General features: G+C 29.1%; 6 protein-coding genes across 17 annotated transcripts; 3 read left to right on the top strand and 3 right to left on the bottom strand.

Annotated features, from left to right (window-relative positions):
* Window positions 1–1,709: 1,709 nt before the first annotated feature.
* On the bottom strand, window positions 1,710–2,036 carry LOC114397399 (S-protein homolog 5-like). The gene has a single exon (XM_028359443.1). It carries the CDS (start codon window positions 2,034–2,036, stop codon window positions 1,710–1,712), a length of 327 nt encoding a protein of 108 aa, XP_028215244.1.
* A 28,044-nt stretch (window positions 2,037–30,080) lies between these two features.
* LOC114395997 (rop guanine nucleotide exchange factor 3-like) lies at window positions 30,081–36,510 on the top strand. 5 transcript variants are annotated; one of them, XM_028357881.1, is made up of 9 exons: window positions 30,081–30,193; window positions 33,162–33,472; window positions 33,587–33,706; window positions 33,970–34,124; window positions 34,217–34,291; window positions 34,385–34,675; window positions 35,250–35,405; window positions 35,592–35,936; window positions 36,138–36,510. In XM_028357881.1, the coding sequence occupies exons 2-9, from the start codon at window positions 33,199–33,201 to the stop codon at window positions 36,258–36,260; spliced, it is 1,539 nt and encodes a 512-aa protein (XP_028213682.1). In that variant the 5' UTR covers window positions 30,081–30,193; window positions 33,162–33,198; the 3' UTR covers window positions 36,261–36,510. The 5 variants fall into 5 exon arrangements, with proteins under 5 accessions (XP_028213682.1, XP_028213683.1, XP_028213681.1 ...); XM_028357880.1 differs by lacking the exon at window positions 30,081–30,193 and adding an exon at window positions 32,736–33,072; XM_028357882.1 differs by lacking the exon at window positions 30,081–30,193 and having other exon boundaries at window positions 32,732–33,472; window positions 33,976–34,124.
* Window positions 36,511–38,576: 2,066 nt separating this feature from the next.
* LOC114395996 (mediator of RNA polymerase II transcription subunit 12-like) lies at window positions 38,577–54,973 on the bottom strand. Of its 2 annotated transcripts, XM_028357877.1 has the most exons (15): window positions 54,766–54,973; window positions 54,375–54,435; window positions 53,290–53,426; window positions 52,969–53,163; window positions 49,814–49,873; window positions 49,422–49,527; window positions 48,520–48,588; window positions 47,830–47,883; window positions 47,553–47,660; window positions 46,554–46,700; window positions 46,106–46,453; window positions 43,575–45,985; window positions 40,501–43,113; window positions 39,719–40,037; window positions 38,577–39,553 (listed from the first exon to the last, which is right to left on the bottom strand). In XM_028357877.1, the coding sequence occupies exons 4-15, from the start codon at window positions 53,094–53,096 to the stop codon at window positions 39,116–39,118; spliced, it is 6,801 nt and encodes a 2,266-aa protein (XP_028213678.1). In that variant the 5' UTR covers window positions 53,097–53,163; window positions 53,290–53,426; window positions 54,375–54,435; window positions 54,766–54,973; the 3' UTR covers window positions 38,577–39,115. The 2 variants fall into 2 exon arrangements, with proteins under 2 accessions (XP_028213678.1, XP_028213679.1); XM_028357878.1 differs by lacking the exon at window positions 54,375–54,435.
* Window positions 54,974–61,463: 6,490 nt separating this feature from the next.
* LOC114396409 lies at window positions 61,464–65,328 on the top strand. Of its 4 annotated transcripts, none has more exons than XM_028358372.1 (5): window positions 61,464–61,657; window positions 62,117–62,215; window positions 63,902–63,990; window positions 64,485–64,564; window positions 64,849–65,328. In XM_028358372.1, exons 3-5 carry the CDS (start codon window positions 63,919–63,921, stop codon window positions 65,108–65,110), a joined length of 414 nt encoding a protein of 137 aa, XP_028214173.1. In that variant the 5' UTR covers window positions 61,464–61,657; window positions 62,117–62,215; window positions 63,902–63,918; the 3' UTR covers window positions 65,111–65,328. The 4 variants fall into 4 exon arrangements, with proteins under 4 accessions (XP_028214173.1, XP_028214172.1, XP_028214174.1 ...); XM_028358371.1 differs by having other exon boundaries at window positions 62,095–62,215; XM_028358373.1 differs by lacking the exon at window positions 62,117–62,215.
* Window positions 65,329–65,961: 633 nt separating this feature from the next.
* On the bottom strand, window positions 65,962–72,605 carry LOC114396408. 2 transcript variants are annotated; one of them, XM_028358367.1, is made up of 7 exons: window positions 71,277–72,605; window positions 70,412–70,690; window positions 69,947–70,014; window positions 68,146–69,784; window positions 67,883–68,019; window positions 67,538–67,730; window positions 65,962–67,208 (listed from the first exon to the last, which is right to left on the bottom strand). In XM_028358367.1, the coding sequence occupies exons 2-7, from the start codon at window positions 70,560–70,562 to the stop codon at window positions 66,595–66,597; spliced, it is 2,802 nt and encodes a 933-aa protein (XP_028214168.1). In that variant the 5' UTR covers window positions 70,563–70,690; window positions 71,277–72,605; the 3' UTR covers window positions 65,962–66,594. The 2 variants fall into 2 exon arrangements, with proteins under 2 accessions (XP_028214168.1, XP_028214170.1); XM_028358369.1 differs by having other exon boundaries at window positions 67,538–67,718; window positions 71,277–72,604.
* A 28,722-nt stretch (window positions 72,606–101,327) lies between these two features.
* LOC114397725 (U-box domain-containing protein 33-like) lies at window positions 101,328–108,788 on the top strand. Of its 3 annotated transcripts, none has more exons than XM_028359908.1 (10): window positions 101,328–101,595; window positions 102,044–102,287; window positions 102,791–102,912; window positions 102,984–103,105; window positions 103,607–103,711; window positions 104,733–105,177; window positions 105,365–105,502; window positions 106,126–106,653; window positions 107,108–107,872; window positions 108,346–108,788. In XM_028359908.1, exons 2-10 carry the CDS (start codon window positions 102,044–102,046, stop codon window positions 108,526–108,528), a joined length of 2,652 nt encoding a protein of 883 aa, XP_028215709.1. In that variant the 5' UTR covers window positions 101,328–101,595; the 3' UTR covers window positions 108,529–108,788. The 3 variants fall into 3 exon arrangements, with proteins under 3 accessions (XP_028215709.1, XP_028215710.1, XP_028215711.1); XM_028359909.1 differs by having other exon boundaries at window positions 101,328–101,600; window positions 108,346–108,778; XM_028359910.1 differs by lacking the exons at window positions 101,328–101,595; window positions 102,044–102,287 and adding an exon at window positions 102,446–102,553 and having other exon boundaries at window positions 108,346–108,778.
* The last annotated feature ends 12,863 nt before the right edge of the window (window positions 108,789–121,651 follow it).

The raw sequence follows: 121,651 nt of genomic DNA, 5'->3' as shown, positions 1-121,651 counted from the left end.
TAATGAAATATTGATTTTGTAAAATGACATTTATTTTAAAATATTTTTTAATTAAAATGTTATATAATATGAAACAAATAAAATATTATAAAAAATATAAATGAAAAAAATAACTAATGTTACATTGATAAACTAAGATAGCAATTATTAATTTTAGAGTTTGTCTTTTTTTACACAATAATTATTGTGAAAGTAATATATTTTATGAAATTAAAAATAATAAATTTTTTTCTTATTTGTACCAAAAATTTAAATTAAATGTCATACAAAATGAAAGAGAGAATAATTCCATAATGTCATTTAATTTGGGCAATAAGTGACATCAATATCATTTATATCCATTAAATGCATAACTTTAATGTTTCCATTATAACACTTCTTTAATTTCTTGGAAATAAGTAGCATCAGCATCATTTATACCCATTAAATGAATATATTAATGTTTCCATTGTAACGCTTCTTTAATTTCTTCCATAATATCAAGACAATAGTAAAGACAAATGGAGATCTATAGTCGTTGTTAAAGGCAGGAATTTTATAAATAAAAAGTAAAAAATATTTTCTGTTTAATCAATTGAAAAATCTACATACATGATTAATATAAAATATTTTAAACCGGTCTTTTGGGTTATAAGGATTTTTATTATGGTTATTACATATTAATAATAAATAAGAAGACAAGGAAAAATTATTAAATCATATGAAGAATGTATAAAAATATTTTATATGTATATAAGTTAAATTAAATTATTTTAAAAATATCATTAACTCATTTTATCTATAATTTTAGTTTTTAATTAATTATTTCGAGACTCAAATTCACAAAACCTTACAAAATAATTCAAATATAATTAATATTTGATTACCATCCTTTACATGTTGACTTTATGGTTGCATGACATTACTTTGATGACTAGTGACATTAACAACATTTAAATGCATAATTGTAATTTTTAACATTTTTATATCAATGTTAAAAGATATGATAATATATTCTGATTTTATATAATTGTTATATTATGATAATCGCTATTATTACAAAAAAAAAAAATGTTTTGCACGAATAGTATGAATGAACGTGTAATTTTTTAAAGATAGCAATTAGTAATTAATTGTATTTATCACAAGTCAAGCGGTTAATACTACCGAAAACTATTCATGTGTCCCCTTCACAAAAATAAATTATTCATGTTTTTTATGTACCATATTTTTTGTACAATTAAGCATTCTTTTCTATTTCTTCTATATTTACTAAAAGCAAGGATTTATAGGAAAATATAAAATTTTGCAAGTGATTTAATTAATTAAATTTTTTAATGGCCCTAGTTCTTTAATTTTAAATAGAAATAAAAAATTAGTAAGTTGTTAGGGCAAATGATCCTTAGTTCCATTCTCTTGTGGATGAAAAAAGTAATTGGAAGAAAAATCTCATTAAAAATGATTAAATTTTTCAACGAAAATGAATAAAGTGTATTTCGCACCAATGCTTTACGGTGAAAAAAAAAATAGATATCAAGAGCAATTCATTCATAAGAGAGAGAAAAAAAAAAGCTAGAAATTATAGCATTCAAAGGCATGTATGGATAATATTGATGGAGCATATCTCTAAAAAAAAAAAATCAAAACAATAATCAGTCTTTATTTAAATGGTATAAGAGAGGATAAAATATCCAGCTACAACTTGATTTTTGGTTCTGAAGCATCGTACATTAAGTTTTCCATTGATAGCAAGCAAACCTTGAATTACCCGTATACCTACATGGAGAATCTGGTTTAATAAGCCATAAGCACTTGCTGCAATCACCATCACGAACTTCTACGTACAGATCAAATGTGTGATAATGGCCACGTTCCCATTGAAAGGAACAATTACTGAATAATGGTTCCGTTCCAAATTCGTTATCAGGAGAAAAGTTCCACTCATAGTAAGTACCGGGGCTGAGAACGTGTGGATGATTATCATCAACCTTGCAGGAAACAGTTATGTCTAGAACTCCCAGATCATTTGTAACCCTAATAAGTGCTTTCACTGCCATAGTATTGTTCAACGTTGATAATAACAATATAAGCACCCGTAGTGTGGAAACACTTCTAGCAAATAAAGACATTGTTATCTTCGATCTGCTATTGCTTTTCCTTTTTCTTTTACTGTGAATCTTTTCATTACTTTATATATATATATACACTACGAGTAAAAATATTGAAGGAGAAATGTATAATATTCAAAGAGGTTTTTAATTAAAAATATATAAATATATTAATTTTCTGTTGAATTACTTTTTTATCCCTTAATTAATTTATCAGGGTTTTTTTTTTAAAAAAAATATCAATTATTGTAAAAAATATCAATTAAGGATCATTTACTGTTATTATATATATATATATATATATATATATATATATATATATATATATATATATATATATATATATATATATATATATACTTCGCAGTAATTTTCCAAATAACTCCTACAAGTTTACATATCATTCACCATTTCCAAAATATCCTTAATTAGGAATACCTATCCCAAATATCACTATAATTTCGGTGATCATGTTGATTATAATCTCAAAATCGGTTAGAGCAGTACAAATCTTACAATATTTTTTTAAAAGGCTACAAATCTTACAATATTTTTAAAAGGTTTTAAAAGTATTAATGGGAAATGAATCACTAGCTAGTAAGTTTTATTAAAAATATGTTCGAATTATATTTAAAAAAATGATAGATATTCTTTTATAAAAATATTATTTTTATTTTTTAATCAGTTTTTTCAAAGATATTTACTAACATTCTTCCTTATTAATTTAGTTATAAATACCTTTGAATGACATTTTCCCTCCAAAAAATATCTTTGAATGACATTAATTTTTTCATTATTTTTAAAATTGTTGTAAAGGTTGAATATGAGCTGTTTTTCAAAATATCGTTTAATGTAATTAATATTTTTCTTTCTTTCAACAAATGAAGGTTGAATGAGTTTTATTTTTCATTTCACATCATATTTATATATTTTAACGATAAAGATCAAAATCCATTTTTGCATTCTGATGCTTTGTTCTTCTCGTTAAAAGCAACTTTAGTATTTTTTTAGGTCATAAACCATGAATGTCTTTTAATTCTCCAAATAAAAAATTAATCATGTCTAGCACTTTTAAATAAATCATTCTTAACATAATTTTACATCACTATACTAATCTTACTTGTTAAAATAATTTTTGTCTTTATTATCAAGTACTAGTATTAACTAACAACATGATATTTATGTTTAAAATAATTGTAGAGTTTTAAGTCAAAAGATAAGGTACATATATATAAGAAATTAATTTTTATCATTAAGATTTAGGTGGCTTAAATGCAAAGTGAAAGATTAAATTTTATTAGATGAACTCAATTAAATGAATGTATTGGAAATTATTTTTATTTCAACTTCTAAAAAAACTTATTTAATATAATTGGTGACAATCTTTACTATAAATAGAGAAGAAATTTAGTGAAGAAACAACACATTTAAAGAGAATGTGAGAAGAAAGATTGTGAAATAAAGTATTCTGTTGAAAGAAAAATGATCTTATGTGAGAGTATTATCATTTCTTGTAACTATAAAGTGAGATACTCGAATTCTATTTTGGGATGGGTTAAATTTTTGTAATTATTTTTGTGATAGTGAAACTTTTTGAGACGATTATGTAGACATATTCAAGAGATGTTGAATCATATTAAATTATTGTATTTATTATTATTTTTTTACGGTGTATTCTTTGTTGTGTTCTCAGGATTTTGTATGGATGTACGTAATTTTGTCTGTTAGAAGGTTGAACCACATTAAAAAATAATAATTCTATATCCATAGGGAAAAAAAGAAAAAGAAAGTCATTCAACTAGCTAGCTACGCAAACCTTTATTTATCATGAAACTTTCATTCTTCCCTGATATCACGAAACATACTCAATTTTATAATGAAATCAAGAGCAATTCTCTAGCATACAGAAAGCTTGTACTCAATTTTCAAAGCAATGATGAATAATGTTAAGCCAAACAGTAATCACTCTTTTATTTAGAAGACATAAGAGGGGAATATTTGGCTACAACTAAGTTCTCAACCCTACATGGATGTAGAATTTAAGAATATATGTTAAGATAAAAACATATTTTAAAACCAATTATAGCAAGCAAATTCTCTGTTGGGAAAACGAAATCTACATGGTCCCTTTTCTCCTATATACCAATTGCACTCTTCGCAATCAGAATCTCGAGTTGGATCGTACATATTAAAGGTGTGAGCAGCACCTTCCCATGCAAAGAAGCAAAGCAATGGTCTGTGTGTAGGTGTAATATCACCAGAATAAATCCATTCATATTGATAACCAGGGCGAAGATGAATATAAGGTGGCTTTGTAGGATCAAAATAGGGACAAGAAATGGTTAAATTCAAACTTCCATTATCCAAAGTATTTGTAGCTACAACAATTATCTGGTACACCACCACAGCATTGCTTGTTGGTGACAAAAAAAGGATAAGCACCCATAGTATGGAAACGCTTCTGGTAAAGAAAGACATAATCCTTTTTCTTGAAGATATTAAGATAAATGTGTTTGTGAGAGGTTTTTATAGTTAAAACACATGATGAGATTCGAAAGAAAACAAAAAAAAACTATTCAACGTTTACATTTGTTACAATATAGAAAAAAGTTAATGTATTCTTTTAAAAACAACTCATTACCTTTACAGCAGATTTAAAAATAAAGAAAAATTAATGCCGTTCAAAGATATTTCATGATATATTTTGAAAAATTAATTGTTATTTTGACTTTTTTAATAAGATCTTATAAAATAATTCAAAATTTTTTCTTCAATATATGTAATTAAATCAATAAATATTTATGTTCTTAATACTCCATAATATTCTCATGACATATTTTAATATAATAGACAAATTTGCTAAGATATTTAAATCAATTTTCTCACAACAAAACACCAGTGACTCTGGTAGGTAAGGCTTCTACCAATTCATCTCATGCTTTTTATTCTCAATTTTGTCGCTATATGTTTATGAATGTTATTGAATCCTTTCACTCTGTCACTTTACTGTCTGCGAATGATGCCACCGATGCTGACCCACCTCCATTGACGAGGACACTCCTTCATCAGTTTGCTCAGTTGTTCACCAAAACATCTTTTCAGGCAACCATGAATGATATTTTGAGGCCATTCTTGTGCAAAATTTTCCTTGTATTCAGTGATAATATTTTGATATATAGCCTTCATTGGCACACCCATTTTTATCTCAAATCTGCCAAATGTGACTTTGGTATTTACACATGCAGTAGCATACTTGGGGCATATCATATATATCTCAGTCTGGCGTTGCAGCTGACCCTGAGAAGCTTTTGGGGTATGAATATGAAATCCTTTACACTTTGGGGCCCACCAATGCATTATCACGTGATGGATGATGGCACAGGATGTCAAGACATTTGTGCAAGTCAAAATATTAAATAAAATTAAAAATAAAAACAAACTAAATTTATTAATAATTAATAATAAAAGATGTGTTTATGATTTTGAACTCGTAAATAATTTATAACTTCTAAAACAATTTTTTTTTCAAATGCTTATAACTTCAAAATCCTATTAAAAAAATCATAATCTTTTTTACGATTTTAATAGAAAAAAAATGACACCCTTATTGATGGATTTGCCCACTCTTTGCAGTTAGAATCCCGAGTTGGAACGTACATATTAAAAGAATGAAAGGCACTTCGTCCTTGCCATTTAAACCTTGTAGATGGAATATCACCAGAATAATTCCATGGATGGTGAGTACCGGGCTGGATCAATATTGGGACAAGAAACGTTTTAAGTCCAAATTTCCTGCAAAATAATTTGTGACCTCAATAGCATTGTTTGATGACGACGAAAAAAGCACAAACACCCACAGTATGGAAACACTTTTAGCAAACAAAGACATTGTTGCACCTCTTGTATCAAACCCCCCCCTTTTTTTTATGAAGAATCTTCTATATACATATATTTGTGAGGGGTCTTCAAAGTTATTAAAATATATAAATACAATGTGATATGAGAAAACAAAACTTGTTCAATGTTTACCTTAAAATAAAATAAAAAACAAATTTAATGGAGTAATTGATTTTGTTGATTGGAGTGCAAAATCCTTAAACGACTATTATAAAATAACAGAGAGCTATTTCTTTAATTAATTTTTTTCTAAAGTTTACATATTGATTTTGTAGTTGCATAAACAAGTGATATCAATATAATTTATATCCATTAAATGCATGAATTTAATATTCTCAGTTCTTGTAATTCCTAAACTTTTTTCCTGAAAAGAACAAACCCATATTATTTCATTCATAATAATAGTATCAACATAGTTAGGAAAACTTATGAATATGATGAATAACATAAAATCTCGACTTTATTAGCTTGTCTCCGGACTAAATTCATCGTAGAGTTTTCAATGATCTGGAATGTAACAACATTTTCAGACAAAGTGATACCAAATTCTGAAAGATTTGGATTTTTGCAAAAGAAAGCATCAGAAACATGCTTACAAACTACTTCCATAGAGGATAATTCAAAATTAATACAAAGAAAAGAATATCATAAATATATTACCGAAATTTAAAATGTGCATTTATCTTTCATCTCTTGAAACTTATGTCTGACACCATGACACATTAATGGGATTTAAGAACCAAAATTAATTATTTTAAAAATATAAAAAAAACTAACTGGAGACACATCATCATTAAAGTAGTTTCTATTACTTTATTATAATTCTTTTAAAAATGAAAATATAAAATACATGCTGTATTTTTTTATACTACAAATAAAATGGTTTCATAAATTATTTTTTTTCTAAATTTATCTGAACTTTTAGTATCTATTAAATTTATTACTGAATTCATCTCTTGAATTTATTTTATTAGTAAAATTAATGTAAAAAACTAAAAGATTCAAATATGTATTTTTATAAAACTTAAAAGGTTTAAGTATCTATAGTTTTTGTATCTAAATAAATGTCGGTAAATGAAAACAATTGCCCTTGAAATACAAAGGTTGTGATTTTTGAGCTTAATTAGTAGACAGGGTCATGGGGGTGAGCGGTTCCAGGGGGAAAATGAAAAAGAAAGAAAGAAAGAGATATGTTGACAGGTAGATGCTGGTATAATTGACACTTGTTACATTTTAAAAGCCAGAAATATTATATTAATAAAAAAATAGATAAATTCTTATATTTTTATCACAAGTTTAGGAATTAAATTGATGCTTCAATCTGAAATGACTGAAAATGTGACGATAACAAATAGCTTTATGGAAATATGAACTCTATTTCCTAAAATTTGAAATAACAAATGCCATGTAAACCATTTTTTTATTTTTTTTTACTACAATCTTCCCAACCTTTGTTGGGCACTGCAATTGAAGTAATTTGTTATCTTTCTCATAGTATAGAACCAGAAAATAGTTCGATGGTATATTCCACACCAGTGCAAGATTCCTACTTTCCCTTTATATATATAATTTGAGATTATCCTAAATGGGTTCGGTCGGAATGCATTTGATTATGCATGAATGAAAATGGGGTTATTGCAAGATTTGACAAGTGCCTAACGTGACTTATCAAAACAGGCACTTTAGTGCTAAGAACAAATTTGTAAGCAACCTTTTCTGGACGTAATTGATGAAATATTGCAACCATAATGTATCCCACTGCAGTTCAGTGTCAAGATTCTGCCTTGCATTGTTTGAAATATGCCATAAATGTTCATAGTCAACCTTTCTTCATCATATAGGTCAATCTTTGAAATATGCCATATTGAAGTATATCATTTGCCACAGAGAAAAGTTAAGCAGCTCAGGTGAATTCGATAGAAACGATTGCATTAAAAAATATAATTAATGTTGTTACACTCTAATGGAGTTTATACACTCTTGAAAGAAGAGGGGGGAAAAGGTCCTAGCCATGTGATAAATAACATGTTAAAGAAAGAATAAAAAAGGACAATTTTTTCTACTCAAAAGACGCTCAATCTTCATTCTTTGAAGAAGTTGATCTGTTGATGCATACTTATTTTAAAAGCTCTCGAGTTAATGATTTTACTGTACATATATAAGAGACCCTGAAAATTGATGGTCAAAATCCTTGTGTCTTGAACAGCCAAAAAGACCTTAATATGGTAGTTGCTAAAAAATGTTATATTATATAATCACCACTTGCTGCTCATTTTGGTCTCCCTTACGCAGTACATACCAAAATCTATTATATGGAGAAAAACATTTACTGATCTGCACACATTGCCCCAATATCATATCACAGGCACAAATATCCTTCAGCCACACTGAATGGTTTAGTGACCATGAAGAAAAAGAATAATTAAAAGATTTGATTTTTGTTTTTCATCCATGTCATCCATGCCAGAAATTCCACTTGTTGTACCACCTCTGAAACATGCATCCATTACCTTATTTTTAAAATACACTCATTTCTTCCCTTCCAAAACACCATATATAAAACACCACACCACATACCATCTATCTCTCTTTCATTCCCACCTATATATGGTTTTGAAATCAGCTCTCTACTTTATTAAAATTATAATTTAAAAGTCTTTTTTGTCTCTATCATACTTTTAATTTGCAGAAAAGAAAATTATGCAATTGGGACAGTATAATGAATCTGGGTCATTATGGAAAATATTATTTTTGTCAAGTAAAAAGTGTTTCAAAACCGTAGTATCTCTTTTTTCGGTTATTAGGATTATCATTTTGATGTTTACTTAATTGAAAAAGGGCAATCAAAACTAGGAACGTTGTTTTAATTTTCATATCATTGTTTCTCCATAAGTCAAGAGGGTAAGAGATGCCAATGGTTCCATAATACTTTTTTTTTCTCTAACTCATTGTTGATAAATTAGATAAGGATTCTACCTAAACCGCTTGAAAAAAAAAATACTGCAAAAACCGCTTGAATATAAAATCCCTTCTAGGCCTTATAGCTGTCTATATGTAATATTTAAAGATAAAAACGCCTAATCAAACTTATGACTAAGGTTTAGAAGTTGCCATTTGGCTTTTCTTGATGGAAACTCAGTCCAACTCATTCTTGGCTAGTTAGCTGGCTAGCCTGTTTGGATCCGGTCAGTTAGAAAGCCACACACGTGAATAATATTAAAATTGATGAAGAAAACATTAATTTTGTCGAATGCATCATTATTGGAGGTTTTTATTTATTGGAGTGAGCTGAATTAATTATTACTAGTTATTTATAATTCTCATTATAAATGGCAGCAAAGACCGTATCCTATTTTGTTTTTAGGCAAATGTTTGGGGGCATTAGTTAAGGAATTAAAAAAATTAAAGATTGTTCTGAACTTTTTTTTATAGAGAAAATGAAAAATAACTATGTTGAAGGTACTAAGACGTGCACCCCATTTCTCACAGTATAGTCTGTCAGACTATCATTTCATGCAGGGCTTCCTGATGATGATGAACATCGCCAAAAATATATGGTTGCTTTTGTCTTGCTTAAGATATACTATTAGAGTTCAGAACAATCTTAAATACACAATATGCATTTCAAGGTTGCATTTATCTGTTACTTTCAATATCCATTAATATTTAGTGGGAAGTGTTACTTACATGATACAAGAAAAGATCTTTAGGAAATCTCTAACCTAATGGTTTAAATATGTTTTGTTCTGTTATAAATTTCTGGATTTTGTTTTTGGTGTCTAATAAAAAAAAATTAAATTTGTTTGGATAGTGCTTTGAAAAACAAAATAAATTTATTTAAATAATACTTTAAGGGGAAAAAATAAACAATTAATTAGGAACCAAAAGTTAAAAAAAAATATTATGGAACAATAATAAAATTCAAAAATTTATAATTAATTGACCAAAAACATTGCTAAGTCTAACATTAATTTGTCAGTGGATGAGTTTCAAATTTTAAAAGTATTATGATTCTTTTTTAGTACACTTCATTTTTTAACATTCAAAACTCAAACCTGAATTCTCTCATTAACAAAATTTTAGAATTTGAAAAGCTTTGACTTACCTGTAAGCTACATTTTTTAAAATTCAACATTCAAATTGATTTCTCTCTCTTCATTTTGTAAATAAAAGTATTAATTACAAAATTTGAAAAGTAGTATGACTTCTTTTGTATATGCTTCCTTTCTTAAAATTCAAATTTTAAAATTCAAATCGTAATCAGTCTCCACCTAGGCCTTTAGGCTCTTGTCTAGGAATGAAAACATTAATTACAAAATTTTAAAATTGGAAAAAGTAGTATAATTTCTTTTGTATGTTCCATTCTTTGAAATTCAAAATTCAAATTGTATTCTCTCTTCACTTTCATGTCCTTGCATGTAAATGAAAGTATTAATTGTAAAATTCTAAAATTTGAAAAATATTATGACTTCTTTTGTATGCTTCATTATTTAAAATTCAAAATTCAAACTGTAATTTTTTTTCACTTTCATCCTCTTGTCTGTAAATGAAAGTATTAATTAATTACAAAATTCTAAAATTTGAAAAGTACTATGACTTCTTCTGTATGCTCCATACTTCAAAATTCAAACCTACATCTCTCTTCACTTTAACACTTTTGTCTATAAATTAAAGTATTAATTACAAATTTTTAAAAGTATTATGACTTCTTTTGTATGGTATTATGGTTTCTCTATGCACTCCATTTTAAAAAACTCAAATTTCAAAATTCAAACCCTATTTTCTCTCCACTTTCATGCCCTTGGTTGTGAATGAAAGTATTAATTGCAAAATTTTAAAATTTCAAAAATATTATGACTTCTTTTGTACGCTTCATTCTTTAAAATTTAAAATTCAAAATGTAATCTCCCTCCACCTTCACACTCATGTTTGTAGATGAAAGTATTAATTTGAAAAGTGTTATGACTTCTTGAGTATGCTTCATTATCTCCACTTTCACACTCTTGTCTATAAATGAAAGCATTAATTGCAAAATTTTAAAATTTAAAAAATATTATGACTTCTTTTGTACCTCCATTCTTTAAAATTTAAAATTCAAAATGTAATCTCCCTCCACTTTCACACTCATGTTTGTAGATGAAAGTATTAATTTGAAAAGTATTATGACTTCTTCTTTATGCTTCATTCTCTCCACTTTCACACTCTTGTTTATAGATGAAAACATTAATTACAAAATTTTAAAAAGTATTATGACTTCTTTTACATGCTCCCTTTATTAAAATTCAAAATTCAAATTGTATTCTCTCTCCACTTTCATGCCCTTATTGTACATGAAAGTATTAATTGTATAATTTTAAAATTTAGAAAATATCATGACTTCTTTTTTATGCTCCATCATTTGAAATTCAAAATCCAAACAATAATCTTTCTCCACTTGCATCCTCTTGTTTGTAGATGAAAGTATTAATCAATTACAAAATCCTAAAATTTGAAAAGTGTTATGACTTCTTTCATGTGTTCCATTCTTTAACATTCAAGCCGACCTCTCTCCCCACTTTAACACTTATGTCTATAAATTAAAGTATTAATTACAACATTTGAAAATATTATGACTTCTTTGGTATGGTAGGATGGTTTCTATGCGCACTCCACTTTTTAAATTTTCAAAATTCAAACGGTAATTTTTCTTCACTTTCATCATCTATTCTATAAATGAAAGTATTAATTGCAAAATTTTAAATTTTGAAAAATATTATGACTTCTTTTGTATGTTTCATTCATGTTTTTTATGTACCATATCTTTTGTATAATTGAGCATTCTATTTTATTTCTTCTATATATACTAAAACCAAGGATTTAAAGAAAAATATAAAATTTTGCAAGTGATTTAATTAATTAAATTTTTTAATGGCACTAGTTCTTTAATTTTAGATAGAAATCAAGAATAATAAGTTTATAGGTCGAGTGGTCCTGAGCTCCAACCTCTTGTGGATGAAAAAAGTGATTTGAAATATAAAAAAAAACTTATTAAAAATTATTAAATTTTTCGATGAAAAGTAATAATCAATGTATTCCGCACTCAATGTTATGTGATGCGAAAAACAATTAAATACGAAGAGCAATTCATTCATAGGAGAAAAAAAAAACTAGAAACTATAGCATTGAAAGGCATGGATAACATTGATGGAGCATCTCTAAAACAATAATCACTATTTAAATGAGATAAGAGAGTATCAAATATCCAGCTACAACTTGATTTTTGGTTCTCTCAACCATCGTACATTATTTTTTCCATTGATAGCAAGAATACCTACATGGATCGTCTTGTTTAATAAACCATGAGCACTTGTTGCAATCACCATCCCTAACTTGTACGTACAGATCAAATGAGTGATGGGCACCTTCCCATTGAAAGGAACAATTACTGAATAATGGTTCCGTTCCAAATTCGTTATTATAATAATCAGGAGAAAAGTTCCACTCGTAGTGTAAGCACCGGGGGTGAGAACGTGTGGTTGAGTATCCATCTTGCAGGAAACAGTTAAGTCTAGAATTCCCAAATCATTTGTAACCCTAATATGTGCCTTCTCTGCCATAGTATTGTTCAACGTTGATAATAACAACACACCAGTAGTGTGGAAACACTTCTAGCAAATAGCCAAATAAAGACATTGTTATCTTCGATCTGCTACTGCTTTTCCTTTTTCTTTTACTGTGAATCTTTTCATTACTTTATATATATATATATATATATATATATATATATATATATATATATATATATATATATATATATACGCTACGAGTAAAAGTATTGAAGGAGAAATGTATAATATTCAAAGAGGCCTGTTTATAATTAAAATACATAAATATTAAGCAAACTAAAAAATATTTAAATGTTCAGTCAAACTAATATTAGTATATATTAATTTTTGGTTGTTGCAAAAATAATATTAATTTTCGGTTGAATTACTTTTTTATCCCTTAATTAATTTATCAGGATTTTTTTTTAAAATCAATTATTGTAAAAAAATATCAATTAAGGATCATTTCCTTTTATTTTCAATGAGAAAGGCTTGGAGAGTATGTTATTATAGAATCTGAACCTATTCTGATTCTCATTAATATAATTTGCACGCATATATATATATATATATATATATATATATATATATATATATATATATATATGCTTTGACAGTAATTTTCAAATAACTCCTACAATTTCTCATACAAAATTCCTAAATAGCCAAATCAAAGATATGGATCATTCCCTATTTCCAAAATATCCTTAATTAGGAACACCTATCCCAAATATCACAATTAAATACAATTTCGGTCATCGTGTTGATTATAATCTCAAAAATCGGTTAGAGCAGTACAAATCTTGCAATTTTTTTAAAAAAGGATACAAATCTTTAAAATATTAGAGACAAATTTTACAAATATCACATTAGTTATCACTGGTTAACATGCAGACGCATTTAGCAAAAAATAATTGAATGAAGAAACATTTTTGTATTAGGTCTAATTAAAAACAATCATGAAAATATAATGATTAAAAATAACAACACAAAAAGTCAACATCTTAATGTTGGTAAAACAATATTAACTATTTTTTAGAATTATTATTTAAAGTCTTGTTATTAAAGGTTTTTAAAGTATTAATGGGAAATGAATCACTAGCTAGTAAGTTTTATTAAAAATATGTTCAAATTATATTTTAAAAAATTATAGATATTCTTTTATAAATTTTTTTTTTAATTTTTTAATTAGTTTTTTCAAAGATATTTACTAACATTCTTCCTTATTAATTTAGTTATAAATACCTTTGAATGACATTTTCCCTCAAAAAATATATATATTTAAATGACATTAATTTTTTTCTTTATTTTTAAAATTGTTGTAAAGGTTGAATATGAGCTGTTTTTCAAAATATCGTTGAATGACATAAATATTTTTCTTTATTTTAACAAATGAAGGTTGAATGAGTTTTATTTTTTATCCCAAGTCATATTTATATATTTTAACATAAAGATCAACACAGTTAGAGAAAGTGTGTGAGAAGAAAGATTGTAAAATAAAGTCATTTTATTAAGAGAAAAGTTTTGTGAGAATATTATCATTTTTTGTAACCATTGAGTGAAGTAAAATACTTTTTGAGACGATTATGTGAATATAAATAAGAAGTGTTGAATCACGTTAAATTATTGTGTTTATTATTATTTTTTTATGGTATAATCTTTGTTGTCTTCTTACTATTTTTCGTAAGTGTGAGTATTTTTGTTGGTAAGGACGTTGATTTCCCGATAGAAACCACATTAAAAATAATAATTATATATCCATAGGAAAAAAAAAGAAGAAAAAAAGTCATTCAACTAGCTATTCACTCAAACCTTTATTTCTCATGAAATTTTCATTCTTTCCTAATGTCAGAAACATACTCAATTTTATAATGAAATCAAAAGTAATTCTCTAGCATACAGAAAGCTTGAACTCAATTTTCAAAGCAATGATGAATAATATTAACCCAAATAGAGATCACTCTTTTATTTAGAAGATATAAGAGGGAAATATCTTGTTACAACTAAGTTCTCAACCCTACATGCATGTAGAATTTAAGAACATGTGTTAAGATAAAAACATATTTTAAAACCAATTATAGCAAGCAAATTCCTGGTTGGGAAAACGAAACCTACATGGTCCCTTTTCTCTTATATGCCATTTGCACTCTTCGCAATCAGAATCTCGAGTTGGATCATACATATCAAAGGTGTGAGCAGCACCTTCCCATGCAAAGAAGCAAAGGAATGGTCGAAGTGTAGGTGTAATATCACCAGAATAACCAAATAGATGTTGGTCACCAGGGCGAAGATGAATATACGGGTGCAGCAGTTTAGGATAAAAATAGGGACAATAAATGGTTAAATTCAAACTTCCATTATCCAAATTATTTGTAACTACAACCATTTTCACGTACACCCCCACAGCACTGCTTTTTGGTGACAAAAAAAGGATAAGCAACCATAGTAATGATAGTATGGAGGCAAAGAAAGACATAATCCTTTTTTCTTGAAGATATAAGATAAATGTGTGTTTGTGAGAGGTTTTTATAGTTAAAATACATGATGAGATTCGAAAGAAAAAAAAACAAAACTATTCAACGTTTACATTTGTTACAATAAAGAAAAAAGTTAATGTATTGAATGATAGTTTTAAAAACAACTGATTACCTTAACAGCAGATTTAAAAATAAAGAAAAATTAATACCGTTCAAAGATATTTCATGATATATTTTGAAAAAATAATTTATTATGACTCTTTTCAATAAGATCTTATAAAATAATTCAAAATTGTTTTTTCAATATATGTAATTATGTCAATAAATATTTATGTTCTTAATGCTCCGTAATATTCCCATGACATATTTTAATATAATAGACAAATTTGTTAAGATAATTAAATCAATTTTCTCACAACAACTAACCAGTGACTCTGGTAGGGATGGCTTCTACCAATTCATCTCATGCTTTTTATTCTCAGTGTTGTCGCTATATGTTTATGAATGCTATTGAATCCTTTCACTCTGTCACTTTACCGTCTGCGAATGATGCCACCGATGCTGACCCACCTCCATTGACCGCGGATACTCCATCGCGGTTTGCTCGATTGTTCACCAAAACATCTTTTCAGGCAACCATGAATGATGTTTTGAGGCCATTCTTGTGCAAATTTATCCTTGTATTCTGATATATAGCCTTCATTGGCACACCCATTTTTATCTCAAATCTGCCAAATGTGACTTTGGTATTTACACATGCAGTAGCATACTTGGGGCATATCATATATATCTCAGTCTGGCGTTGCAGCTGACCCTGAGAAGCTTTTGGGGTATGAATATGAAATCCTTTACATTCTGGGGCGTGCCAATGCATTATCACGTGATGGATGGCACAGGATATATGTCAAGACATTTGTGCAAGTCAAAATATTAAATTAAAAATGAAAGCAAACTAAATTTATTAGTAATTAATAAAAAATTATTTATGATTTTGAACTCATAAATAATTTATAACTTCTTAAACAAAAATATATATTTTTTCAAATACTTATTACTTCAAAATCATATTTAAAAAAATCATAAAAATTTTTACGATTTTAATAGGAAAAAAAATTATATTTATAAAAAAATTATGATTTTTTACTCAAAATCTTATCCTATAACTTTTTTTTCAAAATTAATTTAAATTTTATTTTTATTTGATAATTTAGAAAAAAAAACTACACACTTATTGATGGATTTGTCCACTCTTTGCAATTAGAATCCTGAGTTGGAACGTACATATTAAAAGAATGAAAGGCACGTCGTCCTTGCCATTTAAACCTTGTAGATGGAATATCACCACAATAATTCCATAGATGGTGAGTACCGGGTTGGATCAATATTGGGACAAGAAACGGTAATCTTTCTCCATTTTTAAAATTTTTAAATTTTAAGTATCTATAGTTTTTGTATCTATAACTTTTAATATATACGGATTAAATAATTCGTATGATTTATATTAAAATTAATTATCACAAAATTTATTATTTAAATTTACATGCGTATTAAATAAGAAACTTATGAAAGAATTTCTTCCATAAAATATAAAAAACTTACGAAATAAGTGAGGGGGCAAAATTGAACAAAATGTAAAATATTGGATGCATAGTAATATTGTCACCAGTAATATTATTGGGTGTACTTACCAACATTCTTCTGATTTTTTAACTTAATTAGTAGACACCCGACTCACCGGAGGTGAGCGTTTCCAGGAAAAATGAAAAAGAAAGAAAGAAAAAGATATGTTGACAGGTAGATGCTGGTATAATTGACACTTGTTACATTTTAAAAGCCAGAAATATTATACTAATAAAAAATAGATAAATTTTTATATTTTAATCACAATTTTAGGAATTAAATTGATACTTCAATCTGAAATTACCGAAAATGTGACGATAACAAATAGCTTTATGGAAATATGAACTCTATTTCCTAAAATTTGAAATAACGAAAGCCATGTAAACCTTTTTTTTTTTGTATTTTACTACAATCTTCCAAACCTTTGTTGGGCACTGCAATTGAAGTAATTTGTTATCTTTCTCATAGTATAGAACCAGAAAATAGTTCGATGGTATATTCCACACCAGTGCAAGATTCCTACTTTCCTTTTATATATATAATTTGAGATTATCCTAAATGGGTTCGGTCGCAATGCATTTGATTATGCATGAATGAAAATGGGGTTATTGCAAGATTTGACTAGTGCCTAACGTGACTAATCAAAACAGGCACTTTAGTGCTATGAACAAATTTGTAAGCAACCTTTTCTGGACGTAATTGATGCAATGCAACCATAATGTATCCCAGTGCAGTTTAGTGCCAAGATTCTGCCTTGCATTGTTTGAAATATGCAACAAATTAATGTTCATAGTCAATCTTTCTTCATCATATAGGTCAATCTTTGAAATATGCCATATTATCATTTGCCACAGAGAAAAGTTAAGCAGCTCTGTTGAATTCGATAGAAACGATTGTATTAAAAAAATATAATTAATGTTGTTACACTCTAATGGAGTTTATACACTTTTGAAAGAAGAGGGGAAAAGTTCCTAGCCATGTGATAAATAACATGTTAAAGAAAGAAAGAAAAAAAAAAGGATAATTTTTTCTACTCAAAAGACGCTTAATCTTCATTCTTTGAAAAAGTTGATCTGTTGATGCATACTTATTTCAAAAACTCTCGAGTTAATAATTTCACTGTACATATATAAGAGATCCTGAAAATTGAAGATCAAAATCCTTGTGTCTTTAATTATGGTAGTTACTAAAAAATGTTATATTTCTCTACGTTGTTTTAATCGAAATCACTCTCTTATCAGTTTGATGATACTTCAAACAACAGAGGTGTGCATGCTTCATACGTAATCACCACTTTTTGCTGCTCACTTTGGTCTCCCTTACGAAGTACATACCAAAATCTATTATATATATATATATATATATATATATATATATATATGGAGAAAAACATTTACTGATCTGCACACATTGCCCCCATATCATATCACAGGCACAAATGTCCTTCAGCAACACTAAATGGTTTAGTGAACATGAAGAAAAAGAATAATTAAAAGATTTATTTTTGTTTTTCATCCATGCCAGAAATTCCACTTGTTGTACCACCTCTGAAACATGCATCCATTACCTTATTTTTAAAATACACTCATTTCTAGCTTCCCTTCCAAAACACCACACCACATACCATCTATCTCTCTTTCATTAATCCCACCTATATATGGTTTTGAAATTAGCTCTCTACTTTATCAAAATTATAATTTTAAAGTCTCTTTTGTCTCTCTATCATACTTTTAATTAGCAGAAAAGAAAATTATGCAATTGGGACAGTAATGAATCTGGGCCATTATGGAAAATCTTATTTTTGTCAAGTAAAAAGTGTTTCAAAACCGCAGTATATATCTCTTTTTCCGGTTATTAATTAGGATTATCATTTTGATGTCTACTTAATTGAAAAAGGGCAATCAAAACTAGGAACGTTGTTTTAATTTTCATATCATTGTTTCTCCATAAGTCAATGTGTAAGAGATGCCAATGGTTCCATAACATATACTTTTTTTTTTCTCAAACTCATTGTTGGCAAATTAGACAAGGATCCACCTAAACCGCTTGAGAAAAAAATTACTGCAAAAACCGCTTGAATATAAAATCCCTTCTAGGCCTTATAGCTGTCTATATGTAATATTTAAAGATAAAAACGCCTAATCAAACTTATGACTAAGGTTTAGAAGTTGCCATTTGGCTTTTCTTGGTGGAAACTCAGTACAACTCATTCATGGGTAGTTAGCTGGCTAGCCTGTTTGGATCCGGTCAGTTAGAAAGCCACACACGTGAGTAATATTATAATTGATGAAGAAAACATTAATTTTTTCAAATGCATCATTATTATTGGAGGTTTTTTTTTGGAGTGATCGAGCTGAATTAATTATAACTAGTTGTTTGATTCTCATTATAAATGGCAGCAAAGACCGTATCCTATTTTTTTTAGGCAAATGTTTGGGGGCATTAGTTGAAGAATTAAAAAAATTAAAGATTGTTCTGAACTTTTTTTTTATAGAGAAAATGAAAAATAATTCTGTTGAAGGTACTAAGGCGTGCTCCCCATTTCTCACAGTATAGTCTGTCAGACTATCATTTCATGCATGGCTTCCTGATGATGATGAACATCGCCAAAAATACATATATGGTTGCTTTTGTCTTGCTTAAGATATACTATTAGAGTTCAGAACAATCTTAAATACATGATATGCATTTCAAGGTTGCATTAATATTTAGTGGAAATTATACAAGAAAAGATCTTCAGGAGATCTCTAACGTAATGGTTTAAATATGTTTTGTTCTGTTATAAATTTCTGGATTTTGTTTTTGTGTCTAATAAAAGAATTTAAATTTGAATGGATAGTGCTTTGAAAAACAAAATAAATTTATTTAAATAATACTTTAAGGGGAAAAATAAACAATTAATTAGGAACCAAAGTAAAAAAAATATTATGTAACAATAATAAAATTCAAAAATTTATAATTGACCAAAAACATACCTAAATCGAACATTAATTTGTCTGTGGATGAGTTTCAAATTTTAAAAGAATTATGACTTCTTTTTTAGTACACTTCATTTTTTTTAGCATTCAAAATTCAAATTGAATTCTCTCACACTTTTGTTAATAACAAAATTTTAAAATTTGAAAAGTATTCACTTATACTATAAGCTACATTTTTTAAAATTCAAAATTTAAACATACTTCTATCCCTTAATATAAAATTCAAAGTATTAATTACAATATTTGAAAAGTAGTATGACTTCATTTATATAGTATTATGGTTTCTTTCATATACTAATTATAAAATATTAATTATAAAATTTTAAAATTTGCAAAAGCAGTATAATTTTTGTTGTACACTCCATTTTTTTAATTTAAAATTCAAATTGTATTTTGTCTTCACTTTCATGTTCTTGTATGTAAATGAAAATATTAATTGTAAAAGTCTAAAATTTGAAAAATAGTATAATTTCTTTTATATGCTCCACTTTAAAATTCAAAATTTAAACAGTAATTTTTCTTCACTTTCATCCTTTTATCCGTAAAGTATTAATTAATTACAAAATTTTAAATTTTGAAAAGTGTTACGACTTCTTCCATATGTTCCTTTAAAAATCAAATGACCTCTCTAATCATTTTAACACTCTTATCTATGGATTAAAGTATTAATTACAAATTTTAAAAAATATTATGACTTCTTTTGTATGGTATCATGGTTTCTTTATGCGCTTCATTTTTTAAAATTTAAATTTCAAAATTCAAATCATATTCTCTCTTCACTTTCATACCCTTGTTTGTGAATGAAAGTATTAATGGTAAAATTTTAAAATTTTAAAAATATTACCACTTCTTTTGTACATTTCATTCTTTAAAATTTAAAATTCAAAATGTAATCTCCCTCCACTATGTTTGTAGGTGAAAGTATTAATTATAAAATTCTAAAATTTGAAAAGTAGTATGACTTCTTCATTAAGTTTCGTTCTTTCCACTTTCACACTCTTGACTATAAATAAAAACATTAATTACAAAATTTTAAAAAGCATTATGCCTTCTTTTCTACCTTTCATATTTTAAAATTAAAAATTTAAATTGTATTCTTTCTTCACTTTCATGTCCTTTTGTATATAAATGAAAGTATTAATTGTAAAATTTTAAAATTTGAAAAATATTACCAATTCTTTTGTGTGCTCTCCTTTAAAATTCAAAATTTAAATTGTAATTTTTCTTCACTTTCATCCTCTTGTCAGTGGAAGAAAGTATTAATTAATTACAAAATTTTAAAATTTGAAAAGTGCCACGGCTTCTTTTTTTATGTGTTCCATACTTTAAAATTCAAACTGATCTCTCTATTCAAACTTATCAAACAGTAATCTTTCTCCACTTGCATCCTCTTATTTGTAAATCAAAGTATTAATTAATTAATAAATCCTAAAATTTGAAAAGTGTTATGGCTTCTTCCATGTGTTCCATTCTTTAACATTCAAGCTGACCTCTCTCTCTCTCTACTTTAATACTATTTTTGCACATGAAAGCATTAATTACAAAATTCTAAAATTTGAAAAGTGTTATGGCTTCTTTATGCTTCATTTTGTCCACTTTCACACTCTTGTCTATAAATGAAAGTATTAATTATAAAATTTTAAAAATTATTATGACCTCCTTTGTGTGGTCCATTTTTTAAAATTCAAAATTCAATTTGTATTCTCTCTCCACTTTCATGTCCTTGTATGTAAATGAAAGTATTAATGGTAAAATTCTAAATTTTTAAAAATATCATGACTTCTTTTTTATGCTGCATCGTTTGAAATTCAAAATTCAAACAGTAATCTTTCTCCACTTGCATCCTCTTGTTTGTAAATGAAAGTATTAATTACTTACAAAATCCTAAAATTTGAAAAGTGTTATGGCTTCTTGCATGTGTTCCATTCTTTAACATTCAAGTCGACCTCTCTCTCCACTTTAACACTTTTGTCTATAAATTAAAGTATTAATTACTACATTTGAAAATATTATGACTTCTTTTGTATGGTATGATGGTTTCTTTGTGCACTCCACTTTTTAAATTTTCAAAATTCAAACTATTTTTTCTTCACTTTCATCATCTTGTCTATAAATGAAAGTATTAATTGCAAAATTTTAAATTTTGAAAAATATTGCGACTTCTTTTGTAGGTTCCATTCGTGTGTTTTTATGCACCATATTTTTTTATACAATTGAGCATTCTTTTGTATATCTTCTATGAGTAAATAGGCATTTTGGTCCATGACTTTTGACTCATTTTGTAAATTAGTCCCTATCTTTTTTTAATGTAAAAATAGTCTCTATCTTTATATAAGTTTTGCAAAATAGTCCTTGCCAAATTTGAAAGTAATGTCGTTAGTGAGGTGTATTGTTGGTAATTTTAGTGCCACATAGATTATCCAACGTGTTACAAATTATCCCAAATTATGACACAAAGAGTCTTCACAAAGAACCCACAATTTGTGCCAAACAACATTAAGTATGAAATAACAAGAAGAGGAACAATAACAACCAAGCATAATTTTCAAAGGAAAATATAAAATTTTGCAAGTGATTTAACTAATTAAATTTTTTAATGGCACTAGTTCTTTAATTTTAGATAAAAATCAAGAATAATAAGTTTATAGGTCGAGTGGTCCTGAGCTCCAACCTTTTGTGGATGAAAAAAGTGATTTGAAATATAAAAAATTTATTAAAAACTATTAGATTTTTCGATGAAAAGTAATAATCAACGTATTCTACACTCAATGTTATGTGATGCTAATAACAAATAAATACCAAGAGCAATTCATTCATAAGAGAAAAAAACTAGAAATTATAGCATTGAAAAGCATGGATAACATTGATGGAGCATCTCTAAAACAAGAATCACTCTCTATTTAAATGAGATAAGAGAGGATCAAACATGTCACTGGGGATCTAGAAACTGAGTTTGATACCCATGTTTTTCGATTAAAGGGACTTCCAAGAACCAACCCTATTAGTATATTAGGTATGTATTATTCTAATATTCTATTTTACATGTTTATATATATGCCAAACTTCATTAATTGTTTGTTTGCATGTCACAATGATACGAAGCATATGTAATAATTATACTTTTGTGAATGAAAAAACACATTATGCTAATACGGTTCTCTGAAAAATCATTTTAGAATGTCAACATTCTAACACGATTTTTTGATGAAATCGTCTTAAAAAACTGTCTAAGACTGTCTTAGAATGTGTACATTTTTATAAGACGATTTTTAACTAAATCGTCTTAGAAATGTATCATTGGAAGATAGTTTTTGGATAATAAACGTCTTAGGATGATATTGTTTTCTAAAACGGTTATCTATGGAACCATCGTAGAAAATATAGACTTTTAACAACGTTGACTATGATGACGAATAATAACAGATGTAGAAAATGTAAATTAACCGACATAAAAAGTGTTTTTCGTAGTAGTATACTAAATACTTCAAGACCTTATTAATTGAAATTTAAATGATAACTTAAAAAGTAATATTGTTACATTCTCTTACAAAATGTCCTTATGCTTTAAAGATATTATTAAATTTCAACTAAAATGTCCTTATGAGTGCCTACTTTTGATGCCAACATTGCTAATAGTTGATAGTAAATAAGAGTATATTTAAGAAGAAGAAAAACATTAATTAATTAAACATTATAACAACAATTGTTTTGAGTAAAATAAAAAGTAAAAAACTAAAATCAAAGTTATAAAATTTGGTTCGAGCATTGATTCGGTTGAGGTAATGGTAAAGGATTAGTAGTCCAATTGGTGGATCAGTACTTGAATCGGTTTGATCCAGTATATATTAAAATATTCAAAATTATATATTTATCTACTATATAAAAGTATATAACTATCATTATTTGATTAAGAAAAGTTTATTCATATTTTAAAATCCAAAATAACAATTAAAGTATTAAAGTAAATGTGCAAATTTTTGCATTATCAACTAATAAGAAGTTATGAATCAAATAACTTTAAAGATAATTGTTGTGTAAGTTAATAAACTTTCTACCATCAAAGTTTTTTTATTGAATGATAGTATAATTTTTATTTTACTTCAAAGTATGTAAAATTAGATGTTATTTTATAAAATCAACTGAGACACTAAATATTTTTTCTATAAAATATCTTTTTGGTGTAAGTAGTTGTTATTTTGTAGCAAACAAGAAAAAAAATCTAATTAATAAGATAGATAAAAGATATATAAAGAAGTTACATACTCCCTTTGTTTCATTAAAATTGTTATGCTAACTAGGTTATTGAGAAATGTTAATACTAATCTCTATGTGATTGGTTGAAATTTATTGAAAATAATAAATTTTGGTGGGTTTTACATCTAAATCGGGAGAAAGAATCATTAAATAAGATATAACATCCATCAAAATTAATGATTTTTAATAAATTTTTAATAAAAAATATTAGAAGAGTGTAACTAATATTTTTCAAATTAACAAAAAAAGAAAATACTCCCTTTGTCACATTATAATATCGTCAAAGGAACCTAGAAAAATCAATAAATGTATCAATTTATATGTGATTTTTTTGAAAAATTTTAACTTGTTAATTTTGTTAGAAATGACAGTTGGAGGACTTAACCCGCAACCTCTTTCCCCCTTTTCTCTTCCCCAAGAGGTGAACTAACATTATATCTCCATCATTGTAAATGATATAATTTTAAAAAAAATAATTAATATTACATTGAAAGACTAAAATAGTAAATATTTTAAGACTTATTTTTTCTTCTTACTCCACATATATTATGGGATGAATGAAGTATCATTTTTATAATATTAATTTTATTATCATTAATTCATTTTTTAATTTTTGTTGTTCATAACTAATATGTTTCAGATTATTAATGTTTGAGGTTTTGACACACATATTAAAGAATGTAATTGATTTGTTGAATTTCAAAGAAAATAATAGATAACTTTCTAATATACTCTTTGTATATCTAATTAATCACTTGTTTACTCTTCAAATACACTACTCCCATTAAATATTGATTAAGAATAGTCTTAAAAAAATATTGATTCATTATTGATTTTGTAAAATAACATTCATTTTAAAATATTTTTTATTTAAAATGTTATATAATATGGAACAAATAGAATATTATAAGAAATATAAATGAAAAAAATAACTAATGTTACATTGATAAATTAAGATAGCAATTATTAGTTTCAGAGTTTATCTTTTACTACACAATAATTATTGTGAAAGTAATATATTTATGAAATTAAAAATTATAAATAATTTTTTTCATATTTGTACCAAAAAATTTATATGTCATACAAAATAAAAGAGACTAATTCCACAATGTCATTTAATTTGGTCAATAAGTGACATCAATATCATTTATCTCCATTAAATGCATAATATTAATGTTTCCATTATAACACTTCTTTAATTTTTTGGAAATAAGTAGCATCAGAATCATTTATACCCATTAAATGAATATATTTAATGTTTCCATTGTAACGCTTCTTTTCCAATACAATCAAGAGAATTGTAAAGATAAATGGAGATCTATAGTGTTAAAGGCAGGAATTTTATAAATAAATAAAATATATTCTGTTTAATCAATTGAAAAATCTACATACATGATTAATATAAAATATTTTAAACCGGTGTTTAGGGTTTATTACATATTAATAATAAATAAGAAGACAAGGAAAAATTATTAAATCATATGAAAAATGTATAAAAATATTTTATATGTATATAAGTTAAATTAAATTATTTTAAAAATATCATTAACACATTTTATCTATAATTTTAGTGCAATCTTATTATAATTATAATAATACCTTATTAATTTTTAATTAATTATTCCAAGACTCATTGACAAAACCTTCCAAAATAATTTAAATATAATTAATATTTGATTACCCTCCTTTACATGTTGACTTTATGGTTGCATGACATCTCTTTGATGACCAGTAACATTAACAACATTTAAATGCATAATTTTAATGTTTTAACATTTTTTTTATCATAATTGCTATCTTTACCAGAATCCTATTATAATTATAATAATAACTTATTAATTTTTAATTAATTATTTCAAGACTCATTGACAAAACCTTACAAAATAATTCAAATATAATTAATATTTGATTACCATCCTTTACATGTTGACTTTATGGTTGCATGACATCACTTTGATGACCAGTGACATTAACAACATTTAAATGCATAATTTTAATGTTTTAACACTTTTTTTTTATCAGAATTGCTATCTTTACCCAAAAAAAAGTGTTTTGCACGAATAGTATGAATGGACACGTGTAATTTTTTAATGATAGCAATGAGTAATTAATTGTATTTATCGAAAATCAAGTGGCTAATACTACCAATCAAAACTATTCATGTGTCCCCTTCACAAAAAAAAAAATTATTCATGTTTTCTTTTGTATATCTTCTATATATACTAAAACCAGGTATTTAAAGGAAAATATAAAATTTTGCAAGTGATTTAATTAATTAAATTTTTTAATGGCACTAGTTCTTTAATTTTAGATAGAAATCAAGAATAATAAATTTATAGGTGGACTGATCTTGAACTCCATTCTCTTCGGGATGAAAAAAGTGATTTGAAATATAAAAAAGAAAAACTTATTAAAAACTATTAAATTTTCCGACGAAAAGTAATAATCAACATATTTTACACTCAATGTTATGTGATGCTAAATCACTCTTTATTTAAAATAGATAAGAGAGGATCAAATATCCAGCTACAACTTGATTTTTGGTTCTGAAGCATCGTACATTTAAGTTTTCCATTGATAGCAAGCAAACCTTAAATTACCCGTATACCTACATGCAGCGTCTAGTTTAATATGCCATGAGCAATTGTTGCAATCACCATCCCTAACAAGTACGTAGAGATCAAATGAGTGATGGGCACCTTCCCATTGAAAGGAACAATTACTGAATAATGGTTCCGTTCCAAATTCGTCATTATATTCAGGAGAAAACTTCCACTCATAGTAATCAGTGGGGCCGAGAAGGTGTGGATGATTATCAATCTTGCAGGAAACAGTTAAGTTTCGACTTCCCAAATTATTTGTAACCCCAATAAGTGCCTTCTCTGCCATAGTATTGTTCAACGTTGATAATAACAATATAAGCACCAGTAGTGTGGAAACACTTCTAGCAAATAAAGACATTGTTATCTTCGATCTGCTACTGCTTTTTCTTTTTCTTTTAATGTGAATCCTTTCATTACTTCATATATATATATATATATATACGCTACGAGTAAAAATGTTGAAGGAGAAATGTATAATATTCAAAGAGGCCGGTTTATAATTAAAATACATAAATATTAAGCAAACTAAAAAATATTTAAATGTTCAGTCAAACTAATATTAGTATATATTAATTTTTGGTTGTTTAAAAAATAATATTAATTTTCGGTTGAATTACTTTTTTATCCCTAAATACACTTATGTTTGTATATGAAAGCATTAATTACAAAATTCTAAAATTTGAAAAGAGTTATGGCTTCTTTATTTTTGCTTCATTCTCTTTCTTTTCACACTCTTATCAATAAATGAAAGCATTAAATATAAAATTTTAAAATTTTAAAAATTATTATGACTTCTTTTGTATGCTCAATTTTTTAAAATTCAAAATTCAAATTGTATTCTCTCTTCACTTTCATGTCCTTATATGTAAATGAAAGTATTAATGATAGAATTCTAAAATTTAAAAAACATCATGACTTCTTTTGTATGTTCAATCCTTTGAAATTCAAGATTTAAATAGTAATCTTTCTCCACTTGCATCCTCTTGTTTGTAAATGAAAGTATTACTTATAAAATGGGTTTCGGCACATGTGCTAATCTGGTTCACTACGGGTCAAAGGTGAGTCGTGCTCAATTTTTTAAAAAAGAATTGGTATCGTCAGTCTGACCCATTTAGCCTGTGCGTTAGGTGGGCTCAACCCATGGATTGGTGGACCAGTCCATCAACCCACCATATTTAAATAATGTATTATTTTATTTTATTATTATTATTAATTTATAATTATTTAAATAATATATTATTTCAATTTCAATAGTTTAGAAGTTTATTTTTTATGACATTTAAATTCCAATTATCTTAATGTTGAATGTTAATTTTAAAGACTTCAATCACTTTAATATTGAATGTTTGAAGTTAATTTAGTTTGGTTTCTATATTGGATTTTATTTTAAGTTGTTTGGAATATTATTTTTTTACAAAAAAAAGTTGAAAAGTGGGTCAGTCCGCATAACCCACCAACCTGTGTTGGGCCGGACCGAGCTGACATTTTGTTGGTCCACACAAAAGTGGGTCGGGCTAGATTAGCCCACTTTTAGCTCAACCCATTACGGGTCAGCCCACATGACCTAGGCTGACCCGTTTTGACAACTCTACTTCCATGTGTTCCATTCTTTTAACATTCAAGTCGACCTCTCTCCACTTTAACACTTTTGTCTATAAATTAAAGTATTAATTACAACATTTGAAAATGTTATAACTTCTTTTGTATGGTATTATGGTTTCTTTGTGCACCCCACTTTTTAAATTTTCAAAATTCAAACGGTAATATTTCTCCACATTCATCATCTTGTCTATAAATGCAAGTATTAATTGCAAAATTTATATTTTGAAAAATATTACGTCTTCTTTACTAGTTTCCAGTCATTAAAATTTAAAATTCAAAATGTAATATCCCTCCACTTTCACACTCATGTTTGTATATGAAATCATTAATTACAAAATTCTAAATTTTAAAGTGTTATGGCTTCTTTATGCTTCATTCTCTCCACTTTCACACTCTTGTCTATAAATGAAAACATTAATTATAAAATTATAAAATTTTAAAAAGTATTAATACTTCTTTTGTATGCTCCATTCTTTAACATTCAAAATTAAAATTGTATTCTCTCTCTACTTTCATGTCCTTGTATGTAAATGAAAGTATTAATTGTAAAATTCTAAAATTTAAAAAATATTATGACTTCTTTTGTACACTCCATCTTTTGAAATTTAAAATTCAAACGGTAATCTTTTTCCATGTGTATTCTCTTTTTTGTAAATGAAAGTATTAATTGATTACAAAATCCTAAAATTTTAAAAGTGTTATGACTTCTTCTTGTGCTCCATTCTTTAACATTCAAACGGACATCTCTCTCCACTTTAACACTCTTATCTATAAATTAAAGTATTATTTACAACATTGGAAAATATTATGACTTCTTTTGCATGGTATTATGGTTTCTTTGCACATTCCACTTTTTAAATTTTCAAAATTTAAACTGTAATATTTCTCCACTTTCATCATCTTATCTATAAATGAAAGTATTAATTAATTAATTATAAAATTCTAAATTTTGAAAAGTGTTATGGCTTCCTATGTATGTTTTATTTTCTCCATTTTCACACTTTTGGTTCTCTTTTTTCATAATTGCTTTATATCTGAAACATTAAATCAAGAAGGTGGATAAAATTCTTATGAATTTGTATTGTCTTTGATTTTGAGGGTAGTAATTTTGTTTTGATATATAATTTTTTTGTTTATATTGAGAAGGATATGTTTAGTTAAATACACTTCACCGAGCATCTCATACTATTCAATGTGGCACTCAGGCACTCCATAATATCCAAGTCTCTATCATAGTATTGCCTTTATGAGTTGATATCTTGGTAGATCACATTCTGAAACACTTAACTCTACTTTCTCGGTGGCGAGAACTCTCCATGATTAGAACCTTTTTGTAGGTAAACCTTTTTAAGACAACAACCAACTCTAATACCAATTGCTAAGCACCCAAGCATTTGGGGAACCCTCTCTTAAAAGCTAGTATTTTTATAGATTGTTCATTCAAGCAATGTGAAAAGGCTTTTCAATCAATTGAGACTCTTTATCTTTCCACATTTGTGAAGATGTCGAGCATGAAAAGAGTAGCAAATGCTTAAACATATGGCATGATGTTGTTAGTGTTACTTCATGCCTTGATAAATTTTGGTGTGGTTAGCTTTTACTCTCTATTCTATTAGTATTGTAGTTTTGTTTTAGTCATTAACTTTTGCTCGAATTGATATATTGTATTACAACAATGGTTGCTTCTCATAATGGTTAAGACGATCAAAGGAAAATAATATTCATCAAAGTAAGCAATTATTCAATTTGTTAGGGGAAAATACTTCCTACATAAATGAAAGATAGTCAAGCATGTTTATTATTTACTACTCTGGCAATGCTCACTCAGAATTCCATATGCACACCTGTCTACTACTCATCATTATGTGTGAGCATGGCATGGGGTTTGTATGTATAAATGAGAATATCAGGTTATATAGTTGGTTATTCGCCTCACATGATTATGTTTTTATCTCATTTTAACTTTTTCACCATTGTTTATTGCTTTTCATTGCAGGTTAGGAAGTCATTTGACTTGGGTCTCATTTATGGTCCATCTTATTCTTTGATTTAGTTGGGTGTCAAGTGCTGTGTTTCTCAAGAGGATTTGAGGTTAGGTCCTTACTGCATACTAAATTTGTACTTTTCGTTGGTTGTGAGATGTATTAAATTTGAAATTTAAAAGTACAACATATATATTTTAAGTATATGACAAAATATAAGAGAAAAAGTATTGGGTATTTGTCATTAGCAATATAACATGCGTGTGTCGTATCATACCGGATTGAATTTGAAATATTTTTGGGTCATGCCATTATTTTAAAATGATTTTCACAGTCAAGTTTAGGTATTTTTGGTTTATATCATTGGAAAGGGATGATATTGTTTTTATATTTATTTTAATTCTTTTTTATAATAATTTAATATAAATATAATTTTACTTATTTATTATTTTCTGATCGATTAATTTATTAAATATTTTATTTATCTAACAAAGAAAATATGAATAAATTAATATTTAAAATCAATTTTTAAGGAAATTATTATTTATTTGTTATTTATTATCTTTTAAATTATGCAAACTATTGAAGATTTTATTTTTTCTGTGAAAATTTAAATTTTATTTTATATATATTGATATTTATATGAAAATTTATTGATATATCAAATAAAAATTAAAGTAAAAGTCAAAGGAATGGATATAATTTTAATGAAAACAAGTAGAAAAATTATACTTTAACTCATGAGATGAATAATTTATTTGAAACAACATTATCATCTAAATTATTAAGCGTGAAATTTAATTTCTTTAGTTCATTGTTATAAAAATAATTTTAATATGATTATATTTTATATAAATTTCTATATGACTAAAATTAATGTCTAAAATAAAAAAATTTAGACTAAACAGTAATTATTTTTTATTTATTATCTTATCACTAATGTAAATTATTAAAGATTTACTTTTACCTTGATGATTTAAATTTTCTATTACACTTTGATGTTATATGTAAAGTTATTAATCATATATAAAATAAAACTCTAGAGCCGTTCGACGCATGCACGCACTAGTAGTATTTTATATATTTCAGCAGGGCCTTCCAACAAAAAAAAAAAACAGTGAAGGTACTGAAATGATTATGATGTTGTCTTCATCTCCTGAAACGTTGACAATGTGCTGGAAATCATGTATAAATTCTGTAACTTGCTATACATATTTTCAGATTGTATTTTATTTTCAATCATTTGGTTATAATTGGTCCGTCCTATTTTTACATATGTAATTTTTCCACATACCTCATACATGAATGAGGTGTGTTTAATACAGATGTCCAACTTACACTTTGCTTACATGTTTCTTTTTACACATTTCATATAGAAAATTGGAAGTACCCTTGGAAATGCAATAAAAAATTGTGAAATGTAACAAATGGGTTTTTGAAATTACGCAGCACCGATTAGTTTTGTTTCTAAATGTCATCTTAATTTATGAAATTATCAAATGTAGTTATGTAGGTGATTTTAATCTTTATTTTATAATTTTAAGAACTAAAATAACTATAATTATTAATGTCAAGAAATAAAATATTTATCGTTTAATAATATTAGAAATTAAAATGGTATTTTTATAATTTCAGAAATTCAGTTAAGTAATTTCATGAACTAATTTAATGTATTATTAAAATTCGTAATAAAGAAACTAATCAAATATCATAATAATTACTTACTAATTTCAGTCTAAAGTAGGGGTTATGTACTTTTGCCGGCGGCTATCTTCGTGATCAGATGCATGCAAACGACTTTCCTTTTTCTAATATTTTCAAATTCAAAAAAAGTACATGCAAACGACTTTCTCCATTGTCTAATATTTTTGGCATTTTGTATAATTTTGTATTATTTCTTTCTTAACTTCATCTGAGTTTGTTTAAATACAACTATACAGAAGTGTATGCAAACAACTTTCTATTTTCTTACATTTTGTATAATTTTATATTACTATTTATTTCTTACTTTCTTCTAAGTTTACTTAAATACAATTATACAAATGTAACAAAAAAAAAAGATATAATTATGCAAAAGTATAAGCAAACGACTTTTTCTAACATTTTCTAATATTTTACGCATTTTGTATAGTTTTTTTATAACTCCTTTCTTACTTTCATCTAACTTTATTTAAATACAATTATAAAAAGAAAATTACACAATTATCATATGTGTAACTTTTTTTTATTTTTATAATTTTAAATTTTATGCACTGACACCTGAAGCAAAAGTCTTGTATTTAATTAACATATATATATATATATATATATATATATATATATATATATATATATATATATATATATTCTTATCTTAGCTTCATTTTCAACTAGTACAGTTCCTGCATTTGTCCTCCGAATCTACCCAAGAATTTAGCAATTTCTACAACTTGGTGTGTCTTTTTTAGTTGGACAGTTCAATGATTAATTTATTATTACAGTAGAAGGAGGCCAATAATTTTGCTTTTTGCATGGAAAGTGTTCAGGGAAGAAGGTAAAGGTACAAAGGCTTGGGAGGGAACTGTTTCAAACCATGCTAACTAACTAGTTATAGGAGTTCAAACTTCAAATTCAAATCTGGCACATTAAAAGGTTCCATAGAAAAAGAATGCTGGGGGACCCTTCTTCCTTTTTGGCCAACCGTTATCTTTGAAGTTTTAAATTTCAGTTAGCTTCAACCTCCGAAATTTGTCCAACATTGCCTTTTTTTTTTGTTCCGTTCACAACCCTTTGCTGCGTTCTTCACTGAACCATTTTGAGTCTCAACAGAAGAAGCATTCTTAGGGAGCTTTTTTGGGACAAGACAATTTAACATTCAAATTCTGCTTTTTCTTTTGATCTCACTTTTTTTTTTCTCCTTTTTGTTTTCTATATCTATGTTTGATTTGAATGAAGATTTGTATGCTTTAAGCTAAGTTCTATCTATGTGATGCTTTTACATTCTATATAGTATGTCTCAAAGTGATCATGAAGTATTGAAATTTAGAGGCCACAAACACAAGCTCAACTTGTGACTTGACCTTCATGTTTATGTGCAGGTGTTGAAGAAGTTAAATCACATATTCTTGAGCTAAGATGGACAAATCATCCAACTTTGATGAAAATTCTGATGTGGGGTATCACCCTTCTTCACCTTCCAATACTCCTGCTTTTTCCCCAATGAGTAGAGATTCTTTTGCATATTGCCCAACATGGACAAGCTCAGAGTCTGAGACTGTAGACGAGAGCAGCTATGCCAGTGAACCTTCACCTTCTCGGTGGAGGGCTAAACAGGATGTTCTTTCAAAGCTAGGAATGAAGCTGCGTGAGCATTCAAAGGATGATAAACTTGATGGCTGTGTTGATTCAGGTTGGTTTGCACTTTGCATAGTTTGTGTGGTTATTTGTGAAGTTTTAGGACACTTTGAAGTTTGAATGATTACAAATTTCAGTAGTGGTTGACTTAATTTTGTCCACATTATAGCCGAGCTTGAATTAATGAAGGAAAGATTTGCAAAGCTTCTGCTGGGAGAAGACATGTCTGGAAGTGGGAAAGGTGTTTGCACTGCAGTTACAATCTCAAATGCCATTACCAATCTCTATGGTAATTTAACTGTATCAATACTCAATAGCATAGTCTGATAAGACACTTTATTTTTGGCTAAACCTTGTCAGAAATCACAAAATTATGATAGACTCATTAAAAAGGAAATTAGACCTACATCATTTCATGAGTCCCAATAAATTTCAAAAAAATAATAGTACATTGAAAAGAATGCGTTATAGAGTGTATTAGTCGTGAGCATTTCTCATATTTGTTTGTCAAAATTATTTTCCTTGAATGTGCTTGATTTGGGAATTCTGCAGCAACAGTATTTGGACAAAGTTTAAAGTTGGAACCACTAAAGCCTGAAAAGAAGGCTATGTGGAAGAGAGAAATGAAGGTTCTTTTATCAGTGTGTGACTACATACAAGAATTTGCTCCAACTGCACAATATTTAGAAGATGGCACAATTGTGGAGGTGAGTTTTGCTGAATGATCATAATTATAACTTAAATACAACTTGTTTGGCATCTCTAAATGTAAGTAACATGATCTGATGCTCTTTTTCAGATGATGAAAAGCAGGCCAAGATCAGACATCTATGTCAACCTCCCTGCACTGCAGAAGCTTGACACAATGCTCATAGTAAGACAAATCTCAATTGCTTCTTGCTTGTAACATCTCAGTTTTCATCAAGACTTCTTGTGACTAAAACTGTTAACATAATATTGTTTTCAGGAAATATTAGATACTTTCAAGGACACTGAATTTTGGTATGCAGAGAACATACCAGGGAATTCGAGTCGATTACGCGGGGCCTCATTCCGAAAAAATGTTCCAAGGAAAGATGACAAATGGTGGCTGCCAGTTCCTTGTGTTCTTCCTGGTGGCCTCTCTGACAAGTCAAGAAAGCACCTGATAGAGAAAAGGGATTGTGCTAATCAAATTCATAAGGCTGCCATGGCAATAAACAGCAATGTTCTTGCAGAAATAGATATCCCAGAAACATATATAGATAATCTTCCCAAGGTTAGTTCTCATTGGTGATCCCTAGTGTTAAACATAATAATTTCTGTTTCTAAAAGTCCCAGTCTGAAACTCTGTTGAAATCTCAGAATGAGTCTTGTTATGAAACATGGTTGACTATAGATAGATAAGAGAAAAATAAAATTGCTTGAATGAGTAAAGGTAATTACATCAAATCATATATAGGCATCAATCAAATTATAACTAGTTAAGCAGACAGTCCCTCATTTCCAAATTGATTGATGTTTTAGCATTAAAAAAAATCATGTTAATTGATTTTCAATAAAATATTAAAACTTCTATTCCAAATTCCAATGCTGTCCCCTAAACATTGATGTGTTGAAATATTTAGTTATGTATTTATAGAAATTAAGAAAGAAAGCAAGGATATTTATAATAAAATTGATCCTTAATAAATACTATTGTCTAGGAGTAATTATTTTTTCTTAATCTATGTGAGAAAACCTTAAGGATCAATCAATTTGAAATAGAGGTAGTAGTAACTAATCTCCAACTAGGTAGTAACTAAATCTCCAAATAACTACTTTTCTAACAAGTCTGCATCTTGTTTTTCCAGCTGAAATTCTATTGCCAAGTGATTGAGGATTCCTTTAAATGTGACCCCATAAAGCAAATGTCTTGGAATTTTTCATCAAATTTCATAAGCCTTTTATGGAAGCCAATAATAGCAGCTGAGTCTTGTAGAAAACGAGATGATATAGTTTCAATTAAGGTACAAATAGCAGGCAAATCCGATTAGATCTATTAATCTTATGCCTATTCCCTTGAAATTAATCATTAAAATCCAATGATTGACCAAGTTAATGTTACTATAGTATATGCATTCGCTTCATTTTTATGAAAATGACTAGACTCTAATGTTACTTCTTTTACTCTTTTCAAACATGAATTTCTTCAGAGTGGAAGATCAAGTGTAGGGGACTCAATTTACCACTACATGCATACCGCAGACAAGTTCTCACCTGAACAACTTCTTGACTGTCTCAAAATAAGTTCTGAACATGAAGCACTTGAGCTAGCAGACAGGGTTGAATCGTCCATGTACACGTGGAGACGCAAAGCTTGTCTGAGCCATTCAAAGTCATCATGGAGCAAAGTAAAAGATCTCATTGAAGACACAGACTGTAAGGACAAAAACTACACCTTAGCCGAGAGAGCTGAGTCCTTATTGCTTTGCCTGAAGCAAAGATATCCTGAACTTTCACAAACTTCTTTGGACACATGCAAGATCCAATACAACCGGGTAAGTTTACCAATCTATGAAGTTGTGTCATTTGTGCAGCATTGAGAAATAGTATAAGGCCATGACATAATCATTTTTTCCCCTTAACCAAATGAAGAACATTTTAGGACACTATTATATGAATATCATCTATTTAATGTAAAGTAAATATGTTTGAATTTGGGATCATGGACTAAGAATGATGATGATTATGTTTTGCAGGATGTGGGGAAAGCAGTACTAGAGAGTTATTCAAGAGTTTTGGAAGGCCTAGCATTCAACATTGTTGCATGGATTGAAGATGTTCTTTATGTAGATAAATCAATGAGGAACCGAGATGTCTAGAAACCTCAACTTGGTTTTACAATCGCATCCTAACAGTGTTGCTTTCCATCCCACAATCTTAAACTATATCTTTAGTAGAATGAAGACAGATAGTACATGATTGTACGAAAAAGATATTAACTTGCATCAGTGTGAATCATAGTTGTTAAATGTGCTAAACAGTAAAGACAGAAAGACAGTTTTCACATTCTTTAAGCAAGATTTTGAGCAGCTTCACCAAAGTAAATAATATTTGTTGTGGATGAGAAAATCAACCATTGATATTACATGCATGTATGCATGGCAAATCATAGATATATTGAAATATTAATTAACCGTTGATTCTCTCATCAACAATATAGATAACTTTTACTCCTATTCACGTTAGATGAACAAAAAAGGTCAAAGAAGTATAATCATCTGAATTTGGAAATGGATTTCGTCCTCCATTGAATGAATTCTGTTTGACCAATAAGAACTTGCTTGCAATAGGCCACACTAGCCCGCTGGCGCAATTTTTTTAAAAACAATAAATTAAGTTATACTTTTTAACTCCAACTAAATCTGCAAAACTTGTTGAAGTGGAATGTTTCGTCCCTTGAATTGAATGAAATTCGGCCTAGACTGTCGTTGTGGATTGATTAATTAAATTATAATATATTACCTAATTATATTTTTTTGGTAACATACTATACTACAAAATTGTCTCTATTGAAAATATTGATTAATCTTCATTGAGAACATAAGCACACATAATGTATATATATTTTTTATTCCATATATATAACATGAGGTAAAGGTCCAAATGTTTGTTTAATATTGTAATTCGCCATACCAAATCATCCCCTAAAATAACAGCAGCGGAACGAATGTGTAAAAATACCAAAACAACAAGTTCAACATAAAACATGATTACTTCATTCTTGCTAATTAAAAGAACTTCAAAATTTGTTCTCTCGTTTATTTCAAGGATGTTTACATAGTCAGTTAAGTTATTGCTTACGTGATACTGATCACTTAAAAAAATCAAATATCTTTTGATTTTACAAGACAAAGAAAACAGTACCGGACAAAATATTTAAATTAAAGGACAATTTATCATAATGTGTATTATTTAATTAACAATGGACAGCACAAAAGCAAAATAATATAAAAATTATTAAAGTATCCTTTTTTAATATTAATTATCTTAATATAATTTACATTATTATTATATTATATGAGAATTTAAAATACAAAATATATACTAATAAACTAGATAGTGAATAATGTAAATTCAAGATATATAGTATGATTGCAGCCAATAGATAATGTGAATTCAAAATATATCATAATATAAGATTCTTGTTGTTAATAGATAATGTAAATGTAAAATACATGACATGATACAATTGTTATAACTAACCATTCATACTTGAGAAACAAGAGTGATAGGGATATATGTCTTTACTTTATAATTGGAACAAAAAGTTATCCCATAATTTTCTGAATAATAAAAAGTTAAAATTTTCTCCCGTCCTTGTCTAATTAATTTATGTTATCTCAATTATTTTTTTTCAAATCAAATATAGAATGAAAATATTTATCTTGCCTTGTACCTTTAGCGGTGTCTCAGGTGATTTGTAACATGAAAATCACTTGCTAATCAACATTCAAATAAAATCATGATTGGTGGCATCTCCCGACAATATAGCATCTTTATCGTACATCTTATTCTCAATGTTTCTAAACAAGTTCGGTAGAAACGAATATTGTAGGTATTACGTAAGAGTTAAAAATAATGCTATAAGGGTTGCTTCTATAATAAAAGCAATTCTTAATAAAGAGTTGTATCAGAAATAGAACCCACTAGTTTGTTTTTAGAATAGGAAATATGCAACTCAACCGTTACAGGGAGACAAGTGCTCCAATACTCTATCCATTTAAAATTACAGAACTGCTATACAATGAGCATATTCTGTTTTTTGAGTCAACCCACAATTCATAGTCATCAAAAATCAATCATAAAAAATAATGATAACGATCCTTGCTAATCAGTAATTAATCTAAACTAATTATAAGTTAATTTTAATCTCTATAAATAAGATAAGATACTTTTAGTGTCTCAAAAAATAATTATCCTCTTTTGACCCATTATTTATAAAAATGTGTCATGTAATCCTTATTTGCATAAATGAGATGCCAAAGGGAGACAATTTAATTATATGAATAAATATCACATCTAACACGTTTTCACAAATGAAACAAATTGTTTTTTAAAGACTAAAAACAAACTTTACCCATTTTACATGATCTAAAAACATATTTAACCCTCTATAAATTCCCTGGACTTGCAACTTGCAAGTTAATAATTGAATGCTGCATTTCTCCAGATGAAAGCACAGATAATTTTGATATTCTAAATATATAAAAAGAAAAACTGAACATGTGCACTGGTGTGTGCCTGTGACCCAAAAGATACAGACTGAGCATACACCTTGAGACATGAATTAGACGGAACAACTACAGATCATTTGAGATATATTATCAAATAAATTGGGAAAGTTGAAACAATGATCCTATATTTACAGCAAACCACTGAACTGTGTCTGGAAGTGCACAAGTCCAGGGTAGGGTGATCAACAGGTTAGTTAGTCAACCAGGCTAGAACCAACAGGATGAGCTTGCCAGGACATCAACTTCACTTTTCTTCAACAAAGAAAACATCCCTTCACCTGTTTCTCAAATTGACGACCCCTCAACTTCCCTTCAACACAGGAAGGGCAAATACCAAATGACATCTTCATGCCAGTCATGCCATCAATAATGGACAATGAAACAACAAATACACCTGATGAGGGGTTAGCATACTCCAAACCAATAAAAAATCTTGTTAATCAACTATCCTCATCCACGGCACCAACATATGTAAGGTCAGTTCGTCGCACCCTTACAGCCCCTTTAAGCCAGCTGGCAGCTCGAATATTAACACGGTCACCACTTCCTATGATATCAGTATTACTTGCAGACGGACAAGATCCAGCACCATCTTCTAAAAGCGTCCAAGGGTCAACATCCAAATCATTGTCATGCTGTTTTGACTTCCCTGAGGTTGTAGTCCTTGATGATGGAACCAGGTTCCTCTGAGGGACAGTTGAACTGCCGGAGTTAAACCCAGAATTTGTAGTGTTGGGTTGAAGAGATACAAGAGCAGAAGCTGGAACAGTTGGCAGCTGGCATGAGAAAGAGCACCGCATAGAGGGAGGGAGCAGAGGCATTGCTGCTTGGATACGCCTCCGGATAGTGTCTGGCAGTTGCATATTATCAAGATGATTCTGTATTATACAATAGACCAAAAGAAAAGTAAGAAGCCTGCATTCTTTCATTCTAATCAGCATCACCAAGATGATAATATCAAGAATAAAATGCCTTCCTATATTTAATAACATGGGATCAGTCACAAACTAAAAGCTGTACATTCATAGGCTAAAAGATCATACCTGCAATGCCTCCAATGGCTCACGTTCAAATCCAGAAAATTCCCTTGTAGGTTCATTAGTTGTCTTTGAAACAGGTTTTGACCTGAGCCAACTTGGAGGAGAACTACTCAACAATCCATGCAAAATCAACAGCAGATGATCAAACAGGCCCTCAGCAGAAGAATCTACAAAAGAAGCTTCAGCATGTGACTCTGCCTCCCTTCTCAATGGAGTATAGTGCATGGGATTCACCGTTGCATCCTCATGCACAACCCGGCTGCCAAGGAGACGAAGAAGTACAGAGGCAAGCATGTATCTCATGCTCCTTGCAGAAGACTCCCTGCAAAATTGAACATCTAGCTAAACTACCTCTACAACAGCCTACATTTGATACACTAATGTGGCATACATTAAAACAAGCATATTCCTTCATAGCACCAATATCCATATTTCACTTCTGAAAAGGACAAGCAAAATTGATTTCCAGCACTCATAATGAACTATGTTCAATGCAAGTAGTTGGAAACCATGATAAAACAGCAGATAGTAGATAACTGTATTGTTGAAAAGGTTCATATTGCAATTATATCCATTTTTATGCATTTCAAGAAAACTGAAAATGGTGTAGTCTTTTACCCCCACAATTGTTAACTATATAAACATGTTTCAAGAAAATCTCATACAACTTATCCAATGAAAAAAGGCAACTTCAGTGCAGCAACAACCCAGGAAGGAAGGAGAAAGTATCTCAGAATGGCATAGTGAATAATTAGAAGGTTAGAAGAAATATAGTTCTTAATTACCCGTCTGAGCAAAGAATAGGAAGAAATCTCATGAGTAACTGCACACGTAAAGATATTGATGCTCGCAAAGCAGCAGGAGAAAGTGGAGAAGAATCTGGTGCAGGTGTTGGTCGTCTGGCTAACCCAGGGCTGCCACCTCTTATAGTTTTGCGGCTATTTACTTTATTTGTCTGACCTTCAGTCACAGGAGTACTTGCTGTTGGCTTACTTGGTCCTCGAGTAACTAAAGTTATTTGTTGCTCAATATAATTTAATTGTTTGATCAAATCGCTTGCAAAGGAATTACGAGATTCATCAGAGCTTTGATCTATGCAAGGAAGAATTAACTCAAGAAGAGCCCTCTCGGTCCCATGCTGCTGCTTACTGGTTGAGCTTTCAGAGTCAAACACTTGGGAGAACCCTTTTATGGACCTTTTCACATCCATTCCCTCTTCAGCAACTTCTCCTTCTTCAAGAGGCATAGGATCAACTTTCATTTTATCCCCCTTGAGAGCAACTGGATTTTTACATGGGGAGCACCAACCCCAGGGTTCAGAAAACTGGGTCTTAACAGAAAATCTTTTAGTCTCTGCAATGTTAATCAGTCGTTGCTTAATGGTCTTCCGACCAAAGAGAACATCTTGACCTGCAAGGAACCATTTAGCCTGTAACAACATTGAATCCTCTAAAGACTTCCCAAAAAGATGAACCAACTCCGAGAAAAGGGGTGCAGCATCTGGTCTAACCAGTAACCTAGTGAGAATTATTTCAATAAAATTGTTCTCATTCTCAGAAGCAGCACCCTTCTCTGAACTAGGTGAGGACAACTGTATAGCATCAGCTAAAGACATATCATGTGTCTTCAGTTTTTCAATGAGGGCTTGTTCATTTAAAAGCAGCCTGAGTTCAACCCATTGCCAGTGAAATTTGGCAGGCTGCAGAGCATCTAACACATCTACAAGTTTATCCTGAAGTGTAGATTCACTATCGGTAAAATCAATTTTGGATTCACCATGTCCATAATTCCGACTTCCTTCATCCTTTGTATAAATAGATTGAGGCATCTTACAATCAATCATGGCATTTAGAATATGTCTGGCACGGAGCGGAACAAATGCCAGAGATTTTGAATGCATATCAGAGCCATTCAACTCTAGCAAGGTTGCAAACTCTGCATCACTTGTATCTGCAGCCATAAGATCATAAAGACCCTGACACTCTCTTAAGCATACATCTCGGAACGGCCAATGTTTTATTGCATCACTTATGGCTATTGTTAGAGACTGATAAAGTTGATTCATGTCTTCACGAACTGCTACATTGGCATTCATAACAAAGGGCCGCCACATAACAAAAGCAAATATTGAATAGGCCGGTGGAAAAACCAAAGTTAGAGGAAGCATGCGCTGCATCCTTGAAAGAGCAACAATGGATGGTTCACCCAAGAGATCCACCACTAAGCCTTCACAGATGGTTCTGCAGTTCCCAACAAGCAATCTAAACCAATGGACATGAACTTCAACTGAACTATCCAACTTAAAAGCCCCAACTGAACGTACATTCCCATTTGAATTGGATCTTGTGCTTCTTACAAAGTGTACAACATCCAGGCCCTCCTTTAATCTGAGAATGGTTACTATTCTTTCCAGGCTGGTAACACCACATATAATTGCACCAACAACAAGTGCAGAAACAGCAGCACTAATTTTCGTTGTTCTAGCAACCACAATTTTACTAGTGTTATTTGCAGCAACGTCGTTCGAAATAGTACCAGTATCATGGGTTTCAGGTGACATTTGAAACTGAGCTCGAGATGCTTTACTTGGAGCAAAAACTCCAGCAAGAGCGGTAGAAGCTTCCATTGCAAGAGCTATCTCAAATACACGGCTTTGGCGTTCTCCCAAGGCTTCCTTAAGCAAGCACAAACAAGTTATATGCATTCGCAGAATGCATTTAGCATAGTTCAATGAACTTGTAGCCAATGACATATTTGAATGATTACTGCCAGCTGAAAAATCAGGCAATTTTGCTAATGTTGGACCAACACTGCCAACTATGGCAGAAACAGCAGAAGTAACCAAAGAGGGGTCCCCTTCTTGAGCAGCACCACCAGTCTGCCTTATGCAATCTATCAAACTCATAACTATTTGTTGAGCAATTTGATAACCATTATCCCATTTTTCAAAAGCAGGACCTTTTGGTGTACCAGCAGCAAAGAGCTTTCTGTCTTTTCCAAAAAGATCACGAAATGCTTCTTCCACATTACGCTGTACAACATCTCTCATGCCTGAACCTACTCTGGACGGTAACCGGCCACCACTTATCTTTTGACGGAAAAAGTCATCAGGGTCCTCAACTCCAGCAGGCACACCAAGTGGAAGCCCTAACTCTCCATCAACTGACCGTCCAGACTCTATTTCAGAAGCAAGTCTCTTATCACATGTACTCTTAAAACTTTTCTCCCACTCAATGACACTGACCACATTGCCATATTTTTTTAATAAATAACAAGCAAAAGTTAGGGCACCTGAACCTGAAACCCTCCCATTAGATGCTATAATAGCCGCAGCACGATGCATTATAGATGACAGAGCTTCAGGAAGAAGATCTGCTGCAGCAAGAATGTTCTCATATCTGCATCAAATACAACAAGACAGACATACTAAACAAAATCAATATCATATGTAAACATACATTATAAAAAACATAAAAAAAAAGGTCTCAGATTAACATAAAGATGAAAAATAAATAATACTCATTAGATTAAAAAATTATGAGGGGGAAAATTGGGAGCTCATACGAAGTCACAGGAAAATTACTTATTTAAAAATATAAGAAAAACAAGAGCATAAGAAGCGCCAGCATGCAAGCATTCAACAAGCACTTGTTAGAATAATTAAAAAAATGAAGTAAAACAAGTGGTATATCACATTAACAATTCACGTAGTTATTAAAAACACAGCAAGCACCACAAGGATTAGAAGGGAAAGACAAACGAGGAACTGGGAATAGCACATAAACTGATAAAAGGAACAAAATAACAAATGGTGGCAGAATAGACCCAAAAAAATACAAAAACTAAGTTGAGTACAAACCTTCTCAGCGATGATAACAGAAAAGCCTCGCCAACATCACAAGCTTGGTTCTCCACATTCCTTGGCAGCATTAAAGCATTCCTTCCACTATGAATTGTAGAATTAGGGCTACTATAAACCTTTGGCAGCAACCATAAGAGGAATTTGACAGCTGATACTAAATCGTCTGAGACATCCATCAAATAAAGTAAAGCAGAAAGTTCATCCTCACCAAGTTTCCACCGTATTGAACTTTTATCATCCACAGTGGCAAAAGGCCTACCAAACTGGCTAACTTTACCAACATTCTTTTCACTCTCTTCAATAAGCTGCCTAACTACAGTCATCAGCCAAAGTGTTACTTCCTTTCTCTCAACAAAGCGTAGCTGTTTAAGTGCCCTTCCAATTGAAACAATATCTTCACAGTGACCTGATCGAATTCCATCAACAGACCTTGTTGTATCTCCATCCATAGCAGTTCTATGGTGAGGACAGCTAACCTTATTGCCACACACATGACTTGTTGATGCCCCTTGGCTACCCTCAATTCTAGAAGCTGCCAGTTGAGCAAGACTCTGGGTTTTACGGACAGTCTTCTGCCGAGTCTTAGTAACCTGTTTAGTTGGCTTAAGTGGTTGATCAACTTTGAGATGCTCTGAAGATTTTAGCCCCTTCTTCACCCACCAAGTATCTTCATCATCAGATAGTATTGGAGACGGAGCTTGAACAAATGAGCTTCTTTCCTCACTCAATTTTTGCCTCTTTGCTTTTCTACATTCTTCACACCCAGGGGTAGCCTCTACTAGATCACTCTTGTTGTGAGACCCAATAGGTTTTCTGACACTGCCTTGAGATTCATCCAATCCTGTAGTGCTCAAATTAGATAAACTTTTTGGGAGCTGTAGCAGGGTTGAGATGAATGTCTTCAGTTCTTCAACACCATTGTCATCCTTTGCATTTTTAGAGGATGTTTTATTAGAAAAAACACTTTTCCATGGATCAATTGACACTGTAGAAGTTTTGTCTTTTGTTGAAGATGTACAGTGGTTTTGCTTGAGAGAAGATATATTCACATTATTGGCATTGCCATGGTTCTCCCATAAGGAACCACGAAGTATGAAGCGGCGCTCATTCAAGTAAACTTGCAATGCTTCAGTGAGCCGTGGCCCTTCACTAATCCCTGATTCTACCAAAGCCCGACGCACAAACTTCCCAGGAAGCTGCTTCAAGATTCGGCAATGTCTCTTCTGTCTCTCCAAGTCAACTACATTTACATTCATATCCATGATCCCACTCACTATCAGCTGACGTACATATGCCAGTGGGTAAAAGATGCCTGCCCGTATGAGTTCCACTATAAATAGATGTAGGCGTTTGAGACCTTCCCCTTTATGCACCATATGCTGATCAATCCAACAAACAATAATATCATGTAGAGGACCTGGGCTTTCAAATACAGCTGAAGAACAGATATTCTGATCCAAATTTCTTGAACTAGATTTTATTTTGAATGCATTGTTCACAAAATTCTGATTTCTCTGCTGACTTGAACATTTTGCTAAATAACTGACTCCACAACCACGAGTGCTTCCACTCTTATGCTTTGGTGAAATCTGCATATCCCTCAGTTTCATCTTTAAAAGTCTAATTGCTATATGGACATGGGAAAGATCTTTCCTGCCAGTGAACTTTACATCACAAGGAGGAGCATTCCGAAAATCCCTGAAATCACATGTTGCCCACTCACACAGGAAAAACACTGAATAAACAAGTGATTTATTTACAGTCACAAACCACTTCAGCGATAACCTTAAACAATGGCTGACTTTTGCAACCCAACCTTCAGATACAGTTTCATCACAATGATCTTCAAAAAGAAATTTGTATGCTCCATGTATATCACCAAGTACAAGGGATTTATCCAAGGCTTGTGCAGCTTTAGCCAGACATTGACCTGGATAGCCTGGGCTTACGGCCTTTGTGAGATCTTCTACACATTCTTGAATGCACGAAATAACATGATCAAATGCCAATGACTGGAATTGTGCATCAAATCCTTTACTTCTAAATAAACACACAACATCTTCTGAACTACTTTTTATCTTTCCAGCTGCTTCAGTTGCTTTCAGTACAAAATTCCCATCATTTATTGTATGTGAAACTACAGAGGATGGCAAAGGAAAGCAATCCAAAGCAACAAAAGTCTCTGGAGCCGCAAATATTAAATATCGGAGCATCTCAATCAGAGCAGAAGTCGTATATGCCCTCCGGGAATTGTCTACTAGATCTGATCCACCAGGTGCAGGATCACGAATAATACGAAGAGCTACACCGGCAAGAGTGCGAACATATGTTTGAGATAGAACAACAATTTCTAAAAATCCATATACAATAGGCAATAGCAGCTGCCAAATCTCAAGCAATTGTTTTTCCTGAAAGGAGCAGAAGTGGGAAAAATCAAAACCTGAAGTCTAAAGGATTGAAATCAGCAAAAGATATAAAATACTAAGTTTAATTTCCATGAACACACAAGACTTCTTATATGCAATCACCTGTAATTGACGCAAAACCCAGTCAATGATAAGAGAAGGAAGAAGAAGCCCCTCAGCGTGATGCCATTGCAAAAGCCGAACAATATACCACCATCTAAAATGTAAAGATGGTTCTTCACCATCAGCAACAGATAATAACTGGTCACTTCTGTGCTGAAATGACGCAGTATAAGGTACTTGGGGTGATCGGTCTCGATTATGAGGAGTAAAATGAGAAGAATTTTTTGAGAAGAATTCATCAAGAAGAGTTTGCAAGTATTCAATAACATCTTTTGTCCAAAGCTCAGAACAAGACAGCTGAGTTTTGTCAGCAGTCCCAGAAGGAATACTAGCAGAGCCTGGCCGAACCTGCAATCAACCATAATCTATCTTAAATATTGAGAAAAGGGGGAGGGTCACTTCAGGGTAAAATAAACAGGTAAATTACACAACATTGAGGCATCCATACCACATTAAGGTAAGAAACCTTTATAAACCAGGTAGCCCTCAACAATGGCACATTATTCCTAATAAGAACCTCTGAAAGTGATTTCCTTCTAACATGAGGAACAAGATCCGTCAAAGATCGTAATCGTTTGTGCGGTTGAGATAAGCCCTATAAAAAAATTGAGTTAAAAAAAACAAAAACAAAACAATAAAAAAAAAACTAGTGGCAGAAAACATCTCAGATAATAAGCACTAATAAGTAAGTTTTAATAAAGTATCAAAGGATTTAACAGGAATATCAGCATAGATGACAAAAAGCCCAAGTGATCTCTTATAGGAACGTATTTAACAATGGCTCTCCTGAAATTATGAATAGCTATAGCCTGTACTGGTGTATTTAGCATATGAACATGTCCTGTATCCATCCATATTTGCACACTTCGTCCAACCAGATTAAACTACAAATATCCACCCAAATATACAAATGATTCATAACCTCATGCTTTTCTAAATATAAATTCAGCAAAAGCATGATAAAAACTGTTACAATACCAAGGTTATTAGCTTTAGTCAGAGGGCCTGAGCTTATACTAGCAGCACTACTACTTGACGTAGTATTATAAATATAAACATTTTTTTATAGAAGTATAAATATAAGCATTAGGCTAGGTATTGTGTAACATCTAATATCAATCTCCATTGTATTAGCAGTCTTTCCCTTTTTTTCCATCCTTTTTACCTAAACCCTGCAATTTCAATGTGCTAAAATTGTGTAGTTTGGGTGAAAAGAGAGAAAAATGACTAAAGTAAGCTGAATAATGATGTGTTGTGCAATCCCTAACGCTATTAATAATTTATACCAATAACTAAGTCTAGTACAAGGCTACAAGCCCAACCAAGTTCACTAACAACAAAACAATAACACTAACATTCCAACAGAAACAAATAACATGCGAAACAATATTTATACAGGAAAGTTGTACAAAGAGTAAAGCAACAGGAGCAAGACTTCCATTAGTACCTCAATCCATTTCTTTCGGAAGTCTTCAGGACAGGGCCTTTGTTCAGGGAAAACACCAGGCTTAGCAAGTTGTGACCCTGAAAGAGCCACTCCATATACTTGACCAGCCTGTCAAAATAAGCACTACCATGTAGATCAAATACCTTCATAATAAGTAGGGGCTCCACTAAACCCAAAATAAAACAAAACCAAAAACACAAAAATGGAATATTTTAGAGGCATACATATGGTTCATCAAGCATAATAAAATAACAGAATAAAGATCATCAGTCATCACCTTCCGCTTCTGCACGCGAGATTCATTGATGGCCCGTAGCCGTTTTCTAATAGCCTGTAGAGAGAAGATGAAAGATTTAAGAATTAACCTGCAAACACTTCCAATGAATATAAAAACCAAATATGGAAAATGTCCAGTATATTCATGGCATAGACTATGTTTGACATAACTAAATAATCAGTAGCTTAAAGCATATAAGCCAGCTTAAGACTTATAAGCAAGCTTAAAGGCTGAAAGCTTATAAACTAGCTTATTGTATTACGAGTGTTTGGTAAAAATTAGTTATTGAAGTAGCTAAAAATGTAAAATGACATAAAAAGCATTCATAAAAAATATAATATAAATAGAATTTTTGTTTTGTAGACAAAAAAATATATTTTTTGGTAATTATAGTTTTAGATTCTTTTATTAATTTTACATTCGTATTAATTTTTTAAAAGATCAAATATTTCATTAAAATTAAAATTAAGTACATTAAAATGGTAAGGAAAAAAATGGAAGGAAAAAAAAGCTTCAAGCTCATAAGTTATTAGTTTATAGCTTATATGCTATAAGGTAGTGAAATAATTTTGTTTATCAAACACCTTAATTTGGGCCGACAAGCTAATAAGCTAGCTTATTTGACATGCCACACACTCATAGTTATAGAAACAACAGGGCATAATTCTCTCTCAGAGACTAGGGACTCACCTCTTTGCAATTAAGGACAACTTTCTTGCTAAAATTTTGAACCTGGGTCAGAGAAATTTCTCTAGATTCCTTAAGACAAAAAAGGTAATACCATGTTATAAAAACAACAAGCAGTTTTAGAAAGCACAAGTTGATTTTCAACAATTCATTAAAGGAAGTCAATCCTCTAGAATATAAAATTCCCTACAGCATAGTTTCAATCATATAGAACAGTAGGAGATCCAAATAAGAAATTTGAAAGAAAAAACCAACTGTTTTCATATTGACTGATAATAGCACAGATAGAAACATAATGATAAAACAAATCCAAACACAACAGGATCTTCATTCCAACATAAGATATACGGTGTTCAATGTAATAATTTTAAACTAGAAATAGATAAAAACAACTTAATCATAAGTTTTGTTAAGCAAAGTTACTAGTTATATCTGAGTTTGTGAAGCCTTGTTTTAGAAGAATGGAAACAAAACAATTAAATAGCCAAATAGAGTGCATGCATTAAATGAGTGGGTGACAAATTAAGTAGTGGAATAATCAAATTGGATAAGTTCATAAATGGTCCTTCAGTTCCATTTCATTTAACAATTAAAACTTATGACTTTACAATTATTTTCATGAGAATTGGTGAAAGAAAAAGAAAAAATAAACAGTTGAATCGTGCAATTCATATCAATGATATGAAATTGCACATATTCATTCATTATCATAAGATACAAAGTCATTAGAGATTCAACTTATGATATGAATCAATAGGTATACCTGAATCGTATCGAATCATAGGATTCAAATCAAGAATTGTAAGATTCTAACAACTATGGCTATAACTCAAACATTCATAGCTAAATAGTTAATTTATATTATCCATTTGATATATATACAGAAGTTTAAAAAAAAAATGTACCTCAAGCCCTTCAACTGTGTCCCTATATCCAGATTGCAAATATTCTCTGGTCAGAGTCTCTTCAGGACAATTTGGTGTTTGGGGGTGATAGTCTGGAGGCCCAAGCCTGAGATTAAACAGTGACATTTAATATTTATACAACTAGACAATAAGGAAATTTAAAGCAAAAACTAGAAGTGAGTACTACCAGGATTAAAACATTGCAATTTTAATATCATTGAATAACAACTAACAAAAACAGATACTGATGATCAAGGGCATCAAACAATATTTTCGATATTAACCGTGCCCATGCAAATTTTACTCCAGAAAAACTTATGATGTTTGTTACTCATGAACTAACAAAATTGAGCAACAAATTGAAAACAGGTTCTGCTCCAAGCATGAACTACCTAGAGTTCAGAGGTTCTTTATCACACTTCAACTTGTATGGGGTTAATGGTGGTTGTCGCCTGCAAAAGTAAAACCATTGTTTTTAAAGTGATTAACAGCATCAAATAAATGATTTATGAGAACAAATAATAATATACCATTTTATTATGGAGTATCAAACAGAACAAAGGACTAAAATTACAAACAGCTCTATCTCTCTCGGTATCTTCAAAGCTGTTGTAAATAGTAGACAATAAAGTAGACCCAATATTTCTTTTGAATAGGACAACTGATTTCTTATTTTTTTACATTCTAACTGGAGTTGGGGGAAAATATGTAATTCTTTGGCATGTTAATTGGGGAGAGAATAAATTCTGATATGGATAAGAGAGAGATATGTAACTATGGTTTTTTATTATGATTAAAAGTATTTTTCTTTCAAATAATGACCATCCTTCACTAATGTACGTAAAGAATTTGTAGAAAAGAATTCACGTTAATGTATCTAGGCTGTATCATTACCATATCTTGAATTTTTAAAGAATTTTTCATATCCTCATACCTGTGTCACATCATACCAGTGTCATGTTAAGTTATCTGGGCTTCAAATGAAATGAGTTATAAAATTTTAAAAAAAAAAAACCTCCATATCTTTTATCATCTAAAAAACAGCTCCTCCACATAGCAGCATCAGTAACAAAATAATAAATGATATAAGGTTCTGATTATTTAAATGAAAAGAAAACAGAGAAACCTCAACACAAAACATGAGTAAAAGGTTACACAGAAAGACCAACCAACTTCTGCAGATTTATTGCTATCATAGCATCATTCTCTAATTTTATATGATAATTCATTACTCCTAATTTGGAATTTCAGACACTAGTTTGTGTACTTTCAACCTCAAAACAGAAAAAAACCAAAAAGATATTCTGGTTACGTAACTTAGCTAGCTAGTGGCTATTTTTGAGTTTTTTCTTATAAATCAGTGAGCAGCTATCTAGCTTAAGTGGTGACAGTAACTTTATGTTCCCAACCTCACTACTTTTTAAAAGATAGGGGCAATTCAGAGAGGTCCCTATAATATTAGATAATCAGTTCAAGAAATCTTTGCTAAATTTTCGGTATAAAGAAAATAAACTAAATTTCAGGGTTGAAAAACATCCAGCATAAGCACAATACCATTTACTTCACTTATTTAGTCAACACAACCAGGAGGATAAATATTTAAAGTTTTGAACAGTTCTTACAAATTATAGTATAACAATCTCTAGTGATTAGTGAATAATTATGCCACTGTTTTGAAGTATATTAGGATAGAATATCAAAATAGATTTGAAACATAAACCATTCTACAGAACCAACATCATCAAAGAAATAGATATGGGGGCTAAATATGGGGGCTCTTTGGGTTGCAGTTTTGGAGGCTAAATATGGGGGCTGGAGAGGTCTAACTGAAGAGGGAAGCTCAAGTTTACAGTCAATTTGGTGGAGGGATTTAAAAAGAGTTATCCATCAGTCACACCATGGCAAGACTCTACATCAGCAAATTAATTGGAAGGTACAAGCTGGGGATAAGGTAAGATTTTGGGAGGATAGGTGGATTAGTCATGACCAATCATTAGCTGAAAAGTACCCTCGGCTTTACATGAATTCTGCTCAACAACACCAGCTGATTGGTCTCTTGGGGAAGTATAGTAACTATGGGTGGGAATGGAACTTTAGTTGGAGAAGATAGCTGTTTGACAGTGAAATTGAAATAGCCATCTCTTTTCTTTCTGAAGTTGAAGGTAAATCTATACATACTCAAGGTTCTGATAGTTGGGTTTGGGCAGCAGACACGTCGGGTATCTACTCTACTCGTAGTGCTTACTCAACGTTTTGGGAGGAGGCAGCTGTTGAGAACCTTCATGAATGTTTTGAGGACCTATGGAAGATCAAGATTCCTAGTAAAATTGCGGTTTTCGCATGGAGGATGTTGTGGGACAGACTACCTACAAAATCTAATTTAAGGGCTAGACAAGTGCAGATTTTGGATATGACATGCCCCTTTTGCAGAAGGGTGGAGGAGAATGCATCCCATATTTTTATCCATTGCATTAAGATCCAACCTATATGGTGGGAAACAATGTCTTGGATAAATTTGAAGGGTGCCCATCCATGGAGCATAAAAGATCATTTCATGCAGTATTCTTCTCTGCAGGTAGATGGCATCAGACCTAGGAGGTGGCAGATTTGGTGGTTGGCGGTTACATGGTCCACTTGGGAGCTTAGAAACAGAATTTTATTCTCCAATGCAACTTTTGATGGAAACAAACTGTTTGAAGACGCGACTTTTCTAATATGGACTTGGCTTCATAATTTGGAGAAGGACTTTTCATTGCATTTTAATCAGTGGTCGAGTAACTTACGACAGGGTTTTTTGCAGTAGTAGGGTTTACAGTTTATATTAAAACACATGTATTTTTTCCATAATTTGGTTCCAAATCAGACTTTTGCTGTCTGCTTTCAGGAACCATTTATATGGAGCCCAACTTTGTAATAGTACCTCTGGTACTTCTTTTAATATATATATATATATATATATATATATATATATATCTTTGCCAATCAAAAAAAAAAAAAAAGAAATAGATATTTTTCAACCCTGTATTTACCAATTCTCTAATAACAAATACTATGTCCCTCGCTAGTGGCTCATGCAGTCATGCCTACTGTGGATATGAAACCTAATATTTCTTGCTCATCTGATCATCCAAGCAAAGTATCAGAAGTTTATATATTAATAGAAAAGAGCATACAAGGGGGGAATTGTTTAGTTGGTTATAACAGATAAAACTCCTTGTAATATCTCAATCATTTAAATGCATAAGAACAGAAGTGACAACCCAAAACTAGAATATTGTGATTACTCAAGAGTCAAAAGATAAATGAACCAGCTCTGAAGTGGAGTTTTTCAGGTTTCAAAATGACATAAAGTAAATAAAATCGATCACTGTTGCAATAAAAAAAGCTATTAGCTAACAGGGACTGAAGCACCAGAAGCTGTATCGCAACGACATTTATTTGGAATATGTAGTACCCTAATCACATGTACTACAGTAACAAAATCTGAAACGAAAGAATAGGTAATAATATTTTCAGTAAAGAAATGTTGGCAGACATAGAATCTTACCTTGAACTCACAGGAAAGTTAGCTGGCAAAGAAGATGAATCAGTTCTTCCAATGTCCCTAGTGGATGGCCCACCAATTGCACTGTTATTAACTGCACTAGTGCAGCTGCCAGCATGATACCTTTGCATTTCCTCCAATTATAACCAGCATACTGCCCTAAGCATCAAACCACTACAAGTAGCTGTAATAGCTAAACTGCATCATTGAAAATGTGCTGTGTTATTTCCAACCAGAGCATTTAAGCAAACTAAAAAGAAAATCCTAAAAAAGTGACAAAGGAAAAAAAAAAGACAAATTGAAGAAAGAATAAGAGAAAATGACCTTTAAGCACCAAATCTATGTGTTATTGAACCGTCTTCAACCACTATAAAATATGTAATGAAATCCAAATACCCAAAAACATGAAACCCACAATTTGTGAACCCCAGATGTATGAGGAAGAGTGGTACTATTCTGGCCTGTAAAACACAAATGGGTAAAGAATTAAGAAACAAATCCATATCAGGCACCATAAGAAGAATCATTAACTAACATCCAGATTACAGAGGGCAACTCAAAGCCAGTATGAAAGCTCCAAAAAATAAATTTTAAAAAATCCAATAGTCTAAGTGGATGTTTGGCTTCGTGTCCAAAAATCCACACGTGTGTATCAGTCGAAAAAAAGAAAAGCTATCATTTTAAGCTTTTGCATCAAATGTGGAAAGGACTCGATTTTGAAACGAACATGGCATACATCCAAACAAGCTATGAATGTTTCATTTAAGATGCAAAGAACATAAAATATTCCGAAAAATAAAAGAAACCATAATCCTACACTCTTGTTCACGCTAAGTCCAGTTTCCAATACATAGGTGTGTGACAGCTGGGGTAAAGAAAATTTGAAGAACTTTCCACATTTATGTTCTGAAACCTCCATTGACACGAAAGCCCCATGCCCAACCATATAAAAGTCTTGTTTTCAAAAATAGTGTAACTGTAAGTATACCAATGAACTTAGAAGCTTTAATTCTACCCTCAGGAATCTCCTGTCAACCTAAAACAAACACGATCACGACAATTACACAAGTGAATTCAATTCCCATTGAAATTGGAAACTCTCCATTAAAATGTTTCTACATGTACCAAAACATGCCTATAGCAAGTCCTATCGCTTATAAACTCATGGCCGACAGTTGCCAGAATCATAACTTCAAGTCTTGAATCCGCAACCAACAGTAATAAATTATAACACGAGATACAATGCAAAGTTGCAAAATTTAACCAAATCATTCCCAATCCACAAGCATAACTGCAAAACTCAGAAATAAAAATACCCTCACTTTCCAATCTCACTTTCCCTGCTCCAACTAACAAGGGCACCAAATGAAAGTTTTACGCAAGAGGCAAAAACTGAAGAAAAAACCCACCACTTGAATCGTCCAAAAATCTCAGCTTTAACGTCAAATCCAAGCTATACTCTACACAAACCTGAACAGCAATTACCAAAACCTACAAAATCAAATCCAATGCGAGAGAAAAGAAAAACTCCACAATTAGAACTCCAAAGCACGATCCAAAGCTAGGGTTTTTGAGAACGAAATTCCGGTTACTATTTCGTTCTTCCCCAACTTCGGAAATGCCGGCGCAAGCTAATTGCGGAGCTGAAAATTGGGGATATTCCAGTACAAGCAAAACTAGGGTTTTTGATTCACAATTCGGCGAAACGGAACAAAAGGGGTTTCAGAAAAATCAATATTAGCAACAAAATTAATAATGGGGGAATTGCAATATATTGAAGATTAATGATAGGGGGCATACCTGGGAAGAAAAATTGCAAACTTTGACGGAAAGAGTGAGAAAGTAAGAGAGAGAAACAGAGGAACAAAGTAGAAGAAGAAGGGTCTCTGTAGTGTGGTCGAGGGTTTGACTCTGTGTTTTTTTTATTATTTTTTTTTTTTGTAGTGACGATGATGACTGTGTTGAGTTGGTGGTGTTTTCTGTGAATCGCAATAGAAGAACAGTGAAGATGGAGGAGCTAGTTATAATAATTTTTAGTTAAAGTAACAGTTGTTTAAAAAAAAAAAGTGGTGAAAAATATCTCTCTATTTACTTTGTTTTATTGAAAAAATTAAAATTTGACTTTTTAATAGATAATTAATATTTTAGCATGTAAATATACGTACGAGATAAATATTTATTTTCATATAAAGAAAATTTATAATAAATATTTTCTAATATATAAAATATGTGATAATTAAGATTTATAACAAATCAATATTTGAACATATATATATATATATATATATAAATTTTATTTTAAATATATATAAGGTAATTTAAAAAACATAAATTAAATTCAATTAAAAAACGATGAAAATATAAAATTAAAAAATATAAGCATCAAGAAAATCAAATATACAAATAAAGACACAAAGAGAGTGATTTAAGATAGTCATTAAAGAAATTTGCCAAACTAGTGATCAAATCAAATTGAATTTAAAATTTAAATTATTATGTATATTTATAAGGGATAAAATTTAAAAAAAAAAGTTTAATAATTGATATTGGGATAAGTCATATATTTCAATCAATGAGAGAGGTAACAATACCTAAAAATACTTCTATATAACACGAAATTATAAAAACGTTGTCATTAAATACAGTAGCTCATGTAGCGAGGGAAGTTCCACTAGCTGGAGAGGAACTCCCCGATATCCCAGTAGCTAACGCTTCTCCGCTTGGCAATCTGTTAAATGATAAATAGACTAGACTCTTGAAGCAGAGCACCCACAAGCTTTAAACCCACAAGTGTTGACAACAACATAATATGGTCTTGGAGAAAAATAAGCATAAGAGTCAGAGGTATAACTCAAAGGCATCATATCAACATTTGAACGTGTATCATCCAAAAACTTAAAATACATTATTTTAACAAATAAAGTCATTATATATTTTTGTTAATTTATTTATCTCCATATTTGTTAATGTATACGCATGCTTATTATATATGTTGTTTCATGAAATTTTATTTCACCTCTAAGAGTTCAAGGAGATGGTTATAAATATCACAATCTTTTCTCAATATTAAGATAATTGACCAACATTATAGAGGTTTCATAAATTCTAATAATATACAATCATGGTTACTTAAGACTTGCCTTCCTATTTTAGAAGAGAATGCTCTTAATACAAACTTGCAACTACAATCTACAAGGAAGTTTTTTTTCTAACTCAACTTTATAGTTAAACAATGTTTTTCACAATTTATGAATAAATTTTAACTCAAATAAGATATGCTTAATTGTTCATTGCAAAGACTTCAAGGAGTTGGTTATGAATATCAATCTTTTCCCAATATTAAGATAATTAACCAACATGATAGAGGTCTTAGAGATGTTTGACCATTTGGTTAGCCAACGGAAGAAGCATAAAGAGGGAGAGTAGTTGAGAGAATAATTTGATGGAACACCTGTTTCAAGTAATTAATCTCCTCTCATTTTGTAGCTATTTGATATAGTTTAAATTATTCCTTTTTTATAATAATACACATAAATTATTTAAATATTATTTAACTATAGTGAGCAGCTGAGTGTCAATTTTTTATCCCCTATTTTCATAGCAAGGTAATGTGCATTATATTATATTTTATCATGACAACCTAACCATGATTAGCATGACACAAAACTTGCATAAATGTTACTTTTAAATGAATATACAATATCATGGGGTGTGCTTGCTAATATGATCTAATTTTAATATTTTGGCATATGATACTTCATGAGTGGCTGATGTTCAGCTGTTAGTTTGGCCTATTGGTCTTCCATTACCCTATGTCAAACGTGAATTTATGATTATTTTGTAACTTTAGGAATACATGCTATGCCAAAGGTGAATTTATGATTATTTTGTAACTTTGTCTATGATTTAATTTGGACTCAAGCATGCACTATAATTGATTAGTGTGTAACGAAAGTGTGTACTTTGTTTATAATTAGTATTAATGCTATCATAAGTCATAACATTAGACCATGTTTGATCATGTTGTATGCAACTTAGTATCCATGCCCTTTCTCTTTTTTTTTTTCTAACAAAATACATATATGAAAACTAAAGCATTTTTCTAGCGCATCCACCACCATGGTTATCAAGTTAATCGCCTAGAGTAGCCTGGACTTTGGCTCAAGCTCCTACTGTAACTCCTGCTTATGCTATAACTCCTACTTCTGTTGCGGTTTTTTGATGCATAAGGTGATTTATAGTATGATCGATCCTTATATTTTATATCTCTTGGTGAGATTGACTTGAATCATAATAAATGTGAGTATAAACACCGTAGATCATCAAAAATGAAATTTTAGCTAATGTAATAACAAACCTGTAATGTCGTCTTTGTCTTGGAGGATGATAGTCTCGATTAGGTATCACCTAGAAACTTAAAATACGTTAATTTTAACAAATAAAGTCATTATATATTTTTGTTAATTTATTTACTCTTATAATATTTATGCATAACACTTACTTTTATCTTCATGTTACGCAATTTTAGTTGAGTGATTATACTCTAATTTTAAAATATTTCCTTATAAATATAAGGATAAATACAAATTATCTTAATTTATATATAATTTTTTTAACTCATTTAACCGTCAATGATATAAAATATCATTAATAATTATATTTATAATTTTTATTTATCAATCAAATTATTTATTTAAATATTTTTTAAAATTATTTATAAACCTGTGCTGTCTAGTTGTTGATTGTTTATGAAGGGCTCACTTCATTAATTCGTTAGGCAATATAAAAGAGCGAGTTCACGGCGATTATTTGTAGGGATGCCCCGAAAATGACATACCTTATGATTGCTTCATGTTCTATAAAGGCTCTAAAAACATTCTAGAGACTTATGAGATTTCCTCGGGCCAGGCCATAAACCTCAACAAATCAGAGGTGTTTTTTAGCTCTAATATTGATGCAAACATCAGGACAAATGTCTTGGTTGACCTTCATTGATTGATGCCAATTATAATTATAATATTCATAAATTGTTCTATCATTAATTTGGTTTAAAATTAAAACGATTGTTAGATAACAATAAATTTTCTAATAATTGTAATTCTCATTATCAGATTTTTATGACAATATTCACCTTAATATTTAAATATAATATACGGTGCAATTCTTTTGCTTTATTGCTTCTCAATTCATCATTTTTTGCTTGCAATTTCAATTCATTCAAATGGCTCCGAAGTCCGAACTAAGACTTTTTTAGACATTATTGGAGTTCTTATGAGGTAGGTAAAAAATGTGAGTACAAGAAAAAATATGCTTGGACTAAGATGTAGGCGAAGATGGTGCTCAAGATCCAATTTTGTTATCAAATTTCTCTTTATTTGAGTTTTTATTGTTTTATTTCTTTAATACTTTAAATTCGACCATATTAAATATTTTGTTCTTCTCACATGTACAGTTGCATACAGATACTCACCAATTATGTGTCAGCCACATACCATCACAACATGTGCTCTTCCTCAACTTCTAATAATAATAATAACTTCAAACTTTATAAAATTGTCACTCTACCAATGAACACAAAAATCCTAATATTTATAATTGCAAGCATAAACTTTGTAAACGTGAGTGAAATAAAAGTACAACATATTGAAATTGTTTGCAACGGATTGTGACAAAAAAACTTAATGTATGTATTACAACACAAGAATGCTAAAATTTGTAGTGCGAGTGAAGTAAGCTTATAACAAGGGGAAAAATGTAATAATTTAAGAGGTTAATTAGATTTGTAGAATTTTTTGTCCCTTCATGGATGTAAAACACTGCGATACTCAACCACGATTTCTTTGATTTTACTTTGTTGATTCAATTACAAGCTATAATTTAATTCGAGGATATATATGGATTCAAAGTAACACTGTACATTCCTTGATGTTTTTGTTGTCTCACCATCACTAGAAAGGAATATATGAAAACCCCCCATCATTCACATGGTCCAATGATTTTCTCCTTATTTTAGGTGTCACATTATAATTAGTGATCAACGGTGATCACATGTTTTATAAATTAGAGATTGAGTGCGAATCAATGCGTTAAGGAGTGATTATGTGCAACTGAATTCAATTTCCATGTATAAATTAGAAGGATACTCAAAATGTTGGAAGAGGAGCTAACAGAGTGTTGAAATTTGATTTATCAATTTTCACTTGTTGTGGTTGAATAGAGTTATTCTTAGGTGTGCAAAAATAAGATCAAACTGTCACATGACTCACTAATGTAAACTTAGTAGGACCATTAGATTAAAATGAAATGAAGGGTTAAGGATTAGTGTAATTTGATATGAGGGATTGTTACGTGTAACTTTAAAAGTGTTACACTTATTCAAAACTTTTGATTTTAATATAATCTTATCAATGGTCTTAATAAAAACAATTTAATAAGGCACATGATTAGTTTCAAGGAAAAAAGGCTCCATTTAAGTGGCTTTTTTGTTGCTAATCACCTGTTGGATTATATATTTAGGGCTGGGATTTAATTGGTAGGTATTGTCAGGTTAAGTAATTTATACACTGCTATTCAATCATAAAATATAATATCTTTAAAAAGTTTGAGTATTATCTTAATTATCTTAAAAATTATATATATCATGTGCTTGATTTACAATATAAAAAATTTTAGATGTGAATCATTATCCATGTGTAAAATATACACTTATAAATGTAATAATTAAAAAGTTATAAAAAAAGTATATATCGTTTGTCCATGTATACGTATTTAATAGCAAAAAATCATTTCAAACATACAGATAAATTATTTAGTTATTATATAATATTCACAATTAAGATATTTGTTTCACAACATAAAGATGAATGTATGAAAACATATAAAAGTTTCTATCTCATATAAGTGGTATCCATTTGATCTCTTTTTTAACTTTTCTCTAAACAACAAATTACAATAAACATTTTAAATTAAAATTTCAACCTTAATTAGTATTGTACGACAATAAATTAATATTCAAATTTAATTGACTGCGTTCAACTTTAATTTTTTTAAATGGAACATGCACAATAATATTTTTTTTATATTGGAATCATTTTAAAATTTTGTATAAGAAAAATATTTTAAAAATGAAAAAAGTAGGAATAAATGGATATATTATTATTTAGTTAGAAAATTTAATTTTAGACATAAAAAATGAATTATTTAGTTATATTCTAATGTTCATAATTAAAGTATTTGTTTCATAATATAAAGATGAGTACAACATGCACAATAATAATCTTTATATATTTTTTAAAATGACGCACGCATGGTAATAATTTTTATTTTTATTTTTTCTTAAAAACGATATAAAATAAAGATTCAAATATAATAAAATAATAAATTTTAATATTTTATATGATAAACATATTTAAATGACTTAGTTGACATCTTAGATGAAAAAGGAATTAATTGAATTAATAGTTAACATAATGTACAAGTTAACAGTTAAATACATATATTTAAATAATTCATCCATCTTTTATGTGAGACCGTGGAGATAAATTATCAATAGAAGTTTTTTTTTTTTTTTTTGTCTTGTGGCACTTCCTTAAGAGTATTCATAATTTTGTTTTGACAAGACTATTAGGTTCAAGAGCAATAGTGGATAGATAAATAGAAAATTCATTGTATTCTCTTCTACATCATAAGAATAAAATATTACTTTCCTTATCAATAGCAAAATTTTGTCTTGTAGCTTATCTTTTGATTGTAATATTATAAGATAAGATTAATATTATGATAATATATAGTTCATCATTCATATATATTTTAGCAACATAATCATCCTTCTTTATAAGTTGAAATAGTTACTGTATTTAATGACAACGTTTTTACAATTTCGTGTTATATAGAAGTATTTTTAGGTATTGTTACCTCTCTCATTGATTGAAATATATGACTTATCCCAATATCAATTATTAAACTTTTTTTTTTAAATTTTATCCCTTATAAATATACATAATAATTTAAATTTTAAATTCAATTTGATTTGATCACTAGTTTGACAAATTTCTTTAATGACTATCTTAAATCACTTTCTTTGTGTCTTTATTTGTATATTTGATTTTCTTAATGCTTATATTTTTTAATTTTATATTTTCATCGTTTTTTAATTGAATTTAATTTATGTTTTTTAAATTACCTTATATCATATATTTAAAATAAAATTTTTATATATATATATATATGTTCAAATATTGATTTGTTATAAATCTTAATTATCACATATTTTATATATTAGAAAATATTTATTGTAAATTTTCTTTATATGAAAATAAATATTTATCTCGTACGTATATTGACATGCTAAAATATTAATTATCTATTAAAAAGTCAAATTTTAATTTTTTCAATAAAACAAAGTAAATAGAGATAGATATTTTTCACCACTTTTTTTTTTTAACAACTGTTACTTTAACTAAAAATTATTATAACTAGCTCCTCCATCTTCACTGTTCTTCTATTGCGATTCACAGAAAACACCACCAACTCAACACAGTCATCATCGTCACTACAAAAAAAAATAATAAAAAAAACACAGAGTCAAACCCTCGACCACACTACAGAGACCCTTCTTCTTCTACTTTGTTCCTCTGTTTCTCTCTCTTACTTTCTCACTCTTTCCGTCAAAGTTTGCAATTTTTCTTCCCAGGTATGCCCCCTATCATTAATCTTCAATATATTGCAATTCCCCCATTATTAATTTTGTTGCTAATATTGATTTTTCTGAAACCCCTTTTGTTCCGTTTCGCCGAATTGTGAATCAAAAACCCTAGTTTTGCTTGTACTGGAATATCCCCAATTTTCAGCTCCGCAATTAGCTTGCGCCGGCATTTCCGAAGTTGGGGAAGAACGAAATAGTAACCGGAATTTCGTTCTCAAAAACCCTAGCTTTGGATCGTGCTTTGGAGTTCTAATTGTGGAGTTTTTCTTTTCTCTCGCATTGGAGTTCTAATAATTTTTAAAGTAAAACTGATAATAATATTATTATATTAAAATTTTAGAATGTTACAAAGTCTAATTACTCTAATCTTAAATTTAAAATTTACTCAATGAAGTCTTATTAATTTAAATCCAACATTTTCTCAGTTGTTAGCTATCTTCTTCTCAGTAGGCAAACACGGCATTGGCCACCTGACCCTCCACCACGCGAACACGACAGACTTCTTTGTATCTTCTTTCCGTCAAATTTCCCAAATTTACTTTCCGGGTATGGCTCCTCACTCTCCCTTTTCATTAATTTTTACTATCTCACCATTATTAATTAATATATACAAAACCCCTTTTGTTACGTTTCGCCAAATTGCCAATAAAAAACCCTAGCTTTGCTCGTACTGGAATATTCCCAATTTTCAGCTCCACAATTAGCTCGCGCACGCGTTTCTGGAGTTGGGGAAGAGCAAAATAGCAATCGGAGCGCGCATTAAATTTGATTTCGTAGATTATTGCTATTGCGTATTCAGCCTCATGTAGAGTATATAGCTTGGATTTGATGTTAAAGTTTAGATTTTTGGTCGATTCAAGTGGTGGGTTGTCTGTTTGCCTCTTGCATCTGAAGCAGTTTCATTTGGTGTCCTTGTTAGTTAGAGCAGGGAAAGTATGATTAAAAAGTGAGGGTATTTTTATTTCAAATTTTCAATGGGTTTTGGAGTTATGCATTGAAAAATGATTTGGTTATATTTTGCAATTTTCTGTTGCCTCTATATTACAATTTATTACTGTTTGAATTTGGATGTGGGTTCAAGACTTGAAGTTCTGATTCTGGCAACTCTAAAATTATTGGCCACAAGTTTATAAGCGATAAAACTTTATATAGGCGTGGTTTCCCTTTTTTTGGTTGTTTTATATCTAGAAGCATTTTAATAGAGTTTCCAATTTCAATCGTTATTTTGTCCACCTGTATAATTGCTGTGATCGTGTGTGTTAGTTGAGGGTAGATTTAGAGTTGCTAACTTCATTGGTATGCTTGTACTATTTTTGAAAACAAGAATTTTATATGGTCAGGCATGGCAGTTTGGTAACATCGGTTTCCAAACATAAAATGTAAAAAAATGTTCAAATTTTGCTTTACTCCAGCTGTCACAAATTTTATGTGTAGAGCTTAGTATTTTTTTTTCTTTGTTCATCTGCTAGTTTCTTCCAATAGCCTGAGCCTAAACAGCTGTCACATGCTGCTTCCTCCTTTCCTCTTTCCTTCATCCATCTCTCAAATCTCAATTGCTCTCTGCTCTGTGTTCAATCTTGTTTCCATGTGAGTATGCACGACAAACAGAAGCCTCCTGGACTGGAGCCCTGATAGATAGATATTCTTGATTTGTCTTTTTTTCAACTTGCAGAATGTTTCTTCAATGTACTTCCGTGATATTTTTGTGTGAAGCTGAAGCACTAGAATTTTTTATAGTTAGTTTTTTTTTTTATTATTTACTAGTGAATAAAGAACAATTCATAATATTAAGAGGTTATCTCAAATATTTCATCTAAACATAATAGCTTTGGATTTTTTAAAAAATGCTCTCTCCCCCCTAATGTGACAAGGAGGTCACAATTTCAAATCCTGAAAACAACCTCCCTACTTGTGCACTAAGTTGGGAGGGCAAGGTTACATACAGTTATCCTTACCCTCCCCACATCTCACTAGGTGGGAGCCTTGTGCATTAAGTTGCCCACTAGTCATTGAAATTATAAAATTTAAGACCTGGTTGAATCAGGGAATATATAATTTGTTAGAATAGAAAATGTAAGTCTGGTAAGCAGTTATTTTTTGAAACATATCATGTTGTCAAATATTTAGAATATATTGGCAGGAATGTATATCAACCATTCTCCTATGTTGTCAGATATGTAGAATATATCAGCATGAGTGTATATTGTATAATCGTTCTCTTCAATTTATCAGGGCACAAAGAGCTTGAAATGAGTGTCACAGAAACACCAAAGAAAACCGGTGCCCCCCAAATTGTTAAGTTGGACAAGGCATTGAAATTGGTAAGCATTTTTTTACCCCTCATGCTGTGGGCGTAGGGTAGGGATTATGTATTTTGTGGTTGTCAAATGGATGGCAAATTATTTGTGGTATTGATGTGCATTCATACAGATTAATTACATTACACTAACAGTAATGAACATTTTATTAAATGTGTTTGCTAAGTTTGTTTAAAGACTAGAGCTTATTATGGGCCTGTTTGTTTTAAGCTTATCTTTCAAAACACTATTATTTTTTAATAAAATAAGCAATTTTCTGCTTTTTTTATTTTATGTTTGTCTAAACTATTTTTTTTTAAAGCAGTTTTCTGTTTTTCTTTAGATGCAAATCCTATCTGCTTCTTAAAAAATATTTTTTAAAAAGTACTTTTCCATTTTTCAGAATTCCATATCCAGTGATTTCCATCTTTCAGAAGGATTTACTCAACTTGATTTATATCAAAATATTGTGAATTTGTTGCTGTGGGTGCCTAAATTTCAACCATTCTGATTGGCAGGCAGAGTTATGGGTAAATAATATGAGCAAAGATGCAGATGATGATAGAACAAATGCGGATGTAGAGGGTCGACCTTCTAGGTCAGTATATCTGCCACCAATAGTTTGTTCATTTTTCTTTAGCAAATCTATTTTTATAAAATTAGCTCTCCATTAGCTAGTTTATAGATGTCCTCTCATCTTTTAGAGAAGCATATGAGAGAACTTCTACAAATTAGCTAATGGAGAAGCTCACTTTATTTTTTTTCTTTTTATTTTCTTTTCATACAATTGCTTCTAGGAAAGCTTACACCTAAACTGGCCCGTTACTTGTTTGTTTGCCATGGTAATTATTGCTCATGTTGTGCCATCACACAACTTTGTAGGCTTGGTCTAGGTGCAAAAGTTTCACGCCAATCAAAATTTGTGCCTTCAGATGACCCTGTTGAAAGGAAATTGTATGCCAAGTTGAATGCTGAAAAAAGAAAAGCAGCTAATATTGCTAAAGAGTCTGCCACAATTGCAAGAGATGCTTTAGATGACGATGAAGACAATGAAGACTTAGATAGCAGAGCTAATGCATTTACCAAGAGGAAGGCAACAGCTCCTTTGATCTCGTCTATGTTGCGAAATAAGAAGCAGAAGTGACATTTAATAATGAGTTATTTTTTTCTGTAAGGCTGTAAATTATCACATAGTTTGCATTTGCCTTGCAGGAATTTTTCCTTCAACCAAGTGTAATACATGGGAATATCATCGAACATAGTTATGTACTTGAGGAAAAAAAGATAATTTTACTAGTTTATGGCCTATTCTATTCCCATCCACATTTTTTTACATTAAATACTAGATGAATATTTGTGTTGTTTTATGAGTTATAGTGACTTGGCTAATTACATATTGTCACACAATTTGTTTATTTATTAACTGAATGAACATTTGTTCAAAACAACCATTTTACATTTTAAATGATGATCCTTCAATTTATGTCTAGCATATATAATATTAAGTCTATCTAAACTATGCCCGTTGTGAATTGGTCCTTTTAATTGAGGACTTAATTTGACTTTATAAAAACGTTTGTAAAATTCCAACAATTTTGCAATCTAACGAGTGTTTTGAATCAAGACATTAGAAGATTGTTGACTTAATCTGCAGTGCATATTTGGAACGTATATAATTTAATTTAAAACGTTCAATTAGCATTTCTTAACATTTTGGATTACATATACTCCTAAAATATGCAAAACACTAATGAAGCATTATTTGCATTAGATGTACAGTACACTTAAATAGTGAAATTCAAATTAATAAAACTACTTGACAAGTTGACATGTATGTTCAAATTCCTTTCTAATATTGAAATTCAGTTAAATAACAATTACAGCTATTTCTATTTGTTGATAATTGCTTAAGTTTTAAATGTCCATGATATTGGACATCTCTTTTAGAAAGGTCTCAGCCAGGAAAAGAAGCAAAACCAAGAACAATAGTAGTAATTCACACGGAGAGTTTTAAAGCATGCTGCAGCTTCCTAGTTTCTTTATTGTCAACTTGTCATTCATATTTCTGCTCAGTTCTTCCCTTCGAAACCACAGAAAGCTGAGTGTACATTATTTCCAAACTTTGTGAAATCAATATAGGTTAACCAAAAAGCAAGTATACAAAGGATGATACAAACAAAATTACAACACACCATCTAATGGGATCAGCAAATCAAACTTTACAAAATCTACAATCAAACACCTTTGGCCTTCACTGGGTGAAGTGAGTCACACACCGAATAGAACTGTCGCTTTGTCTGTTTGTCATTGTAAACAAGCTTAATTTTTTTTCCACATTATACTATCCAATATCAAAATTTACTTCTTGTGACTTATTTGAGTATCCTCAATCTCACTCACATTATACTATCCAATATCAAAATAGTCAGGTAGGGTGAAAAGAAACATTACCAAGGTCCATGTATATGCTTTAAAGAAGTCTATAACTCTCCATTATTCTTCCTGATCAATTTTCATCACCTCTCTACTTTCCTTCCACCTCACACATGTGAATTCCTTTAACATCTTGCATGATCAAAAGGCAGTGAGTTGTCTTTTAAGTGGAAGCTGCTCTCATTGTTCTTCAACTCAAATTGAAGCAGAGAAACATTTACTTTCTGGACTTTCAATCACAAGGCTCAAAATGGTGTCTTCCATCAGTTCAGCAAGAATGGCCTCACCCATCTCAAAACCAATTGTTTCCGTGTCAAGTCCAAGGTCCATCCATGTCCCCCTTCTTGCCATGTCTTTCCTAACAATTTGCTCTAAAGTGCGTGGTGGGGGCAAGGGAAGCATATGCCAGCACACTCCTTCCCAGACCTTTAAAGTAACCCTTTTCATACTTGGAGTTAGCCTTGTGCTAGGATTTACAAACGAAACCCAAGGTGAGGCCCCAAAGTAATGCTGACAAATCTCCATGAGAACTTCATTGATAGAGTCAAATAGGAGCTTCTGATTGTTGCAAAGCAGGTTCGAGAAGAGCTCTACCTGATCAAACAAGGAAGGATCCAGTATCTTGTCTGAGGAAAGGCATTTCATCAACAACTGATCTGTAGTTAAGCCAGAGGCATGCAAGACAGCTTTGATGTAGTCATATATCAATTCACTTTCTTCAAAACAATATTTTCTTCTATCAAATTGTTCTGCAGGTGAAGAGTCGTGCTCTTCAAATTTAATTTGTAGAGGTTGTACTGGTAATTTAACTGAAAGTAATTAAAATTAATAAGAAAAATAAAAAGGGTTAGTTGGTTGCTCAAAAACAGTTCCAGCTTCGTTCATCTGTAGGGAATAAAAAGGACAAGAATGTAAAACCAAACAAATATCCGAGACTGAAACTATTTCTGGATGAAGTATGATTTACAGAACCCCAGTAACCAGTATGCTGTTTTTATTTCTACTTTTAGTTTAGAGTTTTAGAGAAAATAGACAACTGCAACATAAAAGTTTCTAGGTCTTGTTTCTAAAAAATGGTTTTCACTTTTAAGAACATAGCCAGAGATGCCCCTCAAGGTTCTAGTGCAGGAATGTTTACCAGGTTGATATCTGGAGTGCCCAGGGCCAAAGTCATCATCTGAAAATGATGTATCAAGAACAGATACAGGACTCGGTCGCCCAGATACATCTGTACCATTTTCTAGCTCTTCAATTTTCTTAGTGATGGAAGATTGAGGAGATGACAGTAGAGATGATGATTGGTTCTCTTCTGGTATGTCCTGTAGAAGAATCTAATGAGAGTTTAGACTTCAGATAAAATCTTACAGATATTGGGGCTGTGGAAGAAATCTTCAGGAGCCATTATATAACTCACTTTGATTATATTTCTAGCAAATTTATCCCTAAATCAATTATAGTTAAAAATATAATGTAGTAACATTACCTGATTCAAACATTCAGAACATCCTGCACCATCAGGAATTTCTGAGATATCAATATTTTGGTCCTTTCCTATGATGAAACCATTTGGATCCAAAGACGATTCCAAATCATTTTTCTCTTTTGTAGATTCTACATTACCTGCATAAAAATTAAGAAATGATAAAGATGAAATATATATATATATATATATAAACAAGCATACACTCCAAAGTTTATCATAGCATCTACAACTTAAGTCATGTACTTTGAAGTTGAACATGGTACCTTCAGTAACTATCTCATCTCTAACAGGATAACAGGCTTCAGATGTATTGACATGATTAACATCATGGGAGAGATTCGACACCAACTTAATTTCTTGAACTTTATTGTCAGATCTTTCATCACAAATGCTTGACTGCTTCTCTGAATTGTTAATTTCCTGATCTGGAAGACCAATACGTGTTGCTGGTTTGGGGGACAACTTATCCTCACTAACCTCCCTAGTTTTGTCTGAGGAAGAAAATCTTGCCTGTGCAGTCACGGAATGATGCTCTAAATCCCTTCCAGGACTTGAAAAGTTGTACTCGGGAAGAGAAAGTATTCTCCCAAGGGTTTTGGGCATCTGCCTGCTTGAAATGTTTGTGTTCTCATCAGCATTATCTAGCATCTCACACAGATGTTTCCTAGCCTCAATATATATGTTAGAAACACTTTGATTGGGAATACCACTTTCATGTTCCACATTCAATTCAGAGTCTTTCATTGTACCGGTCTTGTTTCCTTTCACTACATTAAACATTGGTCTTGTAATTTTTTCAATGAAGAAATGGTCTTTATTAGGAGATCTCATTCCAGCATTATCTTTGCATTTTCCTCTTGGCAGCTTATTTTGACGTTCAACGGGGAGTTTGCGTGGGATCAATTCAGGGTTTCCATGCCTCTCCTTTCCCATAGCACATTTCAATTTCCTTTTTATCTCTGTAAGAGAAAAATGTGAACCAACTCTCACTGAAGGATTTTTGTACTGGGCGATGTCATGAGAATTTAGCGTTGAGGCAAGGTTGTTTCCACTTTCAGAAATTTGCATGCCTGTTAGGGCAGGTTTCAAAATGACAATTCTATTTGAAAATTCAGTTTTCTCATTTTCATTTGTTGAATCTTTTGGTTGAGACTTCACCCTTTTCCTGAAAAAGTTACGATGCTTGCGGTTGGCAGTCTCCCTAGTTTGTTTCAGTTTAACAAGTTCATGTTCAGAGCAGTTGGAGCTGGTAACTGAACTGCATTCTTTGCCACCTCTCCCTTGAGCATTTTCCAACTCCTGAATGTATTTCAATAAGTGTGAATTAGGGTCTTGTAGAAGTCTAAGAAACAATTGCTTATCTGAACTTATAACCTGAAGTGCTTCCATGAGTTCATGTGAGCTAAGCAATTGTCCATCTTCAGGCAGATCTTTCCCATTCAATCTCATCTGATTTGCAAATTCATGGATTGCATTAGCTAGGTTTTCAGAGATAACATGCTTTTGGTTTGACTGTTCATCAATTTTGCCATGATCATCATTCATCATGGAACAAGCAGCTTCAACATGACAAAAATCATCCATTATTTTGTTCAAATCTAGATTATCTTTTGACTGTTGTCTTGAATGCGGTTTATGTGAAAATTCAGATTTCAAGGTTGCATCTGAATTCAAATCATGGCTATCCATATCACGGCTTTTCTTGCGAGATTTCTTTTTTCTTTTGGAATCTGTCTTTGGGGGGCCTTCATGCCCTAATCTGGATTGCTTTGATTCTACTTCAGCATTACCTTGGTCCTTTATTTCATCCTGGTCAATGATCATCTCTTCTTCTATGAGTTTCTTCACACTAAGCTTATCTGCATCATTTGTCAGTGTTAGTCTCTTACTCTCTCCTCTGTCCTGAAACATAGATGATATAGACGAGACATACTGTTAGCACATGGCAAATAACCTAATGTTACTTTAGAATTTTGCCAATTTTATTGTAATCAAACTTCAACTTTTTGGTTGAGAAAAAGAAAAAAAAAAGATTTGCAAAAGTATATGGATGGACAGACTTACAAAATTGCCTTCATATTCTTCATCCAAATTGCTCAACACTTCAAACTTGTTCTTGGTAAGTGCAGCACCTGCAGAAAACAAAATGAAATTCAAAGATTATTGTGATTCTTTTCCGCAAATGCAGGACAGTTGAACTACAAAATATTACATGATAAGTTGATAACTATACACAAGGAAAGCATACTATGATGACAGATTTGTACTAAAAAACATTGTAAAACATTTACTGATAGAAAACATTTGCAACAGCATTGCTTCTAAAAGTAAACATGACCATAGAAAAGATATATAAAATAGCACAGAAGTATATTCCAATTTTTTTCATTCCAAATTATTTATCACAAACACATTTTGTTATACTATATTTAGCATAAAGATACCCTTCCTGTGGATATATAGATATACACACAAATGCAAAGTGGTCAATTTCAGAAGTACAAATTTAGATGTTAAAACATTTCTTACCAACAGCATGCTTGCTGCCATGCCTCCTATCCGCAATCAACTTCCGAGTAAAGCGGGCATGACGAAAGTCAAATATACTAATAAAACCCCACATACATCCTGACTGATCTTTCTCATAATTCACAGGGAATCTTTGGCACCTCTTTGCCATAATGATTGATTGGCACAGTTGACTTCCGTTTTTCCTTTTTTCCCTTTTCTCAGGATGCTAATAAGGTAATATTGACCTTATGTTGCCTATGCTCATACAAAACTCCTCTCACTGTAATCTTGCACAACCTGATTGATGGACAAAAACAGGAAGTCAATAAATGCTGTTCAAAGTCATGGTTAGTGTACAACACCCTAACAAGGGAAAGATAGTGTATGCTAAATATCTGTAGGCCAGACTAATCTCTTGATGCTAACAAGTTTGTTCAAATCAACTCATGCAAGAAACATATCAACCTGTTCACATGATTAAAGGATTTAAACTCAGACACACAACAACAACAACAACAACAGCAGCAGCAGCAACAGCAACGACAACAACGTAAGTCTTATATCCTATTAGGTAAGGTCAGCTATATGGATCGTAAGTCTTATATGGATCATACAATACCAATGGATTCAATTAAAAGATCAAATTCTCAGGGATATTATTCACCGTGACTAAACTCAGTCACACAGATTCACCAAAAAAAAAGAAGAAAAAGAAACTCAGTTACACAGCTGATCATCTGAATCATCAACTCCTCAGAGCACAAAAATCTGCTTTCTACTGAAAACGGAATAAGATGCAACTTAATTGAGTGGTTAGGCATTCAGGCATGTAAGAAAAAGCTAAAAAGAGTTATAGGAAAATATGATTGATTGAACCAAGTACCTATAGTCCGGGATTTTTCTTACTCAACATGTTGAAGGAGCATAAGGCTGAGATGCAGCTTGGTGAGTTCACTCTCAAAGCATTTAAGAATTCCAATTTCACTCCCCCAAGTTTCCTAACCGAGTGAATCTCAGAGAAGCAATATAAGATTTCTTTGGAGGGAAAGGTATCAATGCCTTCTTTCTTCATGCACAGACCATAACCAGAACATGTTCCACAGCAAAAAGCTGAAAATTGCAGTCCACTCTTCCCATCAAAGAAAAAAGGGCAAGCAATTGAGACACCTAGCCACCATTATTCAGTGAATCCCCCCTTTCTTCCAATATGGGAAAAAGAAAGTTGAATGATTAAACGTAATGAAAAAATTTGATAATAACATAAAAAAAGCTTCACACACACAAAAGCTTGGTCCCAGCACTGTCAAATCCAAATGTCACAATCACCAATTGAAACAGAACTCCATAATTTCTGCATAACAGAACCATGAATGAAATCAACAGTGCATTTATCTTCTTTCACCACAGAAGAAACATCCAATTAGTTCCCCAATAATTTAGCAACAACAACAACACATCATCATAGAGGTGTTTCCCAAGACATTCCCACTCAACTGTGAACTCTTGCACACCATTCTCACTGAAACTCTACAACAAAACAAAAAAAAAAACAATCTGTATCACCAAACTCTCCCTCAGCCTCAGTTTCACCAAGACACATATAGGTAGATAGAAAAAATGCCTTGTGAACACTATATTCTCACAGAACAATGTTTTTTTTTTGGGGGGGGGGGGGGGGGGGGGGGGGGGGGTGAAACTGGCATCAAATTTTACCAAAAGAAAAAAAGACCACCCCAAAAGAAAAAGAACAAGACTTTTCCTATTGGGTTTCTTTTTGACAACCCAAAAGATAAGAAAAATGCTAACTTGCACCGACCCACGATTGTTTAACGCGGAATTTTTATGCGGGCAGCCATTAAAGACTGAGAAAAAGTGGCAGAAAGAAGAGAGAGAAGGTTACTATGGGATCGTGAGAAAGTGAAAGGGGAGAACTTTTACAACGTTGTTGTTGTTGGTGTTGCTGTTTGTTGTGTGGCAGAAGAGGAAGAAGAATACGTGAGAGTTGGGACAGTATACTAGAGGTGCGGGCCCATATACGATGAGCTTTTGTCAAATTCTACGTAGAAAAAAAATGTCTGTGTTTTTGGGGTGTCACCATTTTCTGTTGTGTTTTCAATTTCAGCATCAAAGTCATCACCTGCAGAGATGCTTTGCACACACATCCATATATGGATAGAATACTCCTCTTCTGTGCTGAATTTCTGTCTCTTGTGGTTTGGACTTTGGATTCGGGTGAAAATATAGGCAAAATAAAGATAATAATATACTACAAGAGTAGTTTGAGTAAATAATTATGTCCTAAAAATCATATCAATTTTTTATTAGTTAGTACTATAAATATTTTTGCTCAGGATAATATTGGACAATACATGCATGTTAACCTCAAAATGTAATAACGGATTAGAAATTTATAATATATATATATATATATAAATTAGTTATCAATAAAATTAATAAATATTTGTATCGATCACATAAAAATAAAAACTAAAAATGTAATGTTTTTTCTATTATTATTGAGATATAAGGAGGAAGTATTACTTTTCTTTTTTCTTTTTTAATAAAAATATGTTAAATGCTTTTGCTTATTGATTTTTCACGAGAGGATAGAAAAAAGAATATTATATGTCTAATGTGATCATGTTTGTCAGTCTTCCTTACTTAATTTTTCATTACAGTTAAAAAAGAAGTTTTATTTTTTCTATCTGTCTTTTCATTTTCCAATTTGAATGATAATTTGATGACGGTTCATTATGGTAGAAACAGATTGTGACTTTAATAGTGTTGTTTAGTTCAAAGAAGGAAAATGGAAGGTAATCGTGATGGAGCAACAAACCAGATATTAAAAACAAATTAATGAGAAAGGAGTTGCCAATAAAGTTTATTTAACCGGGGGAGGGGATCAACAAATCCATTAAAACGAAAAATGAGAAATTATTCTTAATATATATATCTATTTTAGAAATGATTATCTATAACTGAAAATGTAAAATAATGATTTTGTTTTACTCTTTTGCTTGTAAACAGTAAATTTTGTATTCGTAAGAAAACAATAATTTTTTTAATATATATATATATATATACACACACAAAAAGTATATGGATTTTTTTTAATTTCTATAATTTTCATTTCATACAAGAAATATATATATTTTTATTTTAAGAGGAAATCAAGTTTTTAAAATTATTTTTGAACTTGACATTGAATTACTCTTGCTTTTACATATCTTTGGATAGAATGGAAAATTTAAAATCACTTCGTTTTTTGGCAAAGATTATGGATTGATTTTTTTATTTAATTATTTTAAAACGCAAGGCATTACTTAATTTCTCTTGAACTTGGGAATTGCTGGAGTTCTCATACTCAGGGACGTTGGAAACCAAACCAAAACCTTTTGTAGACAGTCAAACTGATAAAAAAAATAAAAATCTAAAAAATTGTATAATTTTTGTAGTTCGGTTAGATTTTAAAATCTTATTATAAAAAATTAAATCAAATTGAACAAATAGTATATTCTAATTATATTGATTTTTATTGTGATAATTAATAATAAATAAATAAATAATTTATTTTTTATTTATTTTATAATCAAGATGTATATTTTATTTTTATATGTTAATAAAGATGTACTAATATTATTAAAAAAAATATTAAATATGAAGTGATAATATTATTTACTAATATTATTTTATATTTATGCTAAATAGAAATGAAGATAATAATTTTTAGCTAAAATATGTTAAATAAAATTTATTTTTAAAATTATATAATAATTATGTAAGTTTCTAGTTGATAGATTTAAATTATAATAATAAAATTAAAAAATTATGAAACCAAACAAAATTAAACCATAAAAAATTAATTTGGTTTGTTTCATATTTAATATTATATTTAAATCGAATCATATTTTTATTTTATATTTGATTTGAATTATTTTTTATCTAAAAAATCAAATCAATATGAACACCCTAGTCATACTAACATTTTTCAGGAATATAAGATTAACGGAACATGATACTCAAATTAACTGTTTTTTAATTAAAATATATCTAAAAAAATTAAAATTTTGGGGTTAACTACTAAGTTGTCATAGTCAACATTTTCCAAAACATAAAATGTTATCAATATAATGATAACGTGCATCAATTCAACTTAAATTTAAACGTGTATCATTTGAAAATTAAACTTAAATGTGTGATTTATTTATTTTATTTTAATTTTACAAATAATGTCTATTCTCAATTCTACACAATATTTTTCCACAACAGAGTCCAAAGAACACAAGCCTAAAAAAGAAACAAAAAGAAAATATTTACATGTGAAAATAAGACAATAACCACGACACACTTGAGAGCACCAGACCAAAATAAATCTCCAAACGGCAAAATCATACCCCTAATTGGTGTAGAAAAAAAAATACAACGTAAATTAGTTTATCTAGACAAAAAATAAATTAAAAAAAAAAGTTACCAGAGGTTTCTTCTCCAATATTAAAAGAAAGACAAAGATGGAAGGTTAAATTTAGTTCCCTTACTTTTACTCTTCCTCCTTTTAAATCTTTTAATCAATTTTTTTTTTTAAATCTCTCCTTTGATATATTTTATATATAAAAAAGAAAATTGGACTTCTTTAAATCCATGACTGCACTTTATAATTAATAACTATAGTTATAATGACTTCATAGTTTTTTATCAATATCTTCATGGATTGTAGTGTTGGCCACTTTTAACCGAATATGTTAGAGGTAGACCTGTGATTGATTACAAGACAATATCATAATGAAATGCAACAAGAAAGAAGAGTATAAAAAAACTGTAATTTTTTTCCTTTAAAGTTAAATGATTCTGTTTAAAAGTGAAGACACGAAATCATGTCTACACCTAAGACAATAAGAGTAAACAATCATATAACAATATTACTATCATACGTACAATTTGCAAATAATAATAATAAAGTGCTGAGTAAATTTTATAGAAAATGAATTATTATGCAATAAATTGAAAAAATAAAATAAAGGAATGCCGGTCTCATATCTTCCAATTCAAACAAGATTCCTAATAACCAATTTGTTATAAAAAAAAATCATCTAGCAAATTTTGAACAGTGTTCACAAATTTTTTCCCCATTCTTATCCATTTTTAAATTGTTACATAATTGAAATTATTATTTTTATAATAATTATTTTAAAAAGTATATTTACTATAATTTTTAATTAACAGTGTGTGTATATATAGAATGATTGAGCCTCTTTTTTTACCCGATGACTTTCGTCGTCTTCGCCATTATGATAATCATAATGATGAAGTTCTTAAATCTAAGTTTGCACATCATCGTGCCAAAGCTTTAAAGGCAAAATTTAATAAAACACTTTTGTATTTTTTTTATTTTTTATTTTGATCAGAAAGCACTTCTGTATATAGTTTGAGATTATTTACATGGGTATCTTTTATCATATAGAAATTTATAGTGGATTTTTTATTTTGATCAGAAAACACTTCTGTATTTCTTATTTTTTGTTTTGATCAGAAAGTGCGTCTTAGAATATTATTAAACACAAAAGGTTTTAGCTAAGTCATTACTTCATGAAGAGTATTGTAATTAAATATTAAAGTGATGCTATATCATATGAAAACTTTTTTTTACAAATTAGATTGAAAAAACTGCATGTCAAGAGCATGACAAATTTGGTTGCGACCCAACTATATTGCAGAAGTCAACTTTTTATGAAGCACTAAAAATATAAGATGTCACGAGATCAATATATAATAGACATAGAGAGAATATGATGTCACGTCAGATAATTTTATTTTATTGTAAAAGGATCATAAATGGTTTGTTGGCATGACAACGGGTGTTTTCTCTTAAAATATTATTGACTTTAATTTTGACATCTTATTAGTATAATTATTACTAATTAATTAGATAATATTTTAGATACAATCGCTTAAACCGTCAAATGTCACAATTAATTTAGTTCAATTTAATATAATTACAGAAAATTCTACCTATCAATTAGTCATTGATTCATCTTTAGATCCTCTTTTTGTACTGCAACTTTAGGTTCTCTCTAGTAAAATAAAATGTGTATTTCAGAATTAAAGGGTAGATGTAAATGACATGATTTGAAAAGATTATGTAAATATTTTATTTTAAAATATTTTTTGGTCGTTAAGTGGCAGAACGTATTATAGAATATTATCATTATGCCACTTAATCATATCCAAAAAGAAAAAACAATAAGATAGGTAGGTGGCAGAATCATAAAATTCAAATTAGATGGTAACATACTAACTTTTAAAAACAGAACAAATTAAACGAAAGAATGGAAATATATATTTATATTTCCCTATCTATTCTAATTTTTAAATTGATAATTGGGATCTATCACAAATTTCTTATCGTTATTTCACACTGCCAATTTCATGCGTTGCACCTAATACCTTTTAATTGGTGAGAGAGAGAGGGAGGGTTTTACTACTCGAATAACGGAATTAGAAATTATGAAATGATTACATTACTCTATAAAATTTTAAAATTAATTAGTACTTTATTTAATTACTTTCACTTCATTAGTTAATGATTTTTAAAGCAAATGCAAAGGTCTATATATACATATATTTTTTTACAAACTTTTTATAACTCTGGTACAACGGTAAAGTTGTGCCTTGGTGACTTGTTGGTCATGGGTTCGAATCCGGAAACAGCCTCTTTGCATATGCAAGGGTAAGGCTGCGTACAATATCTCTCCCCATACCTTCGCATACCGAAGCGCCTCTGGATAATGGGATACGAAGTTTTTTTAAACTTTTTATAACACTATTTATTATTAAATAAATTTCATGTAAAATTTATTAAATAATAAATATAAGATCTAGTGAGTCTCATAAATCAACAATAAAAAAGAATGCATGAGCAACATATTTTTTTCATTTACAAATATTTAATTTTTCTTAAATTTGAGTTCATCATTTCCATTGATCACACCACTTTGATGGTGCAATGAAAAGTAATCATGTCTATGAGATTTACAGTTGTAATTTAGTTCAAGTAATTAATATAAATAGCATGTGAACTTGTGATTGTGTATTTACTTATTTATTACATATTCGTTCATAGTGTATTCATGAATTATTAGATTGCAAAAATAGGAGCCAAAAAATGTTTTAGGTAGAGCGAAATTCTCAAATACACTATTAAATATTTTTATTCATTTCATTTGGTTTACAGGCTGCATAATGCTTGACGGGCTGTTTATATTTTAATTTCTTCCATTAACTATGACACTTTAAAATGAAAAATTCAGTAAACCTAACCACTAACTCCACTACGACACTAATAATAAAATAAATTCTTTCTTACAATTATAAATTTGGAACCACTTTAATTTTTAACTTTATACTGACAGTCTTCTTTTTAGTTCTCAATTATATATAAATAAAATACTTATTTGAATCATTTTTATTTTTTTCATTATCGTTTTACATCGAACAAAATAAAAGTAAATAAAATTTTATAATCTTAAAGACCAAAATAATTAGAATTTTTTTAGTGATTCAAGTTTTAAAATTGACCATCACGCGTCTGAAAAAAAAATAGAAAAATTATATCTTGTTAGATAATCTCAAAAGAAATATAATGTTATCATCATAGAGCTGGTAAAATTTATTTTTTGGTGTCCTTTCATCTCTCCTTCTATCAATGGTAAATTAACACTTCCACACTTTGATTACTTAATTTAAAAGCCACCTAATTCCTGATTAAATTCCTTCCAAACCTTCATTATATTCTACCTTAATTTATCTAACCGCAAATTAGCGTCGCATGTTTTGTCTTCATAATCTCGAGTTATGCGTGTCGTTGAATTTCACAGCCAAACATCATTTCAAGTAGAAGAAAATGTCAAAGAGAGTGTTTGGTTTGATTGTTTTTTATTTTCATTTTCATTGAAAATAAAAAATGGTGATGAACATGTATTTGGTTGGATTTTTGAAAATATTTTCATTGGAAATGAAAATAGGAAATAACCAGAAAATGAAAACAATACATTCTCGTTTTCGAGAACAGAAATCTCATTTTGGGTAAAATGAAATTACGGTGACAATGAATCTAATTTTAAGCAAATCTAAAAATACAAAAAGACAAGAAGTAAATATATCATAAATCTTCAGTATTTTTATTTCATGAAAACAGAAAATAGGAAGTTAAATCAAACATGTTTTCAGAATTCTAATCTTTTAAAAATAAAAACAAATTTTAAAAAGTGAAAACAAAAATAAAAACAGAAAATAAAAATACAAACCAAACATATCGTAAGACATCCAGTCTAATACTATGGCTCTGCCTAGGCAACTGAATCATATTTTATAAAAAAAAATTATTATGATTAATTATGGTTACGACCTCGATTTCGATATATAAAATTAAATTTGTCTCTAAAAGCACTTTTAAGTAAAAGCAAAATCATATAACATTTAAGTTAGGAGTTCCATACTAAGTTTATTAAAAACATATTTGTAGACTAAAATATTTAATTATGAATAAATTCACTTCAAACTCATTTTAATTTTAATCAAAATCACCTAACCCGATGTCACCTTGGCACCTTCAATGTAGTATCTATGTAAAAACAACACTGCTTATATTGTAGAAAAGTGGGGGCAGGTTTTTATAGGTGTGAGGCATGTAGATTAGTTTTGGGTCTATGCAGCACGTGAGAAGCAGTTGGGCCTAGAAATAGTTCATTGGGCCCACATCTCTTTTTCCACCCCCAAACTTTGAAGGTGATTTATTGTCCAATCCATGCCTGTACGAGACAAAAGGTATGCATGCTCCTTGCACCATGTCATACCTTGCATGCAGTGACACTTCAATTAATATTAGGCATGGTTTCCACAATTAATGACAATCAAATTATAACAATAAAAAAAAAGTGTTGCAATTTTCATTCCTTTGTAGTTGTACTTTTTGTGACGCATTCATGGTCGATCGTTAGTCATAAATAAAAATCGATTGAATATATAAAATATCAAGAAGCAATCAGTTATTATGAGTCTCATATTTTTGTTCTTACATGCAGTGGTTGTATCAGAGTTCTGGAATCTATTGGAGCCATCGATACTGTTTTTGTTTTGAGTAATCACAAAAGGTTTCAAGGGTCACATCTTTGGGACCACAGACATGGAATCTAATTCTATGTCTAATGCAGCATTACTAACACTTATTAGGTGCAACTTATTACATATTATGAAATAATGACTCATAGAAAGGGATAGGGTACCCTGTTGTGTGTAATACACACCTTCAAAATTAGACTCTAGTCCTTTTCCTCTCCCTAACACAATCACTCACTGTGGATATGAACATGATATAGTTTTGTGAAACAGTCTTCTCAATCCTCTGGCTTGCCCTTAAAGGAATACAATGTAATTAAAGGTTAGTGGGGCTAGTGGGGTGCATGGTGGTTGCATAACAACATTTTGTGGACCACAAAGAATTAAAAAAACATGCACTTACTCTTATTTTTTAAGAGATGATTAATATCTTTTATCAAAGATAATCTTATTTAAATTGAAAAAAAAAACTATTACGAATGCTTGCTTGTCCATGGGATTAAGGATCTCAATAATCACTGGTCATTATTGTATATATGATGCCAGTGCCACTTAATGTTACCTTTTTTTGCACCTTCCTTTGTATTTACTTGGTGGTGGGTGAGGGTGCAGATATGGAAACGGTTGATTCAGTCACATTGAAACTATGTTAATAAGAAAAAAGGGTTACGTCTTACGAAATTGACAATTTTTATGTATGTACGTACTTTCGGTTCGTGTTGTCACTGTTGGAACAGATACAAAGAATATCATATATTTTGGTAGTTAAAATGTTATTATGTGACCTGTCATGGTTTAGAATTTTATTTTTAAAAAAATCAATTGACATTTGACACCCATGTTTGTAATATTAAAATATTAGTCGAAGATAAAATGTCAATTTTTTCATGAGGATTTTCATACGGACGGAGGAAAGGGGTTGATATTTCTATATTAAAATTTGAAATTATTTCATATGAAAAAAAAGGTGTTATTCAATTTTTTAAATATGATATAAAATGTTATATATGCAACTATATTTTTATGTCTTGTCAATCCTAATATTTTGCGAGTCAAAATTTATTAGTATTTAATCAATCAATCAAACCTACAATTTGATCGGCAACTTATTCATTGAGTTTATAGCTAGTGTTTATTTCTTCTAAAAAATATATAAAAGTTTCAGTTATTAATTAAGTTAAACTTGTTGTGGAGTTAATTTCATATTCCTTATTCAATTAGTACCACTACTTTTTTTGACTAATAATAGTGGGTGGGCTAACTACAACTACTGCCTTTTAAGCCTTGGATGCCCCTTTTCTACCTGCTATGTCTGTTAAAGGGTTCTCAATCCATATGCTATCTAGAAAAATAAAGTAAAAGTAAAGTTGTATGACACTGTTCTGGGAGAAGGGGACCAATTCATGATATTTCACATAAAATAACATTTAGATATCAGACTTGGGAAGCAGCAAATTTTTTTAGAACTACTATTGTAATGGTTTCTAATCCTACAATTTTTTTAATAAGAAATGGTAGCAAAATAAGTCACACAACTAGTGCAAATTGACGTGGTAGAAAATAAAAGGAATAGTTGCTTGTAGAAATCATTGTTGCACTATAAAAAAAATAGGGCCAAATAATATGAAAGAGCAACAAAAATATGAGAGAAGAAAATACATCACTAAAGAGTAAAGTTACTTTTGTTATAAAAATATTATAAATAAATAATTTGAGAGGAATACTACTATAACACATTCTCAAACATATTCTATAACATTATTACTTAAATTTTATTGGAAACTATATATATTTATGGATTATATATGTCTATCAAGAGAGTTGTCACCTTGAGATATAACTATCTTTTCTGCTTGATGTTTATTTATGTTCTACTATTTTTTTTTCTATCATTGTTGTTATTAAAATTTTAAAATAATGCTAATGTATAGTTTACACTTTACAAAAACTTTATTTATTACAAGAATCCATAAGTGTACAAATATTAGTTAACTAAGGCAGTTTAGGGCAGTTGATATAATATAAGGCAATGACATTTTTTTAATACCAAGATTGACATTCTTAATTATTTGTAACTTCAAATAACAAAAAAGATAGAGAAAATACTTTCAATATCTATTGTACTAGAAAATATTTTCTATATCCAAACATGCAGCCTTTATCACCACCGTTGCACTACACCAGCTCCACTTTGCTTCTGCTCGATCATTCTGTCTTATGGTAGCATCCCTCAACCACTACTTCCAACAACTCATTTGTTCACAAGTTTTGGCACCACTCCATAACAACCAGCATTGCTATAAAGACTTGCCATAACAAAAAGAAAAGGGTTTTGGTAATAATAAGAGAGAAAGGTTTCTGTACTGTATAAAAGGGGTGGTATATAGCACAAGTGCATGCTCTTTTGTAATTGGAACCATCAGCATTTTTCACTCTCACCATCACTCTTTCTCACAAATTCACTCACACACAACACATATGCATACACTTTTTATTTGTAAAAATTTTCTAGTATAACTTCTCCAAAAGATGAAAGAATATCTACAAATTAACGAATGGATAACTAAATTATTTTAGCTTATGAAAAATTTCATTTTATATTTTTCTTCTGCTAGAAGTGCTTCCAGAGACGCTTACAACAGGCACAAAGACACCATGACCATCCTGAGACACCAAAACCAGAAGCAAAAACTACACATGACCCATGCAGCAAACCCCAAAGCCACCACGTACACCATTTTCACATACCCATAAGCTAAAGTGACACCCGCAACTTAAGCAACGGAGAAGTATCACGGCCCCGGAACAAGATTCACGTTTACAGCTATGAGCACTGTTCTGATGCTTCACTTGTTGGGTTCTGTGGTAGTTTTTCCTCATGTTAGGTGGTATCTTCCTTCACGGGCTGTTACTTCCTGCACCCTTGACTATCTCGGAAGCCATAAAGGAGGTGTTGGAAGCAACTTGATAGGTGCAGGAAACAATAGCCTCCTTCACGTTGCTGCATGCGTTTGGGCTTAGCCCACTTCTTTTCTATCTTGGGTTTTTGGTTTCAATCCAACTTACGTATTTATGCATATCTCAACTTTTTACTTTTTTAGTTAGTTTGCAAACATCATGAATCATCAACTTTAGTTAGATTTGTTTACGGGAATAAATAAAGGTAATTAAGGATATAGGTTTATTTAAGAAAATCTTTTGTTTAAAGAATTATATACGTGCTTTCAAACAAAGTGGACACATAGAATAGATAATGAAATGATCAAGGTGAAAAAGGAGGTTCATTGAATGTACATCTTTTTTATCTTTTTGAAATTTTGAGAATACAAGTTGTGATGACATGATCTAGTCAAATTTCTTTCTTGATCAATTTCAATCATAACAATAACAAAATGATAATTAGGTAAAGGATTAATCGGAGGTGATATCTTCTTGATCTTGAGGTTTTAAAGATGTGACGTTTTGATGTTTCAAAACTTTTCTCTAAATTAGCAATATTAAATCAAATTAATTTGCTAAGATAATTAAAATTTCATAAATTAAAGATACATAAAAACTAATAACAAAATTCAAAATATAAAAATATCAACATACAAACATTTTTTACAAAAAGAATTATGTCTCATTTTTTCATTACATCTAAAGATATGCAGGAATAATGAATCACTCCTGTTGAGCTAAAAAAATAATAATCCTTTTTCCATAATAATAAAATAGAATTTGAGTTTTGTCAGAAATAAAATAAATACACAAATATTTTTTAAAATTAGTTTTAAATGTGATAAATATTTTAAAAGTTATAAATAACTTGTTTAATTAACTAGAGATAACTATCTTAGGACAGTAGGGTGCTAATATTTTTCATACATATAATTGATTATCGAACTCATTTGTTGATTTCAAAAATCATTTTAAAAGTTTTTCCATAATTGTTTTAATAAATTATGGTGACAATTCTTCTGATTTTTACATTTTTTTTTCTGCTGTTTCATCGGGATCCCAGTTGCAACCCCATCTAGAACCTTTTCATTCTCAAACAATACCACATTTTCAATTAGCATCTTTCATTCTCGAACAATAGATACTCTTCTTGCATCCTTCATTCTCGAACAATAGATACTCTTCTTGCATCCTTCATTCTCGTCATTCATGATTCACCCAACACTTTTTCTCACTGTTTCTCTCTTATTCACGGTATCATTATTTAACAAATGTGTTCTCATTCTCTATTACGTTATTCTCTCGTTCATATATATATATATATATATATATATATATATATATATATATATATATATATATATATATATATATATATATATATATATTAGTGTATGCGTGTTAACTATTTATTGTGTGTATTTGCCTTAGGCCAAAAAAACTTCTAAACACGGCTTTACCCCTTAATTTTGGCACCTATTAAGTTAACCTTAGTAGAGTCCTTGTAAGTGACGCTTCCAACGTAAAATACATGGAAACCTTCTGTTTATATTACATGGAAACCTTCTGTTTATATTACATGGAAACATGGTCTGATTATTAGAGGAATTTTTCAGAATTATTAGGAGTTAACCTCGTCCGTTAATTTTACATAATAAATTGAGACTAATACAACACAAACATAGCCGAAAACAATTGTTAATCACTTCATTTTTGACAAGTTAGAGTTGTTCAATTTCGTCCATATTATAATCCCACAATAAGACAAAATACTTTATAAAATGGTGATATTATGATAAAGTATAAACACGGACATTGTGCACTAAACAACTTTCTATCGACTAATTATTCAATAGAATTTCGATGAGTATAAAATGTGGAGATGCTTTATTGGTTTATTTTATCCAATTGGAGTTGGGTAGTTTGCTTACTTTTGAAATTTCTTGAAGAAACGTCACTATGGATGTGTTCACCTTGATTAAGAAATTAAAAAAGGACCTTCAGAATTTTCCTAATGGCTCGTGGTGCTGATAACTATACTTTTTTATAATAATTTACTATTTCCTTTTTCTTGAATTATTATTTTTAGTTTCTATGATAATAATGATTAGACCGAGCATAACATATAGAAATTTAATTAGGTGGTATATGCTCATTTTAGAATTTCATTGCCGACACACATCTTATCTTATCTTAATTACTTTATTTAGTGTCCGAAACCCTTATTGGCTTTATATCCTTCCCTCTGTTTTATTTGTCTTCTAGAGTTTAATTATCTCCAGAATTTAGGTATTCAGGCAATGTTTGCAAGAATAGAAAATGGTGGAAATATTTTCACATAAGAAAAAAAGTAACCATTTCTTTACATGTGGATTTTCACACTATTCGAAGCCACTGAATAATGGAAAATGTATAAGGTAACCCTAGATCACCATAGTAATGAATAAATTAACAGTCTCTAGCATGCATTCTCGGGGTGCTTTTAAATTTAAATAAAATATATAAATAAAAATAAATTAAAGCAAATAGTAGATATTTTCATTTGTAATAACAATTATTATATTATATTAAATGCGAATAAATTAAAGAGATAATTTTTTAAAATTGATAAAAAAAAACTGATGAAGAAAATTTATTAAAATTAAGACACATTATCTTTATTGATATATTTAAAAATTAAATTCAAATTAAAATTGACTAAAATTACAATAATTTTAAAATTGTCTTTACTTAAAACAGGATGGTATCTTTAATTTAATGCAACATATCAAGATTTAAAATTTAAATCAGATTAAAATTAAAATTAAGAAATAATATTTTAAAATAGTACAAAATTACAAACAAAAATAAGTTAAATATTTAGTTTAAGAGAACTGATGCAGTTTAGTAAAAAAAAAAACTATTTCTAAAAATCTCGTTCAAAAATGAGAATTTCATTTATAATATAAAGGTGAATTATTAGCTATAATTAATGTTATACACTTTTTTAAAAAAATTAACTAAATATTAAAATAATTCACTGGCTAATTAAAATCTGCCATCATGATAACTTTACAAATGGACCATTCTATAGTTACTCTTGTCTAAAGTACCCACATAGCATGATGAGGTGCTCCAGATATTTGCATTTAGCTTTGATAAGAGTGTTCACCTAAGATTTAAACCCTCCAGGATATTCTCCCTCTGGAAGTAGCCACTGCCCTACTATGATAAGAGTGTCCAACCACGACAATATAATATATTAAGGTAAATCTCCTTAAGATATTAATTACAAATTAAAAAGAGAATTTTTTTTAGAATATGTAAATTTATGTTATTTATAATTTTTTTTATATTTTTCTATGATCTCTACGATAAATACTTTTTTTTAATTCTTTAACCAAAGGTATTAGTCAACAAAACTCATATTAATATCAACCAAGTCTGAAGTGGAAATTTATCATATCATTATAATTTATAAGGAGCAAGCTTAATTAGGTGTGCTCATATGCTTCACATGCAAGTCAAACCAAACAACAACCTAATTTTTCTAAGAATTTATTTAGAACAAAAACAACAACCTAATTCTGTTCTACCAATTTTTGTAAGAATAAAAAGAAGAAAAGAAATTATAATTCCCATGAAAAGCAAAGTTAACGGGTAGGGATGGATTTAGAGGAGGGCGGACAGGGTCCGAACCTTCCTCCTTTAAAACTTTTCATGTATATAATATATATTTTTAAGTTAATTAATATAAAATTAATTTTGTGTGTTGTTATTATAATATTGGTTAAGATTAATCAGTATAAAATTGTATAAAATTAGTTGTGCTGGTTATTTTACTATAATGATGAAAGTGATAATTAGTATAAAATTGGATAAAATTAGTTGTGTATTTATTGTTATTATGATAACAATTAAGGTTATTATATTTAATATAAAAATTAATTTCAATTTTATGTGTAAAAATACTATTTTTTTAAATTATAAATTTAAACAATTATAAAGAAAAAAAATTACAGCTCCCCCTTTATAAGATTTTTGGATCCGTCCTGGTGAACAGGGTAATCTATATAATTTTCTCTTTAAAAAAAAATCAAATCACTTGATGGTGAATTTTCCAGTTTCTAACTCAATTTCTTTTCTCAACATTTTCGGTCATTTTTTTCTCAAACATTTTCTACCAAAAATGAATCATTAATTATTCATTAGCACGATTGATTTGTATAGGCGCTGTAGGGTATTTCCTTTATTGTCAAACTATAGGCTTAAACGGCCCACTTGGCAAAGAAAAAGGCTTGGGTGGGCTACTCTACTGGGTTTGAACATTAGGCTTGTGAAATAACATTTTGTATCACATGTTTTCTTTTTTCAGTATTATTCTTTTTACATCACATTTAAAATTTTGATTTCAAAAAATTATTTGGCACATTCTAAAATTTTAATTGCACTAGAATGTTTAATAAAATCCTGAACATTTTGAATATGTTTCATTTTTTGGACAAGAGACCCTGCATCTTGCATGCATGGTGAAAGGTGATGGAGTGAGTTTTTTGTATTAGGGGATGAAAAGTTGTTGTGCCAAGGATCTACGGGTGCTATTAGCTTTTATATTTTCATTGCTAGACGATGTAGCAGGGGGAGAAAGTGAAGGATATATAATGTAAGGAAGAGAATTTGCTTGGTCTGGGTATTATTGTTCTGGGTAATAGGAAGTTTCATGTATTGTAGTTATTTAATATTCTATCTTCATTGGTATAAATATATATATCATAACCACTGCAGTGAATATTCTCTTCATTTTGTGGAGTTAGTTGACTAGCCTATTGACTTTAGTTATTCTTTGTAAGTGTATCTCTAGAGATGTTGGAAGGGCTACGGAAATGGATACTTAGCTTCATCAAGGTGAAATAATTGTTGGGAAATTTAAGGAAGAGAATAGCAACAATTGTGGAGCTATATGTATGCATTTACATGCAGTTTTTCAGCAAGTAATGTATCATTCATGCTGGTTAACGTGTTGTGATTGGTTATTTAGTATTTAATGTAGCTTGTTCATTTAATGCTTAGTAACCAATTGGTGGATATTTCTTTTTTCTTATCACAAAGTCTGTAAGTGGTTGGGTATCCCTTATACCCATTGCTTATTAATAATATTCATTTTGCAAATTTTTAAAAAAATAATAAATAAATAACCCAATGTCAAATGACTAATGAATAACATCAATTTTGGTATTAAACCCAATACCATATGATTTCTTTTTGACGGACCCAATTACCATATTTGGTATTAAACCCAATACCAAATGACTAATGAATAACATCATTTATTATATTAAATTCAATGCCATGAGATTTTTCTTTTTGACAGGCTCAATTACCATGAGATAAAAACCAAAATTTTGAACTTAGTCATTCAAATAACACTCCCAATAAAGATGATATTAAAATTTTAAATTTGACTCTCAGTCATTCAAATAACACAAATGTGGTCAAATTTCATGTGGACGAAGATACGACCAGAGCTGACTACCCTTTTCTAATCTTCTATCATCTTGATTTTATCAAATGAGTTTAAAGCAGATACTTTTTAATTAGTTTCATAAATTCATTATTATCCCGTATGAAAGGGACTGCATTCAGTATTCCACAATAAAAATAAAAATAAGGAAAAAGAAAAATAAGTTATTAGTTACAGAACCAGTGTCCACTTGTCAAACATGATTCTGAATTGTAAAAGTTAAAAACACAACTAAACTCACTTACATGATATTGATCATTCCCACTAAATATGCATATTAATCAAAATGTTAAAATAGATACTCACTTTTGTATTTGAATTTATTAGCCACTGAATTAGATCCCTCAAAGATAAAAAATTAAATTTTTTATCCACGAATATATAAAAAGTATGACAAATTTATTATACTGTTAAGTTTTTTTTCGTTAACTCAAATGATCATATCTATTTTATACCTCTGGTGATGATGTAGTAACCGACGATGGCAAAAATTTGACTCTTTAATTTGATCTCTAAACTCTTATCAACTTACTGTCGTTTTAGTCCATAAACTTAATCACTTATTGACATTTTGATCCCTAAGCTAAATGATACTTTCATTTTGGTTTCTAAAAACACTTTTAATTTTTCAATTAAGTGTCATGTTGCATGAAATTATTAACGTGATAAGTGCTAAATCTAAGACATTACTAAAAACATTTTATAAGGTTCCAAACCAAATCTTCTACTCAAATCAAGTTATTATCTTATATGCTATTAATATGTGTAGAATGTTAGATTAATTAATTAGTGAACCAATTTTATGGAATAATGTCTGACAGTTTAAAAAAACTTGACAGCATAAAATGAAGAAAAATAAAAAGTTTTAGAACCATTTCTTATATAACCTTTTGATGAGGAAAGTGTAGTAGATCTTAACCCTATTACTTTTTTTCAATCTTTGCGGGTTTCACATTATTATTCAACAGTTAGAAAACATAACCCATTATAAGTTGAAAATATAGTTCACTCATTATATTCTCAATGGAGAAAGTAGTTATCTTTTGTCATGTGTAGGAATATATAATATATATGACCTACAAAATTGAGCATAAAATATAGTTTATCCATTAGTCATGTTGAAGTATACAAAATAAAATAAAATACAATAAAAGGTGAAAAACTGAAAATATCTAAATTCTCTTAAATTTTGATCAAATAAAATAATTCATTTTGTATCTATTTCTTTTAATTTCTCCTTGATTTAATAAATATATTGAGTTTTAAAATAAATTATTTGTTAGTATCTATATATTTAGATAATATGCATTTTTAATTTGATTCTTTTGGAAAACTAATTTAATTTTCATAAGTTTATTTATTTTCAATTAAGTCATACTGGTGTTTCATTTATGACTATAAAATAGTGATTTAAAATAAATATATAACTTTTTTATTTTTGTACTTGACAAATATTTTTTATTTAATTTTCATCACTATAAATAATTGTTATCAGTGTAAATTAATGTCAGTTATTATTATTATTATGCTAATAGTAATTTATATGTAGCATGAGATTTAATTATAAATTTAAAAATACTTTCAGAGACTAAAAGGATAATATATAGTTAATTTCATGGATTAAAATGTTAGTAAATGATTAAATTCAACGACTAAAATTACAATAAATTATCAAGTTTAAAAATCAAATTAAAAAATTAACTTTTTAATGATGACAATTATGTAAATAACTCATAACAACTATATAGATTATATAGATGATGACACGTGACAATTATCTATCACGTCATCACCATCATTATTATCAGAAATATTATGTAACACGATAATTTGAAATAGAAAAAACTAAAAGGTAGAACTAATTTATCTATTTTTTACACATTTAAAAATAAATTTTTAATTTTCCAGGACCTAATTATCAATACCTAACAAATTCAATCATGAAAGTGAATGTTTCTTTTTTATCCTAATAATACATTTGAACTTGATAGCTAATTTGGGTTACGAGAATAAAGCCTCTTGGGTTTTGGCCCAATATGAACGCTTAGGTAGTCCTTGTTTAGTAGCGGGGAACTTTTCATTTTGTTGGAGTGGAATTTCCCCTCCCAAACATAGTGCATTTGTTCTTTAACGTATATAATCGCCATTGTAATTATTTCTTGAAGATAAGAAGTTTAAGGTATGACTAAAATAAATTATCAAACCCAGAAAAAATAAGTAAAGATTTACTAGGACTGTGTTTTGAATTTACACTAATTAATGGCTTTTTTAGAATATGAAAATTTAATAAACTCCACCTTTGAATTTTGTTATATCATTTTGATAATTATATATGTCAAACATTTTTTTTTGAAGAAAATATATGTCAAACTTTAAATAAATTAAACATTTATAAGTATGTGATACTACCTCCTTTTCATATATTTTGTTCAGCACACTGTGTAAGTTATTTTAAATTTTTTAGATCTATCTTACAGATAAAAAAAATATAATATTGTAAGTTATACTTTAAAAAATCTATTATAAATAAATAGAACTTAATGTCTATAAAAAAAAACTATTGAATAGAAATAAGTTAAACAAAACTCATTCTTAAAATAAATACATCATTTTCTAACTAAAAATTATGAAAATATTATAAACTATCTAAGGAATGATTTATGTTTTTTTTATAATAGAATGATTTATAATTTAAACTGACATCATATATTTATCATGAATAGAAAGTCAAAGAAATTAATAAACTAATACTATCATCTTCCTCCGTCATCATTTTGTTAATATCGTTAATTAATTTTACACATGATTTTTTAATAGAGTTTAATGATCATGTGTCATTGTAAGATTTTTTAACCCTTTTCTCTTTTTAATATTTATATCTCTGATAGTTATCAATCTGACAATCTCAATTTATATATACATTTTTTAATAATACTTCTAAATTAACAAACTAACGAATTTTCTTTCCCCCTTGTCTCCTAAATTTCTTCCACGACGTACCACAGTGACATTCATATGATATTCCTTGGCATATTCCTCTGCTGATGATGTCGTCTATCAACACAATTTCCACGCTTATTTTTAAATTGATTGATAACAATTACTAATTCCATTTCTTTTTAGGTGTCGTTTTAGCTTAAATTGAGATAACCAAGAAAATTATTAATTTTTCTGATTTTAAGTGATTTTGTTAATATATTTCTTACTTTACTCCTTTTAAATGATTTGTTTTCACAAAATTCTCCAAATTAACTGCCATCAATTTTTTCTCCCACGTTTAAAGTTTTCAATGGTCTTTTTCTCTCTTGAAATGCTAAAATTTATGGTTATTTACTTTCCACTAAAAACTCTCAAATTTATATTGAAGGACCGTGGCCATCTCTTGAAATACTAAAACGTTCTGTGAGTAGATACAAAGTATTGGAATTTCTCTAAACGTAACAATTCATATTCTTTTGGTCAATAAGTAATAAATACATCCTTTTTTATTTTTTCAATTATTTATTATCTAATTTTATGGAAAATTTATAAAATAATTAAAGGATACAAGAGTATAATTGAGAAAAAAAATAATATTAGCTTGAAATCTAAAACGGACAGATAAAAAGGATTTTTTTTTTAAATGTAACACTTAAAAAGAAATGGCGGGAGTAATTAATAAATGCATCCCGACTGAAATTATGAATTCAATCTGTCTTGATTTTTGGTATCATAGTCTAATTTATCTAAATAAAATCAGGTGATTAAAGTAAACACAAATTGTGACTTACCTTTTAACTGAAGTCTTCATATTTCATAAGAAATTATTGAAGGCTAAAATATTTTTTTAGTCCTTATAATTTATTATTAATTTATTTTTTATTTTTATATTTTTTTTGTTTTTATTCTTTATAAATTATGTTTATTGTATTTTTCATTTATATAATATTTTAAATAATATTTTTTACAGCTCAAAATATTATCTAAAATGTTTTAAGGACTACAAATAAAATAAATATAATTTGTAAGGACTAAAAGTAAAAAAAATAAATAAGACAAAAAATAAAAAATAAAATATTAAATTATAAAGATAAAAGTATATTTAAATCATTATAAAAAGATACCCAACAACTATAACAAAATATTCTCATTCTAAGATTTTATTTTATTATTAACTCGGGAAATTCTCACTCTAACCTTTATAAGACTATTTTTTAAGGTAATAAAATTCATTTAAGCAACTAGTTTGTCTCAACAAGTATTTTTCTATTCACACAAGTTTTTGAGATCAAACTCTCATAAGTTTAGAAAATGAATTTATTTGTCAATTATTATGTCCTCCCATATTCCTTTTAACTAAGAAGTTTCAGAGAGTACGATTCACGTGAAACATCAATAATGATACTAGGTGAGAAGGATTTACTTTTAATGTGTTTATGATGAAAGTGAAAAAGCAAATACTAAAAGTTTTGATAAATAATCAATAGACCAAAGTACCAAACCATCCCCAACGTATGTAATACGTTGCTATAAGACTCCTTGAGCAACTTGTAGTGTGGATACATTAATGGCAAACTTTTGGTGGGGACGAAAAGACAAGAAAATAAATCTACATTGAATTGGTTGGAAAGAGCTTAGTATCTTTAGGGCAAGAAATATTGAAAAAAGAAGATATTTATTATAGGAATCGCATAGGAGAGTAAAAAATTTATGAAAGCGTATGTCTCAATAAAAAAAACATTTTTTATTTTTAGTTCTTTAAGAGCTTAACAAGTGCTTTAGGTTAGTATTTGCCTGTTAATAAAACCAATAACATTTATATCTCCTAAAAAGGAGAAACACGTTCAACCCCAGGAAAACATACATATACAAACAATGGTAATATAAAGGGACACACTAAACAGCAGATAAATTAAACCTAATTTAATTATACTCTTGACTCTTGAGCCCTAAAATTCTCTTTGACTTGAGCATTAATTGGAGTGTTATTACTGGTACCCCGTCTACGCACATATTGCCACACCTCAACAGAAAAGTACCTCATATTTTTGCATGTAGAAGGAGTAAAAGTGAGTTGATTTTTCATCTTGTTTGGTAGAGGAGTTTTACTCCTTGTTTGATTGCGTAAATAATTAAATAAATAATGATATGTAACACATTTTCTTCCTTTGCTTCCAAAATTGGATGGAACCAAACTTACGTGGGACATGCATTCTTCTTTGTCGCGTTTTTTCAATACTAAAACAAGGCCTTAATGTCTTTTTATGAAAGATACGTGTAACGTCCTGTCGCTTATACAACCGAGCACGTTTAAGTAGCAAACCTAGATATAATGAATGAATTTATGACATATATATATATATATATATATATATATATATATATATATATATATATATATTTGTGGCAATTTGTCTACTCGTGAAAACTTTATCACTGCAAGCATTATTATCACATAAAGGGTGGGCCAACTCCTTCGAAGGAGTGAAGGGATGTCGATTTTTGAATCAACATATATACAAATCCCAAGGGATTAATTGTTGAAGTAGAGTAAGGTACAGTTTCTAATCTAATAAGGGTAGCATGTTCAATTTTAACTTGATGTTTAAGATGAAATAAGTGTATATTCTTTTTTTAAGTGTTTTATGAGTTTGAAGATATGTTTTGCCTTAAAATGAGGTGTCATTCATTTCTCTTAAATTTTTATGTAAAAAAATGACAATATACAAATGGAAACTGTTTTTTTTCATAAGTGAGACAACTTTTAATGTATCCTTTGATTTTAGGGAAATAATTTTTAGATGCTTAGTATATTATTATTAAAATTAAAAATGATATAAAATATGAAGTTTAAATTAATTTAAACGCAAATCTTAAGCACGTTGAATTATTCAAATTTAATTATATATCAAAATTTATTTTACTTAAAATTTAATTTAGGATAAATAACTATATATTTTCATCTTTGAATGTGTAAAGTGCTGATAAATCTATTGTCGAAAGATGAAAATTCAAAATTTAGTTTCTAAAAGTGAAAAAAATGTGATAAATTCATCCGTATGTTGCTGTTAATCAAAGAGTCTACATGACACAAAAACGAAAATATCACAAAAATCATTACTAACATGGTTGCCGAATAGATTGAACCAAAATGTCAATAAATTTTCATTGAATAAAAATGTTAGTAAGTTTTCATTAATGAATCAAAATGTTAATAAGTTTTCATTAGAATAATTTATCAAACTTCAAATTTCATTTTATTTAAGAATAAAATATAATTTAATATTCATTTTTTTTTATCAGTGTAAGTATAACATTACAATAAATACTTAAAAAAATAGTGAAACAAGAATAAGTTAAAACAAAGATAATAATAAGCATAATGCTGGTTAATAAACATAATTTCTCTGTTGCTCTAAAATTTCTAATATGAGAACAACAATTACTAGCAATAATTTTTGTGACATTTTTGTCCACCTCTGTCACGTGAATTCTTTCATTAACGGTAACAGGCAGAAGTTAACAGATGAATGAATTTATCGCACTTTTTTTATTTTTAGGAATTAAAATTTGAATTTTCATCTTTCAATGACAAATTTATTAGTACTTTACACATTTAATGATAAAAATGACTATTTATCCTTTAATTTATGCTGAATATGTCATGCACATCAATTTTTTTTTTTTTTATAAAAAACACTTTAATTTAACTCTAGATTTTTTTATTAAAAAAGTTATTTTAAGTAAAAATTAGGAAAACAAACCAGTTATAACTCATAATACAAACTAATTTTACGACTTTTTGTTTGACTAAGTTGATTAATTATTTTTCCAATTTGGATTGGTATGTTGTCATGGCTAGCGTAATCTCTGGAGTGAGGAGAAACTTATTTCATTTTAAGACTTTGCATAATAAGTTAAATCCAAACAACTCGGACGGGGATTGGGGAATTTAAATAAATACTTTATATTACCTGTCAAAGAGATATATCAATACTTAAATTGTGTCATGCAATTGCGTAGAACTGTAGAAGGTCAGTCAACCTAGGCCATTGGCATTTATAGTTCATATATATTTTAATCTATTGAGATAATATATATTTTTATATAAATTTTAATAAATATTTTTCATTTATATTCAGAGAGAGATAATCATACGGGCATTCACTTAACAGAATATATAAGAAATAAATTATAGCATATTAACAAACAAATTATAATGTAAAATATATTATGAAGGTAGTATAATAAATTAGAGTTGGGTGTAGGGTTCTAAAATTCAATTAGAATTTGATGATGGTCAAATACGAAATATAGGTCTGAAATCTTTTATATATATTTAAAAATACAGATATATTTTTAATTTTTCCGGAATATGTACCAAAGATTTCTTCTTCTTCTTTTTTTTATACTAAACCAAACCAAAGATTTCTATGTCAACTTACCTTTCGATTGGAGTATATAATTCAAAGATCATCACATGATTAATGTGCATATACACAAGCCTTTATCTTTGATTTTCAAAAGCTCCTTTTTCCTTATTCTTACACAAAAAAGGCGTGAAATCAACAATCTTAAAATATTTTTTATTTATATCATAAGTATTTTTCACAGATTATTCTAATCAAGTCGAATGAGATTATGTACTCAGGATTTAAATCTGATACCTCTATTTAAATTAAAATAATTTTGTATTAATATTTTTTTACGGTAAAAAATGTATATGAATTAATAGGAAAGTTTGTAATTTGTCACAAGATGGGAGCAAATTACCAAACAAAAGATACAAAGTTAAGAGACCAATCCTACATTAGTTAGTACTTGATAATTTTAAAATATTTGGTTCTTCTAATTTGGTTTGGCTATATATATATATTTTTTTTTTCTTTCTATTTTCTATACGATTAAGTTGGTGATTCACTCAGCAAATAGAGTTCGACTACGCAATACCTTTCTATATCCAAGTATTATGTTACGTTGTTTTATACATAAAAAGAGAACCTTTTTCTTGTGCTAACCAAACCATATATCTTTTCTATGTGTAAAGTTTTCCAACAAGTCAACTAATTCAACAGAAACAATTTAATTAAATTTAAATATTTTGATGTTGGTTAGAAAATTACATTAAGCTAGCTTAGGATTAAATTCCTACCGGTTAAAAACAATGTTGAATAACTTCAAATTCAGCACGTTGCCTTACTAAAAAAAACTAAAATTAATTTGTTAAATGAAATTTCAACGCATTAACTTAAGAGTTGAATATCTATATACTAACAATGTAAAATATTTTGATGGTATTATCTAATCATAAATTATAATCACCGTTAACATTATTTTTAAGATAATTATTATTTTAAAAGTTAATAAATTTATCATAAATTGTAATCGTATGATTAACACTTTTTTCTTAACTTAATTTGAACATTTTAAATTGTATAACTTAAAATTGATTATTCACTTGAAATGAACAGCAACCGTAATATTTTAAATACATTTTTCTGTTTGGTTAAATCTTGTAAAAAAATCATGTTGGGAGACGTTAAAATTAATTTAATGATGAAAGTTTAACTGATGATGTATTGTGTATATATATTAATCACAATCAATTCATTAAAATAATCTAACATTTTATGTACACAGTTTTGTGACAAAAATGATGTATAATTTAGTTTTAATTATTTCTATTTCCATTACAGGCTTTTTATGCTAATTAACCATACCAAAAGGATATTGCAGAATAATCATTGTTTTAGATTTAGGTTAAATTTCAATATATAAAATCATGAATTCAAATACCATTGAGTAGTAACACAAATATTTTTTTTTATGTATCGTTAAAATTTTAATAGCTTGATTCGATATAACTTACAGTCGGCATCGAAGAAATCTTTTTCATTTTTGTTTGTCTTTTGTTTTGACCTGTTTGGATCGAGTTTAACTTATGTTACACATATGGATTATGGCGTAAGTTCAGAAAATGAGGTTTGATTTCTATGTCAATTTAGTATATGCCAAAACTGAGTGTGTGACAACATAAGGATTTCAAAGTTGTTTGGGAAAAGACAAATTTTTAATTTGTGCTTTTCATTCTGACAAAGAAAAGTGATATAAGCAAACGTAAATAGTAGAAACCGCGTTTTGAGATATTTGATGACTGGACCATTCATTTTGGTCCTTAGCATAAATTAAATTGCTTCTTAAACAAAATGATACTTATATTTATATTTTTTAAATTTATGTGTTTTTTTTTATATTTTGATATTTTATTTCAAAAAGTATACATACTCATTATTCAAAACAATTAATCTAGAACACTAATGGAGTAGAAAAATGGTAAAAAAAACTGACCAAAATCAAGTATATGAATTGATGAAAATTAAAGTTTAAACCAAAACATTGTAATTTTTCTTTTTTCTTTTTAAAAAAATTATATTCTAAAATATTTTTAAAAAAATATAGATTTATGTGTAATACTTATATACACCATTGTTGTTATTTAACTATTTATTTAGAAAATTTTCATAAAGACATATATATATTACTCCCTTTGAATTTATTTATAAGCAAAAATAATTTTTTTTACATTAATTAAGAAAATTAGTTGATATCGTTTAATTTTCTAATCTCAAATAAAAAATAATAATATTATTTCTAAAATACTTTTCATTTGGAACTTATTATTATCAATAATATTGAAAATAGAATTAAATGAAGAATAACATAAAATTAGTTAGATTTATTTATATTTAAATTCAAGATACAAGATTATTATTTTTTGCTTTATATATGAACATAGAGAGAGTATGGTTTATATATAAATAATCATTTTCATTTTCTACCCAATGCTTTCCTGTGGTCATTTGCAACAGATTTTTTCCATCATATATTTTAAGGACTTCGTGAGATTATTATCTATTGCAAAAGTCATCGCAGCTACAACTTGATTGCATGCAAGTCAATATATAGTTCATATTTTTCTTATTCAAACTCTTATAGCAATGGTCTTTTTTTTTTAACGGCTATCAATGAGTTAGTAGCTAGATTGCAGTCATATGCAGATTAATTTCTGTTGACTCACTACATATTATTCATTCTAAATTTTTCAATTGGTACTCTACTACTTCTCCCTCAATATTTTGGCCTTCTCATTATTATTATCATTATTTTTGGGTGTGCACAAGACTATCTCTCTCACTCGATAGTCTAAGACCTTTTTTTTAGATAAAAATATTAGGAGCATCTCCATTGCTATTATAGAAGCAATCCAATTATATCACGTTAATAATAGACAATTCAATTAATTTTTTATTTGATGGATATTTCTATTAATAAGTTGCCTAACTCGTAAATATTTTATTTATCTTTCTTATATTTAATACAAAATTAAACAACTCACAATTACTTATTTAAGTAATTATTTTTAATTTTAAACAACTCAAAAATCATATGACACATTAAAATAATATTTTTTTAAGCAAGTCATTAAAAAAATGATTATAAAGATGCTCTAAGTAAGTTTTATTCTTCTAATAATTTTTTTGGCATACATAATTAGCGGTTAAACTCTAATTAATGTAAATTATATTAGTAGTTATTCTTCAACCGTACGGAACTTTACTGGTTGGTACGTTGAATATGCATGGTACGTTGTATGAGGTAGACAGGTAAATAATAATAATCTATAATCCATACAATACAATAAAAAAATGTAGTACAATTTAAATAATATAATTTAATAGATTTAAACGAATATAATATTCTTTAATAAAAGCTTTTAAAAAAAATTATAAGATACTTTTATTAAAAATATTATTTTAATATTATATACTACATAATTAAATTAATATAAAATAATTTGACATTATATGACATAAAATTTTATAGGACATATCATATTAAATAATTTTATAATTTTATCATGCCTACCCATCCTTTTAGGATTATCTCCTTACGGTACGACTTTCTTTGATACGATATTAAACACTATATATACTTATAGCATATAGTGATATTATTTTTAGAATAATGTTATTTATATAATAAATTTACATATTTGTATATATATATATATATATTTATTTATTTATTATATATTACTTATTTTATCTTTTTTTTTTGTGAAAATAGAATAAGACTTGCTGGACGGTTTTAACAACGAGGATATAGTTTCCCCACAGCATATTCCTCAACTACTTCTCAGTGTTTGGGTACCAACTATCAAGGTATTCATACCCACCACAGCATCCGTTAAAATTTATGGATAATAATTTTTACCCTAATCCATACTCATTAAGTAGATAATTACCTTATCAATCATGGATAATTTTTGCGAATATCATAACTCATAAGGTCCGGGTAAAAATTTTACGGATATCATGAATAAAAAAATTTAATTTCTATAAAAATTGTTGTCCCTAGATATTCTGGGTGAAGCTGAAATAACCATTTACTAGTTATTTAGTTGATTAACATGCTCGGTGCTATATTATTTATGTCTGTTGTAAATCATGATTTTATTGGAATATACTTTTTTTAAAATATTTTTTAGTTAATTATGAAGATATTTTTTAAGTGAAGATTATGATTTAGAAAAGTCAATATATTATTTGTTTTTGATTTGCCGGTAACAGCTGTTGGTGAAACTGCCAGCAGAGCTTGTGGGCCCACCTTCCCCACCTTGAAGCTTCGTAAGTTAACGAAGGTAGAACCCACCTTGGAATTGTTTATGTAGTTTTCTCAATTGATATTTGGTGTAGGCCATTTCTCATTTATTCTTAACATGTTAATGAATACAAAAAAATGTTATAAAAGATATTTTTATACTACGAATTTATTTATTTTTTAATTAAAAAACTATAAGGTTGCTTGCCTTATTCATTCTATGACATTTTTTAAACGTTTTGATATTGAACTAAATCAATTTTTATCATTAATTAGATGTCTAATTTTTTCATTTTAATTAATATTTAAATTTTTTAATTATTCAAAATGTGAGCAAATATATCACGTGGATTGCTCAATCGTACTTTGGCTATCTTAAGTGGAGAATTATAATGATATATTTACACCTTTCATTAAAATAATATTTCTTCAATTAAATTACTTTATGGTAATTCATAAAGTTAACATTTATGTATTTATTTTTTTAATTATGATTACAATATATTTTGTTTTAATGTTTTTTTTAAAAAATTAAATTTTTTATATTTAACATATATTTATAAACTTGTTGAATGTATAATATTTTTTTTATCTTAATCCTTCGATTCATTAAAAAAAAATTCTAAGTAATTCAGAGTTCAATTAGAATCTAAATAAAATATGATTAAAAATTATTTTTGTTAAGGATTGAATTTAAATTTATTCAAATAATTTAATTTTAATTTTAACATATTAAAAATTTGTATCTAATCATTTGATTATTGCATGATATATACTTATACTTAATGATAATTTAATATGTTTTGTTAATGTATATGTATGCTCACATATGAACTTGGAGTTGCAAAATAAAAAAATTATCTATATTTTACAGTTTTTTTAAAAAATTATTTTTAAGAAAAAAGTTACCTAACACAGATTTATAACGTAAAAATTTGCTAAACAACAATTACACTTTCCTAATTTCTTATAAAATTAAATATCACATCACTTGTATATTTTTTACACACTTGAAATTAATCGTAAAATTAATAAATGGTTGATTAAATCGTAAAATATAACTATTTTTTTCTAATAAAATATTTTTATTTTTTTAAAGAAGAAAACATTACTATTTACATCTAACAAAATAAGCATGTCAGCATGTGCATCACACTGGTCATTATATTAGTTAATCGTAAAATTAATGCTTGATTGATTCAATCGATACGTGCATGAATCTCTTTTTAAAGGAGAATTTCAATATGTTTTAATTTTTTTCCCTACATATACCAAATAAAATGATCTCTACCTGAAAAAAAAACACAAATATCTTTACGAAAATTTTAAAAGGAAATGTTCCTCATAAACTTAATAAACAATTATACTTGCTCATTATAACTATTTTCAAATTTTTTTTATTACAAACAGATAAACCTTGCTCGTGTTATGTGCTTAAATTATTATATTTTTTCTTTGATACAAATATACTTTCTATTTTATTCTTAGATTTTTTTTCTTATTTAATTATCAAATTTATGTTAATTTTTTTTTATTTGTCTTGTTGTTTATTTTAAACTAAGTATCTTTTGACTCTCATCTAAAAACTAATCCTTCAAAATATTAAAACTCACTATAACCTATGTTAAAATAATTATATCTATAATTACATAAATAATTTATCAATTATATCATAACATAATTATAAATTCCCTACATAAACAATATAAAAGTCAACAGCCTGCAATGAATTCACCTTCTCTATTCATTCTTGCAGCTTTTGTTTATTAAAATTGAGAGCTTCATCTTTTTGTACGCTACAATGATTTGAGCGTAAGACAAGGTTGTTCTTTTCATGCGCTCATATAATATCTAAGCAAGAGGCACGCTACCACCGTCAAACCCTTCTCCTTTTTACCATTCTAATGGCTTGGTTTTTTCACATCACACTTTCTTTGTGTTGTGTGTCGCGCGCGCGCGCGTGTGTGTGTGAATTTGTGAAGTGAGTTGGAGATAGAGACAACGGTTTAAGGTAAGGTTAGGTCTTTTTTTTTTTTTTTGTCTTTGCTTTTTGGGTGAAAGTTTTCTTGGGCACCCTATTTGCAAATTTTCAATTTTCAATTGCAGACTGAGAAATTTTCAATTTTTGTTGGGTTTTCTGAGTTTCGGATAAAGAATTTCTGGTGTGTTTGAGAGATTTTGATGATTAATTTCTGGGTTTGATAGTAGTGGGGAGTATAGAGATAATTACCAATTGTTGGAGAGAAAGTTGAACTTTTTTTTATTGGCAGAGAGAAAAAGAGAGTAGTTGTTGATAATTAATTTGTGGTTTTGATAGTAGTTGGGATTGGGGTGTATGCGTATTATGTAGAGATAATTACCAATTGTTGAGAGAGAGAGAGAGAGAGAGAGAGAGAGAGAGAGAGAAAGAAAGTTGAGTTCTTTTATTTTTGTTTGGTGATTCAATAATCTTGCATCAGATGGCTGTGGTGAGTCCTATGCCTGCAACAACACAAAGGATGGGTTCAGTGAGGTCACTTTCTGATGCTGGTGGAAAATTTTTGGAAGAGCCTAATCCAAGTGTGGTTGATCAGCCAATCTATGTTGCTGTGACAAAAGAGGTGAAGGAGAGCAGATTAAATCTGATATGGGCAATACAAAACTCCGGAGGAAAGAGAATTTGCATTCTTTATGTGCATGTTCGTGCAACAATGGTCCCCCTACGTATGTATATACTATGCTTTTCTATGTGTATTTGTTCTTTCATATCTTGAATTGCTATATTCTTTATCATGAAATTTTCCATCAGCTAAACTGACTCAACTTGGGGTCAGTGTAACTGTTTGGTATATAATGGATTTGACTTCTCCAAAATCAGTAGGTGCACTTTAAAGGGCACTCACAATTGCTGATTAGAAAATTTCAGGTGATTTGAAATTAGAACCAAATAAGGCTCATGAGATAATCAGGCCTACTTCAGAAATCTAGTTGTAAGGTTCATATATTGGTGTCCTTTGAATTTCAATATTTAAACTTTATGGTGCTGTTGGGTGGTAATTGTCAAATTTTAGGAAACAAATTTATTGCTAAAGTAGTTAACTTTAGGGAACAAATTTAACTGTAATGTTTAGTAACTATTGGAAATTCTCTCTGGTGTGCTGTCTTTGTCATTTGTGCAATTTTCATTATCTAATTATGATCCTAAACTTCCTTTTTCTTGTTTATAGTGGGAGGTAAATTCCCTGCAAGTGCACTAAAAGAGGAGCAGGTTCAAGCATACTGGGAAGAAGAAAGGCAAGGCATGCATAGGATTCTGGATGACTATCTTCGTATTTGTCAACGGATGGGGGTAACTATTGTAATATATGTATATGCATTTAGAAAGATATTTAATTTTGCACTAATTACTTTCTGATACAGGTGAGAGCAGAGAAACTGCATATTGAAATGGATAGCATTGAAAAAGGAATTTTAGAACTCATCTCCCAGCATGGCATCCAAAAGCTTGTTATGGGAGCAGCATCTGATAAGTACTATAATAGGTAAGAAGCCAAATAACTCCCCAACCACATTATTGTTCAGTTCACTTTTACAGGAAATTTGATGATGATATTGTAAAAAGTACTAAAGATGGTATTAGTATTTTGTGAGGAATAGGATAAATAAATTGCTGTATCTGTGGACACACCATGCAAATAGTTGTACTTTCTAGTTTCTAGGCTTGAAACTTCTCAGTAAAGCATGATATAGTTTTTCTGTTTTCAATAATGAGTTCAGTGACTTTCTTAGCCATCTAGCTGGATCTATATCTCTCCACTTTGATTCTATTTGCCCATAAGGGTGTTATGGATGTATGGAGCAATCATGTTCCACTCCCAATCCTAATCCTAATCCATATCCACTTGTACTTTAGCAGAAACTATGCTTTCTTTCACATGTTCTAATGGTCAACTAATTATAGTTCGATAAATTCCCAATTTTTATATCCATTATGGTGAAATCAATAATGTGTTTTCAATGAGCTCACTTGCATGATATTGCAGAAGAATGATGGACCTCAAATCCAAGAAAGCCATCTCTGTGTGTAAACAAGCTCCAGCTTCTTGTCATATACAGTTTGTCTGCAAAGGGCGCCTAATACACACAAGGTACTAGGCCTCCTAAAAGATGCTTTTGATATCCAGGGATGCAGTGTCTTGTGGAAGATAAATGTAATTAAGAAGGAATGTTTATAGTTGCCTAGGAATACTATGTTGAAGCACATAATTTTTTTTCTTATTTCATTATTTCAGTTTTTATTTGTGCAGATTTATTTCCCCGTAATTTAGTTTCTTTTTTTTAACTCTAATTATGACAGCAAGACTATAGCCTGTAAATATTTGGATGAGTCTCCCTATACATACATGCAGACACCTTGTACTCATCATCAGAAAATAATATCCCGTCTCAAATCTCCTTTTTCAATGGTATTAGTATTAGAGCTTCCATTCTTGGGAGCCCTGCGTCCATATTCAAACCCTAGCTGTCTTCATTGTGGCTGACTTTATCTCTTCTATTCAGTATATAGTGCCTTCATTGCACTCAAGACTTAGTTCCAATGCTTTCATTGCACATCAGAACCTCATTGCCCCACTGTTTGCTGCTGCTGCCAGCTTCTTTTCAACCAGAAAGGCCTACCAGGAGGTTCATCTGGCCCAGCTCAACCAGATCTCCAAAGTTCCCCACCACCACAGATTACCACCTTGGCCGCCATTCCACATTGAACCATTCTCATTTTGTTTGTTTGGTTCCCCTCTCTCTGTTGTGACCATCTAGTCCACCCACAAGGCCACAACCTTTGGAGCTGTCATAAATTTGCTTACCCTGTAATTTACCTTCCTTTTTTAATTGTAATTAAGGACAACAAGATTATAGCCTGTAAATATCAGGATTAGTCTCCCTAGATATGTGTATGTGTAGTCACCTTGTACTCATTATCAGAAAATAATATTCAATTCTTAATGACCTTTTTCAAGTTACTTAGCTCTAATTCATAATTCCAAATAGCTTGTCTCTTGATTTAACTAACAACATATATGATATTATTCTGTTGAAGTTATCTCTGCCAGAGTGTCTTTGCGCTTGGATTTTGGGTATTGAATTACTGATGTAAGTGCAATATTTACACAGGGATCGCAGTTCCAATGAAGGTAATGCAGATGTCACATCTCCTTTGGTGCAGCAAGTGCCAAACTCTGTGAGATCTTTGAGATCTCAGTCTGTAACACTTGGTCAAGATCGCCGAGCAAATCTGACCAATCCTGCTCTAGAGTTATTTCGCAGAGTAAGGTCTGCCAATGATGGGCATGGAGCAAGCTTTATGACTGTTTCTTCTCCAGAAGACACTGAAGGGTTTTCAACTCCACATGACAGGATGGGTACCGAAGTAAGTTCTGATGAATCAGATAGGCTGTCAAGGATGAGTCCTTCGGGATTGTCAACATGCTCTGACAGTGCAGTTGAACTAGCATTCACCCCAAGTTTGATTAATGAAAGCAGTGAGAATGCATTGGAGTTGACTTTGAGTCGCCGGATTATAGAGGATCTTCATTATTCATCTCCTCCTAGTACACTGGTACACATAAATATTCTTTTCTCTTCAGTAATATTTGTGTTTGTTATGGAGTGTGTGCATATTTTTGTGTGGTGAAGTTTGCAATTGATGAGAGACATTTTGACTTTCTAAATTTGCAATGATGAATAGAATTTAATTCCCAAGCTTTATGTAGATGTTTTAAAATAATTTGATTGAACACTTGCAGGATGGTGGAATGGATGATACTATCTACGAACAACTTGAGCAGGCTAGAGCTGAGGCTGAGAATGCTACGCTAAATGCATACCAAGAAACTGTAAGGCGTAGGAAAGCTGAAAAAGATGCCTTTGAAGCTATACGCAAGGTAACTGTTTGGTTGTTGACTGATTATATTACTTCTTCAATATGTAGATGATCATGTTTATGATGTGAATTGTCAATAGTTCATTGTTTGTATCCAGTTTTCTAGTTTAAATTCCTACTGAGTGGGAAAGTATTTTTGAATGTATGAATCAACCTTAACCAACGCTAAAGGTGTTGGGACATTGGGGAAGGAAGAGTTAGTTAGGATAGTTAGAATATTAGTTAGTTACAGTGAATAATGACATAAATAATTAGGACCGAAGGGTAGGGAATTCATTCAGATTTGTATCATTTGTAATATGAGCATTAGCTCCTTGTGAAAGGAGATATATCCTTGGTGAAGGGAAAACCCTTGGAGGAGAGTTATCCCTCCTATCCCCTGATACTTTGCAATCAAGAAATACAATCTTTCTTTTTCTTCTATTTTCTAATCTAGGTTCCTAACATCCCTGTTATTTTGCAATCAAGAAATACGATCTTTCTTTTCTGTCTTCTATTTTCTAATCTGGGTTCTAACAAATAACAATAGGAATCATTTTAAGTTGTATTATCTAGTAATAGGCTGATATTGCAGCTTGATACCACTTCTAATCCTTTTCAATGTTTGAACTGCCCAATTTACAGGTTAAAGCTTCTGAAAGTTTATATACAGAGGAGTTGAACCTGAGAAAAATGACAGAGGAAAAACTTAGGAAAGAAAAGGAAGAACTTGAGAGTATGAAGAGCTTGAGAGACAAAGTTAAGGAAGAACTCTGCCTTGCTCTTGATCAGAAGGAATCACTAGAGAGTCAAATTGCATCATCTGAACTTATGGTAAAGGAGTTGGAGCAGAAGATTTTATCTGCTGTGGATCTGTTACAAAGCTACAAGAATGAACGAGATGAATTGCAGATGCAGCGCGATAATGCATTGAGAGAGGCTGAAGAGTTGAGGAAAAAACAAGGAGAGGCCTCAGGCACCAATGTGCCTCAATTGTTCTCAGAATTCTCTTTTTCAGAGATTAAAGAAGCAACTAGTAACTTCAATCCATCCTCAAAGATTGGAGAAGGTGGATATGGAAGTATATTTAAAGGTGTCTTGCGACACACTGAGGTGGCTATAAAAATGTTGAACTCTGACAGCATGCAAGGACCCTTGGAGTTTCAACAGGAGGTGAGATGGTTTGACTTTTATGTGATAGTTTAAGCATCATCTTATTTTGATCAAAAATAATTTTTGGGCATGTAGGATGTAGCACTTATCATTTGATAAATCTTATGTGAAAGTTGTTAGATGTCCAAGAATAAAATAAATTTGGCCTTAACTGATCTTTCTTGTAACTTGCAGATTGTGTTATAAATAATCAATATGAGAAAAAAAAAAGAAAAGAAAACTGTGACAAGAGTTAGCACTTAGCAGCAACAATTTTAAAAAGTGTCTTTAATTTCTCCTAAAATCCAAACTCCCATGTTTTGAATATTTTTTTAAAAAAACTTGTGTTTGTTGGTCCTTGGTATAATATATTATCAACCTTGTCTCTAAAGGTGTGAATGAAGGGGAAGAGGATCCATCCAGAATTGTTGTAAAAAGGATATTTATTTTGACCCCACTTTTGGTTTTGTACCAGGTTGATGTGTTGAGCAAGCTTAGGCATCCTAATCTTATCACACTCATAGGGGCCTGTCCAGATTCATGGGCTCTTGTCTATGAGTATTTACCCAATGGAAGCCTTGAAGATCGTCTTGCCTGCAAGAATAACACCCCTCCGTTGTCATGGCAAGCTCGAATTCGCATTGCTGCTGAACTATGCTCCGCTCTCATCTTTCTTCATTCCAGTAAACCTCACAGCGTAGTGCATGGTGACTTAAAACCCTCCAACATTCTCCTTGATGCAAACCTTATTAGCAAGCTTAGTGACTTTGGAATCTGTCGAATATTATCAAACTGCGAGAGTTCCAGTAGCAATACTACAGAGTTTTGGAGAACTGACCCAAAGGGAACTTTTGTCTACATGGATCCTGAATTCCTTGCCTCAGGGGAACTTACTCCAAAGTCAGATGTTTATTCATTTGGAATCATATTGTTGAGATTGTTGACTGGGAGACCAGCATTGGGAATAACAAAGGAAGTGAAATATGCATTAGACACTGGAAAGTTGAAATCCCTATTGGATCCTTTGGCTGGAGACTGGCCATTTGTGCAGGCTGAACAGTTGGCTCGCTTGGCTTTGAGGTGTTGTGATATGAATAGAAAGAGCCGACCGGATCTTTATTCAGATGTCTGGAGGGTACTTGATGCAATGAGGGTTTCTTCTGGAGGTGCAAACTCCTTTGGATTAAGTTCTGAAGGGCTTTTACAACCTCCTTCATATTTTATTTGTCCAATCTTCCAGGTAAATAGCTTTGTCAACCTCTGTTTTTTCAGCAGTCAGCACTTCTAAAAAGTTATGTCCTCATGCTGTTCTAGAATATCCACTCCAATGAACACTTGTACAAGCAAATGAAACCTATCCTAATTCTCATCTATTTCATTTTGAAGTTGATCAAAATTTCATACTTGCATGTTCCTAGTGTTTTTTTTTTTTTAATTTTATTTTATTCTATATCTTTATTTTTATACTTGCCTTTCGACCTGGATGTCATGGGTTCAAATGCGGGAAACGGCTTCTCTAAATCTTGGTGCACAGAGTTGCCCTTTTTTAGGATTTGGCTCTTCTAAAGCAAGTTGCTTACTTTCGAGTAGCCAAATCCCCTTTTTTATATCTTTATTTTCTTCACTTGCAAAATATTTTCCAATCAGTGGAATGCTTTGAATATAAAGCTGCTATCTAAGAAAATTCTCCCTGGTTATGTTCCTACTTTGCAGGAAGTTATGAGAGATCCACATGTAGCTGCAGATGGTTTTACATATGAAGCTGAGGCTATACGAGGATGGCTTGATGGTGGTCATGACAATTCACCAATGACTAACAGTAAGCTTGCACATCACAATCTTGTTCCCAACCGCGCTCTTCGCTCTGCAATCCAGGACTGGCTTCAAAACCACTGATCAAGCTCATTATTTTTCTCTGCCCATTTTGATTGAACTGTATATCTGCTGTTTATACCATGTCTAGGAAAGAAAGTTGTCATTTCATTGTCACCTTGTATCAGTTTTGTTTCTTGTGGTTCTTCATTCACATTTTATACCTATCCTCTTGTATAGATTAGATAACCACGGGTTTATCTTACAATAGTTGTAAAGTACATATATATTATAGCATGTATGTCAGAACAGTTCTTTGTGTGATTATCTTTCCTTTTTGGTGATTTTTATGTGATTATCTTTAGCATTAGGCATTGTTCGAGTCTTGAGAAGATTTATACAAATTTGATAGCACCAACAATGTATAACTTAACTTAGAATCTCATAAGGAAATGACGTGGTTCTCCTTTTCTGTGTGGACTTATCTGAAGCAAATAGCTAGACGTAGTGAAAAGAGATTAAAAATTCTAAAAGGGAATATTTGAAAGAGCTTAAATGGATCTGATTTATGTTTATTATAGTGGCTTATAAGCTTACCATAAGTTTGTTTTAACTTCAGTTTCACAGTGAACTTTCCTATTGAATGTGTTTAATTAAACTGTTGATTGAAAGGCACCCTAAATCCTTTCGAACACCAACAATTTTTTTTTAATCCATAAGAATTGAATTCGATACTAAATCCTTTTGAACATCAGCCGTTTCTTGCAGACGAAACAAAAGAAATGAGAAAATTATAAAAAATGGAAAATTCTCTCACAAATTTTGTTGAAATTTTTCAACGTACATTTAGCATGTATTGAACCAATTTCAAATATCTTTTCTTTTTAGAACTCAGGATATCTTTTAGCTGAGAGCGAGAGACTAATTTCTTGGTATATTAAGATTTATTTATGAAATTAATTTCTTTAAGTAAATATTCTTCTATACACATGAACTTGGAGATCAAACCCTTGATTAAGGAGCATGGACTTAGACATGGCAATGAGGCGAGAAGGGGATGGGTATTGTCTCCCCAATCCTTGATTCCGACTCCCCAACATATCCCCATATCCGTACCCGATACCCGACGGGTTAAAATTTATTATCCCATCCCCGTATTCGATTCAAATTAGAAAAATAATATTTTTTGTAAAGAAAATATTAAAAATTTGATTTTAGAAAAAATAAATTGATTGTTAAACATTTATTTTTAACTACTTATATATCAATAAATTTATTATAGCGCCTGTGTCTACAAAAATCGTTAAGAAAAGAATATTAAATTATGTAAAAATTCTAAAATAAAATTAACTAGTGATAAAAATTCTAGTCCTTTTGATTAAATTATGTACAAATTCTAGAATTTTAAGTGGCGGGACAGGTCTGGGTTCGGGGTCAGGCGGATGTAGTAACCTCATACTCATACCTGTACCCGACTTTTCGTTATTGGGAAAAACTCGAACCCAAATCCATATTCGGTCAACTCGGGTATTATCGTCAAAGTCGGGCGGGATGGATTCGAACAGGTATTCACAGGTACGGATTTTCTTGCTATGTCTAAGCATGGTTACCTGACAAGTTCTATAGTTGATTAACTACACTGCCAACCATTTCAAATATCTGTTTTTTCTACACAATTTACACACTGAAACTAATTTTTGAAGGTCTAAAAATGCAATTTATTATACTTGATTCCACTTGAAATCAAAAATGGTTTTGGGTTTGTGTGCACAAGCTTGTAAATTTATGCAGATTTGGGTCAAAGCGGGCTGAAGTGAATTTGATGAGATGGGCCATGGGCCAACCTATTACACGGCTTCGATCACTTATTAGAAACTTCTATTCAATGCTTTGGATATATTTGTAAATAATTTCAATATAGATTGTTGAACAAAACGTTTTTTTAATGCATTTGTTTATATATATCGAGTCTTTATCATTAATATATGAAGCATATGCTTAGTTGTTTAGTTTATAGTGTGTTTAGATGGAGTAATTAAGCGGGGAAATTCATTTTTTAAAAAAATTAAAATGATTCATGATAAAATAATTAGTTTAGATAGAATATTTGAAAAGGAATTGAAATTGTAGTATTTTTATGAATCATTTTGATTAATTAAAACAGTGAGTTTTAATTTCTTTAAAAAATTAAAAAAATTAAATTTTTTTCCAGAGACGCGCAGTTAAGGAATTTTATTTTTAAAATTTTATGAACCATTAAAAGAATATTATTATATCCTTGGCATGAAAAATATATGTAGGTGTGGCTTCAGTTGTCAAGCATCTAGGATTGAATCACAATAACAGATTGATGCATTGACTAGTAATGCTTTCTGTCCTTTTTTAATATATACCGAAAGGGACTACGTGCAAGTCGTTATTTTAAGAAAACGTTGGGTTCAACCAATTGCACTTTTCATTTTCTTTCTCATTCATTGTAACTAGAAAAGGGTACATGATCCAGCAGATAGTTATGAATAAATTAAAGACAAATACTAAAGGATATCCATGGATAAATTCAATTTGATTCGCACTATCGTTGTTGAAGTTTATGACTTTAGTAAAAAGAAGAAACAATAATTCTAAAAAATCATGAACATGAAGAAAGAAAGTGAGCATCTAAGGGTATATTTAAGAGTTGAATCTTTTTTTTTTTTTTTTTGGGGGGGGGGGGGGGGGGATGATTTTTTCATTTCTATTAAATATTCTCTACTTTGATCATTTTTTAAACTGAACGAGAAAAAATGATAAATTAACACAAATTGAATTTATAATTAATTATTCATTTTTAAGAATATTACACAAATTCTTTAAAAGTTTATTATTTTAGTATAATATATTGAGACTATATTATAGATATTAACCTACATTTAAATTTAAATCTATTAGTTAACTTATATGTAAGTTTTTTCAACTCATTTAAAATGTCTATCTAAAAGTCCAACTTTTGAATGGTCAACCCAAGCCTTGAATTTTGGAATTAGATTAAACTTCTGCCTTACAAAACCTCAGACAGCATATCCTAACTCTTACCTACTATACTTATCAAAATAATCTATTTCTATATTCATATTGAACGAAAGTATTTTTACGAATTATTATTACTCCTATTGAGTCACATATCTCATTCTGATATTATATATTAAACATTTGATTCTTTTTAATTTTTTTATTTATTTTAATAAACTACTTAATTTTATTTTTAAATTTAATTACAATACAATTTATATATTCAAAAATATTTATTTATTATAAATTTTAATTATATAAAACATAAATATGTATCTTATCACTACACAAGTTAAAATACTAGTTTCTTTAAAAGTAGAATATGTGTAAACTGAAGTAATAGAATGAAAGTATACTTATCTTTAATTTGAATCAAATTACCTCATATATCTTAATTCTCATTACTCATTTGAGATTTAAATTTGTTAATAACGTGAAATTTTCTTTCTTGTATAAAGTAGTATTAATGGATTTCGTATTAAAGATTCTCACACAATCCTTATAATAAAAATAATAATAATAATAATAATAATAATAATAATAATTATTATTATTATTATTATTATTATTATTATTATTATTTATTTTCGTTGTTTTTCTTTTCACTATTGATTGTTTCCATGATATGTAAGTCACTAATTTTGCGTGAATTTTATATTCCACGGGACTATAATTTTCTCTTTGGAAATATCTTTATAAATTGACACATAAGTTAATGGTTCCACTAGTTCGTTGGGATCAGAAATGGAATAAAGGTATGGTAGTTATATCAACCACCATAGTTTTTTCAATATATATTAATATTGTTAGTGGGAGATTAAACTATTTGATTGATTGAATCTTCTTTTGAAAAAAATAATAATATATTAATGCGTTCATTATATTTTTCGTTGGATCCTAAACATTCTAATACAATCACAAAGAATAGTCAAACATAGAATATCCCTAAAAGTCTGCAACTTAGCATAAAGAAATGAAAATTGCTTTTATAAACTTCGCATCGATAAATATCATCAAACAAATATCATACACATTTATATGTTAAATATGTATCAATACTTTATTAATTCATATTTATGCAGAGGGAATGTTTTATTTTAATGTTAGTAACACATATATTCAATAAAAAAATTATTTTGTCATGTAATCCAATTTATTAATATGATAACAAAGTAAATTTTTATTAAACGTTTGTGTTAAAATATTTTAATCTGATATATACATACATACATATATATATATATATATATAGAGAGAGAGAGAGAGAGAGAGAGAGAGAGAGATTGAACTTGAAAATGTCATATACTGCCAAATCGTTCAAAATGAATTCCATGTAAGAAAGGAAGACGTGGTTGAAAGTAAACCTGCAGAAGCAAGTTAACCAAATGAAGAGGGTGATATACATGTTAAAGAGAAATAATTTCTCGAAAGGAAGGTAGAGTATAAGAAGAAAAATTTTGAATTTTGAATTTTATTTTGCACAGAATAAAAAGTTATCTTTAATGTCCGTATAATTTGCTAAGAAAACATGTTTTTTTTTTTGTTCTGTCTGATAACTATATTTATAAAAAAAATCTCTGAAAAAACTATATTAAAATTAAACTTTAAATAAATAAATTATTGTTGTGTGGTCTCTTATTATCACAGAAAATAAAACATAAAAGATGAGGTAAGAAAATGAATAATGAAAATAGAAAATACGAGCTTTCATTATTTATCTCATAACTTAATGATTAAAATAAAAATATCTTCTCAACTGATTTGTTCGAATCTATTTTATAGTGATGAATTGACTTGGATGAATTTGACAGCTAATCTGCTCGATTTCTAGTTTGAATTATACCAACTATGCTAAAAATCTATTTTATATTTTTGTGTTATGGATAGGAATTCAGTAACATCACTGAAAACTAGTTGAATCGAGAGAAGAAGAAAAAGAAAGGGAGAAGAACAAGAGACAATGGGTACAACAATGATGACGTTCAACACTCGAGGAGGGAACCAATTGTTCTATTACAGACTCCACTTTATGATAAATCTTGTCTGCGATAATATACAAATAATTTAAAGCAGTTAAAATTACATATTATACCTTAGTACGTAACCAAAAAATACATATTATAAAAACCTAATATAGGTGTTCATGGGTAGTATAATAAATGTTTGTATATTTCAGGTTTAATGTTTAAGGGATTATGGACCTTCATGTAAATCAATCGAGAATAATAGACCAATTATAATAGAACAATTGATCCTATAATATTATACTCAAACCTTTGATTTGGTTGTATTTTATAAATAAGAGTGATCTCCTTTTATGTCAACTCGGATTCACACATATTCTGGGGTTGTTATATCTTAAGTTAACTTAATTAATGATTTTAACTTTGAATACGTCATTATATCAAGTATTTAAAATGGCAATTGTATCATTCATATTAGTCTTACGGTATCGGATAGATAATACATGTGATATCTAAAAAAAATCAGTAACCTAAAAGCCTATCATTTCACATTTGTAGAAAATAATGATAAAATTAGATTGTTGGTGCTAAAAAAATCCTATATAACTAAACAATAAAAATAATTAAATATAGAATGATATAAACTATGAAGTTAAATGACATTATCTTTGAGTAATAAAGGCACCGAAATTGCGCTGTCCTTTTTCTTTTTTTAAAAAACAATACAATCTTTTTCAGAAAGATTAATTAATATGTACTATTGTACTATGTAATTAGTCAACTTTGGTATGAATGAGTCTCTTGAGGACATATTCTCTCCAAAACGGTTGACGGTATTGATAATTAATTTAATTTTTAAATACTCATATTATCAACTTTAGAACTTTAAAAGATGAATGAAAAAAATTCGTGAAGTCCCAAAACCTATAATTAAGGTGTTTCAGAAACATCTGGTTTGAAGTAAAATGTTTAATAATATAATGTTCAAAATTAATTGTAGGTAATAACACAAACAGTTATAGAATGGAGAAAAATATTTTCAAAAGATACATTCACAAAATCACAGTTGTTCATCACTAAGAGCAATTGCACTTGCTTACTTTAGTTCTTGAAGTTAACTGACTTGAAAAAATAATGGAGTAAATGAGTTTTATATAATTTTTAAAGTTGTATATACAAGTAACTACAGTCAATGTCAGTCAAATTTTGCCTAATAATTAAAAATAATCAAATTAAAAGGAAGGTTCTAGTCTGAATTAAGAGATAAACTAAGATCTACTAAAAGTAAATTAAGAACTCAAATTAAATTCAATTGCTGGAGTAAATATTAATAAAGTGTTTCTAAATCTTATATGGCAACAAATGACCCCATTAAAACAAAGTTAAAGACCCAATTTAATTTTTTTGCATTATAGATGCTATAATAAAGAAAACTTAAATGTAATTATGGTTCCTTCATTTAAAATTGATACATTTGATTTTCTTATTTAAAAAAATATTCAATTTTAAGCCTCCCGTTTAAAAATAGAAACATTTATAGTTCTTGTATTTTAGAAAATTTCTAATTTAGGTCATTTTTTTTTTTACGTTTTATTTCTTTTCTTTTAATCAATTGAACCATAAATTTAACATATTTATTTAAGGTATCATCAAAAAATTATTTAATTAATTACAAAAATAAGAAATAAAATGTAGACAAAATTAAAGATTAAATAAAAATTATAGATTTTTTAAAATACAGAAATCAAAATTATATATTTTTAAAAAATATATGGAGACCAAATATCTGTATTTTAAAATAACAGAACTAAAATTGTGAATTTTTTGAAATTAAAGGACCAAATATCTCAATTTTAAAATAAAAGGATCAAAATTATGGATTGAAAAAAATAAAAGAACTAAAATTATATTTAAGCTTAAAAAAATTTACATTTATAAAAAGTGAGTCTAATTTACCTAATGTATAAATAGGTATAATTAATATAGTTGACATAAGTAGTATTAACTTATGTGCTTTAATTAAATGATTTAAGATTTAAATTTTGTGTGATTTATTATATTAGGATGAAAAAAATTCAAGTATTTTCACCATAAAAAAAGCATTTTTTTTTCAAAAGCATAAACTAATGGACTAATATCTATCTCTAGTGAGTCATGACTGATGGGTAATTGGGCCAAAATGCAACCTGGGCCCACATGTGTGAATCTGCACACGTGTGATCCCTACCATCGTCGATGAATGGTGGTACGTGTGAATGGAATGGATATGCTCATGTGAGGACCCTACTTTGTAGCGTTCGTGTCTCATGCTTAAGGGAACCTTAAAACTTTAACATGCGGTCATGTCCAAATCCTTGCCATACACCTCCTAATATCTTTGATCCATGCTTCATTTTCGAACTTGGAATTATTTTGGTGAGAACAAAACAGACAGCGTGTATTTTCAATTTATAAGAATATATTTGGATACGTATTCGATTGGTTTTAAATTTGTAGCTCAAATTTGTTTTTAATTCTTAAAATGTGTGAAACTTTAATTGTAATTCATATTTTAATCTGGTTTATTTTTAGCTTTAACATTTAATTGTATTAATCAGATTAAATACATTTTTAGGTTGAAATAAATTTGATAAAAAATGATCAAGGTTTTATTTTTAATCAGATTAAATAAGACCAAATTCATCAATCTTTCTCTCTTTGAGAATTAAATAAATAAAGATGATAAATTATTTTTTAAAATTAATTATTATAGTTAAAATATCTGTTGATGAAATTTTAACAAAATACTTGTTATCTAATGTTTTTAAAAAAACATTTAAGAAAATTCTAAAAAAATTCAGGATGAAAAATAGACAATTATGTTTAATTAAATTATTATTTGTTCAGATATACAAAATATCATTACTCGTTGAAAGTTTATTCTTATTACATTTAGAATCTGTTTGATTGAGTAGCAGAAAAAATAAGAAAATTATTGAAAATTGAATTAAAGAGAAAAGAAAATATCAAAAGAAAGCACACTTTTAGAATACTGAATACCATTTATTATTAAAAATAAAAACCATTAAGAGAATAAGGCTAGTAAAGCTGTACAGATATTATAATTTGATGTGCCCCAAAAAAGATATTAATTTCATTGAAAGTAATTAAAATAATAATATTTCAGAAATAAAGTTGAAGAAAGTGATATAAAATGAGCAATTTGATTTTGATGAAACAAACTTAACAAAAAAAGACTAGGCAACATAAGAAATAATGTGAATGGTTGAAACTTTTTCGTGAAAGCCAATGAAAGAGGTACACGTGTAGGGGTATAGATGATAGAGGATGCAGTGGATAGAGTCAGAAATTTGATGAATCGTACTGCAGTCTTATCTGTACGGTTCATACGGAAAGAAAGGACGGGTTTAGGCGGTGGCCGGTAACGTTTGTACTTAACATACAACTTTGCTCCACGCGCATCTCATAACTCTACCTACGACCACTTGAGCTTGGCTTGACCACACCGTCATATTTCTTTTTGGGCAAATATTAGTAGGAACTAAAATTGAAAAATATAAATTTATATAAATTAAAAATAATCAAAATATATTACCTGAATCAAAATTAAAAAAAATATAAATTTATAGAAACTAAATTTAAAAAAATAAACTTACAAAAACCAAAATAAAAAAAAACATTAACTTACAACAAAAAAAACCATATTTAAGCCTAAGATAATTAGATACTACCTTGGTTCCAAAAAATATTTAAAATATTTAAAAAATTCAAAATATGTTTTAAAATGTCAAATAAATTCCTAAATTTATTTAATATAGGTTATCACTTAGATCATAAGACTTTTTAAAATTTAGACTAAAGTAATTGATACATTGCACTTTTAGGAATTTTTAAATTTTTTTTATTACCTTTAGAAACTAATGTAACAAACACCATATATATTCAGATAATTAAATGATGTTTTACCCTTTTGTTAATAAATACTACCCAAAACTTGAAAGAGTGATAAAGGGTTTATTTGTTTAAAGTTATTTGCTAAAAAACATTTTTTTAGATAAAAGAAGTAGTTTTTTTTTTTTTTTACTTTTATGTGTGTCTTTTAAATTGTTTTTGCCTAAAAAAAATACTAATTTTTTAAAGAAACAAATCATACATTCTCTGTGATATATTGATCTCATTGGAAGAATTTCTATGTCTGCCCAAGTCGTATCCTTGTGGTATTGGGGCATGATGAAGCATGTATTTTTGTCTTCCCCATTTCGGTCATGTCCATAAGCTCAAAGGATTCATCATTAGAAAAATTGAAAGACGTATATTCCCTTTGTGATACAATAGTGACCTTAGGCACCTCTAAGGCACTTTCCTAACTAGAGTCTTTACTTATGGACTTTTGAAGGCTCCCTATTTGTTTTTCAAACACCGGGATCTCCATCATCATCTTGCAATATTTGTCTTCTAATTAAGGTCATTTCCTTCAAAACCAGATTCCTTTTAGGACGTCAATTCAATTGTTTTGTTGGGGATATCACCCTCTTTTGTAATTACACAAGGGCATAACAACCACAAATAAAGTGATATGTTGGGTGATCGAGGGCTTTCGTTCACTAGGACAGTTGGATTTCTATTGCCTCATTTTCTACCAAAGTACAAGACAAAATTTGTAAAAAATGAGGCAATAGAAAAAAAGCTTAAGGAAAAAAAAAAAGAATAAAAGGTTACCTAAAGGTGTTTAACTGATGCAAAACATTTGGAATTGTTAGAAAACACTCTGGGTTCACTTGAAAAATTGTCAGGCATTATAATACCCATCAAGGAAGTGAGAACTAAGAAAGTGAACAAATTATTGGTGTAAGTATGGAGACTATATATAAAAAATGAAAATCTTAAAAGGACTAATTAAAATTGAAAAAATATAAGCTTATAAAGACTAAAAATAAATAAAAAAACTCACGAATCAAAATTAAAAAAACACCAACCTAACCTATAAGAATTAAAATTTAAAAATAAACTTATAAAGATGAAAAATGAAAAAAAAATACCAAGTTACCAAGTCACACGAGAAAACATATTTAAAGCCAAAAAATTATTGTCCATAAATGATATTTTTAGTTATTTAGAAATTTATAATAAATTCTTTTGAAATGTAGTGTTTAGGTAATTTTATTACAGAAACTTGAATTTAATTTATTTGTAAGTTTATAAGTTATAACATTATATAATTAAGGGTTCATGCACATGTACACATAATGATTAGCTATACTAACAAGTTAACAATGATGTCAAAAAAAAAAAAAAACAAGTTAACAATGACGTAAGAGGCTAAGCTATATATTTATATTGTGATGCAACATATTTAAATAGTTATAAAAAGTTGGGCATTATTAATATATATAATATATGTACCTGTAAGAAGAATTCAATTATCTATTTATTAAAATATTATACTTTTCCTTTAAAAAAGAATTAATTTTTGTAAAATTTTCAGATATATTAAATATTTTATTCAATGATGATTTTTATTTCAATTTTTTAACTCCGTTCTTATATACTCATTAGCATATATTTTTTTTACATTAACATTAAATTAAATTTAACTGTAACCTAAATTTAGTTAACTACTAACACAGTCCTAGCAGTTTATTTGTTTGACTAATAAAAAAAATCTTCTTTAAGATTACATTTTTTTTTAAATTATGATCAAAGGTACCAAGCCCAAAACAGACGTCAGATGAAAATTACACTGAAATAAATATACAGGAAGGCAAAATGTCCAAATACATCATGCAGTTGCAAACCCTCGATCAAGAAGTCAATTCTGAAAATTATATTTTTATGTAGGAGTTAGGCTCAAGGAACAGGATTCAGTCAAATTAGGAGGCATTCATATGCATGCTGCTGTCATTGTATTTGTGATAGTTGAATGAAGATCACCGTAAATTTTGCAAAGAGAAAAGCCAACTAAGGTACACATTCTTATACTCTCCTTGATGAGCCACACATAACATAAATAATTGAAAATTGAATGACAATAATGATTATGATATATTTAACATTGAATAATACTTGACTAAAGGATTCACTTCTATTTATTGATAGATATAATTAATCGGGTGACATGTATAACTTGTCCATATTTTTTTTGGGTACTGGTATAACTTGTCCATTTAATAATCATTAAATAGATTTTTAACATTTTAAACATATCATTATCTGTCTATCTATTTTTTTTAAAGAAAAATATATTTAATATTTTATTAAAATCCTAAAAATTTACTTTAAAATATATTTCGTGAAAAATAATAATAACATTGAATATTATATTAATACCTATTATCCACTTTATTAAAATTTTAAAATTAGTACTTTAAAATATATTTCATAAAAAAATAATAATCTAAAGTACTAACTTTATAAATGTGCAGTTAGATATAAACTTCTTATTCATAATTATAATTGTTTATAAAATATTTTTTAATAATTAAGTTGAAAATATTTACTTATATATATATATATATATACATCCAAAATAATTTATTTTTAATTTATATCCTTATTTATTCATTAAAATAAAATATTATGAATTAATGTAAAGATATTTAGCCTATTTTAAAGTAATATTTAATAACAAAAATAATAGATAATTGTACCGAGTGTTATAAATAATATAATAATATTATTAAATATTATATTCATAATTATGTTCAAATTTATTTATTTTTTAAATTAGTTACTTTAAAGAATATTTTATGAAAAATAGTAATGAAAATAATAATTGATAAAGATATAATTAAATATAAAATGATTCATCATATTTATTTTAATTAATAATTATATATAAAAATAAAAATAAAATAAAATTGAGTGATTAGTCTACAAGAAAAAAAATGATTTGACAATACAAAATATTAAAGTTTATATTGACCGAGTAACTTCGATAACTTGTGGTTTATATATCATTCAAAAAGACCTGTACACTTTAATAATTTATGCACTAATGGTGTGTAAATTTTTTTATATTATTGCTATTATGTAATCATAAATGGTCACATATAATATATTTATTAAGTTTTATAGTAATTTTCTTAAAAGTGATACTTTATTTATAATTGGTTGATCTAGTAAAGTTTTTAACACCAACTATAAAAGTAAATTCTTAGAAATATAGAATAATGTATTATATGTCAGCAATATAATTTTTTTGAATATTTTATTTATCATGATAATATAATTTAAATTAAATTATTATAGATTTTTATTCCATTCAATATCCCTTGATTGTAATTAAAATAAAAAACAAATGATGAATGATACTATGGTGAAGACTTTTTTTTTTCTTAAGTTACTACGCTGAAGAGACGTCAAACATTGAATTGTTGAATATAATCATTTATTGTAACTAAATATATTGTTTATGAAAGATATTGTATAATACATTTTGTCTATTTTTAGTAACTTATAAGTCTAGTGATACAAAATATTTTTGAAAAATAATTTTGTTTATTCTGTTCATATAATCATGAGGGGAACATTTTGAGTATAAATTTTATTTTATTATTTTCTATATAAAAAAACATCAAAGAAAAAAAGTGAAAAAACATAATAGGTTTAATTATGTTTTTTCTCCTTACTTATGCTGATTATATGAGTGTGAAATCACATAATTATAAAACTAGACTCATATGTGATAAAAATGAAATATATAGTTTATAAGAAAAATACTTAATGAGTTACCTTAATAAAACATAATATTTAATATATTTTATTTTATAATGATAAACTCATGCAACATACATCTAATAATTGTGAAGATTCACACTAGTGCATCTTACTTTTTTTTTTTTCGTTTTACATTTATATTTTGTCACTTTATACACAACCATGAAATAACATCATAAACTTGTACAGCTAAGCATAATAACCGGTCCTGAACTGCGTCAGAAACCCAATCAAACCCATTTGAAATTAAACCAGTTATGGGAAATGATCTGAACTATTGTAAAAATAGATTCAGTTTGAACTGAACTATTTCTACAAACAAGTTTGTTTACTTATAGAACTTTTCTTTTAAGAATCGATTTTTACCCACCCCTATTGTATTCATCTAAATAAAAGGAAACAAACTCTCCAGAACATGTGACTTCGAGTTCACTTTGAAAGAATCTCATGCATGTGAAAAATCTTCAAAAAGAGTTTTT

The sequence above is a fragment of the Glycine soja genome, chromosome 18, assembly GCF_004193775.1.
Source record: "Glycine soja cultivar W05 chromosome 18, ASM419377v2, whole genome shotgun sequence".
NCBI classification, from domain to species: domain Eukaryota; kingdom Viridiplantae; phylum Streptophyta; class Magnoliopsida; order Fabales; family Fabaceae; genus Glycine; species Glycine soja.
This window is presented reverse-complemented; position numbering and strand designations above follow the sequence as displayed.

Bases quoted from the DNA above. Each gene is read 5' to 3' on its own strand.
- LOC114397399 (XM_028359443.1), bottom strand. From the start codon at position 2,036: ATGGCAGTGAAAGCACTTATTAGGGTTACAAATGATCTGGGAGTTCTA.
- LOC114395997 (XM_028357881.1), top strand. From the start codon at position 33,199: ATGGACAAATCATCCAACTTTGATGAAAATTCTGATGTGGGGTATCAC. The intron at 33,473-33,586 runs GTTGGTTTGCAC...TCCACATTATAG, and splicing joins TGATGGCTGTGTTGATTCAG to CCGAGCTTGAATTAATGAAG. The intron at 35,937-36,137 runs GTAAGTTTACCA...TATGTTTTGCAG, and splicing joins GCAAGATCCAATACAACCGG to GATGTGGGGAAAGCAGTACT.
- LOC114395996 (XM_028357877.1), bottom strand. From the start codon at position 53,096: ATGCAAAGGTATCATGCTGGCAGCTGCACTAGTGCAGTTAATAACAGT. The intron at 45,986-46,105 runs GTGATTGCATAT...TGCTCCTTTCAG, and splicing joins GGGTTTTGCGTCAATTACAG to GAAAAACAATTGCTTGAGAT. The intron at 40,038-40,500 runs GTAATTAAGAAC...TCAATTTTGCAG, and splicing joins CCTATTCTTTGCTCAGACGG to GGAGTCTTCTGCAAGGAGCA.
- LOC114396409 (XM_028358370.1), top strand. From the start codon at position 62,498: ATGTTAAAGTTTAGATTTTTGGTCGATTCAAGTG. The intron at 62,532-63,901 runs GTGGGTTGTCTG...TCAATTTATCAG, and splicing joins ATTTTTGGTCGATTCAAGTG to GGCACAAAGAGCTTGAAATG. The intron at 63,991-64,484 runs GTAAGCATTTTT...TCTGATTGGCAG, and splicing joins TGGACAAGGCATTGAAATTG to GCAGAGTTATGGGTAAATAA.
- LOC114396408 (XM_028358367.1), bottom strand. From the start codon at position 70,562: ATGGCAAAGAGGTGCCAAAGATTCCCTGTGAATTATGAGAAAGATCAG. The intron at 70,015-70,411 runs GTAAGAAATGTT...TGTTTTCTGCAG, and splicing joins TGGCAGCAAGCATGCTGTTG to GTGCTGCACTTACCAAGAAC. The intron at 67,209-67,537 runs GTAAACATTCCT...AATTACTTTCAG, and splicing joins GCACTCCAGATATCAACCTG to TTAAATTACCAGTACAACCT.
- LOC114397725 (XM_028359908.1), top strand. From the start codon at position 102,044: ATGGCTGTGGTGAGTCCTATGCCTGCAACAACACAAAGGATGGGTTCA. The intron at 102,913-102,983 runs GTAACTATTGTA...TTTCTGATACAG, and splicing joins GTATTTGTCAACGGATGGGG to GTGAGAGCAGAGAAACTGCA. The intron at 105,178-105,364 runs GTACACATAAAT...GAACACTTGCAG, and splicing joins CATCTCCTCCTAGTACACTG to GATGGTGGAATGGATGATAC.